At 39.2% G+C, this 144179-nt stretch overlaps 1 protein-coding gene and 1 pseudogene across 1 annotated transcript; both read left to right on the forward strand.

Annotated features, from left to right (window-relative positions):
* Positions 1-73192: 73192 nt before the first annotated feature.
* LOC130033628 (histone deacetylase complex subunit SAP18-like) lies at positions 73193-112327 on the forward strand (annotated as a pseudogene).
* A 23481-nt stretch (positions 112328-135808) lies between these two features.
* Positions 135809-137201, forward strand: HTR1E (5-hydroxytryptamine receptor 1E). The gene has a single exon (XM_056125258.1). It carries the CDS (start codon positions 135936-135938, stop codon positions 137031-137033), a length of 1098 nt encoding a protein of 365 aa, XP_055981233.1. The 5' UTR covers positions 135809-135935; the 3' UTR covers positions 137034-137201.
* The last annotated feature ends 6978 nt before the right edge of the window (positions 137202-144179 follow it).

The following is a 144179-nucleotide window of genomic DNA, read 5'->3' on the forward strand; positions in this document are numbered from 1 at the left end:
ACCTTTGAATGCAACAGTTATGTGTACCTAGGTCGAGAAGTCAACATGACGAATGACCTGGCACCTGAGTTGCGCAGGAGGAAGAGAGCGGTTTGGGACGACTTCAAGAGCATCGAAGAAATAGCTAAGAGGATGAAAAACCTCTGGCTCCAGGCACATCTCTTCGATTCCACTGTTCTTCCTGCATTAACATACACCTCAGAGACCTGGGCCCTGTGAAAACAGGATGAGAATGCTATTCAGGTTTCCCAAAGAGGAATCGAAAAAGCTATGCTTGGAGTATCATGCTTCACTCAAGTGAGAGAAAGAATCCAGAGTCCGACCTCCATCAGTGTTCAAGAATCATGGACGCTGTCTTGTTTGCCAAGGTGTCAAAAATCAGATGGGCTGGACATGTAATGCGATTTGGAGACGACCAGTGGACTAGAACCATTACCGACTGGATTCCACAGGACATCAAAAGACCACGTGGCTGCTCACCTACGAGATGGTCAGCCTTCTTCGTCAAGATTCTGAATGATCGGTTTGAGGCTCTTCGTGTTCCTGGAGCAAGCAGATGCCATTGAACTATAGTAGCACACAACAGGGATGAATGGAGATGTTACTAGCGTCCACTCGAGCAAATCGATGAGTAACGGGGTGTCAAGTGATCAAGGTTAATTTGGACTACATTAGAACTAGATATGAACCTCTCTTCTGGTCTTCAAATACATATGCTTGCATATACATATACACATACGTATGCTGTTGACCGTAGTCAATCTGACACAACTGCTTATAACTTTCCTTTAAAATATGAAAATCAGTAGGATTGGTGTTGGAACACTGTATGCCTGAAACTCAATTTTTTTATCAAGTGACTTCATAAGAAAAAATACATATTTATGTAAGAAAAACAGTCTGTCAAGCTCAGAACGAGGGGCACTGTATTAGACGGGAGACCCAGCTATTCTCTCAGGTCCTGAACTTTCCTTATTCTACACTGCTGGCTTCCAGCATTGACCACAATTTTTTTCCAACAGCATCAAAGAAAAAAATACCTGAAACATTCATCACTGTTTTACTGATGATATGGGATAGCAAGGAAGCAATCACACAAAGTGTCACCTAATACTACATAAATAACAACTCACGAGGAGTACTAAATCATTCTTGTGTACTTCTGGAGACAAGTGAGCCTCAGTTTCTACATTGAATACCTTCAGCTCTCTCTTTCACACACCTGGTCTTTTTCTTTCCATACTTCTACGAGATGTAAACAATCTTTTTACCATGAGAGAATGCTCTCCCTGTTGTGTTCTAAATGAATATAAATAAATCATTGTTCAATTAAAATACAACTTAAAGCTGTTTTTAACATATTTGTCAGTATTTGCTATTATTGCTATGATGCAGTCTTGAAAATTTTATTAAAATGATTCAAAAGGTAAGATGTAATATCATAAACAGGATTATAATTGGCATCTGTTAAGGAATTGGTATGAAATTAATCACATCCTGGATAGTGCTAATGTGAAGAATTGCCTGAAACGTTTTTCCTCTATACTGCAGGACTGCCTCTGAGGGTCAGCCTTTTTTCACCTTTTGGTAATAGAATTATAGCACTTTTACTTGAAACTCTAGACCATTTTAGTTTCTAATAAGAGAAGCTGCAATGGTAAAAAAGAGTGCATTACTCTGTTTCTCAGAAAGGCAGATTTAATTTTATGACATAAAACTGAACTTACACATGTAATTCCCAACAAATAAGAATCCGAAAACTTCAGGACTTCAAAGATAAAATTGTTATTACCTGTAAAAGTAACCTCTAACATCTAAAAAAAAAACAGTCACTTTGATTGACTGTCTTTAAAAACATGTTTTCAGGTATTAACCTAATAATATTTAAATAAATTCTTCCATGTTTGCCCAATATTTTCCTGGCTTTAGCACTGAAAACTGAACTTTCTGGGAAAGTCCTCAGTCCCAAGTAAAGTCAGGTGGTTAATCGCCCTACTTAACACCCTTTTGTTTGAAAGGTATACATGAATTCTTTTTGTACAGTGAGAATAGGATTATTACTACCTCTCTATATTTCCCAAGCAGAAATATTCTAAAATCTATGATGGTAACATTCCTCATTTAAACAAAAAGGTTGAGAATATTTGCTAAATTAATATGTTAAACTAATAATTCAAGCAGTTATAAGCTGCAAATTTCCATGATAATTATAAATAAGTCCATATGCTAAGTCCCATAAACTAAGCATAATTACATATTTTGTCTTTATCAAGTACTCACAAAAAAAGGAAAGGCAACAAATACATTTGCCACATAATAAAAATGGGTTTATGATTCATTTTAAATTGCTAATTAGTAATAAGTTTGGCACGTAACTCTTTTTAAAATTTAGAGGAATTTTGTGTAATATGAAATTCACCTTTCTTTTGTCTTTGTATCACATTTTAAGTAGACATTCAAAATTATTGAAAAATAAATATGCAAAATATTGAAATACTGATTGTGAGGTTTACTCTTAAGCCCTCACAGAAAAATAGCTTGATGAGGACAAATATAAAATAGGAATTTAAAAATGTCATCGAATTTTTAGAAAATTTAAGGGTATGCAGATAAAAGAGAGAAAAAAGCTAAATGACCACTTAGAAGCACTAGGAAATTTTTAAACAAAAATTGAAATAAATACATTTGTAAGCAGATTTTTTTTGGAAAACTTACAGTAACATATGCATATAGAGAAAATGGAAGGAGTCCGGTGGGTGTTCCTAAGGAGCTAAGACCTCACCAATCAAATTAAAAAGCCACTAGGTCATCTTTTACTTACTCAGTAATAGTCAAGCACATAGAAACTGGGGTGCAGCACACAAGTCCCATCCATCCTCGATTCTTGGGTCTCCTCAAGAAGAATTTCATACTTTGTTACTTTATATCCCCCAGATGAATGCAATCTTTCTATGTCTATCCCTCTCTTTCTGACTCATTTCGCTTAGCATGATACTTTCCATATTGTACCACTTGTATGTAAATTTCATGACTTCATCTTTTCTAAGAGCTACATAGTACTCCATTGTGTAGATGTACCAGAGTTTCTTTAACCAGTCATCTGTTCTTGGGCATTCAGGTTTCTTCCAGTTTCTGGCTATTGTAAAGAGTGCTGCAATGAACAAACAAGTGCAGATGTCACTTCGACTATACATTTTTGCCTCTCTGGGATATATTCCCAGGAGTGGTATTGCTGGGTCAAATGGGAGCTCAATTTCTAATTTTTTGAGAATCGTCCATACTGTTTTCCAGAAGGGCTGAACCAGTGGACATTCCCACCAACAGTGAAGGAGTGTCCCTTTCTCGCCACATCCACGCCAGCATCGGTTGCTTTTGTTCTTTTGAATGTGGGCCAGTCTCTGAGGTGTGAGATGGTATCTCATTGTGGTTTTGATCTGCATCTCCCTGATGATTAATGATGTAGAGCATTTTCTCATGTGCTTTTTTGCCATTCGGATTTCTTCTTTGAGAAAGTTTCTGTTCATTTCATTGCCCCATTTTTGGATGGGGTTGGATGTTTTCTTCTTGTGGAGTTTAACCAGTATTTTGAAATACCCAAGAATAGCTGAGATCAGCACCAGGAGGATTACTCCATAACTTAGAGGCCAGCCGGGTATCCTAGAGGAAAGGGCTGTTCAGATAGAGAAGGGAGCACCAAATAAAGGATGTTTGGAGGATCCTCCCAGGAGGGGAGATGCATGTCGAAAGTAGACTATGGACTGAACATGTTTGCCACTCAATGCCTCTTTTGCAGACCACAACACCCAAAAGGAGAGAGAGAACACAGGGGATTGCCCTGCCACAGAGACAGGGGGGATGGGGGGATGGGGGTGGGAGGGATATTATCCATGGTGGTGGAAAATGGGCACTGGTGGAGGGATGGGTATCTGATCATTGTATAATTGAAACCAAAGCACAAAAAAATTGTAAATCTACAACTTTAAAAAAAAAATAAAATAAAGGGAAAAAAAAAAGAAGAATTTCATAAAGAACATGAGTTAATTAAAGAAAGCATTTATTTTAAAAGGTAGAGGAGGCAAGTGAAGGGATCTAGCACCCAGCTTGGGATAAAATGAAGCATTTATTAAAGGTGTGAAGGGAAGCCTGATTCCTTTACCAGAGGGCAGGTCTGATCCCTGTGAAGGGAGGTCAGGTTCCTGTCCCCACTTTTTGCTCATTACCATTCTCGGGGGAAGCCTGACTCTGGGTTTTGCTATTACCATATTTGTGCACTAAATCACCCTGACATATTTGTGTAGTATATCACCTTGCCACATGTGACCCTGCCCCCTCCCATCCCCAGCCTCAAGTGTAGACCGTTCCCCAGACCATGAAGGGCTGAGCCCTTATGAATGGAGCCTGAACCTCGGACTGGGTGCCGTCTTTGGAGGCCATTCCTCAGAACCAATACTGGAGATAAATTCTTTTTATTTCTTGTTCCTCAGAGTGTGAGTCTTTTTCTCTTCCTTTCCTGAGCTATTCTGGATCAAAGGAAGAGGGAATGTAGGAAAGATACTTCCATAAGAGCAGAGAGTGCTGGTCCAAAGCAGAACTCAGCAGCTTCTTTGGCTTCTTTTTAGGGGTTTCAGATTTCCTGACTTTCCTATTCATTCCTACCTTCCTCACCAATGGGTGGGTAAACCTGAGTTCAGAGTTCCTCACCACATTTGGTTACTTCATAAGTTGCTATGGTAACTATCAACTGTCATGTTTTTCGGATGGGTGCTTTTGAAACATTCAAATATTGTAATTCTACATAATGAACTAGAGCTTGCTCAGTGGTCACCATCCCAGTTGTAACAAAGGGAAATACCTTGAAGGGGCATGAAACTCTGCTGAAATTCTTTACTACCATGAATTAGATCTAATGCCTGGCTGGAGCTTAGCTGTCAGGCAATCTATTTGCATCACTTATGCTTTGGGTCCTTCTATCTCATAACCTCATGACCTCACATATATCCTATATATCCTTGCTATCTTCTTCCCTAACAATAAGAATATAAAAGTGTAAGCATATCATTGTAAATAAGGACAGAACCTCTGAAACAAATGTTTAAATAATTGATGTTCAATAATTCTCATGACAAGGAAAAAGAAATGCAACTTGAAAAGAGATAGATCTTAGTTATACTTATTGTAGTAATGATTTCCCAGTTGATGCATAGAGCAGATTCATTTGTTGTGCATCAACATGAGTATAATGTTTTCTGTACATCCTTTTCCAGTTTTAATAAACAATTGCTTCTTGGGAGTGGGGGAAAGAACAGGCAGTGAGTTACTAGTTTTCATCACAAGAGTTCTATGACTAGGTAATTTTTTCAAATATTTCAAAATTTAAATGTAGCACTGAACTGTCCTCCAGTTGTTCATCAATTTGCTCAAGCGGGCACCGGTAATGTCTCACAACAAATTCTGAATGTCTCACAACAAATTGTGAGACTTGTTGTTACTGGTTTTAGCATATCAAATATGTCACGGGTAGCTTGCCAGGCTTTGCTGTGAGGGTGAGATACTCTTGGTAGCTTGCCAGACTCTCCGAGAAGGGCGGAGGAATCAAACCTGTGTCAGCTGCCTACAAGGCAAATGCCCTACCCCCTGTGCTATTGCTCAATCCATTCAAAATTTAAATGTATGAAGACTTAATATTTTAAAGCCAATGAAATAGTAAAACAAATTTTCACAGGAGCAGTTGGTTCCAAACTACAGGTGCACTCCAAGTGTCCTCTATGGGCAGCACCAGTGTGTTAGCATATATCACTGTAGGATTTTACTCTATTAAGAAGTGAGGAGAACATTCTTGGCCTTGAAGTCCTGTGCTAATTTATCTTATTTTTAATCCATTTTTATTCTTTATTTTTATTTCATTTAACTAATTTATTTTTGAGCCACTAGTGCTTATTAGGAACCATTCTGGGTGTTGGTTCTATAGAGTGATCAAAACCAAATTCTTGTCCCATAGTGCTCATTCATGGTGAAAGCAGCAGATAATTCAGCAAGTAAATATAGAAAATGTCTCAAAATGTAGAGCATATGCTTTGAACATTTCAGGCCCTCAGTTTTATCTCAGCACCAAAAAAAAGAGGTATCTTGTTATGGGGAGTTTTTAGTACGAAAACAGATGGAAGTTAAACATAATAATTTCATAGTAAATTTTGAACAAATTAACATTTTAAAGTCTCCTGTTTTCTATCAACCTGATATTTCTTAAAACAGACTTCAGCTAATCTCAAAACTGAAGATTCCAATTTCTCAAAGTTGAAAGTATGAAATGAATCATCATCACCAATATGTCCTACTAAAACTAACTGATTTTTAACAAAGTTCTGCATTTGTTTTTTTACTTTCTAAATAGACATAGAGATATCTCTAAATAGAGATGAAGATTTACTTTTTACTTAGCTATTTGAAAATTAAAAACTCAATGTCTTTACTTCAGGATGCATCTCCTAGAAATAATTATTTTTTAATGTGGGGTTGAAGAGATAAAACAGTGGGTAAAGAGAATGCCTTTCATACTGCCTACCTGGGTTTGATCCCCGGCATCCCATATGGTCTCCCCAGCACTGCCAGGAGTGATTCCTGAGTACAGAGCCAGGAGTCACCCCTGAGCATTGTCAGGTGTCATCAAAAAAACCCAAAAATTCTCTTACCTAATAACAATAACATTATTTCACCTAAGAGAAGTAATGAGGTGCGATTAATGCTTTTGGGATGTAACGCTTATAAGACATTTTAGTGAAGAGAGCAAAAACTATGTGCACACAATTCATATTTATATCTCCAATTTAAATCAGATAAGCCCACTTTCATCTCAACTCCTCTTGATGCATGTTTTTTTACCAACCTGTTATTTATTTATTGCACATCAAAATGTTATATAGACCCCAAATCCTTTTTCCATGTTTGCACCACTCTTATCCCATGATGCAAATCCTTGATCTGTCTCCTTGTCTCACATCTGTGTATATTTTATTTGCTCTCTTATTTTGAGAATGACATTATCAATATTACTAGAAGAATTAATCCTAATGAGAGAGTTTGAAAGTAATTCTATTTATCCTTAGGATATATTCTTCTAATTATATAAAATTCAAAATGCTATAATCAAAACTTATTTGAATTAATTTTATTTACTATGATATCAACTCCTCTCAAACTTTATATAACATAAAGGGGATTAGTATTAGGTTTCAATATTTTTTATTTCACCCTTTTTATTGATTATATTTCTAGTTTGTATTTTTGCTTTGGGCTGGAGCGATAGCCCAGCTGGTAGGGCGTTTGCCTTGCAAACGACCAACATGGCCAACCCCAGTTCAATTCCTCCACTCCCCTTGGAGAGCCCAGCAAGCTACTGAGAGTATCTCGCCCACACACCAAAGCCTGGCAAGCTACCCGTGATATATTCGATATGCCAAATACAGTAAACAAGTCTCACAATGTTACTGGGCCCGCTCGAGCAAATCGATGAACAATGGGGTGACAGTGACTGATTTTTTTTTTACACTGTCAGAAAATTTTATTACCAAAGTTAAGAAAGATAACTTAAAAACTTATAGGATCTAAGTATAGAAATGACTGAAGTGGTGATTAAAGACATTATTAAGTGTGAATTTAAATGCTGCCAATTAGACTTTTGAAAAATATGCATCAGATACTTTGAATGTATTTAAAACTTTTTTTATTAAAAAAATTTTAATAGTGAGACATCATGAGGTACAGTTGCAGACTTACACATTTTTGTGCTTGGGTTTCAATTATACAATGATCAAATACCATCCCTCCACCAGTGCCCACTTCCCACCACCACGGATCCCAGTATATCTACCAGTCCCCATCTACCACATCCCACCCTGGCTCTGTGGCAGGACATTCCCCTCTGTTCTCTCTCTCCTTTTGGGTGTTGTGGTTTGCAAAAGAAACATTGAGTGGCAATCATGTTTGGTCTCTAGTCTACTTTCAGCATGCTTCTCCCATCCTGGGAGGATCCTCCCAACACCTTTATTTGGTGTTCCCCTCTTTATCTGAGCTCCCTTTTCCCCTAGTATGTGTGGTTGGCCTCCAAATCATGGAGTAAAATTCCTGGTACTAATCTCGGCCATTCTTGGATGTTAGTTTCCTATTTTGTTACTTTATGTTCCCCAGATGAATGCAATCTTTCTATGTCTATCCCTTTCTTTCTGAGTCATTTAGCTTAACATGATACATTCCATGTAGTACCACTTGTATGTAAATTTCGTGACTTCGTCTTTTCTAACAGCTACATAGTACTCCATTGTGTAAATGTACCAAAGTTTCTTTAACCAGTCATCTGTTCTCGGGCACTCAGGTTTTTTCTAGGTAAAGGTAAAGGCCCTCCCGTTGATCGTCGATTTGCTCTAGCGGGCCCAGTAACGTCTCCATTGGAGACTTTGTTGTTACTGTGTCTGGCATATCGAATACTCTCGGTAGCTTGCCGGGCTCTCCGAGAGGGGCGGAGGAATCGAACTCGGGTCGGCCATGTTGGCCGCTTGTAAGGCAAACGCCCTACCCGCTGTGCTACCGCTCCCAGGTTTTTTCTAGATTCTGGCTATTCTAAAGAGTGCTGCAATAAACAGGCAATTGCAGATGTCACTTCGACTATACTTTTTTGCCTCTCTGGGATATATTCCCAGGAGTGGTATTGCGGGATCAAATGGGAGCTCAGTTTCTAATTTTTTGAGAATCATCCATACTGTTTTCCAAAAGGGCTGAACCAGGTGGCATTCACACCAACAGTGAAGGAGTGTCCCTTTCTCACCACATCTGCGCCAGCACCGGTTGCTTTTGTTATTGTGGATATGGGCCAGTCTCTGTGGCATGAAGTGATATCTCATTGTGGTTTTGATCTGCATCTCCCTGATGATTAATGATGTGGAACATTTTCTCATGTGCCTTTTAGCCATTCGGATTTCTTCTTTGTGAAAGTTTCTATTCATTTCATATCCCCATTTTTTGATGGGGTTGAATGTTTTCTTTATGTGGTGTTCAACCAGTACTTTGTATATCCTTGAAATTAACCCCTTATCAGATGTGTAGTTGGCGAATATCCATTCCCATTCATAGACTGTCTTTGTATTTTGGTCACTGTTTCTTTTGAGGTGCAGAAACTTCTTAGTTTAAGATAGTCCCATTTGTCTATCTCTGTTTTCACTTGCGTGGCCCCGGTGTGACATCTTTGAAGACACCATTAGCTTATATGTCATGCAGGGTTTTGCCAACTTTTTCCTCAATGTACCTTATAGATTCCGGTCTGATGTTGAGGTCTTTAATCCACTTAGATCTTACTTTTGTACATGGAGTTAGGCAGAGATCTGAGCCCATTTTTTGGAGGGCATGTAGCCCTCCAGTTTTGCCAGCATAATTTGTTAAAGAGGCTTTCCCTGCTCCACTTCACTTTTCTTGCCCCCTTATCGAAGATTAGATGCTTGTATGCTTGGGGGGAGATGTCAGTATATTCAACCCTGTTCCATTGTTCTATAGCTCTGCCTTTTTTCCAGTACCATGCTTTTTTAATTATTACTGCCTTGTAGTATAGTTTGAAGTGAGGTAGGTTGATTCCTCCCATTTTCTTTTCCCCAAGAACTGCTTTAGCTATTCGTGGGGGCTTATTGTTCCATATAAATTTCAGGAGTGTTTGCTCCATTTCTTTGAAGAATGTCATGGGTATCCTAATAGGGATTGCGTTGAATTTATACAGTGCTTTGGGAAGTATTGCCATTTTCACAATGTTAATTCTCCCGATCCATGAACAAGGGATATTTTTTTCATTTCCTCGTTTCCTCTTTTATTTCCTGAAGTAGTGTTTTGTAGTTTTGTCCGTATGGGTCCTTTATTTCCTTAGTTAAGGTGATTCCTAGGTACTTGATTTTCTGTGGCACAATTGTGAATGAGATTGTTTTCTTCATGTCACTTTCTTCTCTTTCACTATTTGCATATAGGAAAGCCATGGACTTTGGGTATTGATTGTATAGTAAAGCCTGCCACTTTACTATACAAGCCTGTTGTTTCTAGGAGTTTCTTGGTAGATGTTTTAGGAATCTCTAAGTATAGTATCATATCATCTGCGAATAGTGAGAGCTTGATTTCTTCCTTTCCTACCTGGATGCCCTTAATATCTTTTTCTTGCCTAATCGCTATTGCAAGTACTTCCAGTACTATATTTAACAGCAGTGGAGAGAGTGGACATCCTTGTCTCATCCCTGATCTTAGAGAGAAGGCTCTCAGTTTTTTTTCCATTGAGGACGATGCTTGCTATAGGCTTGTGGTAGATGGCTTTAACTATATTGAGGAAAGTCCCCTCTATCCCCATTTTGGCTAGGGTTTTCATCAAAATGGGTGCTGAATCTTGTCAAATGCTTTCTCTGCATCTATTGATATGATCATATGGTTTTTATCTTTTCTTTTGTTGATATGATGGATTATGTTGATTGATTTCTGAGTGTTAAATCAGCCTTGCATCCCCGGGATGAATCCTACTTGGTCATGGTGTATGATCTTTTTGATGAATAATTGAATTCTATTTGCTAGTATTTTGTTGAGAATCTTCGCATCCATATTCATCAGGGATATCGGCCTGTTCTTTTCTCGTGGTGTCTTTGTTTCCTTTTGGTATTAGAGAGATATGGGCTTCATAGAAACTGTTTGGGAGAGTTTCCGTTTTTTTAATTTCCTGGAAAAGCTTGAGAAGGACTGGCAGCAGGTCCTCTTTAAATGTTTGGAAAAATTCGCTAGTGAATCTATCTGGGCCCGGGCTTTTGTTTTTGGGAAGACTTTTGATTGCAGTTTCTATTTCGTTGATGTTAATAGGTCTATTCAAATACTCCAGATCTTCTTGATTCAGCTTTGGGAGATTATAGGAGTCCAGGAATTTGTCCATTTCTTGTAGGTTCTCTTGTTTCGTGGCATACAGACTTTCAAAGTAGTCTCTGATGATCTTTTGGATTTCTTTGGTTTCTGTTGTGACATCCCCCTTATCATTTCTGGTTCGGTTTATTAGGGTTCTCTCTCTCTGTTTCTTTGTGAGTGTTGCTAGTGGTTTATCTATCTTGTTTATTTTCTTGAAGAACCAGCTCTTGGTTTCATTGATCTTTCGGATTGTTTCTTTGGTTTCCATGTCATTGATTTCTGCTCTAAGTTTTATGATATCTTTCCTTCTGCCGATTTAGGCTCTTTCTGTTGATCCTTTTCTAAGGTCTTGAGCTGTGAGGTCAAGTTGTTTATGTGCATCGTTTCTACAGACCTAAGATATGCTTGCAGAGCTATACATTTTCCCCTTAATACGGCTTTCGCTGCATCCCATAGATTCTGGTAGCTCTTGTCTTCATTCTCATTTGATTCCAAGTATCTTTTGATTTCGTCCTTGACTTCATTCCTGACTCACTCGTTGTTCAGCATCGACTTGTTTAACTTCCAGGTGTTTGATTTGGTTCTCCGTGTCTGTGTGTGATTCACTTCTATCCTCAGTGCATCATGGTCTGAAAAGATGGCTGATACTATTTCTATCTTCCTGATTCTTTTGAGGTATGTTTTGTGTCCTAGCACATGGTCCATTTTGGAAAATGTTTCGTGCACACTGGAGAAGAATGTGTATTCTTTCTTTTTGTTGCGTAAAACCCTGTAAAGGTCTATAAGCCCTCTCTCTTCTATTTCTTCTTTCAAAGCCAATGATTCCTTGCTGGGTTTTGTTCTTGTTGATCTGTCCAGAGTTGATAGGGCAATGTTGAAGTCTCCAAGTACTATTGTGTTGCTTGCCATGTCCTCCTTAAAATCTGTTAGCATTTGTTTTAAATATTTAGCTGTTCCCTCATTAGGTAGGGCTGGAGCAATAGCACAGCAGTAGGACGTTTGCCTTACAAGTGGCCAACATGGCCGACCCGAATTAGATTCCTCCGCCCCTCTCAGAGAGCCCGGCAAGCTACCGAGAGTATCTCGCCCGCACGCCAGAGCCTGGCAATATGCCAAACACAGTAACAACAAAGTCTCCAATGGAGACGTTACTGGGCCTGCTCGAGCAAATTGACGAACAACAGGAGGGCCTTTACCTTACCTTTACCTCATTAGGTGCATATACATTTAAGAGTGTGATTTCTTCCTGTTGTACGTATCCCTTGATGAAGAGAAAATAGCCTTCACTGTCCCTTCTAGTCTTTTTAAAGGTTAAATTAATGTTGTCGGATACTAGTATGGCCAACCCAGCTTTTTTGCAGGAGCTGTTTGCTTGCAGGATTGTTTTCCATCCTTTGACGTTGAGTCTGTGTTTGTTCTGAGTGTTGAGATGAGTTTCTTGTAGGCAGCAGAATGTTGGGTTCTGTCTCTGTATCCATTTTGCCACTCTGTGTCTCTTAAATGGTGAATTTAGACCGTTGACATTGAGTGAGAGTATGGTTATGGGGTTTTGTGTCAAGTTTCTGTGCGGGTGTGTTGTGGTTGTAGGGTTTGTCTTGTCTTATAGTAGCCCCTTTAGGCCTTTTTTTAGGTTTGGTTTTGAGTCTATGAAGTTCCTGAGTTGCTGTTTATCTAGAAAGTAGTGTAGCGTTTCGTCCATTTTGAGTGAGAGTTTAGCCGGATAGAGTATTCTTGGTGAAGCATTCATTTCAGTGAGTTTTTTGACTATATCTCACCACTGCCTTCGGGCTTGTAGGGTTTCCTCTGATAGGTCTGCTGTGAATCTCAGGGGTGCTCCTTTGTATGTGATTTCCTTTTTTGCCCTTGCTGCTTGCAGTATTGTGTCTCTATCAGCAGCATTAATCATTCTAACTATGTGTCTTGGAGTGTTTCTGTTCGGGTCTCTTTTAGCTGGCACCCTTCGGGCTTCTTGAATCTGAATGGCTGTATTGTGGAGCTCTGGGAATTTCTCAGTGATGATTTGTTTAACCGTGCCTTTTTCATTGGGATTGTTTTCCTGAACTTCTGGTAGTCCAATGATTCTAATGTTGTTTCTTTTGAAATCGTCTCGTAAGACTCTAATTCTCTGTAGAGCTATTTTGAGGTCCTTTGCCACTGTTTGTTGTTGCGTGTTGGCTTGTGCAGCTGATCTTCCAGGTCACTGATTCTTTCCTCAGCTGTGGTCATTCTACTTTTGAGGGCAGAGAGTGAGTTTTTTACTTCATCTAGGGAATCTGTGATGCGTGCCATTTCTGTGAGAAGCTTTCCAATTTCGGCTCTCATTTCTTGCTGTATTTTGTCAATTGTGTGATCGATTGTTTCTTTCATGTCCTCTTTCAATTTAGCAGATATCTGTCTGACTGTTTCATCGAGTTGATTGAACATCTTAATGACTTCATACCTGAATTCCTTGTCAGAGAGGTCCCTAAGATGGCTAGCACCTACTGAGGCTTCTGGACTTATTTCCTGGTGGTCTTCCTGCGGCGGGGATTTGAGTTGTTTCTTCATGTTGTTGTGTAGGTGTAGAGGTGAAATTTCTTGATTTGAGTAAACTACCCGCGGCCACAAGAGCATTGGCCCGCCAAAAATTGGGCCACGCCCACTTTTTAAAAGCCACGCCCACTTCTAAAGTGACCACACCCCCACGGATACCTGGTGTGTGTCCAGGGAGTAAAGACTGGGTGGGGAGAAGAGACCAGCTCGGCTTCTGCGGCGGAAAGGGAGAGGCAGAGAGGCTCAGATCAGCTTTGTCGCCCGGAGTCCGGGGGATGCCTCAGGGGCTTGCACGGTGCAATCCAGTTCCTGTGAGTGACAGTGATTTTTGCTTTAATGTGTATTTTTATGTGTGTATAAATCTATGTGTGCATTCTTATCTTTCCACGTGACATAAAAGGTAGTTTACTATCTTTGCAGCTTGCCTTCTTCATTTAAAAAATTATACTTCAGGGACTGGAGCGATAGCACAGCAGGTAGGGCATTTGCCTTGCATGCGGCTGACCCGGGTTCGATTCCCAGCATCCCATGTGGTCCCCCCAGCACCAGAGTAGCTCTAGAGTGCATGAACCAAGAGTAACCACTGTGCATCGCCAGGTGTTACCCAAAAAGCAAATATATATACAGATATAGGTATAGATATAGATATAGAGATAGAGATAGAGATAGATATAGATAGATATAGATAGATATAGATATATACATACACATATATATCGGAATCATTACATATAATTTTATGAATTTTTTGTCATTTGTGGCAACAAATTATACTATTTTTGCAAGTTAAACCAGTCTAAGGATGAATGGAAATATAGGTTGTTTACAATATTTTTCTAATACAAATAATTTTTCATAAATATTTTGGAATAAAATTTCTCTTTTGCAATCCATAGCTTCAAGGATTACTAATATTTTAGCATTTGGGATTAGAAATGTCTAAATGATACAGACATGGCTAAGATGATGGGGTAGTTTTTAGCTGAATATCCAATTTCTTCTACCTACTTACAGAATTCTTATTTAATTTAGGCTTCAGTATGCCACTGGGAAGAATGAATTCCATATTCACACTTAAAGAGAGAGATTTTTGCCTTTCTATTTTCTTAATTCTTTCTGTCTAAAACATGAACAAGGTTTGATGGTGTCTCAGTAGTAGAGCATATATCTTCCATATGTGAAGCCTTGGGTTTGAGTTCAGGAATGGAAGGGTCGGAAAAAAGAAGCACTTGAAGAAAGTATCTAGAAAACCATACATAATGTAACACAATGAAGATATCTCCAAAGTTGAAATCTAAGTATAAAAGATAGCACAGCACAATTAAACCTGAGTTCTGGTCCAAAATTGCCTGCCTTCAGAATTCTTTCATGCAAAAGAGTCATATATTTCTTGCACTATTTTAAATTTTTTTTTCTTATAATCGGTCACATAAAACTTCAGTGATACAGAAACTGGTATTACCTAAAATTGGAGTGGTTCTAAGAATTCAAACCAAAAATACAGCAAGGCTTAGTAGTATCAAACCAACTGCAACTAGTTTGATTCTTTTAATGACATAATAAAAAGAAATTAGACAAATGTTCTAATTTATATTCGGAACTTAAGGTAAACAATTAAAATATTGATAAATCACCTATGCTTTGGTTGTTTCTTGTTATTTTTGTCAAACTTATGTGGGAAAAATAATTTGAGATAAAAACAATTGAGTCTGAAAATTGGAATTAAAGAAAACAGCAAACTATAAGAAAAATGAAATCATGTAATTTGCCACTATGTGGATGAAACTAAAGAGTATCATTCTGAATGAAGCCATCCAGGATAGGCACAGATATAAGATGAACTTTTTTTTATATGTAGAATATAAAAAAACATATTATGGGAGCAGCTAGCGGTCAAAGACAATAGAACCTGAGAACTGGTTAGCATTGTAGCACTGTAGCACTGTCTTCCCGTTGTTCATAGATTTGCTCGAGCGGGTATCAGTAACGTCTCCATTGTGAGACTTGTTGTTACAGGTTTTGACATATTGAATATGCCACGGGGAGTGGGCGAAATACTCTCAGTAGCTTGCCAGGCTCTCCGAGAGGGACAGAGGATTCAAACCCGGGTCGGCAGTGTGCAAGACAAATTCCCTACCTGCTGCTATTGCTCTAGCCCAAGAACTGGTTAACAGAACAGAATTTACTAAGTAGGAGGGAGTGGAAGCGAGGAGGCTGGGAAGGTGAAACTGGTGAAGGGAAGTGGATACTGGTGCAGGGTGTGTTGTTGAAACACTGGATGCATTAAACCCTATCATGACCAGTAGTGTGAATCATGGTACTTTAAATAAAGTTTTAAAAGTCAGAACAGCAATTTAAGATGAATGAGAGACCCACAGTTTGAAGCCCCCAAGCTACTAGAGCAAGCACTATTTCTGGTCTATTAACCAAAGCATAATTAGAAGTGTCTGTATAACTATATTTTAAGCATGATTAGAGATAGAAGAGGAATTTGCCGAAAATGATAAAATTGAGGATATAGCTTTTCAGTCAAACCATTATTTCTTTCTTATGTCCTCAAGACATCAACCTTGAAGTTGAGTGTTGAAGGCACTCTTTGAAGGCAAAAATACCAGGCAAAAACTAAAAGTTACAGCTCTTTTCTTTTAATCTTTTTATTTTATTTATTTATTTTTTCATTTAGTCACTGTGCATTACAAGGTCATTCATGTTTGGGTTTCAGGCATTCAATGTTCCAGCAGGAGTCCTTTCATCAGTGTCCTCTGTCTTCCACAGATGTTCCCAATTCGTTTCCCACCCCCAAGTCTGCCTCTATGACAGGCACTTTAATTAAATTTTAGGTGCTGTGGTTTATATTACTATTAATGATAATATTTCATGCTTAGCATGTTCCACCTTTCAGCATCCCCTCATCCTCCCTGATCACTTCCCTCCACCATTATAATAGTGTTCTCTTCCCTGTCCTATTCCACCATCACCCCCCCAAAATGGCAAAACTTCCTACTGAAGACCAGCTCTCTCTCATGTTTCTATTGACTTGGGGTTTTTGTTATTTTAAAAGGTAAAACTCTTACAGTTTTAGGATCCTGTGACTATGGGAGAGTCAGAATAGAATATTCCTTTGACCATGAAAACTTTTCCGGCTTTATAATGTCTATCTTCTGAAGGGAAACCAGCTGCTACTAAAGCCGAAGTGTCTCAAGTAGTTCTATCAGAAATGCTACCAGGGAGGAAACCTGTTATTGGTTTTCTTTTTCCATTAACAAGGCCACTAAATCAGAACGTTCTTCCATCTGAGTCTTGTCACCCAATGCAATGCTACTTCATAACCCTTATTCTCTGTGAGCCAACACTTTAATCTTAGTCTTTGATTCTTTTCAAGGTAATGAAACCTGCAAAATAAGGCAGCTTTTCCAACATTAGATTCCTTTATGTCCTTTTCAAGTAAATCCCCTAGGTGTTATATTATCACAGGTTAAACCGAGGAACTATCTTTTCATGAAGGAGAAAAAGCTTGAAAAATGGGTAGAACCAACTTCTACTTAGTTTCAGCACAATAAACAGCAAAGAAAAATTGTTGGGAGAGAGAATCGTTGCCCTATCCATGACACACAAATTATAATAGTTAATAATGGTTCAAAGGTTTAGACAGAAAAAGTCCATACATCTGTGTAAAACTAAGACATTTGGGCTTTATCTTCTAGTTACAAAGGTTCTTATTGGAGGGAGGGGGAAGTAATGCGGTGATATTTGCAAACACTATTTTAACACAAATCCTACAGAAAATGCACAAAACTAAGCCATGGAGACAGCTAGGACCTGCAAAAAACAGCAAAAGTTCAACCGAGCAGAAGAAAAAAACAAAATGTCTAAACCAGCAAACCCCATTAGAGCTCACCAGCACAGTGACAGGTCAGTAGAAATAAGGACTACTCTGTTCACTTGGGAAAATTCTTCCATATGGACTTGTACAAAAATCACACAAATCTGGAGACTTATGATCTAAGATTCTTGCCAATGAAAAACTTTTTAAATCTCTCTATGGTTATTGGATAGCAGGTCAGCACTGGGATATGTGAAGAAGCACCAAGATTCAGATTTGTGATTCATCTATATAAATTTAAATATTTTCAAATGCATGACTAAGTAACTATTTATAAACATGTTGGAAATAAAGAAACAAATACAAAAAGAGGTCTTTCAGGCTAATAAGCAACCTTGAAGTTTTTGAATTTTTTGCATAAATTTATATGATACACTAAAAGCCTTAATCAAAAGACGCCACAAAACATTGTTGTCATTCAGACTTTTTTATGTCCATTAGATCCACTTATCTCACTCTGTTAATGTACTAGGATTTCTCTGAATTTTAGACCGTGTTCCTGAAATGTGCTATAATCTAAGATGAACAACCATTTTATCCACAAAAGTGCAATCATTTCAGCCTCTGAACTGTCAGCTCCATATTATAAATTTGATCTACCAATTAATGAAGCTGGGTCACAGAGAAAGAACAGTAGGCCTGCGTTTAAAAAAGACATTAGGAATAAAGATGGATTCAAATGTAAAAGAGTAGTAAAATATAATGGACCAATAAAACTGTGTCATCACTACCTCTAAATAAAAGAACAAATTATTCTTACATAAAAGCACAAGTATAATTTGCTGTTTCTTTTTTCTCTTTCATACATTTCTCTCTCATTCTTTTTATCTTTCAATTTTCTTCTACATTCTAAAGAATTTTCAGCACATTTTTCTTAATTACATATCTTTCTGATTATCCACATACAAATAAAACTAAAGACTTGGATATTAGACCAAAGTTACAAAATACATGGAACAAAACATTCTATGATAATGGTTTTGTGTTATATCAGGGGCCCTACTCCAAAGATGAGGGAAACCCACTCAGTTGTCCTCAAGCTCCAGCTGCCACCATCTCTCAGGGCATGGATCACACACCTATCTCTATCCATCACTGTTTGTATCTCGGAACACATCAGAAAGAAAAATCCAAAGAGTGTTGGTGAATATGTGGTTAAAAAATAAATCCTCATCCTCTGGTGGTGGGAAGACTAACTAAATCAACCTCTTTGGAAGGCCACCTCTTTGGAAAACATCTCAAAAAACTGAGAATTGGACTTTCATAAAACCCAGATCAACCCTCCGAGGTCTAAAAACACTCAGTATTTTGAAAAAATTATTTGCCCTCCATATTTGTTGTAGCACTATTCACAATGGCCCAAGTCTGGGCATGTGTCCATTTCCTAAATTTGTGATGACTAATTATAATGCAGCCAGTCAACTCTCAGCATGGATTTTCTCCTATGGGAAAAAAATCAATCCACCACTCTCTTAATATTTTAATATTTTTATGTGTCAACTATGTTGAGGAACTACAAAAGGACTGGGGTTTCAAATAATATCCAACAGAAGGAGATTAAAATGAATTGTAAGTGTTTTTCCATGGCTTTGTCTAGAAACTGCACCACACCAAACCAGACGTATCTAAACTCCAGAGGCTGAACAAGAAGTCAACAGGAGCAGAATCCTAGCAATGCCTAATTCTCCTGTCTCATTACAGCACATACATTTCTGACATCAAGAAAATATGTGAAGCATCTTTCCACATTCTGACGGTCAAATTGGAAAAGCTGACAGGGATTGAAAATTAGAGATGGGTTTGTTCTTTAAAGTACCAATAGCCTTGGGTGAATGGTAATAAATTAAAAAGATAAAGTATAAGCAAGGTGCAAAACAAAAAGTTGAAAATATCTCAGATAAAAATTAAAGCTCTGGAAGATGAATATGAGGAGATCCTAAGGATAAGCATGCTGATATACAAATACATTTTGTGGAGCTAACCCATAACATACACTTAGAAATTAATCTCAGGGACTCTCCAAAAATGCTACCTGCTGCTTTAGTTACTGGATCACCAGCTGCTTCAGACACTGCTGGATGCCTTACAACATTCTCAAATTTAAAAGAACCAAAACATAATTCTAATACTTCTTGTCTCTAGTTGTCAGATTCAGAAATTATACTGAACTTGGGCTGGAGCAATTGTACAGTAGATACAGGGTTTGCCTTGAACAAGGCCAACCCAGGTTCAATCTCCAACATCTTATATGATCCCCAAGCACTGCCAGGAGAAATTCCTGAGTACAGAACAAGGAGTAATCCTTGAATATCACTGAGGGTGGCCCAAAAAGGAAAAAAAAAACACAAAGAGAAGAACTTATGCTTAACTCTTTTCATTATAATGCTGCTGCTGTCTTAACCCTATTCTTCATCCTTCCATAAATAATGAATGAACATAAAGATAGTTAAAAAATTATAATAAAAAATTTTGAAAATAGAATAAATAGCAGTACTCCTACATTTAAAATAATTTTGAAGAGAATGATTTTTCATTGTAATTAAAAATTTCTCATTCAGTAAATGTTTACTAAGCACCTGCAAGATACCAAACGCTATGTTGAGTAGTAGAGTGTGTGGTGAAGTGCATTAGAGTGTATGAATAGGTTAAATATTAGAAACAGGACTGAATAGGCATGTCAGAACTGGGCATGATTGGAGGGAAAGTAAGTCTGAAATGAGAATTCAGAAGAGAGAAGTGATGTGATGGCACAAAGGAACATTTCTTGCCTTGCTGTCTTAGAGAGACAAAAGAAGCCAACACAAAGGATAATGGCACCTTGAAGAAACAACATGAGGCTTATATAAAAGAGTAAGACATTGAGGTTCATTTCTGCTTGAGCAGCATTAAGACTAATTCTGAATGCCAAGGAAAAAGAGAGGATTATGAGTCTAAATACTCATAATTTTTTTTCCCCCTTTATTTTATTTTATTTTTTTTTAAAGTTGTAGATTTACAATTTTTTGTGCTTTGGTTTCAATTATACAATGATCAGATACCCATCCCTCCACCAGTGCCCATTTTCCACCACCATGGATAATATCCCTCCCACCCCCATCCCCCCATCCCCCCGTCTCTGTGGCAGGGCAATCCCCTGTGTTCTCTCTCTCCTTTTGGGTGTTGTGGTCTGCAAAAGAGGCATTGAGTGGCAAACATGTTCAGTCCATAGTCTACTTTCGACATGCATCTCCCCTCCTGGGAGGATCCTCCAAACATCCTTTATTTGGTGCTCCCTTCTCTATCTGAATAGCCCTTTCCTCTAGGATACCCCGCTGGCCTCTAAGTTATGGAGTAATCCTCCTGGTGCTGATCTCAGCTATTCTTGGGTATTAATCTCATACTTTGTTACTTTATATCCCCCAGATGAATGCAATCTTTCTATGTCTATCCCTCTCTTTCTGACTCATTTCGCTTAGCATGATACTTTCCATATTGTACCACTTGTATGTAAATTTCATGACTTCATCTTTTCTAAGAGCTACATAGTACTCCATTGTGTAGATGTACCAAAGTTTCTTTAACCAGTCATCTGTTCTTGGGCATTCAGGTTTCTTCCAGTTTCTGGCTATTGTAAAGAGTGCTGCAATGAACAAACAAGTGCAGATGTCACTTCGACTATACATTTTTGCCTCTCTGGGATATATTCCCAGGAGTGGTATTGCTGGGTCAAATGGGAGCTCAATTTCTAATTTTTTGAGAATCGTCCATACTGTTTTCCAGAAGGGCTGAACCAGTGGACATTCCCACCAACAGTGAAGGAGTGTCCCTTTCTCGCCACATCCACGCCAGCATCGGTTGCTTTTGTTCTTTTGAATGTGGGCCAGTCTCTGAGGTGTGAGATGGTATCTCATTGTGGTTTTGATCTGCATCTCCCTGATGATTAATGATGTAGAGCATTTTCTCATGTGCTTTTTTGCCATTCGGATTTCTTCTTTGAGAAAGTTTCTGTCCATTTCATTTCCCCATTTTTGGATGGGGTTGGATGTTTTCTTCTTGTGGAGTTTAACCAGTATTCTGTATATCCTGGATATCAACCCCTTGTCAGATGTGTATTCGGTGAATATCCTTTCCCATTCTGTAGACTGTCTTTGTATTTTGGTCACTGTTTCTTTGGAGGTGCAGAAGCTTCTTAGTTTAAGATAGTCCCATTTATCTATCTCTGTTTTCACTTGCTCGGCCAGTGGCGTGGCATCTTTGAAGATACCATTAGCTTCAATGTCATGGAGGGTTTTGCCAACTTTATCTTCAATGTACCTTATGGTTTCTGGTCTGATGTTGAGGTCTTTAATCCATTTTGATCTTACTTTTGTACATGGTGTTAGGCAGAGTTCTGAGCCTATTTTTTTGCATGTAGCCGTCCAGTGATGCCAACACAATTTATTAAAGAGGCTTTCCTTACTCCACTTCACATTACTTGCACCTTTATCAAAGATTAGATGAGCATATGATTGAGGAGAGATGTCAGTGTATTCAACCCTGTTCCATTGGTCTGCAGTTCTGCCTTTGTTCCAGTACCATGCTGTTTTAATTATTACTGCTTTGTAATACTCATAATTTTTACCTCCAGTGCTTAAAAGAGCTTCCATATCTTAACATCACTGAATATTTTTTGATGTCTTCAGTTATTTACATTTAATTACTTAACCTTCCTAGAACTTCTTTTGGTTTGTTATATGATGTGAAAATTCAAAAAATTTATCCCTCTAGTCAATGTTCTCAAGAACACTTATCTAGTAATTATCTTATTAATATGTTAATTGTTACATATTAAAAACCTTTGTTTGAAATATTTTGTCTATTTTTGGGAGAGGGGAGGTGAGTTGAGTTATACCCAGAAGTACTCAGGGCTTATTCCTACCACACTTAGAGGGCCATACAAAGTGCCCAGGATCAAACCCATGTCAGATGGTGCAAAGCAAGTGCCTTACTGCTGTTCTATCTTACCCTCCCCCTTTTTCTATTCTTTTCAACTGCATTTTCATGGTAGGACTTCCTTATAAAAAATAGTTTGTTACATGTAGAGTCTCAAAAAATTAAAAATAGATCTTTCGTATAACCCAGCTATTTCTTTTTCATCACTTTCCACCACTACTAACCACCGTCCTAGGCCTATGCAATGCAACCACAATGCCTATCTACACTTTATAGTTCCAAATCCTCAAGACTGGTTTAGGTTTCCCTCCTTTGTGCTTCCACAGCACAGCAGAGTCTCCTGCCTCTTCTCCAGGCTGTCCTCACCGGTACCCCTTGGACGGGGGCAGGTTGAGTTTCCCTCCCCGCCCTGAGCAGAGCCCCGGCAGCCGAAGACCTCCAGAACCAGCCACAACCATGCTGAAACCACTCTCCACACATCCGGACAAGCCTCATGCATGAAGGAACTGGCAGAGGAACCCAGGCATGCAGGTCCCGGGGCTGAGATCTCCAAGCCTGCTCGGACCGGGACTGGGTGTTCTCTACCAAGAACCTCCATCTTCCAGTAGGTAGGCATTACACCCACCAGCTGCTGCCGGCGCCAGGTGGTCCCATCAACGGCCAAGACCCAGAGACTATAAAACCCAGCTCCCGGAAGCGTGACATCTTATTATCTCATTTTTACTTTGGAGAACCCAGTAGGTTACCGAAAGTATCTTGCCCACACGGCAGAGTCTGGCAAACTTCCTGTGTCCTACTCAATATGCCAAATACCAGTAACAATGATAGGTCTCATTCTCCTAGCCCTGAAAGAGCATTGAATATGGCTCTTTTAAAATCTCAGGGCTAGGAAAAAGGAGACATTAGTGGTACCTGCTCGAGGCAATCGACGAACAACAGAATGATCGTGATCATGATCGTGATCATGATCATGCTTCCACAGCAAACTGTACTTCTCCCTTTTCTCATTAGTCCTCTGGGTTAGATTTACTATTTAGTGGAAGTCTTTCCACTAGATTCTATGATCTCTGAGAGAAGAAACTATCTTCCTTTATCGAAGTTCTAAAAGCTGGCTCATGTCTGAACCAGTTTAGGTGTTTAATCAACATTATTTTTAATGAATGGATTTGATCAGTTCATTTTCTCATAATGACTTTTGAGTTCTCACTGCAATATGATAAATTTGCCATGCCATATGCCCAGGGCTTTATTCAATCTTTACAAATATTTTTATACTGACAAGGAATTCTCCATCATGCAATTGGCATTCAATTTACATAGTTCTGCAATCTCAAAGCACTCACAGAACCCCGTGGAAACTCAAATAGGCAATCCACAAATTAAATTATCAGCTTCTAATTAAGTGGATGTTGACTTTCATTAAAACTTGTAAAATGTTCCAGAAGTTAATTAATAGCTTGCAAATAATCATGAACCTCATGAATTTGAAATCTGCCAACAAAGTAAGGATATCCCGAGAAATACCCCACTCTCTCAAGAGTTTCCAAGTATAATAAAATAAAAAGGCCCTCCCGTTGATCATCGATTTGCTCGAGCGGGCCCAGTAACGTCTCCATTGGAGACTTTGTTGTTACTGTGTCTGGCATAACGAATACATCACGGGTAGCTTGCCAGACTCTGCTGTGCGGGCAAGATACTCTCAGTAGCTTGCCGGGCTCTCCGAGAGGGGCGGAGGAATCGAACTCGGGTCGGCCATGTTGGCTGCGTGTAAGGCAAACGCCCTACCCGCTTTTTCATAGTATCTTTCACTATAATGACCAAAGAATATGTGGAAGATTTTCCAACTTGTCCTTGAGACCATGTGAGACCGTGTCCTTATGTAGTCCTAAGGTAGATATCTAAAAATTTGTTTCTATCTGGTTCGTTTTAAAGCTAGAGATTGCTTCTTCTGATTATTTTCATATACCACTTTTTGGATAAATAGATATAGCTCAAATGATAACTTGGAGGTAAAACTTTCTTTGATAGGAAAAGTTCTTTTGTTTCCATGCTCCAGGCAGAGTTTCTTCCACTTCAACCTATTTCCTTCATTTAATAGGATTAACTGTAACACTGCTCTGTAGCACTGTCCTCCCTTTGTTCATTGATTTGCTCCAATGGGGACCAATAAGGTCTCCATTGTGAGACTTGTTGTTACTGTTTTTGGCATATTGAATATGTCATGGGGAGCTTGCCAGGCTCTGCGGTGGGGGCGGAGTACTCTCTGTAGCTTTTGGGCTGTCTGAGAGGGACGGAGGAATCAAACCTGGGTTGGCCGCATGCAAGGCAACCCACTGTGAATAGGATTAATAGAGACAAATTATAATTCCAGACTGTGGATTATCAATCTTGCTTTCGCTTGTTCAATGAAATTGCTCTTCACCCCCATTGCCTTGATCCTGTGACTTGTAATAGTTATTTCAGAAGTCAAGAGAAAGGGCACAGGTCTGGAGCGACACTGCAGCTGGTAAGGCCTTTGCCTTGCAAGCGGCTGACTCAGGTTCAATGCCCTGCAACCCAAATAGTCCCCCACACCGACCCGGAATGACCCTTGAATGAAGAATGATCCCAAGAGTAATCTGGGTGTCCCCACACCCCCCCAAAAAAAGGGAAAAAATGTGGATTCAGCTCCTTGCTTACTGTATTGAAATAGATTTGGGGAGCTCATGGGATCTCAACGTCCTTTCAACAGTAATCTTGCATCAGCTTGTCTACAGCTAGATCAGCTTGTCTACATAAGAATTCCTATTTCATTTATGGCTCCCTGTGTCTGTATCCCCATCTTCCAGTGTTGCAATTCAAATAATCAGACTCCTCCTGCCCCTCCCCCCCAAACATACACGGGGGGCTAATGCTATACAAATGTCAAGGATTCAAAGCCACCCAAGTTCCGGTCCAGAAGTAATGGACTAATTAGTCTTTAGGAAACAGCCTTCAACAATGCCAGGATTCTCTCAAAGCGCTCCTAAATGAATTTTTCAAGCATTGCACTCAAAGATCTGAAAGGCCTTGGGAGAGTGTCCCCTCCTCCTCCCCCTCAAGAAACCGAATGTCTCTTAACAGTTGAGCAGTCTCTCAGCTCCAGTTCTCCCCTTCTCCGCTACCCATTTTTGTCCTTTTCTATTACCCCCACTTCTCTGTGCTTTCTCTGTCCCTTTTCAGTTTCCCTTACCGAATGTTCCTCCATTTTTCCCTCTTTCCCTTCTTCCTATCCCTCTCCTTACAGCATCTTGTGGGTGTTGACCGCAATTTCCCCACGCAGAATTCACCTCCGGGGGGTTTGCAGGAGGACTCAATGCCCCCCTCCCCGTCCCCTCTCTCCAAAACCCTGGCTAGCCTCAAGAAAAAAGAAAAGTGGGGGGAGTGGGCTCTTTGCACCCATTGGCACCGTGGTCGGGAGCCTCCCACAGAAGGTTGAAGAACACTGATGCACACTCCCCCCTGGCCCAACCCCCTAGGTCAGCTTTAAAACTTAGTCGGCGCTGCCCTCTACCGTTTACCCGGGGAGGGTGCCGCTCTCAGCCTGACCCAGCAGCACCTGCGAGCTCCGACTGTCTCTTCCAGCCGCTGCCCTGCACTCCCCCGCAGCACCTCGACTCGCCTCTCCCTCGCACCCACCCTTTGCTCTGTTCACTGAGGCGGGGGACTGCACCCCGCGGTGCATTTCAGACCGGCCCCTGCCTTCTGCTCCTCCTCCGGTTCTTGCCCGCGCTCGCGCTCGCCACTCCTTGCCAATCGGGGCGCCCAGACTTGGCGACGCTCCGCGCCAGCCGCGCGCAGCAACGCCGGGTTCCCGGTGCCGGTGAAAGACGCTCGAGGACACGGTCCCCGGAGCTCGGCGCCGCTGAGAGCGGGGTGAAGAAACGCCTTTCAGCCTGCTCGGGAGAATCAGCAGCGGGTACAGAGCAAGACTTCCCGAGCCCGCTGGACTCGCCAGCCTGCCCTGGGAGAGACGCTGCACGCTCAGTCCACCAGGTAAGGGGCGCGCGCCTGCCCGAACCGCCCCGGCTTCCCTGCTTCGCCGCTCCGGGACCTGGGCTCAAACTCTGCCCGAGGGATCTTCTGATCCTTTGAAATGCAAAAGGTGGCAAGGACTTGGGGCTGTGGCTTCGGGCTGGAGACCACCGGGGGTCGCCTGGACATACTGTGCCTGCCTCCTGCTGGGTCACTTAGAATTGGACTCGTTTCTAGTCCAACAAGACCCTTAAATGTGGGAGTCCGGTATGACACTGTGTGCAACTGTGGTTTGAGAATCATCTCTTGCTCCTTTGTAAAAGGGGGGTGCGGGGGGGGGGGCGTCTAAAGCTATTTACGCATTAAATGCATTTGAACAGGGTGCTGAGAGGAAAGCCGTGAGTGGGAATCACGCAGATAGGGACCGCAGGGGAACGAGGGGACTTCCAAGACGATGCCCTTTGATGGCAAAGCCTGCAACGAGAAAGGACCTTATAGTTGCTCCGTCCCTCAGGAAAGGATGGTGTCCTTAGTCCTGATGAAGCGAATACCCAGGTGGGGAGGTGATGGGGCCATCTTTTTTTATTTTTTATTTTTTAATAAAATAAAACTCGTGCTTTATAAAGTGAGAGTCGAGGGAAGTTTAGTTTTAAGCTATTTCCACTAGGCAAGGCCAACTGAGAGACTGGGTTCTACAAGAGAAAAGAGAGGCGAAATTCTTGTGGTTCTTGCATCTGTCACTGGTTTTGGCATTGTTTTGATAATGCAAACTTTTGTGTTTCTGTCTGTGTTATGGCAAACACCTAGTCTAAACCCAGCTGTGCTTGTCCTTGAATTAATTAGAGGAATGAAACAGTATTTCATGTCAGTATTCCTGGACGTCTGTCTCTAACCTTGCTCCATGTCCTTCCCTGCCTCCTGCGCCAAATTCCTTTGGGAATCCAGGAGGGAATAATAGATGGTCAGATGGGTTGGGGGAGGGATGTCTTCCCCCAAATAATTCAGGATCCTTTCACAATTCTTACATTTTATCTCCAATCTCAAGTTACAAACATGACTGTCCCAGAATATATTTTTATCTAAGTTACATTTGGATATATGTGAATTTAAAACCCAAAACCCTAGAGTGGCCTAGTGACTCAGGAGATTCTGTGATGTTTTTCTTGGGACAGAAAGCAGGTATGCTGCCTCATCAATGGAAGCATATTTGAAATATTTTTGAAATGCATGTCTAAAATATAAAAAGATTATGAGCCAGTTTTTTTTCTCTAGCTGATGCTCTTCTATTCTTTCTGAACTAAGTAAGGTGATCTGATCTTTAACACATAATGAGGGGAGGCAATTGAGGCCCACTTAAAAACATGAAAAAAAGATGCCTACTTTTTCCTTTTCTTCAAAATTTTGCATACACATCACAAAGACTTTGTAAATAGCTTCTCAGCAGGACTTGGATCACTGAATTTTTGGTGTCAATTCAAACTGACCACTTAGGTTCATCAGTAAATTTTGATTTTTACAAAAATCACCATCACAAATATAACAAACTCAGGTTTTTACTTTTTTTTTCCCCTCAGAGGCATTCCCAGACCACACAGTTCCGGGGTCTCCACACCATTTCCTTGGGCATGTGTTAAGACGTAACCCAGCACCTGCCTTCAGCTCACCCTGAAACTACCTGTCAGCCATTCTGGTACATGTACAAAGATTTTCTTGCCATTTTTCCTCAGTGATGACTAGTAAGCATCAATCATGTGAATGAATTTCTTTTCTTTTCTTTTAAGGAAAAAAAATCATTATGATGGTCATTCTTGGAGGTAGTATCTAGGAAGAGACAAAATCCAGGGCACATATCTAGCCAAGCTTTCACTACAACGTGCTCTCATTCCCTGCTATTTGGTGATGTTATTATTGAAGAAGGAGGTGGAATGTAATGCCAGCAGAACCTCTCTGACCCCAGGGGAATCAAATACCCCTCTTTAAATATGATATCCATATAACTCAGACTCCATCCCTTCAAATTAAAAGTAGACCAAAGAAGGAAGGAAAGAAGGAAGGAAGGAAGGAAGGAAGGAAGGAAGGAAGGAAGGAAGGAAGGAAGGAAAACCATTTGCAGAAAACCTCAGATTTTGGCCTGTTGGTTATTTTATTTCTCAAGCATCAGAACCCCATTGCTTTATCATTGCACACAGTTCTTTGGGGGGAAAAAATGAAACATTTCTATGGTCCTTTCTGGAATTTTATTTCTGTGCTACCCTTTAAAAACAAAAGATCTAAAGATTGGGGAGAGGAATCAATTGGCTGAATGCATGCTTTGCATGCATGGAGCCTAAGTTCCCTCCTCACTCTGCATGGGTTCTCAGTACCACCCACTGAGATCTCCAACACCAAGCCAGGAGCTGCCTCTGAGAACTGCTGGGTGTAACCACAAAAAATTTCAAAAAATACATAGATAAAAGGAAAATATCTATATCTAATATCTTGATACAGGAGGCTCCTATTTCTACAAGGTTAATTACATGAGAAAATCTGCTTGTGGACTGCTCAAGGGGTCAATTTTAATCAATTAGATAGTGCTATTTTCAAACCAGATATTATCAGGACCATCTTAGACCTTTCCATCTTCCAGGGCAGAAATGAATCTGGACTTCTTGTGTTTTTGCTTCTTTCTTTTGGATCTCTCTCACTTCTCTGTGTGGAATAAAATAAATGCTAACTTCAGGGAAACACTGAAGATAACTTTGTTCCCTGGGTAGGCAGATGGGACAGGAGAGAAGAAGGGGGAAATGAGGCAGCGGCCCTCCAGAGGGCCCACTTCTCCCTTGTTTTCTTTGATCTGAGTCATTGTCTAGAACCATATTTGTCATCCCTAATGCCTGGGGTCCTAATCAGTCAAATGACAAAAATCTGTCCTTCTGGGAATAAAAGGGCTTATATCAGTATTCTATCTACTATTTCAGGATTTTATGTATTTTTGTATATTTTGTGAATCAGGAAACTGAGGACCAGAATTTAGAGTGGTCATTCAGTCAGGAAGTTGATGGATTTCTGGATCACAATAAACAGGCAAAATTCTTGATAATTTCACTCTGTGATTACCTGGTTTACTATGATTCTTGTCCTAAAAGTTTTCAGTGCTTTTATTCTATAGTTGCATTTTTCTAAGACATGCTAAATTCGATATGCCAGACACAGTAACAACAAAGTCTCCAATGGAGACGTTACTGGGCCCGCTCGAGCAAATCAATGATCAACAGGAGGGCCTTTACTTTACTTTATGCTAAATCAAGACTATATAGAAAGAGGAATACTTGTAGTATGTTCCTATTAGAGTTTTCTCTGGTTGATCAGTTGTCAACATAAGCATTTGTAAGATTAGCAACACAAAATCTCTTAGAAGGTTTAAATCCCAATCCTTGTATGTCTGGAACATTTAAACTACAGTTTGTAAGAGGAATGTGTATCTTGAGATTCTGATTATCAGTATACACCATATGGAAGGACTTTGTGAATCTGGCATGAGAAAGAAGGTATTTTTATAGCAAGAAGCTGATATTTTGAGAAACAGCAGCAGCAGTTTGAATTTTCAAAACACTAAGATCCTTCTAATGCCCCCATCTACTAAAAGTTCCCAAATAAAGTAAAGAACTAGACCCCATGAAATGTCTTCCCTTAGCTGTGGCTTTTCTGCAGCTATATCAGATAATTCTCATGTGGTGATATTTTCATGGCATTTGGGAAGAATCTTACTTAAACATTAAAGTTGGGACAATATATCCAATAAAATCAATTTTGAGTCAAAATTCGTATTCTTGATGATTAAGGACAAATGTACAATGAAACTCATATAAAATACTTCTTCAAAAGTCACTTTACTTTCAATAGCCTAGTACCATTTAAAGTTATCATTATTCTGTTCAGTGTATTGGTCAGAGTGGGAAAGAGGAAACAAATTATTATGACTCATATATGCTTTGCATTAGGAACTTTGCTAATAACTGCATATATATTCTTTAATGCTCATACAAGCTCTTTGGGATATTCTCAACCCCACAGTTTATTCATTCATTTAAAAACTATTCATAAATTGGCCTAGAGATAGGGTTCAGCTGTGGTGTGTATGCCTTGTGTGTGTGAGGCTCTGGGTTTGATCCCAGCACTGCAGAAAACAATGTGTGTGTGTGTTGTGTGTGTATGTTTGATCTGACACACCAGCTGTTCTTTTCTAAAAGCTATAGAAACTTCAGAGTGAGGTCAACACACTTGAGGGGGAAAGCTAGAGAAAAGCCCGGAGAAGTGTGTTGGTCCTCAGGGACTTCCTCCATTTATCAGACTCAGAATGTTAAAAGAACCGCATGAGTTGTCTCCAATCTGTGCTTCTGCTACTTAGCACTGCCTCATAACTCCCCAGGCGCCCACCATGCTGCTTTGTCTTGCAACAGCACCTCTCAAGCCCCAAGTTGAAATGGTAGTCACTTAAAAAGGAATATAAAATGCTTCATATTTTCTGAATTGTTGGCCTATGATTCACTTGCTTTTCCCTTATATTTGGTCTCCTTTCAGCAGCACAATTACAAAAAGAAAAGATGGTGATGAATCAGCTAAAATTTCATTTTACCCTTTAGTCTACAAGATAGTATTCAGGGCAGGAGAATGGAAATTAGAATGTAGAGGGATTACAATTATTTTTATATGTTAACAGATCTAGTTAGCAATGTACAGAGGCAGATTTCAATTTTCAAGATGCAGGTGTATCTAACAAAATCTGAGAGTGTGTATACCCTCCCGGAAGTAGGTATCTAAGAAGTGCATCTTAGTGCCTATCTCAGGACAATTTTTAAAACATAGACTTCAAGACCAGAGAGCTAGTACACACAGTAGGGCATTCGCCTTGTACGCAATGGACCCCAAATTTAATCCCCAGTACCCGATAGGGCCCCCTAAGTAGTGCTGACCCTGCTCAGTATTGAATAAAAACTAATGGGTTTTATTGCAGCTAAAGAAGCATGAAATGCATATAATGCAACTTACTTTCAAAGAACTAGAGTTTTGATTAGAGACATGCATTCTTCACATAAAACTATTGCTGTCATGACACAAGTATTAGCAACTAGAGTTTTTATCTGTGGGAAAATTAAACTGCTTTTTTAAATGAGCAAGGATGGCAGGGATATATCTTAATAGAACACTTTTCTTTTTTCTGGTTCTTTTTTTTATTGAATCACCATGAGATATAGTTACAAAGCTTTCATGATGGAGTTTCAGTCATAAAATGATCGAACACCCATTCCTCCACCAGTGCACATTTTCTACCCCATATCCCTCCCGCCACATCACACCACCTCCTGTCTCTATGGCAGATAATTTCCCCCTTACTCTTTCTTTTCTTTGGGACATTATGGTTTGCAATACAGATACTGAGAGGCCATCATGTTTGATTCTTTATCCATTGTCAGTACACATCTCCCATCCCAAGTGATCCCTCCAACCATCGTTGACTTGATGATCCCTTCTCTATCCCAGCTGCCTTCTCCCCAGCTCATGACGGAAGGTTTCCAACTATGGAACAATCTTCCTGACCCTTGTCTCTACTGTTCTTGGATGTTATTCTTTTATTATGTTATTTTATACTCCACAAATAAGTGTAGTGATTCTGTGTCTGTCCCCTTCTTCCTGATTCATTTCACTTAGCATGATACTCTCCATGTCTACCCATTTATAAACAAATTTCATGACTTCATCTCTCCTGTCAGCTGCATAGTATTCCATTGTGTAGATGTACTAAAGTTTCTTTAACCAGTAGTCTACTCGTGGGCACTTGGGTTGTTTCCAGATTCTGGCGATTGTGAACAATGCTTCAATAAATAAACAGATACAGATGTCATTTCTACGGTGATTTTTTGCACCCCTGGGATATATTTCCCAGAAATGGTATTTCTGGGTCATATCGAACCTCAATTTTTAGTTTCTTGAGAAATGCTCATTTTTTTTTTTGCAAAAAAGGTGGACCAGTAAGCATTTCCACCAATGAAAGAGAGTCCCTTTATCCCCACATTTGCACCAGCACATAAAATTCAATAAGATGTCTGATTGTTCTTGTTCTTCTTGATGTGTCCCATCTCTGTGATGTAAGAAGATATTTCATTATTGTTTTGATTTGCATCTCTCTGATGATTAGTGATGTAGGCCATTTTTTCACGTGTCTTTTGGCCATTTTTATTTCCTTTTTGGGAAAGTTTCTGTCCATTTCTTCTCCCCATTTCTTGATGGGGTTGGAGGTTTTTTTCTTGCACAGTTCTACTAATATTTCCTGGATAGTAGCCCCTTATCTTATGGGTATTAGGTAAATAATTTTTCCCATTCAATGGGCTCTCTCTGTATTTTAGTCACTGTTTCTTTTGCAATGAAGAAGCTTCTTAGTTTAATGTAGTACCATTTGTTTATTTGTTTATGTTTGTTTCCATTTGCTTGGTTAGTGGTATTTCATCCTTAAAGATACCTTTAGTTTCAATGTCATGGAGGGTTCTGCCTACATTCTCCTCCATGTGTCTTATGGATTCAGGCCTGATATTGAGGTTTTTAATCTACTTTGATCTGACTTTTGTGTCTGGCATTAGAACACTTTTCTTGCATGTGAGAGGCCCTGGGTTAGATCCCCAGACAGAGGGAGTGCACAAGATATCATATTATATCAAAATCATCTCAGAGGTTACAGAGAGTTCATAAAATTCAAAATGTATTCATATTCTTTTTTGGGGGGTTCGGTGTAAGGGAGATCATATGGGATGCTGGGAATCAAACCCAGGTCAGCCACATACAAGGCAAATGCCTCTACCCACTGTGCTATCACTCCAGCCTCCATATTCTTAAGTAATAAGCAAGAAATAGAAGAAATAAATTTCTTAGAAAATGGGAATTTGGAAGGAGCTGTTTGTCACAAAAAGAGCTTCCTTCCCAAGCAAAGTAACTATCGAGCTAATTAGCAAAACACTCTAAAGATAAAAATGATTCTGTTCATTTTAAACATTATTTAGCATTTTTCTGAATGTTGAAAGAGAAAAAGGAAAGGTATGGAAGGAGGGAATAAAAGAGGGAAGGTAGAAGAGAAGAAATGATGTGTATGGAAGGATGGATAGAGAAGAAAGGAGGAAATGCAAATAGGGGAAAATAGAGTAGAAAATAGAAAAAGAAATTTTATTAATAGTGGTCATGCAATCAATGTATTGTTGTTTACAATTGTTATGATTATGTATTCGGAAAACACAAGTGAATAAATGAAAATGCCATTAGAAAGAATAGAGAATTCAATAAGATGTCTGACTACAAAATATATAAGTCAATCACTGGTCTGAATTAGAAGCAATATAATCATAGGGATTAGTGCTAAGCTTGCAAATCACAAGGTTAAAAACATGTTCAAGAAATGTAAAAGGATTCTGTTAGAGTTCAGGATGAATAGAAAATGAAAGACTGAGGATCCTATAAAAAAAGATTTCACATTATAAAACCGATTCCTATATATTCTATATTTATCCTTCCATGATATTTGACAACACAGAATATCACTATAATTCATTCTCTCCTATATTACCATAAATGAACAATAACTATAGCACTATAATTATTGTTCATTGAGTTGCTCGAGCGGGCACCAGTAATGTCTCCATTGTGAGACTTGTTGTTACTGTTTTTGGCATATTGAATACATCATGAGCAGCTTGCCAGGTTTTGTCACGTGGGCGGGATACTCTCAGTAGCTTGCCGAGCTCTCCGAGAAGGACAGAGGAATCGAACCCAGGTCGGCCGCATGCAAGGCAAATGCCCTAACCACTATGCTATCACTCCTGCCCAATAACTATATACTTACATAATTTAAATCTTTAAATTTGGTTCATCCAACAAAATTTAGGATAGAACTCTACCTTAACTCAAGAATATTTTTGTCACCTATGTTAAAAAGCTATTATTAAAAGTCATAATAGTCATCCATAAATCCTTTCCTACATAAGTTAACAACCAGTTAAATAAGCAGCTTCCTCTTTCATTACATTCATTTGAATAGTTTTAACTTTCTGAACATGTATCTCTCTGAATTTAACTCGCTTCTTTGCACACTAAAAATTCAAGTATTAATATACTTAGTAATTAATGATAATGAAATACATTTATAAGTCATTCATATTGGCAAGTATGTTTCATTTTACACATTCTAAATTAATAAGGTAATGAAATCTCCTTATCCTTTTTGTAAATGCTATGTTTGTTCCTAAGGTCAGTTCATGGCTTACTTTATGCCCAAGACATTAGGTAATCAAAATGACCTAATCCTAGGGTTTCTGTCTTTTACATATAAATGAAGCATCTTAGTAAGAAGGGATAAAAAATGACTTTAGAGGAAGCAACATCCTCAAACCACACAACTTGATTTGCTTTGCAGCTTGGTAGCAGAGACAATGCTCCTGTGATATTGATGAAGCAATTTTCTCCAGCCACCCACAGCAATTTCTAGCTTCATACCATTAAAGTGGCGATCCAAGTTCCAGTGAGCTTTGAATAATCATTCACTTTGCCTTAAGCATACTGAGTACCTCTTTCTCAAATATATATAAACATTAGTGTGAATTTAATTAATAACACATGGTTATTTTTTATTGTTTGCAAAATTGTTATACGTTACTGTTACATTAAAATTGTGGTATTTGTACCTTTTTTGCTAGTTAGTAAAAATAAATTTGATTTTAAGGATAAAGAAGCAAAAAGCAGAGGCTTACAATGAGCAGATTAGAAGACAAACTCCAGAACACTTTGATTTGAGAAACTTCCCTAGGAGAAGCAAGATAGGCTGGGCAGCTCTGATTGTCCCCTTTGCCATGATGCCACATCATGCAGCTCACACAGACTGGGACCTTCACTCCAACACTGAGCAGAACTGTGTAGCAAACAATCAGCACTTCTCCCTACCTTGTCTCCTTCAGAGAAGTTTCTCAGATTAAAATGTGCTGTGTTTTTTTTTTGAATTTTTAAAAAATTTTTATTAGTGAAACACCATGAGGTACAGTTGTAGACTTACAAATTTTTGTGCTTGGGTTTCAATTATACAATGATCAAATACCCATCCCCTGTTGGAGTTGAAGTTTTACATACTGCCTGTGTAATGTCAAGTTTCACCTAGTCTTACTCTTAAGAAGAAATTCAGGATGACACTCAATCTCTGGTGTCCAGCAGTCAGGTCCAAATGCTAATTTTACCCCTGGTGATCTGCTTGCTTTTGAGAAAAATACTTCACTTCTATAAGGCCTAATGTCCTAATTTGTTAGGCCTGGTATTACAATATGATGTTATATCAAGGAATCGAACCCAGGTCGGCCGTGTACAAGTGGAGGAATAGTATAAGGGTTATGAGTGTGTTGTCTAGTGCTGCAGAACAAATTATCCCAACACAAAACTTGATAGCTTAAATCAGCAGAATTTTATTATTTCCTCAGTTTATGTTGGTCAGGGTTCTGGACATAACTTTGCTGAGTATTCTGGCTTAGGTATATCATAAGACTGCAGTCCAAGTGTCAACCAGAACTACGAACATCTCAAGTCTCAATTAGGGGAAGAAAGCTTCCAAATACACTCATGCAGCTACTCACTCAAGCCTCAGCTATGCTTTGTTTCTAGGCACCTTCAGTTCATAGTCACATAGAAGTTTAGTTAGGGCTATTATTAAAAAAAAAAAAAGTTTGTTCCTACCAGATGAACTTTCTTCCCCCAGAGCAAGAACTGACAGTAAGAGATTCCATTATGGTAGCTAATCTATTGATGGCCAAGGCTCAGGAGTAACATCCCTTAACTTCTGCTATATTGTATTCGTTTGCATAAATAACTAGCAATAGCCCATACTTGGTGATAAGGGATTATCACCAAGAATACCAATGGTAATGGATCATTGAAGAACATCTTAATGCATACTTATGAAAGTATGTTAAAATAAAAATCTATTGAATAACAATTCAATATTAGCTATTGAAGCTGTGATGTCACTATAATAAGATGCACATATGCTGTGATGGAATTTGATCCTATGTAAAATAAACTTAGAAAATGTAAATATCTGTGTAATATTAAGATTTTATCGTAGCACTGTAGCACTGTTGTCCCGTTGTTTATCAATTTGCTGGAGCAGGCACCAGTAACGTCTCCATTGTGAGACTGTTTTTGGCATATCAAATACGCCACGGGGAGTTTGCCAGGCTCTGACATGCGGGCGGGATACTCTCAGTAGCTTGCTGGGCTCTCCGAGAGGGACGGAGGAATAGAACCCAGGTCGGCCGTGTACAAGGCAAACACCCTACCTGCTGTACTATCGCTCCAGCCCAAGAATTTATCAGTTTTTAAAATTTTTCACGGTCACGGTCACAGTCCTCCCATTGTTCATCGATTTGCTCGAGCGGGCCCAGTAATGTCTCCATCGTGAGACTTGTTGTTACTGTGTTTGGCATATCGAATACGTCACGGGTAGCTTGCCAGGCTCTGCCGTGCGGGTGAGATACTCTCGGTAGCTTGCCGGGCTCTCCGAGAGGGGCGGAGGAATCGAACTCAGGTTGGCCATGTTGGCCGCTTGTAAGGCAAACACCCTACCGCTGTGCTATCGCTCCAGAAAGAAAGGGATAGACATAGAAAGTTTGCATTCATCTGGAGAACATAAAGTAACAAAATAGGAAACTAACACCGAAGAATGGTCGATATTAGTACCAGGAATTTTACTCCATGACTTGGAGGCCAACCACACATACTAGGGCAAAAGGGAGCTCAGATAAAGATGGCAACACCAAATAAAGGTGTTGGGAGGATCCTCCCAGGATGGAAGAAGCATGCTGAAAGTAGACTATAGACCAAACATGATTGCCACTTAATGTTTCTTTTGCAAACCACAACACCCAAAAGGAGAGAGAGAACAGAGGGAAATGCCCTGCCACAGAGACAGGGTGGGATGGGGGAGATGGGGGGTGGGAGGAATACTGGGATCCGTGGTGGTGGGAAATGGGCACTGGTGGAGGGATGGGTATTTGATCATTGTATAATTGAAACCCAAGCACAACAATGTGTAAGTCTGCAACTGTACCTCATGATGTCTCACTATTAAAAAATTTTTTAATGAAAAAAAAATAAATAAAAGGTTTAAAATCAAAAAAATAAAAGAAATAAAGTTGAGACTCTAGTTTTTGAAATTGTGGTTGGTGATATAAGAATAACAAACTCTATATAAAGAGATCTGAATTCTACATCTTGCTTTCTGTGTAACATTGGCAATATCATTCCTTTTATACTTGGTATCTTATGAATAATGAAAATAAGGGTCTTACTAGGAAAAAATAAAACAATATACTCAAATTTGTGCTAAATATAAAGTAATGATAATGATTATGACAATGATAAATGGTGATTATATCAGCTATTGCTTCTTGCTCCTTTTTAACATTTGAACTAACATTTAATAATTGATATTATTTTATCTTTTCTTAATAGTTTATGTACTAAAAACAGCATCTCCCAATTTTGCATTAATTTTGATGACTTAATCTTGTCTTACTTTGCACATTATATGTAGCACTGTCCTCCTGTTGTTCACCAATTTGCTTGAGTGGGCACCAGTAATGTCTCCATTGTGAGACTTGTTACTGTGTTTGGCGTATCGAATACATTACGGGTAGCTTTCCAAGCTTTGCCATGTGGGCAGGATACTCTCAGTAGCTTGCCTGTCTCTCCAAGAGGGGTGGAGAATTGAACCCAGATCAGTCACACGCAAGGCAAACACCCTACCCGCTATGCTATCGCTCCAGGCTGGAGTACATTATATGTGATCTGAAAACATAATTTTGTAGACTGTACAAAACTACAAAGAAGATTCAAAAGCACAAAGATGATTCCCATATATCTAGATGAATTACATAATTAATATGTGACACAAATAATAATTTTGTAATGAAAATAGTTATTTTATCTAATTAGTCTGAATTTTCTAATACTTTACCAAGTGCTCTAGAATTGGGCACACATGTAGAATAATACTCCTTTAGTGACACAAACTATCAAAACATATGGAGTACTGTAAAAAAAAAACAGCATTAACAGGACAATTCAAGCAATGTCAAATTACATACATCAGGAAACAAGAGTCAAGTAAATCATCTAATCACATACCTTAAAGAGCAGCAAAATAAGAGCCAGTGAAAAGCAACAAGGAAGGAAATAGAGTATGAAGAAGCAAAATAGAAATTTAAAAGATAATGCAGGGGCTGGAGCAATAGCTCAGCGGGTAGGGCGTTTGCCTTGCATGCGGCTGACCTGGGTTCAATTCCCAGCATCCCATATGGTTCCCCAAACACTGCCAAGAGTAGTTCCTGAGTGCATAAGCCAGGAGTAACCCTTGTGCATTGCCGGGTATGACCCAAAAGGCAAATATATATATATATGTATATATATGTATATATATATGTACATATATATTATTTTGTGCTATCACTCCAGCCCCATATATATACACATATATATTATTTACATATATATATTTGAAACCAAGATCTGATTCTTTGGAAAGATAAACCAAACTGAAAATTCCTTAACTAAACTCTGTCACTGTCACTGTCCTCCCATTGTTCATTGATTTGCTCAAGCGGGCCCAGTAACGTCTCCATTTTGAAACTTGTTGTTACTGTGTTTGGCATATCGAATACCTCACGGGTAGCTTGCCAGGCTTTGCCGTGAGGGTGAGATACTCTCAGTAGCTTGCCGGGCTCTCCAAGAGAGATGAAGAAATAGAACTCGGGTTGGCCGTGTTGGCTGCGTGCAAGGCAAACGCCCTACCACTGTGCTATCTCTCCAGCCCTGATAGCCCAGATAGCAAAGCCTGGCAAGCTACCCGTGATGCATTTGATATACCAAACACAGTAGCAACAAGTCTCACAATGGGCCAGCTTACTGGGCCAGCTCCAGCAAACTAAACTCAGAAAGAGAAAAAAAAAACAGTAAACCCAAACAAATAGAATCCAAAATGAAAAAGGAAAGTTACAACACATACCACAAAGAAACAATGATTATCAGAGATTTCTACTATTGATTCTATGTTACTGAGTAAGATATCCTAAAAGAAATGAGCAAATTCTTAGAATCATACAACTATTCAAGACTGAATTCTGAGGAAATATAAAACTGGTTGTGGGTGGGGGAAGTAAATAAGAATAAAGAGGCATGGATGAGCTCACTCCTAGGTAGTTTATAAAGAAAGTAGGCAACATAAAACATCCAATGAAAACAGACCCTTTGATGCTGACTACATAATTAAAGGTGACATAAATCAAGGGAGATTGGGCTGAAGGGGTGCTCACTTGAAATGTAGAGATATAGTAGTACTTTGTGTATGTGTGATGTGGCATGGTAATCCTTTTATATGTTTGTGTCTCTAAAGCATATGAATACTCATAGTCTTGTAAATCAGTGCTACTTAATAAAAAACGAAAAATATAAATATTATTTTAGGAATATAATGATACTTATTAAAGAAAGAACTTTCAAAATAGCCTTTTTATTGAATCATGTGAGAAACACAGTTACAAAGCTGTTCATGATAGGTTTCAGCCGTGCAATGTTCCAGCACCCATCCCTCCACCACTGTACATTTGCCATCACCAATGCCCCCAGTTTCCCTCTTGCCATGCCCCCCCACGCACACACAGACTGCCTCTAAGGCAGTCACTTCTCTCTCTCTCTCTCTCTCTCTCTCTCTCTCTCTCTCTCTCTCTCTCTCTCTTCTCTCTCCCCCCTCCTTTTGGGCATAATGGTTTGAAATATAGGTTGAACTATAGGTACTGAGAGGTTATCATGTTTGTTCCTATACCTACTTTCAGTATGCAGTTCTTATTCAGAGTGAACATTTTCAACTATCATTGTCATAGTGCTCCCTTCTCTATCCCAACTGCCTTCTCTCCTGCAGCACTTGAGTCAGATTTCCAAACATAGACCAATCTTTCTGGCCCTTATTTCTACTGTCCTTGGATATTAGTCTCATACTATGTTTTTTTAATATCTCACAAATGAGAGCAATCATTCTATGTATGTTTTTCTGACTCATTTTACTCAGCATGATACTTTCCATGTCCATACATTTATAAGCAAATTTTATAACTTCATTTTTCCTGATGTCTGTGTAGTATTCCATTGTGTAAATGTACCATCATTTCTTTATCCAATTGTCTGTTCTTGAGCATTCAGGTTGTATCCAGATTTCTGGCTATTGTAAATAGCCCTGCATTGAACATAGAAGTGCAGATGTATTTTCTGCAGTGTAAAACAGCCTTTCGATGGAGACAAATGTAGCCAATTCTTTATTATCTCAAAAATGGTGTTTTATGTTTGAATTTTGTGCTGTCTACATTTCTTCTCTACCCTTTGATTGAAACAAATTTGGCTGATACAAACAAGCTTAAAAGTTTAGACTATCTATCTCAGATACTTTAACAGGGAATTTTACCTTGCTCATAAATATACTGTGAATGTACTCATATTAATGTTTATAATATTAAATTTCATTAAAATATACAGAAGACAAATAAAACTAATAAAAATTTTACCACTAAGAGACAGTTTCTACTGATACTTTAACATGTTCCTCTAATATTTTTCTTCTATAAAGTTATAAAGTAGATCTTTTTTAAAAATAAAATTAGATCAATAAAATGGAGCTTTGCCCCTTTTTTAAAAATTGATGCTTATATTATTATCTTTGCATAATTATTTTAAATAATTGCTAAAATTTATGTAATACTAACAATAATTCACATAAATATACTATAACTTATTTATCCATTCATTACTCTTGAAATTTCAGGTTATCAAAAATGCCTTTTGGAAAACAGTATGGACGATTCTCAAAAAATTAGAAATTGAGCTCCCATTTGACCCAGCAATACCACTCCTGGGAATATATCCCGGAGAGGCAAAAAAGTACAGTTTTAATGACATCTGCACTTCTATGTTCATTGCTGCACTATTCACAATTGCCAAAATCTGGAAAAAACCCGAGTGCCCGAGAACAGATGACTGGTTAAAGAAACTTTGGTACATTTACACAATGGAGTACTACGTAGCTGTTAGAAAAGATGAAGTCATGAAATTTACATACAAGTGGTACTACATGGAAAGTATCATGCTAAGCGAAATGAGTCAAAAAGAGAGGGACAGACATAGAAAGATTGCATTCTTCTGGGGAACATAAAGAAACAAAATAGGAGACTAACACCCAAGAATAGCCAAGATAAGTACCAGAAGGTTTACTCCATGGCTTGGAGGCCAGCCGCACATGCTAGGGGAAAAGGCAGCTTAGATAGAGAATGGAGCACCAAATAAAGGGTGTTGGGAGGATCCTCCCAGGATGGGAGATGCATGCTGAAAGTAGACTATATGATTGCCACTCATTGCCTCTTTTGCAAACCACAGCACCCAAAAGGAGAGAGAGAAAAAAAGGGGATGCCCTGCCACAGAGACAGGGTGGGGTGGGGGGAATGGGGGTGGGAGGGATACTGGGATCAGTGGTGGTGGAGAATGGGCACTGGTGGAGGGATGGGTACTTGATAATCGTATAACTGAAACCCAAGCACAAAAATTATGATGGGGAATTTGAAATTGAAATGTGAATAAGATCTCTATGTACTCATAGCTTTCTCTTCCCCCTTGCTTTCCCTCTCCCCTTTCCAAAAAATTATAGGCTTTTTCTGCTTGAAGCTGCTGTTTTTGCTGCTGTTTGTTTGGGGGCCACACCTTGTGGTACTCAGGGCTTACTCCTGTCTCTGTGTTCAGGTATCACTCCTGTTGGTGCTCCTGTTAGGGACCAAATGTGGTACAAGGATCAGACTGGGGTAAACACTAAGCAAGACAAGCACCTTACCTCCTGTACTATCTCTCTAGCGCCTACTAAAAACTGCTTACAACAATAGTCTAGTTGGGGTAGCCACCTGCCACTTTTTGCCAACCCAGCTTTCATTCACCTCCTTTGGTAACAGTATACCCTAATTTTTCTTTAAGAACCACACGTTCTCATTTTCAATCTGTATGGTTCAGGTCAAATTGAGTGCGTTTTTGTTCCAAGAGTTACACGTACGTAATTCAGGCAAATAAACTTATCTTTTCACCTAGCTATTCTGATTGATTCAGATATGATTCATGATCCAATACAAAACAATCTGAATCAATCAAACTCAGTACAAAGGTTTATAGGTACCATTAAGCCTTTATAGCCGAACAGACTACCCGGATAAAAGGAAATGTGTGGAACTGCTGGGAGCTGCATAGGAGAGAGCTTCTAAAGGTGAAGTTTCATAGGGCAGAAAGAAGAGATGAAAAAAGAATTCTGGTTATACTGTCTGCTATTTTTGATTCATCTGTGTCTGAATTTTAATGGACATTGAAATCTCTGAATAAAATTCATTTTCTTTTATTATTTGTTCATAAATTACTTCGAAGGGATTTTGTCATTGAAGTTTAAAAAGATTTTCACTACTCTAGAAAATTTACACACTCAAATGTTATAAATAAAATAATAAGTACCTAATTTTTAAGTTTAAAAAAATTGATTTAGGGGGCTGAAGCGATAGCACAGTAGGTAGGACGTTTGTCTTGCACACAGTCGACCCGGGTTCGATTCTCAGCATCATATATGGTCCCCCGAGCACCGCCAGAAGTAACAGAAGAGTGCAAAGCCAGGAGTGTCCTCTGGGCATCGTTGAGTGTGACTCAAAAAGCAAAAAAAAATTGATTAATTTCTATTATTTCCAGTAAGTTTAAAGTAAACATGCTTAACTTTTAAGTTTTTTTCATTAAGCTTACATCCTCTAAACAAGCTGCTCTTGCAGAGTGCTAACTCCCATTACTTACTAAAGTCTGAATGAATGTGTTTGCTGGAGAAGGCAGCTTGTCTCTCCCAATTGTAAATCAGATTTCATCATGTCTGGCTTGGGGAGAACATGACATATGGCAAATGAATACACAACGGCCTGGTAAATTTTTCCACCCAGGGAAAATGTACACTGGTGGAGGGATGGGTGTTCGATCATTGTCTGACTTAAACTCAATCATGAAAGCTTTGTAACTATATCTTATGGTGATTCAATAAAAAAAAAATCCACCAAGAATTAGTCTAACACCTAAACATACAGTTAGTTAAAAAAATTTTCCTAAATTATGCTAAAATTTATTATGTTGAATATCAGAAATTGGGTTATTACCTTGTAATTTCGATAATACAAAAATATCATTATCACACTGGGAAAAAAGGACATTACTTTGTATTTAAAATTGTATTGAAGTTCCAGCTACCTTTTAAGTTCTGTGATTAAAATTATTTCAGGCAGTTCTATTGCCTTTTACTAAAGTTCAAAGTTCTCTATGAATAGACAGCTTTTCTGTGAGGCCTTATAAAGTTCTTGTAAGGGCAGAAAACATGGAGGAATATAGTATAGTGGGAAAGTCTATGGCCAAGGACTTTGAGACAGTCAGAGCAGAACTTAGACAGATCCCTATCACTTCTAGGACTAATCAAGCAAGGTACTTACCTACTTTCTGCCTCAGTTTTCTTATGTGTGAAATAATAGCAATAATATCATGCAATGATAATATGAACCCCAGAGGATTTGCAGAATCAAAATGACAAAGCATATACAATTAGCATAGTACCTGCTGTATAATAAGGGTTCAAACATAATAAGATCTGCTTTATTTTTGGTTCTCAAGTTTTGTTGAATTATCTTCGTAACCATGGGCAACTTATAAAACCTTTCTGGGCCTCAGTTTTGTCATCTTTATGGGTTAAGTGCATCAGATTCTGTATAAATTACTTTCAAGCTTAAAATGCTGTGACAGGGGCAAGAGAGATAGCTCAAGGGGCTGAGCACATGCTGTTTAATTGAATCCTGGCACTGTGTGGTACCACCCACCCCCAAGCCTCTAGGAGCAGCCTCAAAGTACAGAGAGGGAAGTATCCCCTGAGAACAGCCAGGATGTGGCCCCTGAAAGAAATGTCAACAAAAATGAAGTGCTCTGACAATGCCCGTAGGTATGTAAAACATAAAACAAGCAAATTTAAAACCCACAAAAATATCAAAGTTAGGAGAAATCTTCCATACCTATTCTTCCACAGTAAAATCAAGCTGTGTGCATTCTCTGTCATCCTCTCATCTCCTACAGTAAAAAGCCTCATCTATTCATGGCTTCCCATCCATCCTGTGTTCAGATTCTTCAGAACTCACTTGGGGAGGAGAGCTTGCTCTGGAGCTTTCTCTTTATCATGACAGTTTTAACAGTGCTGTTAGCATTTTTGCTAATTCCATAATGAACCCTTTTCATAATCAAAGGATAATAGGAGAAAGTAACCAAATGAAGGGATAGTCTGGCTAATGAGGTGCAGTTTATTTACTCCCAGTGTCAGTGCCTGGTTATTGCGAGCACATTCTGGTGGTCTGACAAAGTAACAGGAAAGTCTCATTATCGGGCCCTCACTTTGAAGCATTTGCTTTCTTTTTCATTATGAATTTTCTGATTTTTCTACTCAGACTTCAAAATAAAAAATTAATTTAAATAGCATTACTTTTAAACTAGACTTCGAAAAGCTTTCACTACATCATCATTAAGTCAAAATTGGCCACTTTTTCTATACAAGACACAAATTTCAAAACTAGTGACATGTCCTATTTTATTGACTATAGATATATTGATTTATGAAGTCCAGGGAGAATTGCCGCTAGAAAAAGGACAGACCAGGGGAATACTGGTTGTTAAACTCATATAACATTTTAAACTGACATCGCATTTTAAACTGATGTTTAAACTCTTCTTGCAATAGTTGTTAATGTGTTAACCAATATGTACACTTATTTTCAAAGATGAATTATGGAATGGTGACAAATGTATTAAAAATCATTTCAATATATGGGGCCAGAGATAGTAGCATGGGTAGGGCACTCACCTTACACGTGGCTGATCTGGGTTCAGTCCCTGCATCCCATATGGTCCCCCACGCCTGCTAGGAGTAATCCCTGAGCACCATCGCATGTGGTCCCCCAAATCAAAATAAAACAAAATTATATGTGTCAATATGTCAAAATATTCTCTATGAAGTTATTTCCCTTTATCTCTTTCTCTCCCTCCCTCCCTTTCTCTTTCTCTCTTTCTCTCTCTCCCTCCCTCTCCTTCTCTCCCTCTCTCTCTCTCCCTCTCTCTCCTCCTCTCTCTCTGTCGTTATGAAGGGCTCCAGGGATGTTCAGGGAAGGAAGCAGTGGAAAATTGGTGTTTTTTTTTAATAAGTGGAAATATGACTAAAATAATAACTGGTAATAAGTGATCATGTGAATACTGGGCATCCAAAAATATAAATTTTTCAATGAAATTTTTTTTTGTTATTCTCCCTATTTTGATAAGGCTGTTTGGGTTTTTTTGTATGGTTTTTGTTGTTGTTGTTGTTGTTTTTTAATTTTTATTAGTGAAACACCATGAGGTACAGTTGTAGACTTGCAAATTTTTGTTCTTTGGTTTTAGTTATACAGTGATTGAGTACCGATACCCCATCAGTGCCCATTCCCCACCTCCAATGCTCCCAGGATCCCTCCCTCCCCCACACCACCATCCCACCCCACCCCTGTGGCAGGGCATTTCCTTTTGTTCTCTCTCTCTCCTTTTGGGTGCTGTGGTTTGCAAAAGAAGCATTGAGTGGCAATCATGTTCGGTCTATAGTCTACTTTCAAAATTCATCTCTCATCCTGGGAGGATCATCCCAACACTCCTTACTTGGTGCTCCCCTCTCTATCTGAGCTGCCTTCTCCCCCAGCATGTGCAGCTGGCCTCCAAGCCATGGAATGAACCTCCTGTTACTTATCTTAGCTATTCTTGGGTGTTAGTCTCCCATTTTGTTACTTTATATTCCTATTTTGTTACTTTATATTGAGATGAATGCAATTTTTTTATGTCTGTCCCTCTCTTTCTGACTCATTTCAATTAGCATGATACTTTCCATGTAGTACCACTTATTTAAATTTCATGACTTCATCTTTTCTAACAGCTGCATAGTACTCCATTGTGTAGATGTACCAAAGTTTCTTTAACCAATTATCTGTTCTCAGGCACTCAGGTTTTTTCCAGATTTTGGCTATTGTGAATAGTGCAGCAATGAACATAGAAGTGCAGATGTCATTAAAACTGTACTTTTTTGCCTCTCCGGGATATATTCCCAGGAGTGGTATTGCTGGGTCAAATGGGAGCTCAATTTCTAATTTTTTGAGAATCGTCTATACTGTTTTCCAAAAGGGCTGAACCAGTCAACATTCCCACCAGCAGTAAAGGAGGGTTCCTTTCTTGCCACATCTGCGCCAACGCCGGTTGCTTTTATTCTTTTGGATGTGGGCCAGTCTCTGTGGTGTGAGATGATATCTCATTGTTGTTTTGATCTGCATCTCCCTGATGATTAGTGATGTAGAGCATTTTCTCATGTGCCTTTTAGCCATTCGGATTTCTTCTTTGGGAAAGTTTCTGTTCACTTCATCACCCCATTTTTTGATGGGGTTAGATGTTTTCTTCTTATAGCGTTCAACCAGTGCTTTGTATATCCCTGATATCAACCCTTTATCAGACAGGTATTGGGTAAATATCCTTTCCTATTCTGTAGATTGTCTGGGTTTTTGTTGTTGAATAATTTTTTAGTAGCATGTTGTTATTTAATTTTTTTAGCTTTGTCAAAGTGATTTTTGTGATTTAAAACTAAACAGGTTAGGTAGTGTTCAGAAAAAATAAATAATACCCTCCTACGGAGCAAATGTTCTTTAAGAACAGATAAAATTATTTTCAACTGGCATGAAAATCTGAAATCCTGCATTACATATTTGCACAAGCTACATTATATGGTTTGTTTTCTTTTACTTCACCTATGCTATCTGATTGGGTTTTTTGTTTTATTCCATTGTCATCTTAACAAGTTTCAGACCACTTGTTGTAAACCTACTATGTAAAGCTACTATTAGTATTTCAAGAACCTTTCGACTAGTTGACTGGAGCAGGTTGCATTTCCAACAGCAGCACAGACGATTCCTTTTTCACATGCTTGTCAGCAGAAATTCTTTGTTTCTGGCTTTTTGCTATCTACTATTCGCATAGATATAAATTGACATCTAATTGTTATTTTTATTTGAATTTACCTGACATTAATAGAAAATGAGGGGGTTTTATTTGCCTTTGTCTTCTGTATACCTTCAGTGAAGTGCCTATTCATGTTCTCTTTCTTTTGATGAAGTTGTTTGATATTTTAGTATCTTGGATATTATTTATTCATCAAATATATTAGGTACAAATATTTTCTCCATTTAATAGGACTTTTTGTTGTAGTAACTTTTTCCTGAATAGTAGTTCTTTAAAATGTTCTATAGTGTGACATGAACCCATTGCTTTTGTTTTTCACTGGAATTGAATCCTCAAAAATATCACTGAAACAAATAGTGCATTACCTTTTTTTTTCAGTGTATTTTATGGTTTCAAGTATAGCATCAAAGTCTTTAACCCACTTTGAGTTGAATTTTGTGCATGGTGTCAGAGTGATCCAATTTTATTCTCTTGTATGTCAGCACTGCTTTCCCCAAAACAGTGTTCAGTTACTTTCCTTTCTTTAATGCTGTTTCCTTCTTTGTCATAAATTAAGTGACCATATTGTGAGGATTTATTTCTGACCTCTGAACTTCATTCCATTCATCTATATATCTATTTCTGTGCCAATATCACACAGACCTGATGTCTTCCAACTTTGCTGTTTTCTAGGAGAGTCCACATTCAGCAGTGCTCAGGGACTATACCTGTAGTACTCAACAGTCCACATATGATACAATATTTGAAACAAGAACATGGTTCCAGACTTAACTTTTGTACTACCTCTTTGGCCTCTTCACTTTGTAGTGTCGCTTGTTGTCTCCATTCTTTATTTTCAGGGATTACTTTGGTTATTTGATTTGTGTGTAATAGTGAAAGGGAGGAGAATTCTATATGAATTTCAGTAACATTTCATTTCTTTTTTTTTAATTTTTTGCTTTTTGGGTCACACCCGTCGATGCACGGGGGTTGCTCCTGGTTCACTCAGAAATTACCCCTGGTGGTGCTCAGGGGACCATATGGGATGCTGGGAATTGAACCCGGGTTGTCCACGTGTAAGGCAAATGCCCTACCCACTGTGCTATTGCTCCAGCCCCTCATTTATTTTCTTGGGAATAGAATTGTAACCATGATAGGGATTGCGTTGAATCTGTATAATGCTTTGGGTATATTGGTCATTTTAACAGTTTTAATTTTTTCTATGCATTAGCACAAAATGATTTTCAGTGCACAAGTCTTTCACTTCCTTAGTGAATTTTCTTCCTTCTAATTCTTTTTGATGTAAATGTAAATGGGATTTTTTTTTCTTGATCTCTTCCTCTGATAGTTTGTGTCTTACATATAAAGATACAATAGACTTATGTATCAAACACTTTATGGCCTGCTGTTTTGCTGTATTGATTTGATCACTTGATCACTTGATATCCCATTACCCATCTATTTGCTCAAGCGGGTGCCAGTGACATCTGCATTTGTCCTTGTCACATGCTAGTGTAGCCCAGGGGCGTCTGCTTGCTGCAGGAACATGAATAGCCTCAACTGTTTGTTCACGGTCTTGACAAAGAAGTCTCACCATCTCGTAGGTGGGTGGCCATGTGTTCTTTTGACATCACATGGAATCTAGTTGGTAACAACTCTAGTCCAGCAGTTGTCTTCAAATCACATTACGTGTCCAACCCATCTGATTTTTGACGAGTTGGCAAACAAGACAGTGTCCCTGATTCTTGATCATTGACAGAGGTCAGAACTCCAGATTCCTTCTCATTTGAGTGAAGTGTGATATTTCAAGCATAGCTCTTTCAATTCCTCTTTGGGTGACCCAAACAGTGTTCTCATCCTGTTCTTGTAGGGCCCAGATCTCTGAGGCATATGTTAGTGCAGAGAGAACAGTGGATTCGAAGAGATGCGCCCGGAGCTGGAAGTTCGTCATCCTCTTAGCTATTTTATTAATGCTCTTGAAGGCGTTCCATGCTACTCTCTTCCTCCTGCGCAGCTCAGGTGCCAGGTCATTCATCATATTGATTTCTCGACCTAGGTACACATAACTGCTGCATTCAGAGATGTTCATTCTCTTGAGAGCAAATGCAATGTCAGGAACTTGTCCATTTTTCATAAACATTGTCTTCGTGAGATTCAGCTGTAGTTCAACCTTTCCACACTCAGGGTCAAAGTCAGCAAGCATTTATGCCGCTTGGCTAATGTTTGGTGTTATTAGAATGATGTCATCAATGAAGCAGAAGTGGTATAATTGCCGACAGTCTATCTTCACTCCCATTCCTTCCCAGTTCAGTCATCACATGACATTCTTGAGGGTGGCACTAAAGAGTTTCAGTGAAATGGTATTGCCCTGCCGAACCCCTCTCTTTACGTCTATGATCCCATGTTGCCATGTTGCCATGTTGCCATGTTTCGGCAACATGGGAAGATTCCATCATTGATGACATCGACAAGGAATATGATCAACTGGTTCAGCACCTCCATGATTGTGCGAGGAATGCCAAGAGAGAGATAGCCACAAAAAGATGCCTGTCTTCAAAAACTCTCGAGCTCATTCGCCAACGTGGCTTGGTGTGAGCGTCAGGCAACCGCAAGCAAACATCCGAGCTCGCAAAGCAGTGCAGAGAAGCCATCATTGTATAATTGAAACCCAAGTACAAAATTTGTAAGTCTACAACTGTACCTCATGGTGTCTCACTAATAAAAATTTTTTTAAAAAAACATGAGAAAAAAAGAAGAGAGAGAGAGAGAGAGAGAGAGAGAGAGAGAGAGAGAGAGAGAGAGAGAGAAGAGCAGCAGTGCTGGCCGATGTGGCAGAAGCCGGAAAAGCATTTGCAATGCCCGCCTGTCCTTCACCAACTACAAGACCAAGATGACTGCCCTTCGATGTCCTGATGGATCTTGTCACATCTTCCAGAATGGCAATGGAGAAGATTATCCATGACTTCTACTCGGACCTCTTCAATAGCCATGTCCACCTGCCCACATACCAAATTCCACAGGATGGATATGTTGTTCCCAACGTTCTCTCTTCTGAAATCTGACACGCCATTTGGTTGGTAAAGAATTGAACAGCACCTTGCCCAGACAAGGTCAGACCCGAACACCTGAAGAATTTGCCATCAGTACTCATCAATATACTGGCTCGGCCCTTCTCACACTATCTATCTGAATGTAAGGTTCCGTCCCACTGGAAAACCAGCAGGACCATTCTACTGTACAAGAAAGGAGACATCCACGACATTGGTAACTATCGCCCGATCTGCCTATTTTCCTTCATCTACAAGCTGTTCACTTGAGTCATCCTGCATTAGATTGGCAGAACACTAGATGAAGGACAACCATGCGAGCAAGCTGGGTTCCGAAAAGGATTTCAGCACCATGGACCATATCCACATGGTAACGAAGTTCATTGAGGTTTCTTAGGAGTTCAAGATGCCGCTCTGTCTAATGTTCATTGATTTAAAGAAGTCTTTTGATTCTGTTGAGATTGAAGTGGTCATCGAAGCCCTAGCCAAACAGGGCGTTCAAACTCAGTAAGTACTCAGGATCCTCCACAAGCTATATTACAGATTCACCACCAGGATCTCACTGTATTGATTTTTTATTTCTAATAGATTTTCAGTAAAATCTCAGGGTTCTTTATGTGCATTATTATGTCATCTGCAAACAGTGCTAGTTGTATTTCTTTTCAAATTTGTATCTCTCTTATTTCTTTTTCCTAATTGTACTGCACTAGGTCTAATAATACTCTGTTTAATAATAGTGGTGAGAAAGAGCCACTCTTGTCTTGTATCCAGTTTTAGAGGAAACACTTTCCTAAATGTTGCCATTGAGTATCATGTGAGCAGTGGGTTTGTTTTATTATGGTCATTAATGTGCAGATGTGTGCTCTTTCTATTCCCATTTTATTGATAGTTTTTAATCATAAGCAGATATTAAAATGCTTCAAATAATTCTCTACATCTAATGACCTGATCAAATGGCATTTCGTTCCTTTTGTTGATATCATATATTACATTATACATTTTTGTATGTTGAACCCTCTATGCAACCCTGGAATAAATACTACTTAGTAATTATGTATAATCCCCTTAGTGTTGTTGAATTCATTTTTACTAAACTTTTCGAGGATCTTTCCATTTGTGCTGGTTGGGGATAGTGGTCTTTGAGTTTTCTTTTGTGGGATATTCTGTCTGCTTTTGATATCAGGGTACTGTGGACCTCATAAGTTGTTTTGTAGAATCCCCCACTTGAGTAGTCTAGATAATATATCATCTTTGTAGATTTGGTAAAACCAGGTGAAAGATCTGGGTCTGGATTTTGATTTGGGAAAAGACTTTTTATTATTATTTCAGTTTAATTCCTTGCAATTGGCCTGTTTAAGTTTTCTATTTCTCCTGGTTTAGTCTTGGACAATTGTATGATTCTAAGAATTTGTTTCTTCTAGGTCTCTAGCTCAATAGTATAAAGTTTTACATATAAATCTCTTATGATCTTTTGTCTTCCTGTAGTACATGTTATAATTTATGTCCCCACTCTTAGGATTTACTCCTGTTTTTTCTTAGTGAATTTAACCAAAGGTTTGTCGATTTTGTTTATCTTTATAAAGAATCAGCTCTTGTTTTTGTTGATCTCCTAAAGTTCTATGTTGCTTTTGATCAAATTTTTATTCTTTCTGCTGATTTTGGGTTTCGTTTTTCTTCTTTTTCATGCCCCATGGGTGTAAAATTCAGTTGTTTGTTTGAGATTTTCTGTTTTCTAATGTATGACTATATTGCTAGATGGCATTCTCATATGTTTTGTTTGATTTTGTTGTTTTGGGGTCACAACTGACAATGCCCAGGGGTTACTCCTGGCTCTGCACTCAGGAATCACTCCTGGAAGTGTTCCAGGGAACATGTGGGATGCCAGAGATCGAACCCAGTTCAACCACATGCAAAGCAAATGCCTTATCCACTGTACTATCTCTCCAGTCCATTCTCTCTCATATTGCTTTTGCTCTGTCCCATATATTCTTCAGATTCACGGTTTCATTTTCATTTGCTTACTATCATTTCTTTATTTACCCTTGTATTTCTTCATTGATCAATAGTTGTTCATTTCACGCTGCTAAGTTTCCATATATTTGAGTTTTCTCAGCCTTTTGTAGTTGATTTCCAGTTTTACACCTTTCTGATCCAAAAATATACCTGATAGTGTTTAATCTTTATATATTAACCGACTTGCTTTGTGTTCTAAATAGTGCTCTTTCTTCAAGAATTTCTTGTGTGCTTGAGAAGGATATATGTTCAGTTTTTGCAGAGGTAGAGAATCCTGTGAAAGTCTATATATTTTGTAGTGGGGTTTGGAAAGTGAGGATCTTGCTGTTCCAGAATGGTAGAAGCACAGACTTTCTTGTATGCTATGGTCTCCCCTTGATGTCAACCCAAAGTCAATTCCCCCTTCCTTTCTAAAAAGTCTCTCCCTGCGACCTTCCCTCTTCTATAACCTATCCCTGATTTGGGCAGGTATCTGAAGCAGGAAATTCCCCTGAGGACCAGGCAAGTGCAAAGAAGTTGCACTTACCTGGTCCTCAGGGGAATTTGTTTGTGTGGCAACCAGACTCCAAAGGCTACAGAGCCAGAGGAAGGTCAGCTGTCTAGAAGCCCATAGGACCAGGCACTCAGATCGATTATAAGCTTAGAACTCTAAATGATGACAATAACATCAAAACAAAAATACTTAGAAGAAATTCGAGGAGGAAAAATGGGATAAAAATACAGATGTAGAATCAGATCTTATCTCAATGCGTGAACTGGGAGCAGTAAGGCTAGCAGAACCTTTCAGCTTTTGCTTAACATATATGTCTATCTCTTATGATGAGATCACTTGGACAACAAACCTCATTCTTGATTCTCCTGTTTGTGGAGTGAGAAAGGGAGTTGGGGAAGAGAACCACAGATCCCCAGTGTTTGTGGCCTCGTTCCAGTTTCCACACAGACAGCTGAATAGTGTCTTTGAAAGCCAGCGGTGTAGCTGTTCACCAGTCTATCCAACATGTTTGAGGAGCATGAAAGCAAACACATGATTGCTATGAGCCCACCTTCTGTAAAAGGATGTTGTAGGATCCTTCTAAGAGGATGAAAACCTCAGAAAGCTCTTCCTAGCACAGCACAAAATGAGAAAGTCTACATGCCATAAAAAAGACAAGTCTTCAAATGAAATTAGTATTCCATTACCATGTCAGTAGCAGACAAGTACAATAGAAGTTGAAAACAGGCTTGTTGCTTTATTCTTTGAGTCTGAAACTCCATATAAATGCTGTGTTCTTTTTGAAGGGTTATAAACAATATTTAATAGAAATGAAACTCGGCCTGCAGCACATTTTCCTGATTTGATTTCCCCCCTTATCTTAACTTGGGATGCATTCCCCCTACTGAAAGGAAGATACAGTCCAGAACAGAACTGTATCTATTTCCCTGATGTACCTGGGAAACAAGCAGAGCACAAACCACACCAAAGAAATGGCTGTTTTCTCACAGGTGCTTACATGCTAATGAGATTATTTCAGGTAGGCCACCTTTTGCCTGGTGCCATAGTACAAAAGAAAACATCCCACCTTTAAAATATTGGGGCTGGAGCAATAGCACAGCAGGTAGGGTGTTTGATTTGCACACGGCCGACTCGGGTTCGATTCCCAGCTTCCCATATGGTCCCCTGAGCACTGTCAGGGGGAATTCCTGAGTGCAGAGCCAGGAGTAATCCCTGTGCATCGCTGAGTGTGACCCTAAAAAGCAAATAAAATTTAGGTGACCACCTGGAAAATTTTAGCTCCTTCAACCATCTCAGAGTTGCAATGTCTTGAATTTTCCTCTGAGTCTCCTTCTTTAAAAAGGTTGAAAACAAAAACTTAGCAAAGCGTGACTCACTCAGAACCTCCAGAAAGCCTACGAAGACTTGTCATCTTGTACTAGTAAAGAAGTTTTTGACCTACCGACTTTCTGATAGCCCTTCTTTAGTTTTCTGTTATTTTTATCTTTGTTGTCTTGTGTGATAGCCTTTGAAATTTTCTATAGCCTAGTGTACTGTCTTGACTTGAAATTAGTCCCAAATGTCAAAATTACAAAATGCTGTCACAACCTATCTTCCAATTATGTACGGAGAAAGAACCTTTTACTATCATTTTCAATTATTATACTTTTCCCTACTCCAACATTTTCTTTTGATAAATGTCAAATCTAGAGAAAAGCTAAAGTAATACAATAGTTCTAGGTACATGTAAAGACTGAACTATTTTGAAGTTACAAGATGTTCTGAGTTTATCTTGGACTTCATACCAATTTGGAATCATTCATTTCACCAAGAATTACTGCCTTTCTTTTATAAAGAATGACATTAGGAGTCTAAATCTGAGTTCTACCAAATTGTCATTGCTTATAATATTTTTTCAATAAATTGAACTAGAACAATAGTCTGAAAATTCTGACTTTATGTTAATATTTCCAGTCAAATATAGCACCTCAGGGCTTAGTTTCATCAATATGTTTTTCTATACTGCAGTACATACAAGTAGTTTCACAACTGTTGCAATATGACTACTAATAGGGCTTAGAAGCAAATTTCAAGATCTTTTTTGCAGTTGGGTCGAAGAGAAAGTACAGCATGTAAAATGCTTGCCTTGCCCACAGCTTACCCCATCAGTCCCAGGCACAAGAATCCCCACCCAGCACCTCTGGGAGTAATCCTTGGGCTCAGAGTCAGAAACCAACCCTGAGTACATCCAGGAGTGGCTTAAAATCAAACAAAACATTTATTTGAGCCACTTTTTTAATAATATGTCATAAGCAATACACACTTATATATAATACATTATGTCTCATATAAAGTATTAAAGATAGATAAAATTTAAGTAACTGACTCACAATATTGTTACAAGGGGTGAGAAGTCACCAACAGGATGGTAACCCAAAGAATTAACGCCTCAAATTGAACCCAGACACAATATGCTGCAGAGTTCCATCCTCAAAGAATACTTTTTCTCTTAAAATCTTTAATTGATTTGATGAAGCCATCCCTCATTATGGAGAGTCATCTTCCTACTGAAGCACTGTAGCACTGTCCTCCCATTGTTCATTGATTTGCTCAAACGGGCACCAATAACATCTCCATTGTGAGACTTGTTACTGTTATTGGCATATCGAATACATCACGGGTATCTTGCCATGCGTTGCAGTGAGGGCGGGATACTCTCAGTAGCTTGCCGGGCTTTCTGAGAGGGGCAGCGGAATCAAACCCTGGTTGACCATGTGCAAGGCAAATGCCCTACCCACTGTGCTATTGCTCCAGCTCATCTTCCTACTATGTCCTCTAATTGAGATATTGATCCCATCTAGAAAAACGCCTTCCCAGAAAATCACACAACTCTAGACTAACAGTTAAGTAACATCAGGATGCCTTGCCCATGATCTAACCAAGTGAATTCATTCAATTAACTAGCACAGGTAGGATGACAGAGCTGTAAGAGATGCAGGGTGGGTAGAGGGGTCCTCTGGTAAAAACCTAGAACAAAAGCAAAGGTAAAGAAGAAGGAGCAAGATCACTGTCATTTTCTGACAGATTTTTAATCTCTTTTCCTAACAATAAAGAGAATAAAAATTGAACCAATTTTTGTAATGAAAACTCTAGCTTTCCAATTTTATCTTAGTGAAGAGCCAAGCTACTGCTCTAGGCAAAGTGTGAGCTCCTTTGGATACCCAGTTTTGCTTGTCATAGAATTTCTTCACCCTGTTATCACTATATTCTTGAGTAATAGTAAGGAAGCCAACAATGAAACCCAGTAAATACACTGAAAAGAAAAAACTGTTCAAGTAAGCAAATATGAGGCACATTAGACATGCCTAGATACTTCAAAATAAGGTTCAGCAGGCATGTTTGAAAAGCTGATATTTGGGGGTTCACATAATTCTAACTGGCTATCTCTTCCAGTTATATTCTTTCTGACTCACTTCAGGCAGATATTCTGTAGAACAGGTGTTCCATTCACACTATTGAGGTACAGATTGTGAGAGGACTTAATCGTTTGACAGAGAACAAACCACTCCAGGAAACAAGTAATTTTTTTGCAAAAGAGACCCAATTATGTGTGAAAGAAACAGAAATCTAAGAGGTTTTAATACATTTTTGGATAATTTGAAATCACTCTTCAAACCTCCATTTTCCTCTCTGATTCTTTCCTAGCCCTCTGGTTTTCTAAAATTTCTAATCTCAGAAACTGCTGACCATAACAGCTACAAGCCCTTCTCTTTATTATTTTGTGTCAACTTTGTGTCTTACAATATCCTCTACTGGTGCTATTGATTTTATTTTGCCATTCAAGTAATAGAAAGCACGTATAAAAAACATTTTTCCCCAGAATGGTGAATCAGCATATAGGTTCAGAATTACAAGGCAAAAGATACAGTATAGTGGGTAACGTGCTTGCCTTGCATGCAGTCAACATGGGTTCAATCTCTGGCATCCCATAAGGTTCTCGAAGTCCAGTAAAAGTGGTTCCTGGGGCTGGAGAGGTAGTATAGCGGGTAGGGCTTTTGTCTTGCACACGGCCGACCCAGGTTCTATTCCCAGCATCACACTCAGTCCCCTGAGCACCGCCAGGAGTAATTCCTGAGTGCAAAGCCAGGAGTAACTACTTAGCATCGCCAGGTGTAACCCAAAAAGAAAAAAAATTTAAAATAAAAGTGGTTCCTGAGTGCAGAACCAGGAGTAACACCTCAGCACTTCTGGGTGTGGCCCAAAAATAAATCCCAAAAAAGAGGTTTAGAATAGCTTTACAGGTACACTGTTTACTTGACTATAGATAGAAAATCATAAAATTTCAGTAATAAAAATAAAGTTAGAAACTATCTGGGGAGACTGGTAATATATGCAAATACCATTATATTCTTAAATATTTTGGTTTCAAGTAGCCATCTAATATTTGACGAGTTAGTTTTTTCTTTTTTATATTCCTACTGCTCACTTGATTCAGAAAAATCTCTTGTTGCTATGGAAGTCAAATAGGTTTTTCATGTTTTAAAATCCACTCTTCATGCCTTTACAATTAAAAGTCAGACCTAATTATAATGCTAAACTCCCAAATGTGAAATCATGTGTGAAATAAAAAAGATTTTGTTATTCTAGCAGATGTTAATTCTTCCCTGTTCTTTCACATCCCACTTGAATGAGACTAAACTGTGACAAAAATCAATTATGAGTTTGATTTGCCCAAGGTTGGGGTGAAATTTTATTACCCCTTTCCTGAGCATCTGGTTATTCTAATTAATTTTCTCCTCCTTATCAGTGGATTTAATAATTCACTTTCCTGCCTTCCTTTTGCCAAGTGCGTCAGACTGGTATTGTTAGCCAGAGGTATCTCCATGGCTATTACGAAGCTCTGGCTCCGGGTGAAGAAATAGAAGTGTGCCGAGAAGGAGGCATGAATGAGGTCATGCTTTTGACAATGACTATCACCTTCATTTTTGTAATGCACACACAAATATACTCGAGCAGTATTACATGTGTCCTTAGATCACGCATGAATGGCAAGGGAAAATGAAGGTTCATTCCACATTTTTTCAGCCTTGTCTAAATTCATCTCCTTTGCAGAGCTTCATCTAAATAACCCCTTTTAAATCTGTAATTATTCCAGATTCCTTTAACACTTGGCTACTTATATGCCTCTTCTGTCATAGCAAAGTCATGAGCTGACATTCACAGCAGGGAAGAAAGGTAATGAATGGATGAACTTGAGGCACTAGATCAGGCTCCAGGCACTCATGCTCATTACTGGCATTGTGGGAAATATTAGACCTGCTAAAATTTTAACATGATACGAATGCCTAGAATTAAAAAGGAGACAAATTTGATCTAAAATGGTCTGTTTGGCACCTGTCCCTGGTATTCTGCAGTCCTAAATAGATTAATTTATTCGCTCCCTAGGGTGCACTCTTGGAAAATAGCTAGTGTCTGCCAATACTGAAAAATATGTAGGAAGACACATGTGATAACGTGAATATATCCGTATGAGAGGGTACTATTGTTAGCACGAAAGCAGATTTTCCTGCAATGGTGGGTTCTTGAGAATTTTATGAAATATTTACATGCAAAAGTTGGTAGATGAAAAGCTAGAATTTATTATACAGATAAAGGTAGGAGGTTCCAGGTCCCTCCCCAGACTCTCTTACCTTTGGAAGACAACCAGGTCCTGTCCTACGCTGCCAGGTCCATTGAACGACATTCCTGTCCTGTCCTGGGCAGTCTACTCTCCTCCTGTGTATGATGGCCAGGTCCTGTCCCTGCTCCCATGTCTCTATCCTATGTAAGCTTTTCCCAGTCATGGCCACATGAGTCTGTGTCTTCTATTCTTTTTGGGCCTATGCAGCCTGCCTCTGCTGAGCCATGTTTCCAGGTGCATAGCCCTACCTGAGAGAGAAGTGAATCCAGAGAACGCTGGTCAAGAAAGAGACAGGGCTGAGAGCCTTTTTTATCTGCTGCCAAATCCCACTTCCAGCCATCCCATTGTCTATTCTGATTGGCTACCTGTTCCACGGGTGGAAATTTAAAGTGGCCTGGAGCTTCACACCTCAGCGCCTGCTATATCACTGTTATCACCAGCAACTGTTCTGAAACTAAAGCAGATCATTCAGGGGGATGGGGTGAAGGAGTTGGGGAATGATCACTTTTGCTCTGTGTTCCTGTGAGGCTATTAATTCCCAAGACTAGTCTAAGTGAGAGCTACCTTATGTCTATGAGAACATATTTCCCTTTTACTGGTTAGTCACAGTGAATAGGAAAGGAGAACATAAAGTAAGTGTGATCTTGTTTGAACATTAAGAAGAATTTTCCTGAACCAGAGGGCTAGTACAGTGGGTAGGTCACCACTTGCATGCACCCAACCTTGGTTTAATCCCCAGTACCTCATATGATCTCCAGACTATCTCTAGAAGTGAACCCTAATCATACAGTCAAGAATAAACCTTGGACACTGCCAGATGTGGTCCAATAATTTAAAAGAAAGAAGAAGAATTTTCAGGAGGCCAGAGACAGAACAAACGTTAAGGCACTTGCCTTGCATGTAGTCAACCTTGTTTGGTTCCTGGCACCAAATATGCCCCCAGCAAGCACCCCCAGAAGAGACCCCTGTACACAGATCCATGAGTAAGCCCTAAGCACAGCCAGGTGTGTTCCAACTCCACCAAACAAAATAAGAATTTTTCTGGACTGGGAATGTGGCTCAGTGTTACAGATCATACTTTATATGTGTTAGGCCCTGAATTTGATTCAGTACCACCAAAGAGTTATAAATTTTTTTAAAAAGAAGTTCTAGTGATGAATAAAGGAACACTTTATAAACCCCTATTTTGTGGTCTCTGACCTTGCTGTATGTGAAGACAAATTTCATTAACCTGGACTTCCTTTGGTCAAAATAGTAAGGACTGAGTTCCAGTCATCTCAACCAGGTGTATGGAACTTGTCAGGCTTTGAAATAAAAAGATCAATGCTATCATTTATCCCGTAAATACTTACAAAGTAGATATTATTCTTTACAAAAACTATGTGCAGCATTGAATGCATAGTGAACAGACTCTTTTCAAAGTCCTCCCAGACATAGAGGTGGAGCAAATAAGCAAGTAAAAATTGCTCTACAATTCAAGACATAATTCCAGAAAACTGAAGCAGAAGAGTACTCTGGACACAATGGAGTACAGAGGTGCAGCTGTGCTGGGACCCTGCATTCCAGGGATGGCTTCCTAACAAGATAAACCTCATTTTAAAAATGAAATCATGTAATTATAAAGAAAGTTCAGACAGTCCTTGTGAGACTAGGATAACATGCATTAGAATCCTGTCATAGGGTGTGTGACCCATTATACTCTTTGCACACAAGATAAAAATCAGTGCATTTACAGTAATTTGTAAAAGTGATTCATGTTGAACAAGGGGGAATACCCTGCCACAGAGGCAGGATGGGACGGGCGGGGGTGGGATGAGGGTTGGGGGGGGATGCTGGGACCCGTGGGGATGGATGACGGGCACTGGTGGAGGGACGGGCACTTGATCATTGTATAACTGAAACCCAAGCACAAAATTTGTAAGCCTATAACTGTACCTCATGGTTTTTCACTAATAAAAAAAGAAAAAAAAAAGTGATTCATGTTGGCCACAAAATGCTATGCATAGTGGAACTGGAGAGATGGCACAGTGGGTAGAGCACTTGCTTTGCAGGTGGCCACCCAGTTTCAGTGATCTACACCCCATATGGTTCCCCAGCACTTCCAGGAGTAATTTCTGAGTGCAGAGCCAGGAGTAACGCCTGAATAGCAGTAGGTGTGCAAAAAATGCTAAGCATGGGAGTAAATGGATCGTTTTGTGTTTTACCTATACTAGTAACAAATACACATAAACGTGTCTGAGTAATAAGTATAAGAATAACTCTATACCAAAATGCTCTTGGTGAATGATGCAAAGCAAAGGTGATGAAAGGTTATGCAGTCATTTAGTAATATAGCAGATTTTTTGAAGTATTTAAATTATTTTTTCACTTTTTTCTGCCTTTATTTTATCCACACATACTTTGGTTAACTAAAGTAAATGAGCACTTGCTGGTTTTGTACTGTACTTCTTTGGCTCCTTTGAAAACAGATGAAGATGCTGTTTGAATGGGTTTTTAAAGGAACTTAACGGAGCTGGAGTACAGCGGGGAGCACATCAGTCTTACGATCCACCGATCTGGATTCAATCCCTGGCTTCCTATATGGTCCCTCAGCCCTGTCAGGAGTAATTCATGAGTTCAGAGACAGGAGTAACCCCTGAGTATTCTGAGGTGTAACCAAAAAAAAAATTAAAAAATAAAAGAACTTAACAGATTCTCTTAAAATACTGATTTACTGTACAGAAGAATGAATAAAATGATAAAATATAAATTTATAAATAATGTTTATTTAATTTAGTATTCTTTATACGTGAGACTACTAAAATGCCCATATAGTTCTGCATTATATTTGTTGAAATGACCTTCACATAAAATTACTCTTGAAAATTTAAAATTAATAAAACACTATAATGTTGATATCATTAAAAGAATTATGCAAGCATATTATCCAAATTTACTGTTTCATGAACACCCAGATTATGTTTTCAGACTTAATTCAAAAGAGACAAATCTGCTCAATTAATATAATCTTCTGCCTCATTTATATTGCCTTTTATAGGCCAAAGTTCTCCATCACTGCAACTGCTCCTTGACTTTCTAGACCAGTTCTGACTTGACAGGCCCAGTATCCAGCTTCCTACCCCTTTCAGTAGAACTGTCTTTGGGGCTCCTTCATCAGTTCTGGGACATGGTTATGGCTGCTTGGATCCAAAGTGTGAACGGAGCTCACCATTTAGATAGGTACTTCTCAGAGTCCCGTCACCCTTTACATCAGTGTTTTCCTATATGATAATGCATTTCCCTCAGCTGGCATGATTTTCAACTGTATTCCTTGTTCCAGTTTACTCATAAATTCTCTAAAAAACCAAAAATTAGAATTCCTTTGTATAATGGTTCTCAATGCAGTTGTACATTTCATTCTTCTGGAAAGTTTGGGGGTTTTTTGTATGGCTTTTGTTTTAGTATTGGTTTCTGGCCCTTGCCCCATAGATTGAACGTTTCTAGGGTAGGTTCCAATTATCAGTATTTTGTAGTCTCCCAGGTGGCTCAAATGCACATCGAAGACTGAGGGCCTCTTCCCCATTAAACTTCACAAATAATCCCAGATTCAATTTCTAGTTAATGCACATAGCCAAGCTAGGCCATTTTGTGGTTTCCAACCTTCTGTACACATACATACACTAAGGATTTCCTTGAGTAAACAACTTGGGGAATAATAACCAAAAAAAAAATAAAAACTAAAACATAGCTTGTCTTTTTCTGTAACTCAGTGTAACAGTCTTCCTTTTAAGATGGTTAAGAGTTGTTTCATAATTTTTCAGACAAAACAATGAATAAAATAAATATCTTCACATATGGAATCTGAGGGAGAAAATATTACATTTTACAGAAGGGAGTAAAATTAAACAGCTGGGAGCAGAGTTGAAAAGGAGAGGCACTGGGACCCTGAGGGCAGAGATAGGTGTACTGGTGAGGGGGTGTGGTATTAAAATTATGTGCATGGGAAAACATCATTAACAGTACTGTAAATCACAGGATCTCAGTAATTTTTAAAAATTGAAAAAAAAACAGCTGGAAACACAAGTCAAGTGATGGAAGAGATAGTCAGAAAAGCAAGTTTAGAGCCTGAGAGAAGCATTACAGGGTTGGAAGATGGGTTGGAAGCAATGAAAGGAGTTGAAGCTCCTCTATGTTGACAAAAGATTCAGAAAGAAGAAATTGAGAAAGCTAAGTTTTGGTGCTGAGTAGGAGTTTACCAGGCTGAGATAAAGCATCCTATGTAAGGATAACCAACAGTTGTTAAGTCTTGGAGATATTAATATACCTTTTTTATTTGGGGGCCACACCACTGTGATCAGGAGTTACTCCTGGCTCTGTGCTCAAGGATCACTCCAAGTGGTGCTCAGGGGACCATATTATGGTGCTGGGGATTGAACCCAGGTCAGCTACATGCAAGGCAAGTGCACTGCCCTATGTACTATCTGGTCCTATGAAAATACATTTTTGTTACACCAGTTTTTTAAGGCTCAATTTTATAAATATGTTATTCTCAAGGAACATAGAAATTCGTTATCCTTTTATTGGGTTGCTATGCTGTAATTAAGTAGACATGGTTTTTATAAGAAAAAATACCTCAAGTCACATGAAATACACACTTTTCTAGAGAATGAGATTATGAATTGGAGTACTCAGACATGATTTTGGGGCTGGAGCGATAGCACAGCGGTAGGGCATTTGCCTTGCACCAGCCAACATGGCCTACCCGAGTTTGATTCCTCTGCCCCTCTCGGAGAGCCCGGCAAGCTACCGAGAGTATCTCGCCCGCAAGGCAGAGCCTGGCAAGCTCCCCTTGACGTATTCGATATGCCAAACACAGTAACAACAAAGTCTCCAATGGAGGCGTTACTGGGCCCGCTCGAGCAAATCGATGAACGACGGGAGGGCTGTGACCTGTGACCAGTTTTTTAAGGCTCAGTTTTATAAATATGTTATTCTCAAGGAACATAGAAATTCGTTATCCTTTTATTGGGTTGCTATGCTGTAATTAAGTAGACATGGTTTTTATAAGAAAAAATACCTCAAGGCACATGAAATACACACTTTTCTAGAGAATGAGATTATGAATTGGAGTACTCAGACATGATTTTTCTCAGCCCTCAGGTATGCATGTGCATAGATGGGTAGTGATAGAAAATAATGAACAGGAAGTCTGTGAAACCAGAGAAAGAACAATTAAAGGTTAAAATTAGTTTATTATTCTCTTTGATGCCCTTCCCCTATGGCAGATCACAAAAGCCAAGGGAAAGGGAAAAAACAGCAAATGAGAAGACTCTACCCTTTAGCCAGCCTATCACAATTATAATATGGTATTTGAAAAAAAGAAAAGACATTCCAAAAGGGCACCATTATTAATGCCTCCAAGAAGGAATTGGGAAGTTGCCATTTAAATCATTGGTTTTGTGCCAGTTCTCTCTTTTTTTTAACATATAAATATCAATTCTCACTGTGAGCTACTGCACCTTAATTTAGTTAGGAATACATTTTTTAAATGGCTTGCTAAAGGATGTGATTCAATGGGAAAAAAGTGTTATCAAGTGGTGCAATGATCCATAAATAGCTATTATTATTATTTAACATTCATTAAACACCCACAGTGAGCTAAGCACCATACTAAACTTTGGAAAGATGTTGCTCTTTATCTGACAAGGAAAAATTAAATACACAGAAGCAAGGAAAACTTAAATCTGCTAGGATCAGGAAATTTGTACTTCTGCTTCAACTTTTCCTTATTTCACTTGTCAAATGAAAACATTTCAAGATATTAGGGCATTACTAATAATAGTTATCCTTACCTATGCTCTTTGTCCTATTTTTTGTTTGCATTACTCATTAGATAACTTAGCACGTGGTTTCTGGAATGTGTTAAGGGGCAGGAGTTTTATATCAAGAGGAAATATAAAAAAAAAGTCGGAGGATTGAGCTGGCCTACCTGAGCACCAGTTTCTTGTGCTTTGAAGGAAAGAAAGCTTTTCAGCTAGACAATGCATGTGTGTATGTCTGTGTGTGTGCATGTGTATGTGTGTGCACGTGCACACACTAAACGACTGTCCCTTGCATTAGTCTTTTAGCCATCCGTTTTCATACCACAGGCAGTCATTGACACCAGTTTCTTGTGTATCGTTCCAGAAATATCAAATGCTTTTACCAGCATATAGTTTAAACATGTGGTATCAGACTGGAGTGATAGTACAGCAGTTAGGTGCATGCCTTGCATGCAGCCAGCCCAAGATTTATCCCTGGCACCCCATATGATTCACTCAGCATGCTTAGCATAGCAGTGACTATGATGATAGCAGTGAGTCCTGAGTGCAGAGCCGGTAGTCACCCCTGAGCACTGCCAGATGTGGCCCAAAAAACAAAATTAATTTTTAAATACATTTGATATTATGCTCTAATGCCATTTAGTATTTCCATTTATTTGTCCTATTATATCTTTTACAATTATTTCATACTATATTACTACTGTTTGGGCTGACTCCCAAGAGGTGCTCAGGAGCCCAGAGATAATGCCTAGCAATACTAAGCCAGTCAGGACAGAAAATTCTAAGTGAGGGCCCAAGAATGTGGTATTAATGCCCTCATTATTTTGCATTATTTTGTTTCATGGATCATCATACTTCACACTAAATATTCCATAATGTATTTTATAAGGCTGATGTATTATCGGAGTTTTGTTTTGGAAAACTTCTACTTTAGTTTTTGAAGTAGGTTCATGTTTTTTTTTTTCAAAAAATTTTTGTATTGAATCACTATGAATTACAAAGTAAAAATGTTATTCATGGAGCTGGAGTGATAGTACAGCGGGTAGGGTGTTTGCCTTGCATGCGGCTGACCTGCGCTCGATTCCCAGCATCCCATACAGTCACCTGAGCACCACCAGGAGTAATTCCAGAATGCAAAGCCAGGAGTAACCCCTGTGCATCACCGAGTATGACCCAAAAAGAAAAAAGGAAAAATGTTATTCATTATGGGGTTTCAGGAGTACAATGCTCCAACACCAATCCCATCACCTATGTCTACTTCCCTCCACCAATGTCCTTAGTAGACCAGTCTGCCTCTATGACAGGCACTTTTTTCCTTTTCTTTTTTTCTTCTTTCCCCCTCTTTGGTTTTGTGGCTTGTAATAAATGTTAATGATCGGGTGTCATGAACATTATCACTTTACCTCCTTTCACCACCAGAATGATCACTTCCTCTATCAGAGTTTTAGTGGCCTCTTAAACTTCTACTTAATAATGATTAAATAAATAGTCTTATAGAAACAACTATGAATTGTATATTTAACATGTCATTCTGGGTTTTTTCATATTTTTTATTTCATAAAGTAGTTCACAATTTCATTCCTTTTAATATTCAAACACCAATCCAAACACCAATACACCTTTCCATTACCATATTTTGGATGTTTCTATCCCAAACCCCAATCCCTGCCCCAAAGCAGAACCAAAGTAATTATTTTGTATTGTTTGTTATGAAAAACCACTGAAAATGCTACAAAAAAGTATCCTTAGAGGAAAGAGGGTGAGGGTTGTTGTATTACACCCAGGGGCCATTAAGCCCTTCTATAAGAGATCACTAACATGTTGTTGGAAGTTGAGCCTTGTGTGCATATATATATATATATATATATATATGTTAAAAAAATAATATTTCCCTCTAAGATTGATTGCCTCTTACTTTGAACCCCACCAAATGTGGTGTGGTACTCTTGGAGTATGGATAGGATGTGTGGTATGAAGTGTCGTGAGGCCACAAATGAGGCCGGGTATCCCAGTAATAGGTTCACTCATGGGTTAGGCCCGGATGGAATGTGTGGAGAGCAACTGTGAGCATGGCGGTGGTTAAGTTCTGGAGTTTTTCCACTGCCAGGGCTGGGTCCCTTGGAGTAGGGAGGGCTCTCATTGGCCCCCTTCTGGGGCGCCCCGAGTGAAACAGCCTGTCTTGGGGTCCAGCAGCTTAACATGTCATTTTATATATGATATAGATATATGCTAATAAGTAGGTGTGCTGAGCCAATGTATATATATGAATTGGTAAATTTGATCATTCTTGCCACATTTCCCTCTAGAAAATAATTCCTTGAAGTTTCCAGCAGTAATATTCAGAAATGCCTGTTTCCCTGTGATTGCTTACACAATGTGTTAGAATTTGTGATTTGTATCCTCTGATAAATGAAAAACTAAATGCCACAATAGTTTTATATATATTCCATCTAGTTATGAAACTACTCAAGCATTTTTCATATCTTAAAAATATCAGCATTTTCATTAATGCTTCATTTTCTGTGACCTCTATTGATATCCTCTGCTGATTTTTCTTTGGGGGTATTTGTCCCTTTTCTGATTGATTTTGGGAAGCTCTTTAAATATTAATGAAATCAGTCCTGACTACATTATCTTATTTGCATGTATCCTTCCTAGTATGTTTTTTGACTTTGTTAAAGATTTTTTTGCCTTACAAAATAGTATAATTTTAATAAATGAGTAAATTAATCAATCTTAGGTTTTAATATTTATAAAACTTTTTTTTTTGCTTTTTTCATTGCACGCAGCAATGCTCAGGGGTTACTCCTGGCTCTGAACTCAGGAATTACTCCTGCAGGTACTCAGGGGACCATATGAGATGCTGGGAATTGAACCCTGGTCGGCTGAGTGCAAGACAAATGCCCTACCCAATGTACTATCACTCCACATATGAGACTTTTTTAAATTTTTTTATTGCGTCACAGAGATAAATATATTTACAAATTTGTTCATGATTGGATTTCAGTCATATCAGTCGTATAATGTTCCAACTCCTGTCCCTTCACCAGTGTACTTTTCCCACCACCAGTGGTCCCTGTTTCCCTCCCGCCTTCCACCCCCTCACCACCACTATGGCAGGCACTTCTCTCTGGCTCTCTCATTCTCTCTCTCTCATTCTCTCTCTCCCCTCTCTCTTCCTCTCCTCTCTCTCTCTTTCTCTCTCTCTCATTTTTGGTGGTGCCATGAAGTGATGTGTTAGGAGAAGCCTTGGACTGTTCACTTGATCACTTGACATCCCGTTACTTACTGATTTGCTCAAGTGGGAGCTAAAACATCTCCATTCGTCCCTGTCATGTGCTAGTGTAGCCCAATGGCATCTGCTCATTCTAGGAATACAAAGAGCCTCAAAGTTATCGTTCAGGGTCCTGACAAAGAAGTGTGACCATCTCATAGGTGGGCAGTCATGTGATCTTTTGATGTCCTGTGGAATCCAGTCAGTAATGGCTCTAGTCCAGTGGTCATCTCCAAATCTCATTATGTGTCCAGCCCATCTGATTTTCGACACCATGGCAAATGAGACAGCGTCCCTGATTCTTGATCGTTGATGGAGGTTGGAACTCCGGATTATTTCTGTCATTATTTCTGGTGTATTAAGTGTGATACGCCAAGCATAGCTCTTTCGATTCCTCTTTGGGAGACCTGAATAGCGTTCTCATCCTGCTTTCACAGGGCCCAAGTCTCTGAGGCCTATATTAATGCAGGAAGAACAGTGGAATTGAAGAGATGTGCACAGAGCTGGAGGTTCTTCGTCCTCTTAGTGATTTCTTCAATGCTCTTGAAGGCATTCCAAGCCGCTCTCTTCCTCCTGTGCAACTCAGGTGCCAGGTCATTCATCATGAAGACTTCTCGACCTAGGTACACATAACTGTTGCAGTCGGAGATGTTCGTTCCATTGATAGCAAATAGAATGTCAGGAACGAGACCATTTCTCATAAACATTGTCTTCATGAGATTCAGCTGGAGTCCGACCTTTCCACACTCATGGTCGAAGTCAGCCAGCATTTGTGCTGCTTGGCTAATATTTGGTGTTATTAGAGCAATGTCATCAGCAAAGCGGAGGTGGTGTAGTTGCCGACCATCTATGTTCACTCCCATTTCTTCCCATTCCAGTCGTCACATGACGTTGTCTAGGATGGCACTGAAGAATTTCGGTGAAATGATATCACCCTGCTGAACCCCTCTCTTGACATGGATGTGTACCTAGGTTGAGAAGTTTTGACATAAAAATAATAGCAGGATCTGTTAGTGGCCCCCTTCCATCCAGGAACCACCCCTACTGGGCAGTTCAGGCCACAAAACCCAGAGCGGGGGCTACGAGTCCTCTCTTCTGTGACAGGCAGATGCAGACTCAGCATGACCACAGCACCATCAAACACAAACACAGGAGGCCAGAGTTCACTGGTGAAGATGCAAAAGACTAAGCAAGGGGCCAGGGTCCTGGAGAAACTAGAAACTCTGGAAGCCATTATTCAGCACAGAGAGTTAACCTAGAACCAGTAGATTCATGAGTAAGAGCAGCAGCAACAATTCAAGGCAGAAGTGATGGTCTGAATTCAACTCAAAGAATGAGAAATGCTACAGCTACAGAAGGCAAAGTACTGACCTAAGAGAACTGGGGCATGAAGGGTGATGTGTTAGGAGAAGTCTTGGACTTCCTCAAGAGCTACAACTAGATCACTAGAGAAGAGTGGGAAGACAGGACACAAAAGAGAGGCTTCTAAGTGCCCTGCAAAGACACTGCTTGCCTCGGGACCAAAGGACATGTGTGGGTAAATGGGTTCATACCAGGGGTTTGCAAAATTGGTTCTGATCAGAAATGGGGAATGACGTAACAGATGATTCCTAGAAGAAAAACCCCTTGCCTCTTCCAGCGCAGCCTTGAATGCTGGTCTCTGAGATGACCTGGATCAGACGCACCTTAATTCAATGACCTCTTCCACACGCTACACAGTTCTCACCTCCGGGTCAGGCACTTGAGAAGTTTCCGTCTTGTGGAGAAGCTGAGCAGGCGACAGTCCCCAAGGGCAGCTAGGTCGACATCCCCTGACAGACCCCCGGTCAACTCAGGCCTGTTGCCTGTTCTGCAAATAAACATTTATTGGAACACATACATACACACACACACACACACACACACACACACACACACACACTTCTCAGATTATTAACTATTTATCTTACTAACTATTCAGAATCTTTTTGGCTTCTAAAAACTACATAGAATCCTCTGAACTCTGAAAGAAGCATCATGACTGAGAGTGATCATTTCTGCAAACAAAGTTATGCTTTTATTTGACTTCCTATTTTCTCTCCTAATGAAGAATACAAACTAGTGGATAATCAAAAGTCAACACATACATATATATGTATTTGGGGACCTTGTTCTATGATGGGTTGAGCAGTAAATTTTCCTTCCTAATTTCATTTTACCTCCAATGACACGAAAATGAGTTTAAATATCTGAGCGTATGTTGACTGAGTGATAGAGAAGATAATCATTGTTCTAGGCTGAAATAGAAACCAAATTTTTAAATGTTTTAAAAGTTTTACTGCATATAATCCTCAAAGCAGATGATCTACAAAGCAATTGGTCAATTAAACATAGGTAGTTTTTTTTGTTCCACTGCATATGATTTTTTAAACATAGCATTATAACTTTTTACTTTGCAATACTTAGAAACAAACTATCTACTTTAGATCTGAAACATTCATTAACTCTAAAAATTTTTACCATATGAATAATATTCTTAAAATAGTACATGTGTGGCTGAAGCATTATTCATTCTTTTCATAAGATAATGCTGCTTAAATTCTGTAAATGAAATGTATTAAAAATTCTTTATGCATTTTCCACCCTTCATGTTCTTAGCTATTCAGAATTTAAAGGCCAAACAGAGCATGTCAAAATATACTTTGGGCACTTTTTAGGGAAAAGTAAGTTAGCTAAACTTGGGAAAGTAATCAGCCCTGGTGCCCTTCTCATTACAGCTGGCAACTGTAATTTGCATATTGATATATTATTCCTGGAAGGCATTTTTTCCAATTTGTAGTAAAGTCCCTGGAATATTAAGCATTTCACTCATTGTGATGTAATGAGTTTTCTTAAGAAAACAATTTAAAACACCAAAAAAAATTGTCACCACAGCACTGTTTACTCTGGGGTAAATGCGAATTTCTGATAATAATGACATGTCTGTAGTATTAAATTTATGTCTCATAGATTATTTTGTAGACAGGCAAGATAATTATAATTATTATTAAGTAAACACATAGAGAATTATCACAGATAGACATTTCTATCTGTAAGTTTCTATGAGGAGAGAAAAAAAGAGATAATGGAAGAAATTCACCAATAATTATTAGAGTCATAAGATAATAAACTTTGCTTATCTTTCGCACCTGTACTATCACAGGCTTTTGTACATGTATAGTGAATGAGTTTTATTTCAATAACAACGTCCTTATTCCCCATCAGTAAAGTTAAGTAGAGAGGATTTATTTTCCTAGAGAAAAAATTCTCTCTCCAGGGGGCTGGAGCCATAGCACAGCGGGTAAGGCGTTTGCCTTGCACACGGCCAACCCGGGTTCTATTCCCAGCATCCCATATGGTTCCCCTGAGCACCGCCAGGAGTAATTCCTGAGTGCAGAACCAGGAGTAACCCCTGTGCATTGCAGGGTGTGACCCGAAAAGAAAAAAAAAATTCTCTCCAGTATCTTTGATTCTTTTATCTTTTCACCTAAAGCTGTTCACTTAAAACTTCCAATCTGCAGGTGGAGAGACCATTTAGGAAGCTGTTAACAATAGTCTGAGTAAGAAATTATAGCACTGAATCAAGGCAGTGTGTGCCAGAGTGATGTGTGGGAGAGAGAGGAGGAGGGGAGGGGAGTAAGAGGAGTATCTAAGTTTGAACAGGATTTTCAAGAAGTCTACGTAGCTCCCACGTATTCTCATCTAATGGGGTCTTCCATTGTTCTTTACTTGACCAGATCATCCCATAGTTCAACTTCCATTCAGATACCTCGTCCTTTCTAAAATCCATCTTATTCCATAATTGGGGATAGTTTCACCAGTTTTAATTCTAATTTTTTTATTTTAAGTTTAAATTTTTAATTTTAAATTTTCCTCTAGAAGTTTATAGAATATATTTTTCTCTTTATGCTGATTTATAGTTGTTTTTAAATACATAGAATTCAAGAGGGTTAAAAGCATAGTCCTAAATGCATTTAATATTCACCATACCCACCAAAGTTCCATTGACATCCCACAACCCAAAAACCCTCCTCTCGCACCTTCAACCTCACCTCCCCATCTTCTCTGATAAACACCATTGTTTTCACCAGGCCAAGGAGTTCATTTTGTTACTTTTGAAAATTAATTTGCTTGCATGTTTTATGTTCCTTAAAGAAACAAAAACATTTGATAACTTGTAGTTCCTTATTTTGCATAGCATAATCACCTCAAGAGCCACCGTTTTGTACCAAAGGGCACTATTTTATCTTTTTAATGACAGAGTAGTGTTCCACTGAGTTTATATACCACAGCTTTTTCATCCAGTCATGTGTTGATGGATACTTATGTGGATTCCATGTTTAAGATATTGTGGATAATTCTGCTATGAACATTAGGTGTTTTTATATCCTCTGAATTTCATTATGAATTTCTGGGTCATAATAAATTTTCATTTTTAATTTTAAGGCATCACCATACAATTTTCTTGTTTGAATTTTTTATATTTTTTATTAATTCATTAGCACAGTGGGTAGGGCATTTGCTTTGCACGCGGCCGACCTGGCCGACCTGGCCGACCTGGATTTGATTCCTCTGCCCCTCTCAGAGAGCCCTGCAAGCTACCAAGAGTTATCTTGCCCACACGGCAAAGCCTGGCAAGAAGCTACCCGTGATGTATTTGATATGACAAAAACAGTAACAAGTCTCACAATGGAGATATTACTGGACTTGCTCGAGCAAATCGATGAACAATGGGAGGACAGTGCTACAGTGCTTATTTAATTGCGAGTCTGGGGTTTACAATACTATTAATACCATTTTTGTGGGCTGGAGCGATAGCACAGCGGTAGGGCATTCGCCTTACAAGCGGCCAACATGGCCGACCCGAGTTCGATTCCTCCGCCCCTCTCGGAGAGCCCGGCAAGCTACCGAGAGTATTCGATATGCCAGACACAGTAACAACAAGGTCTCCAATGGAGACGTTACTGGGTCCGCTCGAGCAAATCGATGATCAACGGGAGGGCCTTTACTTTACTTTTAATACCATTTTTGTAGAGGCTGAATCAATTTACATTCCACCAACAGTGCAGCAGAGTTGTTTCTTTTCTACATCCAAACCAACACTTCTTATTTCCCATCTATTTTATTTGGCTAGCCTCGCAGGTGTGAAATATCAGGTCACTGTAATTTGATTTGTACTTCTCTAATGATAATTTATGTTTAAGTGTTTTGTTTATTTGTTTGAGTTAACAGGAAAATTTTTCAAATTCCTTCACTTCCATTAGGAAAACAACCCAACAGCACAGAGAAAAGCCGCAGGGCCATGCGCACTGCGGGCCAGGATTCTCACAGGGCTGCTGTCCTCCTGTGTGCAAGTGCTTCTGAGTGCCCGTGATGCGTGGCCGTGGACGCATGGCGTACACAAGCAGGGAAGTCACTCTAAACACGCCGGCGCCCACGTGTACTCACGAGTGGACATACACAAGGACGCACGCCTACTTGAACACACGTGCACACAGGCATGAACATACACACAACTACGAGTGCACATGCGTGTGCACAAGCACGAATCCATGATCGTAGACGCAGGCATTGGCCACACAAGAAGCATACACTGCAGAACACAGGCACGAATATGTCCTGCACAGCAAATGGTGGCCACAAGCCATAGCCCCAGACAGGGCTGCCAGCACGTGGAGAAGGCCAGGCAGGAGCCTCTTGTGCCAACATCAGCTCCTCCGGCCAGGAGGATCCGGGTGAAATCTCAAGTGCCTGAGTAAGACCGGCAGGAGGCACCAACCTGGCACCACTAAGACTCGACCAACATTGAGGCTCAAAACACCCCACTGAGGCCTGCTTTCAAGCTGTGGAGCCATCCTCCTGGCCCTTATCTCTACTATCCTTGGGTGTTATGCTATTTGGTGAGGTGTTCATTTCATTGAGTTTTTACTTTGTGAGATATTGATAAATAAGCCTTCCAAGAGATAAGATGTTAAAATATTACAGTATTTGACTGGAGTACTATTCCTCTTTTTGTCCGTGGTGCCCACACTGAATTACACCTACCTCCTTTTCTCTCAATTACCCACAATGGCTACTTTCTTCTTCCTTTCCTCTATACGATATGGTCCTACAATTTTTTTCAATCATTTTCAATATGTTCCTGCTAATCTTTGGAGTGAAGAATGACTCTTTGGAGTTCAGCTTTACTTAGTACACTTTGGCAAAGCAGCCTAACTTTAATATTAGTCTCCACATGAGCACACAAGACAAGGAAAGATTAAACAAGCCTGGTCCAGAGATAAAGTGCAGCAGGTAGTCGCTTGTCTTTCAAGCAGCCTGCGTGAGTCCCATATCTAGCACTAGATATGTTTTTCCAAACTCGGTCATTAGTGATCCCTCAGTATGGAGTCAGATGTCAAGGCAGAAACATCCAAGTGTGGTCTCAGTCATCCCAACCACCGAAACAGATTAAACAATCAAGTTTGTTTAGGAATGCTACAATAGGTCAAAGAAAGAGTTTTCACCTGAGGATAGATTAGGCTTAAACTTTTATTTTGTACTCTAACTCTTTATTAATCAGATAGATTTGTATTGTGAAAGTATAGATACATAAGTTAATGCAAAGTGTTGAAACAATGGAATGTTGTATATGTTTTCAATAGGAAATGCATTAATTTATGTGTGTTGGGTTATTTTATCACCTCATAATATTTTGCATATGAGATTCTTAATGAAATTTGTCATTTGTTAAAGATCTTGAAATACAAAAACAAAACAAACAAAATAATGACCCACTGGAGCTGCAGAGAAGGGCCAGACACACGTCAGTCCACCGGAGCAGACCCAGACAGAGGATACACAACTGTTAAACATTTTTTTCATATATCTGTGGTCCATCCATATGACTTTTTTGAGCAGTGTCTGATCAGGTTTTGCCCATTTTTTTAAATGAGTTGCTTTTGTTACTGTTGTTGTTATTGACCTGTGCAAATTATTTTATGTATTTTGGAAAATAACCCTTGTCAGATATGTACTAGTAAACGTCTTGTCTCGGTTGCTATGCTGTCTTTTTCCATGGTAGTTTCTCTTGCTTTAATTTAATCAAACCTGGACCTCCTCCATAAAAAACATGTACTCAAGCCTATTGAATCACCTCCTCAGTATTTAAAATGGTATTTATTTTTGCTGATATCAGCTTGTCATCACTTTAATATACCAGTTCTGTCCTTTTGACCCTACATTTTTGTGTTTTATTATTGTTTCTATAAATAGAATGACAGAGGGCTGTGGTTTGACACCAGCCATGAAAGATTAAAAACCACACTGCTGCTTGGTGTTTGGAAGGAGAGAAGGAAGAAAAGTGCCCTGGTGGAGAATTGGAGAGGTCCATGCTTCCTCTCTCTCTCTCCATTGCTACATATAAATTCACACATTCATCAGTAAGCTGTCCTATAGATGTCATATACTGGAAACCACTTTATTTTTTCAACTCCTCTGAGTTTATGCCCTGTTTTTCATTCATATTTTTCTATTTTCTGCTCCAAAAGTGAGAATATTGATAACCATTAACTTTAACACATTTAATCACTTATTTAATCACTTTCTAAATGTATTCAGGTATTTAAAATTACCTCCTCCCCCACATAACTGATCTCTTGGACATCAGCACACAGGGAAGTCCCATCTTCCTTCAGTCTCTGAAACTCCATGCAAGTCATTCTCTTTACTTCCCCATATATACCCTTCTCAACTTGTTCATTCTGTAACACCCCTCTTCAAGAAATCTCCATAAGGATGCTTTTTTACTCTGCTTAAACTCTGAAACCCCTTGATAACCCTTTCTAGCACATTCTCTTCACTGCACCAGGCTGTCCGTACATGCACATCCTCTTCACTCAGTTTACAAAGAATAAATTTTTAGACTTGAAAAGAAATATTGGTAGAATTTTTAGCATAGGTGCATTCTGATACCTTAAAGTTTTTGGTCATATCCTTAATTTGTTAAAAATTCTTGAATCTTTCTTAAGAAAGAAAGACATATTCCTTTTCTAATCACCAAACAATAATCCATGTAATCATTGTCTTTTAGAGAAATTATGTCAGTTCTCAGGACTTAGTCCTGAATCTGTGTTCAGGGATCACTCATGGTTGTGCTCAAGGAACATATGCAAACATATGAAATGCCAGGGACTGAAGCAGGGTCAGCCTTGTGCAAGGCAAGCACTTAATCCCTGAACTGCCTCTCCAGATTTAAAATACACATCATATATATAAATATTTTTATATTCACAGTCCTTCCCCATGAGAGTCTTCTTCACTCCTACTCATTTCTCTGTGGCATAGGAGAATCAAATTAATGTTCTTAATTTAAAAATTTCCCTATTTTGTTGCTGGAAAAAGTCTCCTAGTGCAATAATTACAATATTATATATTGTATGTATATGTATATGTTGTGGCTGGTTCTGGAGGTCTTCAGCTGCTGGGGCTCTGCTCAGGGCAGGGAGGGAAACTCAACCCGCCCCCCTCCAAGGGGCCCCAGAGAGGACAGCCAGGCGCGGGGGCAGGAGATTTTATATATTATGTAAGTAAAGTAAAGTAAAGTAAAGGCCCTCTCGTTGTTCATCGATTTGCTCGAGCGGGCCCAGGAACGTCTCCATTGGAGACTTTGTTGTTACTGTGTCTGGCATATCGAACACGTCACAGGGAGCTTGCCAGGCTCTGCCGTGCGGGCGAGATACTTTCGGTAGCTTGCCAGGCTCTCCGAGAGGGGCGGAGGAATAGAACTCGGGTCGGCCATGTTGGCTGCGTGCAAGGCAAATGCCCTACTGCTGTGCTATCGCTCCAGCCCACATATATTTTTTTCTGCTCTAAAATCATTAATATTTCTAAGAAATTAAGAAATTGTTGGTTATGTACTTCTTAATATACAATTAAATGAAACTGATAATTAACATCTAGGAGATTGATACAGTCAACTTTTGGGTTTTGTCGACCTATTTGCTTAGTGTAACTTTCTAAAATTCATATTTTGAGAGCCATTTTGAAGCCACACCTGCAGAAAGATGAGAATTCCTATTTTGAGAGCCATTTTGAAGCATTACCACCTTCAGAAAGATGAGAATGTTTTAGCTTGGACAAAACTTTAACTTAATATTGGCATTGTACATGTAAGTGAAACACTTATAATGTTTAATATCCCATGATTTTGCTGCATTAACGAAAAAATGAATTACCTAAAATGCATAGTCCTAACTCATGATGTCAATACCTTGAACTTCATCCCCATCCAACTATCCAGAAACATGACTTGTCTAGAACTGTGGTCTTGTCAAAACCAAAAACCACTGTCTTTATTAGTTGATAGACAAGAAAAGTAAATCAATGCAAAGTTCTTTTCTACTGTGCCTAAGATTGTTAGACTTCTGAAGAGTATTATTTATACAAAAGAATTTAAGGCAAAATTTTAGAGAGATTTAGGGAAAATTCTTTAAATTCAAAGTTTTAGAGAAAAATAATGTCCTTTTTCAGAGTAATTCTACAAAAACTTCTTTTGTGACTTGGTTTAATTATATTTTTTTAGCTTAAGTAAAACTGCCTATAAACTTCCTATGGGTGCCGTTGCAAATGTAATTTATATTGATGGTAGAGAGCATTGGTTACATTCCCTACATGCATTTGCCTTCCTAAAAAAATTCTGATTTTGTTTGACCATTCACTCCATGGTGAAGTTGTTTCCTCTTTGCTGATGTTAGTCTGTGCATTGTTCTGTCTTCTATCATGGAAAAGAAATTATGGGGCCTCCATTGGTCAAATTCTACATGAAGAAAATGGATATTTTACTTTGGATGTGAACAAGATTGAATGTTACATCAGATAGTTCCAGAGAGTGTTTTGAAGCAGTAAAAGAATACAATCTAAATTTTGTGTTACAATGAGTCCAGCAAAGCAAATCTATGGGAAGAACTTGGATCCCTGGTGACATCACTGAATCAATGGATCACTAACCTGACCAAAACAAACTCTATTTTTGAATTCTGAAATGTGTCATCATTAATTTCTTTAGTATATAATTCTTTATTTAATCATCATGCTTTTGTGTTTGCAGCAGAAAACACCCCTAATTGAAAAAAGAAAAAGTGTCTCAGCTATGATCTGAAAATAAAAACTGCAGTCAGACTTCTATCCTGGGGAAATCACTTTCAAGGCTAGAATCAAGAATTACAAATTACTCTCAGCTTTCACAAAATGAAATATTAAAATAATAGAAACATTGGAGAACTTTGACAGGTTCTTTCTGTTTAGACAACTTTCAAAGTTAAATGTGGGTTCTGTTCTTCCTTTTCTGGTATAGACTCAGTAATATTAAGTTGCAAAGGTAAATTCATTAATTCCAGGATATACAAAATGATAGTACATAAATTCAGCCCATAAGAGTTTCAGAGGATTCTAGTGTTCATTGACAGAAACCTGCCTTCCAGTTACAATTTTCAGCAACAACTATGAAAATAAAAATGCCAAAAATAATGGCGTGCCCAAGATTATTTTCATATTTCTATATCAACCTCTTTTTTTAAGTTTATTTCAGAAGTCTTCATTTGGGTGAAAGTTACTATTTACTTTGTTGGAGATTCTTTTGCAAAATTTATATTTATTTCTACTATTTCCAGAAAGTCACCAATCAATTTTGTATTGTTTTTCCCAAAAATAAAATATTCCTTGATCAAAATCAACTTCCAATTTAGTAAAATAAATCATTTGCAAATTAATTGTGTATAAGTTTTATGTACTGCTCTGGAAGAAAAAAATTTCTGGTTCAGAGAGAGAGCTCAACAGGTTGAGTGTATGCTTTGAATGTAGGAAGTCCAAATTTGATCCCAGGTACCTCATGGTCCCTGAGGAACCATCAGGAGCAACCCCTAACACAAAGCTAAAAGTAGCCTCTGTGCTATCCCATGAGTTTTACGCGTGCCCTCCCTGCTCAGAATAATCTTCTCTTAAAGAACTGACTCTTAAAGAACTGACTCTTAATGAACTCATGATTAAAAAAAAGTTAAAACTATCTTTTGATGTCAGGGTGACTTGAGGCTTGCCCTGGGTCCGTCCAATCCCTGCTTAAGGACCCTTTTTTGGGGGGTGTTAGGAAGTAAAAGCAACTGAGGCTTAAGTGAAGTAAATATGGATGCCTAGGAGCAAATATTTTAGAGCCACTTAACTCCCATGTTACAAAGCATAGCATGAACTATTTCTTCCTGTGATTATACAAAAAGGACATTGCTAAACCATGCAAATGACACGAAGAAAAGGAAAGAGAAAAGCAATTAAGGACTATTAGTGCTTGATGGAGTTGGGTGTGCCTCAGGGGCACTCTTATGGAAGTAGTTCAATAAACCTAAGCTCCCTAGGGAGGAGCATGGACAACTCAACGTTATCCAACAGTAGTTGAATAAACAAACAGACTGCCAGGAAACTTTAGTCAAAGTCTGAAAGAGTAAGTTAGAAGATTTTAGTGAACTCTCTTTACAAAATAATGGATCAGATGACAGGAAACCATGGGACTGGTCTAAGATAGACAACAATAAAATCCATTACTGCCCTCTCCTAAATCCAGATACACAAGAGAAGGGAATTTTTTCCAAGTCTAAGCTAGTAAGAGTCAGGACATAAGGACATAAGAGTCTAATGCTAGTAAGAGTCAGGACATAAACCGGACGGGAACTCTGACCCTAGAGAGCAGGATAATTGTCAAATTGCAGTCCTATAAGAAAGGAGTCAGGAACATAAATGCCCCAAGCTTCACTATCATCCCTCCTTTGACTTCATGCCAGAGCCTCTCATTGACTCAAAACCACACAAAAGATGAAGAAGGGAAGCCAGATAATCCTGTCATAAGAGGTCAGACTCAGAAGCCTTAATAGGGTCAAACATGGAGATGGATCTGACAGGGCAAACTGACACTGCCTAACAAACACAGTCTGAAGAACAAAATAGTAGGGCCCCTTGTTATGAAATGGACTTATTTCTTTTCACCACCATTTGGGCACATATTTTGCATTCAGATGTATATTTTAGAATTTTTTTCAAAATTTTCCAAAATTTTTTAAATTTTTGGGTTTTATTTTCATACATATTTCTTAATCATTTACTTTCTGATAATCAGGCCCATTCTTTCTCTCTCAGGCAACATATTCCTCTAGTTCCATAATCCTGGCAGTATTATTACCTTCAAGAAGTGAATTAATTATGTAGAAGAGATTATTTCTTTTGATTTTGTCTTTAAATAACAACATATTTACAGGATATTCACATTTATCTCTTGAATTGTTATGGACTTCCATTGTGCCTAGCAATGTGATTTGGTGTTTCTGTCTAATTTACCAGTCAGCAGAAGGTCTGTGTAGGTAGCCTCCAAAACACCACTAGCTCATGGCTGACAGAAACCAACCACATAGGTTTTATCATACAGTTCAGAGTTTTGGACTTTGGTCTGGAGATGCTGTGAGGGCTAGCCTTTTCAACAACAACCTACAGAACTCTGCTCAGGACCCTTCACCACCATGTCCTGCTTCTCTTTCACTTTCATTTTTAAAAAAGGGTTGGAGTGTGGGGATGGACCTTAAGTCAAGAGAGACTCTAAAGTTACTTCCAGTTTTCAAACTCTGCTGCTCTCAAGGCCAGAAAGATTATACAGTGGGTAATCTTTAGTGCACAGGGACTATCTGAGTTCAATCCCAGGCACTCTGGATGTACCTCTGAGTACATCAAGAGTCGTCACTGAACAAAGAGCCAGGAGTAAGTCCTGAGCACTGTTGGATGTGGCTCCCAAACAAATAATAACAAAAGTCAACTCTATAGCTCTCTTGTAGATCCCTTGTTATGCCTGAGACGACCCATGAGTTTTGCTATTTGCTGCTTTAGTTTGAAAGGACCTTTTAAAAGCTTATAGAGAAAATGATAAATACACTTTTAAATTAAACTTTAGATTAAAAAAAATAAATGACACAAACGTTTACTGGCTTTTTTGGTAGTCTAACAGCTACTACCTCCCATAAACTTTGACATTTCCCTGAATTACATCACTTAATCACTTAACTTCCCGTTAGTCGTCGATTTGCTCGAGCGGGCGCCAGGAACGTCTCCATTTGTCCCTGTCGCGTGCTAGTGTAGTCCAATGGCATCTGTTCGCTCCGGGAACATGAAGGGCCTCAAACCAATCATTCATGATCTTGACGAAGAAGTCTGACCATCTGGTAGGTGGGCGGCCACGCAGTCTTTTGACATCCCGTGGAATCCAGTCGGTAACAGCTCTAGTCCAGCGGTCGTCTTTAAATCTCATTACGTGACCAGCCCATCTGATTTTTGACACCTTGGCATATGAGACAGCGTCCCTGATTCTTGATCGTCAACGGATGTCAGAACTCCGGATTCTCTCTCTCATTTGAGTGAAACGTGATACTCTAAGCATAGCTCTTTCAATTCCTCTTTGGGAGACCCAAATAGCGTTCTCATCCTGTTTGCGTAGGGCCCAGGTCTCTGAGGCATATGTTAATGCAGGAAGAACAGTGGAATTGAAGAGATGTGCCTGAAGCCGGAGGTTCTTCGTCCTCTTAGCTATTTCTTCAATGTTCTTGAAGGCGTTCCAAGCCGCTCTCTTCCTCCTGCGCAGCTCGGGTGTCAGGTCATTTGTCATGTTGACCTCTAGACCTAGGTACACATAGCTGTTGCATTCGGAGATGGTCGTTCCGTTGAGAGCGAATGGGGCGTCAGGAACGAGGCTGTTTCTTATAAACAATGTCTTCGTAAGATTCAGCTGTAGTCCTACCTTTCCACACTCACGGTCAAAGTCGGCCAGCATTTGTGCCGCTTGGCTGATGTTTGGTGTTATTAAAACAATGTCATCAGCAAAGCGGAGGTGGTGTAGTTGCCGACCATCTATCTTCACTCCCATTCCTTCCCATTCCAGTTGTCGCATGATGTTCTCGAGGGTGGCACTGAAGAGTTTCGGTGAAATGGTATCACCCTGCCGCACCCCTCTCTTGACATCAACCATCACTTCTTTGTAGAATGGTGAGATCCTGGTAGTGAATCCACAATACAGCTCACGGAGGATCCTGATGTATTGGGCTTGAATGCCCTGATTGGCTAGGGCTTCAATGACCGCTTCCATTTCAACAGAATCAAAGGCCTTCTTTAAATCAATGAACGTTAAACAGAGAGGCATCTTGAACTCCCGAGAAACCTAAATGAGCTTGGTTATCGTGTGGATATGGTCGATGGTGCTGAATCCTTTGCGGAACCCGGCTTGCTCGCATGGTTGTCCTTCATCTAGTGTTCTGCCAATCCTATATAGGATGACTCAAGTGAACAACTTGTAGATGACAGACAATAGGCAGATCGGGCGATAGTTGCCAATGTCATGGATGTCTCCCTTCTTGAACAGTAGTATGGTCCTGCTGGTTTTCCATTGGGACGGAACCTTGCATTCAGACAGGTAGCGAGTGAAGAGCCAAGGCAGTGTATTGATGAGTACTGATGGCAGGTTCTTTAGGTGTTCAGGTCTGACCTTGTCTGGGCCGGGTGCTGTTAGTTTCTTTACTGATGAAATGGTGTGTCGGATTTCGGAAGGGAGAACGTTGGGAACGACATATCCATCCTGTGGAATTTGGTATGTTGGCAAGTGGACATGGCTATCGAAGAGATTTGAGTAGAAGTCATGGATAATCTTCTCCATTGCCGTTCTGGAGGATGTGATGGATCCATCAGGACGTCAGAGGGCAGTCATCTTGGTCTTGTAGTTGGCGAAGGACAGGCAGGCGTTACGAATACTTTTCCCGGCTTCTGCCGCATCTACCAGTACTTCTGCTCTTCTCTCTTTGAGGTCTTCCTTGATCGCATCTCTGCACTGTTTTGCGAGCTCGGACGTTAGCTTGCGGTTGCCTGAGGCATGCGCCAAACCACGCTGGTGAATTAGCTCAAGAGTTTTCGAAGATAGGCGATTTTTTGTGGCTATCTCTCTTTTGGCGTTCCTCGCACATTCATGAAGGTGCTGAACCAGTCGATCGTATTCCTCGTCAATGTTGTCAACAATGGCATCTTCCCATGTTGCCGCAGTAGTACCAAAGAGTTCCCAGTTGGTGGTCATTCTGGGAGTTCTCTTTTTGAACTTTGCAGTCCTTTCTCCCTGCTCTGTGAAGTAGAATTTTGCACGAAGGAGATGGTGGTCCGATCCCGTTCGAAATTTTAGGACAACAGCAACATCGGTCAGGCAAAACCGTCGATTGAATATGATGTGGTCTATTTCGTTGTGGAATCGTCCACCAGGAGACTCCCATGTCCATCGTTTAGATTCTGCCTTCTGGAACTGTGAGTTACCATGAATGGTCTTGGTCGACATGATGAACTCAGACAGTCTCTCACCCTGTTCGTTCCATTCTAGGCCATGGGTCCCGATGTGAAGTTCTTCAGCTGATCTTCTCGGTCCTATCTTGGCATTAAAATCACCCACAATGATCTTGTAGAAGGTGTGGTCTTCTTTATAGAACTTCTCTAGCTCCATGTAGAACCTCTTGATTTCTCTTTCATCATAATGAGATGTTGGTGCATAGACAACGAAGATAGAAACTACAGGCAGTGAGCCACATCTATTCAAATGTAAATGTCCGATTCGGGTTGTTAGGCATTCGAATGAATCAATGCTCTTGGCCAAGTTTGTGTTGACAAGGACACCGACGCCTCCAACACCTCTTTTATCGCATGTTCCGAGGAACAAGTCTTCTCCAGTGTCGAAAACAGCATGGTGAGATTCGTGCCTTCTTGTCTCGGTCAGACCAATGATGTCGTACTTGATCATTCGCGCTTGTACCATCAGGTCCTCGATGGATGCATCTGATGCTAGCGTACGTGCATTGAAAGTACAGACGATCATTTTTGTCTTCCTTTGTTGTGGCAGCCTAGGTCGGCCTTGAGATTTTGTCAGCCTCTCCTTTCTCATCCTTCTCAATGCTGCCATGTCGGTGAAGCCTTCAGGGTCAGGTGAATGAGACCAGTTGTAGTTACTGGTTTTGGCATATCGAATACACAACGGATAGCTTGCCAGGCTCTTCCGTGCGGGTGGAATACTCTCGGTAGCTTGCCAGTCTTTCCGAGAGGGATAGAGGCTTTTGGGGCGACCTCTAATCACCCTTGTAGGTGTTACCATATTTGAACCCTATCAAATATGGTACGACAATTCCAGAAGATGGGTATTTAGTGTCTTATGATGTGTCTGGGTCCGGAAAGCGTCCTGGAGTGTGGCGGTGGCTGGGTAGTGGAAGTAGTAAATTACATAAATTACGTAAATTATGTAATAATTACATAAATTATGCGTAACATTTTACTGGTAAATATTTATATGCCAAAATGAAGACATCTCAAAGCTATAAAAAAAAATGGAGTGAATAGCCTAAATTCCAGCATAGCTCTATACTTGTAATTCAACTGCATTGAAGAAACTTTAAAGGGGCTAGGAAGGGCCCATTTGTGCACTGCCAAGGTTAAATTAGTTTATGCAAGCTGTCACATGATTGTATAATATTCCTGAATAGTATAAAAAGGTTGCCTGGATATTTAAACTTCTGTTAAATGTATTACATATCTTCTTTAATCATGCAATAATTCACACGACTTTTTTTTATTTTTATTAGTGAAACACCATGAGGTACAGTTGTAGACTTACAAATTTTTGTGCTTGGGTTTCAGTTATACAATGATCGAGTACCCATCCCTCCAACAGTGCCCATTCTTCCCCACCTCTGATCCCAGTATCCCTCCCACCCCTATCATCACCCCCTGCATCTGTGGCAGGGCATTTCCTTTGATTCTCTCTCTCCTTTTGGGTGCTTCGGTTTGCAAAAGAGGCATTGAGTGGCAATCATTTTTTATCTATAGTCTACTTTCAGCATGCATCTCTCATTCTGGGAGGATCCTCCCAATACCCTTTACTTGGTGCTGCCTTCTCTATCTGAGCTGCCTTTTCCCCTAGCATGTGCGGCTGGCCTCCAAGCCATAGACTAAACCTCTTGGTACCTATCTCGGCTATTTTTGGGTGTTAGTCTCCTATTTTGTTACTTTATGTTCCCCAGATGAATGCAATCTTTCTATGTCTGTCCCTCTCTTTCTGGCTCATTTCACTTAGCATGATACTTTCCATGTAGTACCACTTGTATGTAAATTTCATAACTTCATCTTTTCTAACAACTGCATAGTACTACACTGTGTAGATGTACCAAAGTTTCTTTAACCAGTCATCTGTTCTCGAGCACTCAGGTTTTTTCCAGATTCTGGCTATGTAAACAGTGCTGCAATGAACAAACAACTGCAGATGTCACTTCGTCTATATTTTTTTTGCCTCTCTGGGATATATTCCCAGGAGTGGTATTGCTGGGTCAAATGGGAGCTCAATTTCTAATTTTTTGAGAATCGTCCATACTGCTTTCTAAAAGGGCTGAACTAGTTAGCATACCCACCAACAATAAAGGAGGGTCCTTTCTCGCCATATCCATGCCAACACCAGTTGCTTTTATTCTTTTGGATATGGGCCAGTCTCTGTGGTGTGAGATTATATATCATTGAAGTTTTGATCTGCATCTCCCTGATGATTAGTGATGTAGAGCATTTTCTCATGTGCCTTTTAGCCATTCGGATTTCTTCTTTGAGAAAGTTTCTGTTCATTTCTTCACCCCATTTTTGTTGGGGTTGGATATTTTCCTCTTGTGTAGTTCAACCAGTACTTCGTATATCCTTGGTATCAACCCCTTGTTGGATGGGTATGGGCAAATATGCTTTCCCATTCTGTGTATTGTCTTTGTATTTTGGTCACTGCTTCTTTTGAGGTGCAGAAGCTTCTTAGTTTAAGATAATCCCATTTGTCTATCTCTGTTTTCACTTGCTTAGCCAGTGGCGTGACATCTTTGAAGATACCATTAGCTTCAATGTCATGGAGGGTTTTGCCAACTTTGACTTCAATGTACCTCATGGATTTCAGCCTGATGTTGAGGCCTTTAATCCACTTTGATTTTACTTTTGTACATGGTGTTAGGTAGAGATTTGAGCCCATTTTTTTTCGGTAGCTGTCCAGTTTTGTCAGCACAATTTGTTAAAGAGGCTTTGCTTACTCCACTTCACATTTCTTGCTCCCTTGTCAAAGATTAGATAATCATATGTTTGGGGGAAGATATCAGTATATTCAAACCTGTTCCATTGGTCTGCAGCTCTGCATTTGTTCCAGTACCATGCTGTTTTAATTATTACTGCTCTGTAGTAGAGTTTGAAGTTAGGGAGGTTGATTCCTCCCATTTTCATTTGCGTAAGAATTGCTTTAGCTATTTCGGAGGCTTATTTTTTCACATAAATTTCAGGAGTGTTTACTACATTTCTTTGAAGAATATCATGGGTACCCTCATAGGGATCACATTGAATTTGTACAATGCTTTGGGAAGCATTGCCATTTTGACAATGTTAATTCTCCCGATCCATGAACAGGGGATATCTTTCCATTTTCTCATGTCTTCTTTTATTTCCTGAAGTAGCCTTTTGTAGTTTTCTTTGTACAGGTCGTTTACTTCCTTAGTTAAGCTAGGTACGTGATTTTCTGGGACACAGTTGTGAACGGGATTGTTTTTCATGTCACTTTCTTCTCTCTATTTGTGTATGGGAAAGTCATGGACGTATAGGTATTGATTTTATAGCCTGCAACTTTATTATACAAGTCTATTGTTTCTAGGAGTTTCTGGTAGAGGTTTTAGGGTTCTCTAAGTATAGTATCATATCATCTGCAAATAGTGAGAGTTTGATTTCTTCCTTTCCTACCTGAATGCCCTTAATATCTTTTTCTTGCCTAACTGCTATTGCAAATACAAAAACTATATTGAACGGCAGTGGAGAGAGTGGGCATCCTTGTCTCATCCCGGATCTTAGAGGGAAGGCTCGCATTTTTCCCCATTGAGCAAGATGCTTGCTGTAGGCTTGTGGTCGATGGCTTTAACTACATTGAGGAAAGTCCCCTCTATACCCATTTTGGCGAGGGTTTTCATCATAAACAGGTGCTGGATCTCGTCAAATGCGTTCTCTGCATCTATTGAGATGATCATATGGTTTTTATCTTTTCTTTTGTTGATATGATGGATTGTGTTGATTGATTTCCTGTTAAACCATCCATGATTCCCCGGGATGAATCCCACTTGGTCATGCTGTATGATCTTTTTGATGAGTTGTTGAATTCTATTTGCTAGTATTTTGTTGAGAATCTTCGCATCCGTGTTCATCAGGGATATCGGACCATAGTTTTCTTTTCTTTTCTTGTGGTGTCTTTGTTTCCTTTTGGTATTTCAGAGATATGGGCTTCATAGAAATTTTTGGGAGAGTTTCTGTTTCTTCAATTTCCTGGAAAAGCTTGAGAAGAACTGGTAATAGGTCCTCTTTAAATGTTTGGGAAAATTCACTAGTGAATCCATATGGACCAGGGCTTTTGTTTTGGGGAATACTTTGGATTACAGTTTCAACTTCCTTGATGTTAATAGCTCTATTCAGGTACTCTAGATCTTCTTGATTCAGCCTTGGGAGATTATAGGAATCCAAGAATTTATCCATCTCTTCTAGGTTCTCTTGTTTCATGGCATACAGACTTTCAAAGTAGTCACTGATGATCTTTTAAATTTCTTTGTTTTCTGTTGTGATATCTCCCTTCTCATTTCTGATTCTGTTTATTAGGGTTCTCTTTCTCTCTTTCTTTGTGAGTCTTGCTAGTGGTTTATCTATCTTGTTTATTTTCTTGAAGAACCAGCTCTTGGTTTCACTGATCTTTTGGATTGTTTTTTTGGTTTCCATGTCGGTGATTTCTTCTCTAAGTTTTATGATCTCTTTTCTTCTCCCTGATTTGGGCTCCTTTTGTTGATCCTTTTCTAAGAACTTGAGCTGTGAAATAAAGTTGTTTATGTGGGCCCTTTCTTCCTTCCTAAGAAATACTTGCAGAGCTATAAATTTTCCCCTTAACATGGCTTTCTCTCATTTGAGTGAAACGTGATAGAATCAGGGACATTGTGAAGAATCAGGATGCTGTCTTGTTTTCCAAGGTGTCGAAAATCAGACGGGCTGGACACGTAATAAGATTTGGAGACAACCGCTGGAATAGAGCCATTACCGACTGAATTCCACAGGACGTCAGAAGACCGCGTGGCCACCCACCTACAAGATGGTCAGACTTCTTTGTCAAGACCCTGAACTATCGGTTTGAGGGTCTTCTTGTTCCTAGAACGAACAGACGCCATTGGGCTACACTAGCACGTGACAGGGACAAATGGAGATGTTACTGGCGCCCACTTGAGCAAATCGATGAGTAACGGGAAGTCAAGTGATCAAGTGATCAACATGGCTTTAGCTGCATCCTATAGGTTCTGGTAGCTCGTGTCTTCATTCTCATTTGTTTCCAGGTATCCTTTGATTTCATCCTTGACTTCCTTCCCGACCTACTCATTGTTCAACATTGAGTTGTTTAAATTTCTAGATGTTTGATTTGGTTCTCTGTGTCTGTGTGTGATTCACATGTAATCTCAGTGCATCATGGTCTGAAAAGATTCTTGATACTATTTCTATATTCCTGATTCTGTTGAGGTATGTTTTGTGTCCTAGCACATGGTCTATTTTGGAAAATGTTTCATGTGCACTGGAGAAGAATGTGTATTCTTTCTTTTTGGGGTGTAAAGCCCTGTATAGGTCTATAAGCCCTCTCTCCTCTACTTCTTCCTTCAAAGCCAATGTTTCCTTGCTGAATTTTGTTCTTGTTTATCTATCCAGAGGTGATAAGACTATGTTGAAGTCTCCGGCTACTGTTGTGTTGCTAGCAATGTCCTCCTTAAAATCTGTTAGCAGTTGTTTTAAATATTTAGCTGTTCCCTCATTAGGTGCATATACATTTAAGAGTGTGATTTCTTCCTGTTGCACGTTTCCTTTGATGAATAGAAAATGGCCTTTGCTCTTCCTTCTAACCTTTTTCAACCTGAAATTTATGTTGTCAAATATTAGTATGGCCACCTCAGGTTTTTTTGAGAGAGCTGTTTGCTTGCAGGATTGTTTTCTGTCCTTTAACTTTGAGTCTGTGTTTGCTCTGATTGTTCAGATGGATTTCTTGTAGGCAGCAGAAAGTTGGGTTCTGTCTCTGAATCCATTTTGCCACTCTGTGTCTCTTAATTGGTGAATTTAGACCATTGACATTGAGAGAGATTATTGTTATGGAGTTTTGTGTCATCTTTCTGTAAGGGTCTGTTGTGCTTGTAGGATTTGTCTTGTCTTATAGTAGCCCCTTTAGCCCTTCTTTTAGGTTTGGTTTTGAGTCTATGAAGTTCCTGAGCTGCTGTTTATCCAGAAAATAGTGTACCATTCCTTTAAGTTTGAGTGAGAGTTTAGCCAGATAGAGTGTTCTTGGTGAAGCATTCATTTCAGTGAGTTTGTTCACTATATCCCACCATTGCCTTCAGGCTTGGAGGGTTTCCTCTGATAGGTCTGCTGTGAATCTGAGGGGAGCTCCTTTGTATGTGATTTCCTTCTTTGACCTTGCTGCTTGCAATATTGTGTCTCTATCCTCGGCATCCATCATTCTAACTATGATATGTCTTGGAGTGTTTTTGTTAGGGTCTCTTTTAGCTGGCACCCTTCGGGTTCCTTGAATCTGAATGGCTGCATTGTCCAGCTCTGGGAATTTTTCAACAATGGTTTGTTTAACTGTGACTTTTTCACTGGGACTGTTTCCCTGAGCTTCTGGTACTCCAATGATTCTAATGTTTTTCCTCTTGGAATCATCTCCTAGGACTCTGATTCACTCTAGAGCTATTTGAGGTCTCTTGCCATTATTTGTTGTTGCCTTTTGGCTTTGTACAGCTGATCTTCCAGCTCACTGATTCTGTCTTCAGCTGTGGTCATTCTACTGATGAGGACACAGACTGAGTTTTTTATTTCTTCTACAGAATCTTTTAATCGTGACATTTCTGTGTGTAGCTTTCCAATTACTGTTCTCATTTCTTCCCGTAATTTCTCGATTGTTTCTCTCATGTTACTGGATGTCTGTCTGACTGTTTCATTGAGTTCATTGAACATCTTCATGTCTTCATTTCTGAATTCTTTCTCAGAGTGGTCCTTCAGGTGAGTAGCACTACTGAGGCTTCTGGACTCTTTTCATTGTCCTCCCCACGTGGTGGGGATTTGCGTTGCTTCTTCATGTTGGTTTGGAGGTATGGGGACTGAGATGTTACACTAGATTTCCTGGTATGACTAAACTACCTGCAGCCGCGGAGGCCCAAAATTAGGCCATGTCCACTTCTACAGAATCCACACCCATTTCTGAAGAGGCCACGCCCACACTGGTACCTGCTGTGTTGGGGGAGGGAAGATACCAGCTGGGAGGGAAAGCACAGCATTGGGGATGAACAGGAAGAGGCTCAGGGATGCCGGGCATCCCAGGGTCCTAGAGAATACCTGGAGCGCATCCGTGGAGAAAGCCAAATCCCAGGTTCAAATACTGCTGCACAACTGTCTTTTGAAATTAAATCTAATTTACAGGTTTAGAGAAATCATGCAGCTTTACCAGTAACAATAACTGGTGATTGATGGAATCAAACTGAACCCAAGATCCAAAAGCTTATGCCTTTGTTCTGTTAACCCCAGTATATGCAGCAACACTGATCACTCTTTGTATCTTACATAGAAAATGAAACTTTTCGCTCAATATTTCTCTTTCCCTTGAGTGACACCACTGCACTTTGAACCCCTCCATCTTTGCCTCTAGATATATCACCAACCCTCAGGAGATATACTCAGATGGGATCAACCTCATGTCAGTGTTTTCAAGCTCCGTAACGGGGATAATTGATAATAATGTGGGTTGATTTTAAAAGCCCAAACTCATTTTTTTCTTCTTAATTACAGACAGCATTTGCCCCTGAATATTATCTTCCCTCTCCTTTCTCCGTTCAAATAGCCTACTCCAATTCAAATAGCCTACTTTCTCTTTCAATTGTATTAGCATCAACCTTTTAAGTGTGCTTTTAAACATTTACACATTTACTGATCTTTGGGAAATAAACAGAAATTGGTGGCACTGTGCCACCTCCCTCCCTTTCTGTCTTATATTGAGTGCCCTGGAAACAGACTCTGAGATGAAGAATTGTGGTCAGAAAGTAGCTTGGGAAATATTCTCAGGAGATACACCTGCAGGAGAATGAGAAAGAAAGGATTCAGGGAGGGATAACCCTAAAGAAATGCCTGGAACCAGAAGTACAAAGTGTATTACATCCCATCAAACTGGTGGCTTAATTTGTGTCCTCAGCTTAATTATCTATTCCCCTGCTGGAAAATGATTCTTAAGGTTTTAAAATGAAGTCTGAAATATGACTGTGCAGAATTTAAAAGATCTTGAGCTCCTTCTCCTGGGAACTAAGTGGAACAAAGAGAGATTATAAAATATGAAATGTCTAAAAATAGTAAAATGAAGCTGAGAAATTTGAGTGAAAGCTAGTCAAATCTATGTAGAATATATTTCTGATTCTTTATCAGATCACATAATTTAATGATATTCACTTACTCTTTAATTTCATATCCTAAACAGCCTACCTATATAAAGCCTATTTTATATGATTAGAAGAAGGGATAGGGAGAGAGCCAGAAGAAAGAGAGAGATGGCAGACTGCATTGCAAATTCAGAAACAGATTTAATATATAAATTAAATTATGCAGATCCATCCCTTATTTTCTAAAACAAGTGTAATTTATTATTAAACTATTAATAAAATATTCTTTATTCTTTACTTTTACCTTCATTGGTAAAGATAAATCTTAGACCTTTTGAAATTTGTTACATAGAAAACCAACTTTTATATATGACAACATATTAAGCCTTTATTTTTTTAATTGAATTTTTCAAAATTCAGAAAGTAATTTTCTTATTTTACTATTTTCACTGAGATACTGGGATTCACTATACTGTTAATTACACTTTTCATTCATACATCATGCAAACACCAGATCCAACACCAGAGAGCCCACTGAGTCCTCCATCAGTGTTTCAATGTCCACTCCCAGTCACCCTCCCCTCTAATGTAATCTTCAGTTCTGATGACATGGACCATTTATTGACCTTAACTACGTTTCTTTCTTACTCCACATATGAGAGCAATCTTTTATTTTTATTGTAGACATGAGGACATCTACACACATATAACTGAATAGAGTTAAACTCCTGAAGTTCCACAAAATTGTAAATCAATACTAAGTTGATAAAATAAATTTTTTAAACTGTATATCTTTTTTATTACAGATACATACATTTCTTTCTTTTTATGGGAGGGTCCCACACCCAGTTGTGCTCAGGACTTACTCCTGGCTCTGTTCTCGAGGATCACTTCTGGCATGCTTGGGGGACCATTTGTGGTACTAGGGATCAAACCCAGGTCAGGTATGTGCAAGGCAAGTGCCTTATAAGTACACTATACTATCACTCCAACCCAAGGTATATTAATTTTAAAAATTTGTATTATAAGTAAAGGTAAAGGTAAAGTAATTGTGTAATAATACATTTTAAAATTTACGTGAAAGAGATAAATGCTACAAAAGTAAAATTTAACAAAAGAATTAAAATTTTAAGTAAAAGCAAAATTTTGTGGAGTTCATGCCCACTTCAATCAGCTTAATCGACGGCTGAGTAAATAGCATTACTCCTACATTTAAATAAAAAGAAAAAGAAAAGGTAAAATTTAACAAAACAAAAAAATTTTGAAGGGGAAAATCTGAATTGGCCTATAAAACTATGAATGTGTGTTTTATTCTAAGAAAAGGAATACTGGTTTAATAGTGAAAAATATATTATAGATACTACTTAAATATCTGCATTAATAAGTAAAAGATTTAAATCCCTATGGATGTTATCCCAAAAAACCCACGTGATCAGTCATAGATTATTCCTTATAAGTGAAACATTGATATTATAAAAACATACAAAATCTCTTAGCAAACTAACAGTAAACAAACCTTTCTTAATCTAGTGGAGGGCAATCATAAGTACTATGAGTGAAAGTTATGCTCAGTGCCCAAAAGTTTCTCTAGTCTTGTAAAGAAGAAACTCCTTTAATGCTTGCAAAACTGGTGTCAAGGCTATGAATACACTAAACTGTTACCTTCCCCTGAAGCTCTGTATTGTTTCTTCAGACCTGAATGATTAGCTGGATAGAATGTTCCTGGGTACCTGTTCATTTCATTGAGATTCAGTACTATAGACACTCATTTTCTTCTGGTTTATAGACTCTCGTTTAATATATATGCTGTGCTTTTAATATTGTCTCTGTTTTTTTTTACTTTTGTCATTTTTAATATGTGTCTGGGAGTCTCTCTCTCTCTCTCTCTCTCTCTCTCTCTCTCTCTCTCTCTCTCTCTCGGCTTGGGACCACACCCAGCAGTGCTCAGGTATTACTCCTGGCTCTGCACCCATAATTAAACTTGGAAGTGCTCAGGGGACCATATGGGATGCCAGGTATTGAGTCTGGTTCCACCACATGCAAAGTAAATGCCCTCCCGCTGCAGTATCTCTCTGACTCTGAAGTTTTTCTTCTTAAGTTCATTTTCACTGGAGCCCTTTGTGCCTCTTATATCTGGGTGCCTGTATTCTTCAACTCTAAAATTGTTATCTGATTCTTTAACTATTTGTTCTTATTAAATTCTTCTTCCTGTTCCTCAAGGGCTTCAGTAATTCTTATATATTCCTCTTGAATTATCCCACAATTCTCTGGTGTGCTGTTTGTTTCTTTCCATACTTTTTATCATCCCTATTGTTTTCTAGAGTTTTCCTTTATCTTGTCTTGGAGCTCCTCAATCTTTTCATCAGCAGCTGTTAGTCTGCTGCTCAGAGCTTCTATTGAGTTTTGTATATCACCTACTATACTCTTCTTTCTGTCATTTCTAATTGTAGTTTTCTCATTTTTGCCTCATAATTCTTATGTTTTTCTATGTGTGCCATAGCTTCTTTAAGCTCATTAAACCTCCTCATCATGGTATATATAAAGACATTTTCTGTGGACTTTCAGAGCTGTTTGGTGCTGGTTGATCCTTCCACATTGTTGTTTTTGCTCATTGGATTTGGTGACCTTCTGTGTATCTTCACTCCTTGGTTTGCTGTGCTCCTACTGTGCTGAAATGAATCTTTATAGTTGGACCCCTGGAAGTCTCTGAGGGATTAAACTGGGAGTTGCTTTTTTCATTCTCTGCCCATGTTCACCCAGTGACAAATATAACTGTGAGCAGCATGAAATTTCATGAGAAGAGCTGGCCCCTTTGACATAGCAGAGGTCAGGTGTGAAGGCTGCTGGAACCTAGCCAGAAGGAGAGGAATGTGCATCCAGTTTCAAAAAAGTTCTCCATATGTCATCCAGTAAATTTATCTCACATGGAACATTAGGTGAGCAAGCATGCTTTGCTGACTGACTGAAAAATGACAGATAAGTTATTAAGATCACTAGTCAGAAGGTTTTGGTAGCTAAAAGATGTTGGCAATGTGAATTTCTTAATTAAAAGCATCAGCTCAGACACATCTGTGATAACCATTATGCTAAATTCCCAGGTCTGGTTCCTGGCACCTCATGATCTCTTCATACCCCAGCCCACAGGGAGTGGTCACAAAAAATGGAGCTGGAAGTGGCACTTACACTGCTTGTGTGGGCAAAAACCAAAACAAACACTAAATAATGAAGAGTGTATATATAACTGTAATAATCTAGGAATTATTAAAATTATTTTAAAATCTGTCTCCAGGGAGCAACAATCAGTATTTTATTCTAAATAAATTATGCTAAAAATAAGATATAAGCTTGAGGAAGACAATATTGTTTTTTTCTTAGTCTGTTTAATTTATACCAAATACCCCAATAAGCGGAACATGAACTGGCACAGAATTATGCTCAATGGATATCTATTGAGTCTTTATATTAAGACAAGTATATCCAGTATTATAAAACTGTAGCACCGTAGCACTGTCCTCCCATTGTTCATCGATTTGCTCGAGCGGGCCCAGTAACGTCTCCATTGTGAGACTTGTTGTTATTGTGTTTGGCATATCGAATACGTCATGGGTAGCTTTCCAGGCTTTGCCGTGTGGGCAAGATACTCTCGGTAGCTTGCTGGGCTACGCCGAGAGGGGCAGAGAAATCGAACTTAGGCTGGCCAAGTTGGCCACGTGCAAGGCAAACGCCCTACCACTGTGCTATCGCTCCAGCCCTGATAGCCCAGATAAAACAATACCAAGAATAAAAAAATAGTCCTGTCCAGTCAGTGGATTAATTTTGTCTCCGAAAAAGAAATAACAGGTATTTAAGGCATAAGGGTTTGATTCATATTTGGATTAATAGTCAAACACTCGGTTGGCATCTGTCCAAATTCTATTCACAATTTTGGATACTCTTATAAATGTTCTAAAACATTTTCAAATGGTATAACAGACATAAACTCAGTGCTACATCAGCTTTGTTTCAACATATTTGGGAGACGGTTTGTTTTTGAAATATCTTCATCATGAATTATTCATAATGGAAAATCAGCAAAATACTTAGTAATTCAGCTGTAGTGCTTTACTTTGTTATTTGGACAAGACATTGGAATCACTCTGGAAAACCCTGGAGAGGTAGAAAATTTGGCAAGAAAGAGCAGACCCTAAAAATGATAACTTCATAATCAATATATAATGTACTTTTAGGTTACAAGGTATATTGATGTATATGATCTAAATTCATGTCCATGATAATATTATGAATCAGATCTTAATTCTAAGTCATTGTGAATAAAGTTTGAGAGTAATGATACTGATCACAACATTTTGCCAACCAACCAATTGAAAACAAAAATAATGATAATTATAATAATCATGGATAGTTCCTAAGTAGGACTTATTTATGTGCCAAGTACTATCAATGGGTTTATATTATATTATATTAATTCACTTACTCACCACAACAATCACATTCCAATAGAAATTAAGGCATCCCTTTATTAAAATTGGTTGGCAAATTTAGTTTTTATCCAATGCCAAAATTGCTTTCTTTGTCATTCTCCTGAATCGAAGAATGACTTCCCTGACTTTTCTACCCAGTGTTATGCTATAAATTTAAAACAGAGAGAATTGAGGTCTGGTTGGAAAGGCTCATGCTTTCCGGGGTTCTCTATACCAAGAGAGCCATGATGTGTAAGCTCGGCTTGCTTGGGCCCAAGAATGTCTCTTACCAGAGAGGAAGAGGACAGCTGTGGACCACAGACCAGTCACTCACAAGCTTTTTAGCAGCTATAAACTTGCTACTGAAAATTATACTTATTGCTCCTGGGAAGTAAATCTTACCCCCCCCCCAAATCAGGAGCTCCAGGAAGAGTTAGTATCTTTTCACAGTCAAAGAACTGGCAAGCAGGTCCTGACCCTGAACCAGGCTGTCTTCACTGAGTCAACTCAGGGAAGGGTGGAGGGGGGAGTAGGTTGAGTTTCTCTCTGTACCCCAGCAGAACCCTGGCAGCCAAAAACCTCCAGAATTCAACCACAACCATGTTCAAGGCCACTCTCCACAGTTTCAGATGAGCCTCACCCATGAGAGTACCTGCAGAAAAACCCAAGTATGTGGGACTCATTACTGAAATCTCCGAGCTCATTGGATGGGAACTGAGCCTCCTCCTCCCAGCTCCCAAGTTTTCCAGTAGCATGGAAGTCACACTGACAAACTGCCCCCTCCCCCCCATGCCATATAATCTCATCAACAGCCAAGAAGAGAGAAACATGGGCCTTACCCATGAGTGAATCTGCTCTATAATCATATTCTAAATTTCAGAATTCCAGTGCAACCTCTCAACTCTAGCCCACTGATGTACCAAAAGAAGCACACATTTGTTTGGGTTTAACATACATGCTTGTAATCTTTTATACACAGCCTTAAATGGTTCCAAGATGAACTACAACAATCTTCACACACTTGACTCTTATGGTGGTTGGAAGGTGCATGGTGGTGTGATTGGTGTTTGAATATTAAATGTAATGAATTATTGTGAAAAACTTTATAAAAATAAAATTAAATTAAAAAAAGAAAAAGAAAAAGAACTGGCAAGTTGCAAAGTCAGAACTTGAGTCCTGAAATCTGAAGGCAGAGATGAAAGTATATTTGCTCTACACCATATTGAAAGCCTTCCACTCAGACAAGTTCAACAAAAGAAGAAAGGTGAACATTATAAAAGTGAAAGTCTGAATATTCTTCTTGAAATACTCTCATGACCTAATAAGATTTCCTTTTCCCCACAATTTCATGTCTCATGTTCTGAAAACATAGCATTCAAGCCATTTCTTTCTAAACTAGTTAAAGCTATGGAGTGAACTGAACAGACAGAAAGACAGAAAAGAAGGAAAGGAGAAAAGGAGGGTGGAAGAAGAAAAGGAGAGGGAGGAAAGAAGAGAAGAAGGAAGAAAAACATTTTAATACTATTTTTCCTCATGTCAGTATTCTTAAAATTGGCTCAGTTTGGAATATTTCCACTACTTAATCTCTTATTTGCAATTTTTACTAATCTTTATTCAACTAGTTTCCAAATATAAAAAGCTTGTTAGTTTACTCTCTATTAAGTATGTACAGATAATTATTATATTCTGATTCATATAAGCTTATTGCTTATTAACAGGCTAAAATTGTGAAGTATGAATGAATTTGATTATACATTTCCATCCACAGAGATTTATTTGTCTAATGCAATTAAAGATGTTTTCTATAATTTATTTTGAGGACATTTGAAGACATTTAAACATTATCAGTATGAATATTCCCTGTATTTCTTACATTATTTCAGGAAATTCTATCATAAGTTTAGAGTTTTGTTTCTAACCTTTCATGTGGTCTCTGAAATCTTGAACAAGTCTCCCTTCAATAAACTCCCTAATTGTTATTATAATAAGAGATTCTGGAACTTATTTCTTGCTCAGGTAATGAACTAAATCACCTAATGGAGAACTTTTTTGCCTCTCTTTGGTGCTTTAAGAGAGACTCATCAGTGTTTCTAATCTTCTGTATTCAGCCAATGGAAGAAGACATAAACACCGCTGTTTTTTCAAAAATCCTCCAGTATACCCAGAAGTAATGCAAATCATCTTTGCTCACATTCCATTGATGAGAAGAAATCACCAAAACCAAACCACTGTGCAGGGTAAACAAGAGGCCTAGAAAATATCGTCCTGGGGCTGGAAGGATAATCCAGTGGGTAGTCACTTGCCTCGCATATAGCCAATCCGGGTGTGATCATCAGCACCACATATGGTCTCTGAGCTCTGCTAGGAGTATTCCCTAAGTACAGAGCCTATGTGAATATATATATACATTTTATATATATATATATATATATATATATATATATATATGGGCTGGAGCGATAGCACAGCAGGTAGGGTCTTTGTCTTGCACGCAGCTAACATGGCCGACCTGAGTTCGATTGCTTCGCCCCTCTCGGAGAGCTCGGCAAGCTACCGAGAGTATCTTGCCTGCACAGCAAAGCCTGGCAAACTACCCGTGACGTATTCAATATGCCAAACACAGTAACAACAAAGTCTCACGATGGAGACATAACTGGGCCCGCTCAAGAAAAGAGATGAACAACAGGACAGTGACAGTGACAGTGATAGATATAGATATAGATATAGATATAGATATAGATATAGATATAGATATAGATATAGATATATGCATGGCAGAGTCTGGCAAGCTCCCCGTGGCATATTTGATATGCCAAAAACAGTAACAATAACAGGTCTCATTTCCCTGACCCTGAAAGAGCCTCTAATTATTGGAAAGATGAGTAAGGAGAGGCTGCTAAAATCTCAGGGCTGGGATGAATAGAGACATTACTGGCACCCACTCAAGTAAATCGATGAACAACCGGATGACAGTGATACAGTGAGATATATATATTTATGTGTGTGTGTATGTATGTATATATATAATTCTCATTTACTCAGTGACTCAACAAATACTTTTTGAACATCTACTGTACCCTATCCTGAAGAACAGTGTTCTTAATCCAGAGTAGAAGAGAGGTCTGAACATTGCTCAATTAATCACTCTCAAGAAGCACTGGGGTCCTTGGCAGAGGGAGGTGGGTACACTGGCGAGGAGTGTGGTGTTGGTATTATGTGCATGAGAAACTAGCATTAGCAGATTAACAGTATTGGGACCCTGTACTAATGAGAGTTAGTACAGCAGGTAGGGCATTTGTGACCTTGGTTTGATCCCCAGCATCCCATATGGTCTCTCAAACCCTGCTGGGTTTGACTCCAAAACAGAACAGACAAAAAAAGATTAACAATATTATAAATCACAGAATCTCAATCAATATAAATAAAATGTTCCTTCTATTAAATGAAGTACATTGGGGGGATTCTAATGCCAAAGCACTAAAAATTAATATAGAGGAAATAAAATTTTAAAAAAGAAACCTTTTTGGGGCCTTTTTGGAGATATAGTACAGCGGGTCCATCCCAAGCACCGCCAGGCATAATTCATGAGTGAAAAGCCAGGAGAGACCCCTGAGCATTATTGGGTGTGACCCAAAAACTGAAAATAAATTAAAAGTCCTTCTGAAACCTTTAAGGTCTCAACTTGGTCAAGGGTATTTAAATATATAACTGTATGGACTGTCAGAAAAGACCTTACAAAGATGATGGGATTTAGGTGCATAACAAAAAGAGCAGAGTTCTATTGAGCAAGAAAGTGAGACAAGACTTTCTAGGTCAAAGGAATTTAAATAGTGTTTCAGGAATAAGCAGTGGCAGGGCTACATTTTGGCTGACAATAATTAACTAGGAATGGGTGTAGGGCCTAATTATCAGTTTCTAGATTTACTCAAGCTATAACTTAAATAAACCAGTTATATCCTTCTTAATATCACTCGACTTCCCGTTAATCATTGATTTGCTCGAGCGGGCACCAGTAACGTCTCCATTTGTCCCTGTCGCATGCTGGTGTAGCTCAATGGCATCTGTTCGTTCTAGGAACATGAAGAGCCTCAAACCAATCATTCAGGGTCTTGATGAAGAAGTCTGACCATCTGGCAGGTGGGCACCACGCGGTCTTTTGACATCCCAAGGAATTCAGTCGGTAATGGCTGTAGTCCAGCAGTCGTGTCTAAATCTCATTACATTTCCAGCCCATCTGATTTTCAACACCTTGGCAAATGAGACAGCATCCCTGATTCTTGACCATCGACGGAGGTTGGAACTTCAGATTCTTTCTCTCATTTGAGTGAAACGTGATACTCTAAGCATAGCTCTTTCAATTCTTCTTTGGGAGACCCAAATAGCATTCTCATTCTGTTTGCGTAGGGCCCAGAACTCTGAGGCGTATGTTAATACAGGAAAAACAGTAGAATTGAAGAGATGTGCCTGGAGCCAGAGGTTCTTCATGCTCTTAGCTATTTCTTCGACACTTGTGAAGACGTTCCAAGCTGCTCTCTTCCACCTGCACAACTCAGGTGCCAGATCATTCGTCATGTTGACTTCTTGACCGAGGTACACATAACTGTTGTATTCGGAGATGGTCATTCCATTGAGAGGAATGGAACATCAGGAACAAGACTGTTTCTCATGAACACTGTCTTCATGAGATTCAGCTGTAGTCCGACCTTTCCACACTCACGGTCAAAGTCGGCCAGCATTTGTGCCGCTTGGCTAATGTTTGGTGTTATTAGAACAATCTCATCAGCAAAGCAGAGGTGGTGTAGTTGCTGACCATCTATCTTCATTCCCATTCCTTCCCATTCCAGTCATTGCATGACGTTCTCAAGGGTGGCACTGAAGAGTTTCGGTGAAATGGTATCAACATGCCAAACCCCTCTCTTGACATGGGTGATCACTTGTTTGTAGAATGGTGAGATCCTGGTAGTGAATCCATAATACAGCTCATGGAGGATCCTGATCTATTGAGTATGAATGCCCTGAATTGCTAGGGCTTCAATGACCGCTTCCATCTCAACAGAAATCAAGGCCTTCTTTAAATCAATGAACGTTAGACAGAGCGGCATCTTGAACTCTGAGGAACCTCAATGAGTTTGGTTATCGTGTGGATATCGTCAATGGTGCTGAATTCTTTGTGGAACCCGGCTTGCTCGCATGGTTATCCTTCATCTAGTGTTCTGCTAATCCTATTCAGGATGACTAGAGTGAACAGCTTGTAGATGACAGACAATAGGCAGATCGGGTGATAGTTGCCAATGTCATGGATGTCTCTCTTCTCATACAATAGTAAAGTCCTGCTGGTTTTCCATTGGGACAGAACCTTGCATTCAGACAGATAGCGTGTGAAGAGCTGAGCCAGTGTATTGATGAATGCTGACGGCAGGTTCTTCAGGTGTTCGGTTCTGACCTTGGGCCAGGTGCTGTTCGTTTCTTTACCTATGAAATGGCGTGTCGGATTTCGGAAGGGAGAACGTTGGGAACGACATAACCATCCTGCTGAATTTGGTATGTGGGCAGGTGAACATGGCTATCGAAGAGATCTGAGTAGAAGTCATGAATAATCTTCTTTATTGCCCTTCTGGAAGATGTGATAGATCCATCAGGATGTTGGAGGGCAGTCATCTTGGTCTTATAGTTGGTGAGGGACAGGCAGGTGTTACGAATGCTTTTCCCGGCTTCTGCCACATCTACCAGCACTACTCCTCTTCTCTCTCTGAGGTCTGCCTTTATCGCATCTCTGTACTGATTTGCGAGCTTGGACTTTCGCTTGCGGTTGCCTGAGGCATGTGCCAAGCCACATTGGCTAATAAGCTCAAGAGTTTTCGAAGACAGGCATTTTTTTGTGGCTATCTGTCTCTTGGTATTCCTCACACAATCATGAAGGTGCTGAACCAGTCAATCGTATTCCTCGTCAATGTTGTCAACAACGGCATCTTCCCATGTCACAGCGGTAGTGCCAAAGAGCTCCCAGTTGGTGGTCGTTCTGGGAGTTCTCTTCTTAAACTATGCAGCCCTTTCCCCGCTCTGTGAAATAGAATTTTGCATGAAGGAGATGGTGTTCCAATTCCATTTTGAATTTTGGGACAACAGCGATATTGATCAGGCAAAACCGTCAGTTAAATATGATGTGGTCAATTTCATTGTGGAACCGTCCACTGGGAGACTCCCATGTCCAATGTTTAGATTCAGAATTTTGGAAGTGTGAGTTACAATGGATGGTCTTGGTCGAGATGATGAACTCAGACAGTCTCTCACCCTGTTTGTTCCATTCTAGGCCATGGGTCCCGATGTGGAGTTCTTCAGCTGATCTTCTCAGTCCTATCTTGGCCTTAAAATCACCAACAATGATCTTGTAGAAGGTGTGGTCTTCTTTATAGAACTTCTCCAGCTCCATGTAGAACTTCTCAATTTCTCCATCATCATAATTGGATGTTTGCGCGTAGACAACAAAGATAGAAACTGCCGGCAGTGAGCCACCTCCATAATATATCTTCCTTAATATCCTGTTATATCCATGAGCTCTTCAGACTCATTTGCATCTATTACACCTAAATTATTGCATAATTTAAGTTCAAGAATATCTGCCAAAATATGATTCTATCAAGGTTTAGAAAATTGATTAACTTACAAATACATTCAATTTTATGTATCTATAATTATATAATACAAAGTGGTTTCACAGCTAGAGAACTATTACAGTGATTAAAATATTTGTCTTGCATGTGGTCAACCCAGATTTGAACCCTGGTACCCCATATGGTTCCCTAAGTGTGCCAGGAGTGATTCTTGAGTTCGAACCAGGAGTAGGCCTTTAGCATGGCCCCAAAACAAAACAACAACAAAGACTAGTTTTTAATAAACTTTGCAGTATATGCTATAAGAAAACTTTTCCATCATATTTTGTCTTGTCAAGTTAGAATGAATGTGAATGAATGCCCTTCTCTGTATATGATTAGAACACTTCTTTATTTTTTTTTACTTATTTTTTTTTATTATTAGTGAAACACCATGAGGTACATTTATAGACTTACAAATTTTTGTGCTTGGGTTTCAGTTATACAATGATCAAGTACCCATCCCTCCACCAGTGCCCATCCTCCACCCCCACGGGTCCCATCATCCCTCCCACCCCCCATGCCCCCCATCCCACCCTGCCTCTGTGGCAGGGCATTCCCTTTTGTTCTCTTTCTCTCCTTTTGGGTCCTGTGGTTTGCAAGAGAGGCATTGAGTGGCAATCATGTTTGGTCTATAGTCTACTTTCAGCATGCTTCTCCCACCCAGGGAGGATCCTCCCAACACCCTGTATTTGGTGGTCTCTTCTCTATCTGAGCTTCCTTTTCCCCTACCACGTGTGGCTGGCCTCCAAGTCATGGAGCAAAATTCCTGGTACTAATCTCAGCCACTCCTGGGTTTTAGTCTCCCATTTTGTTGCTTTATGTAGAACACTTCTTTAATTCAAAATAAATTTATTGGAAATTAGTTCATTTGTACATAACACCTTTTTTAATCCCTTTTATTTTGTGAGGTACATATGTGATTTTCTTTCTCCATATAATCTTCATCCTAGGAGGGAAATATTGCCATTTTCTATTATATTGACCCTAACTAACTGAAAAGTTGGAAAAACTGAACTTACATTGATTCAAGTAACAGTCCTCAAGAACTTTGCTGTCATTTGGAAAGATTGTGGGGAGTGTGTGTGTGTGTGTGTGTGTGTGTGTGTGTGTGTGTGTATTTGTATTCTAGGAACATAACTTAGCTTTTCAGATACCAGTCTTAGGATCATTGTTCAGTCTTAACACTTCTGCTAAATCTAGACAATACCCCTGACTACTAAATCTAGACAATATCCTTGACGTTTCAACACAGCACCCAGCACCCATGGCTTGCAGTTTAGAAGAAACTACTTGCCTTTCCTATTGTATCTGAGGGCTGGAGCGATAGCACAGTGGTAGGGCATTTGCCTTGCACGCAGACAACATGGCCAACCCAAGTTCGATTCCTCCGCCCCTCTCGGAGAGCCCGGCAAGCTACCAAGAGTATCTCGCCTGCATGGCAAAGCCTGGCAAGATCCCCGTGACGTATTTGATATGCCAAACAGAGTAACAAGAAGTCTCACGATGGAGACGTTACTGGGCCCACTCGAGCAAATCAATGAACAACGGGAGGACCGTGGACCGTGAATTGTATCTGAAGTATTCACCTATAGAAGTTTAAGAAGAAAAAATATATATATATATGTAATCCTACAATATTTACAGAGATATTAGTGCCCTTTCAAATTCTGATTAATGTTACTAATCCCTATACACTCTTTCAAAACTGTGTTAAAAAAAAAAAAAACACAGTGAAATCTAATTAACTACATGCTAGAAGGGACTGCGGCAGACCATAGCTTAGCAATGTAGAGGGTTCCTTGAGGTGAAGGCAGGGGGAAATAAGTGTAACAACATCCTCTTAACCCCCTAATCACCATAGTATAGAAGAAGAGAGGAAAGAAACAGAGGCAAACATTGACAAAAGTAAATATTCTAAAATTCTGAGTCAGATAAGATAGCCATAGGAAAGTTAGAGCAGAGCGATGTTTTTGAGAAAAAGCAGCCAAAGACAAAATAACATATAGCACAAAAAACAAATGCGTGTCGTGCATACTTGTTTCTGGCAGGAAACTATATGGTATGCCGGGAATCAAACCAGGGTTCCGGTCAGCCGTGTGCAAGGCAAATGCCCTACCCGCTGTGCTATCGCTCCCGCCCCCATTCCTGGCTTCCTACAATGAGCCTAGGTATAGTGTTAGGAACTTAAGCAAAATAATCTATTCTGCAACTACCTTGAAAAAGAGGCTTAATTATCATTTATTATCATAGAATTTATTACCAAATTTCCCTAAATTCATACTGTGTATAAAAAGCCAGCACTGTCCATAGTATACATGAGTCTTAAAACATTTCACAAGTTAGCAAAAAATCAGATTAACAAATTTTATCCAACCTCTGTAGAATAGTGAGTAACTATCTTACTAACAACATAGAAACAAGAAAACTATCTTACATTTTACCTAACACTCCACAATAAAGAGCTTTGTCAGAACTATTCAATAGAGTCTGGGGCAATAATAAAAATATTTTATGTCTCTTTATTAAGTATTGTAGCCACTAATCACATATACCTATTGAGCTTTGAAAAGTGATACTAGTATAACTGAGGAATTGATTTTTTAAGTTTAATTTAATAAGTTGCCTCTTATTAAATGGTGGTCTTTGAATAGCACATATTATCTTCTCTGATTTTCACATTAACTTTTTAAGTAGCTAATTTCCATTAAAAAGACATATAAAATAAGTGCAGAAGTTTTAAGTGACTTGCCGACATTGCAAAATTAGAAATTTATATTTTAATCCAGTTCTTATTGGAATGCAAATTCTCAACTCCTTGTATGGTACTAGTGTCAACTCAAGGCAAATCTGAATCATGGGAAATGTTCTCCCAAACCCCAGTAATCCTATACAGTCAACAAAAAATTCATAGTGGACAGTAAACAGCAAAGAACTAACTGGAAATCTAAGATTTTACCTAATTTGTAAAGTTATCAATTAGCATGGAACATGTAAGGGAAGCCATAGAAAGACAGATTTCTGCATCAGAGAGTAAGGATTCTTCTATAGCCATTGCAATGAAGAACCAGAGTATCACTTATTTATTGCACCAGTTTCCTAAACCGAAGTTCTCAAAGAGTGATATGAAAAAGGCCAGAAGAGAGGGACAGATATAGAAAGATTGCATTCATCTGGGGAATATAAAGTAACAAAATAGGAGACTAACACCCAAGAATAGCCGAGATAAGTACCAGGAGGTTCCCTCCATGACTTGGAGGCCAGCTGCACACGCTAGGGGAAAAGGCAGCTCAGATAAAGAAGGGAGCACCATATAAAAGGTGTTGGGAGGATTCCAGGATGAGAGATGCATGCCTAAAGTAGACTATAGACCGAACATGATTGCCACTCAATGCCTCTTTTGCAAACCACAGCAACCAAAAGGAGAGAGAAAACAAAAGGGAATGCCCTGCCACAGGAGTGGTGTGAGATGGGGGGATGAGGGGTGGGAGGAATACTGGGAGCACTGGAGGTGAAGAATGGGCACTGGTGGAGGGATGGGTACTCAATCATTGTATAACTGAAACCCAAGCACAAAAAATTGTAAGTCTATAAATGTACCACATGGTGTTTCACTAATAAAAAAATAAAGAAAAAAAAGAAAAAAGAAAGAAAAAGGCCAGATGACTTCTTACACATGCATAACTGGTTTTATCTCAAGCTTAAGGGAGCCAGATATTTTGGGGAGCCTCCCAAGTGCTGCTCAGGCAGAATCCCCTGTTTGTGATTCTTGGCAAATTGAATTGGTGACTCAATGCAAGGACCTTAAAATATGGTGAAGATCAGGACTTGCGTGCCAGAAACTTGCGTGCCAGAAAGAAGTTTGCAGTGGTGGTGCCCTAAGGGGGCTCCAGGGAAGCACCTAGTAATGCTCAGGGGACAATACGGTGCCATGTGTCAAAGCAGGGCCAGCCACTTGGTAGGCGTGCACATTAAGCCCTGTACACTCTCTCTGGCACAGTCAAATATCATATAAAAAGCAGTAAGCATCCTGGTCCTTAGACATAGAAGCCAAAATTTCCATGGTAAAGATTACTTTGTCATACTAAATCACTTTATCATAAGAGATAATTTATCATACTAGATAATATGCTTCCCTTTCCCAATTTTCATCTTCAAGACTATTCTCTATGCAAATGTTCTTGAAATGATAGTCCAAAACAAAGTCAACCAACCCCAAGATTTGCAAAAATGAGAAACAAGATATAACCTATGACACACTAAGAGAAAAGTCAATACTGAAAAGGGTCTAACATGAGAACCAAAGTGCATGTGATCAAAGTTAAAAAGAGAAAATTAATATTAAACCCATACATTTAAATTTAAATGTAAAATTAAACTTGAAAAAATGATAGTGGTTTATAAATGTCATTAATCTTTTATTTGACACCAATAGCACATTTAAGGATATAACTTTTCCCAAACTACATTTTCCTTCTATCTGAACCATAAATATATGTACATACTCTCCGTTTAGCTACCATGAAATTGTAGCATGAAAAAAAATCAGAGAATGTTAGATCTAAAAGATGGTCAGAAGTAATTCATTCCTAATTTTACAGGTAAGAAAGCTAGAATCCCCATGCATATAACAAGGATTCATTCCTAGAAAATTGCATATGGTCCACTAAGCACCACCAGAAGTAAACCGTGAGGACAGAGCCAGGGATCAGCTCTGAAAATTTCCGTGCAGTGTGGAAGGAGGGGAATCCTTGCCCCATTGCAATATTATATAAATGTACAGTAACTTAATAAAATAGTACGGGGGGTTTCTGAAACAATTTTTTTAAATAAAGCTACTTTTTATGTAAAAAAAAAAAGAAAGCTAGAATTCTAAGGTAAGATATCATTTTCAGGGCCATAAAATCAACCATCAGTGGATGTGAGAGACATTGGCACATGCCTTTCCTCCTGACACTTTCATTTCCATACAATACACTATACCTTGCTTCTCAACATGAACTAGATTAAACTAAAACAACAAAAAATTAAGGAAAGGGGGTTGGGGTATGTATAGGGTGTGTGGGGAGTGGGTTGGGGGGAGTGTTACTCAGTGGTAGAGTACTTGCTTTCCATGCATGAGCCTTATGTTCAATCCTTGGCACAACAAACAACCAAGTAGAAACCTGCAAACCTCACTCTTGTAAAAGTTTGCATGCAGTTGCTCTTGAAGGCAGTTGGAACTCTACCAGGAGGAAATTCAGAAGGGAAGCTAGCCACTCAGATGACTAACATGATTTTCCCTAAGGTCTACCAAAGCAGTGTGCTGCTCCACAGCAGATTTCAAAGTAAAAGATGCTCATAGCTCAACCAGGGGTCCACATCTTCTCTAAGGAGTTGTGTGTTTCAGTTGCATTATCAAGTTGAGTCAAAAAAATTATTTTAGGGGCTGGAGCAATAGCACAGTGGGCAGGGCGGTTGCCTTGCACGAGGCCAACACAGGTTTGATTCCCATCATCCTATATCCCATATCTCTGAGCACTGCCAGGAGTAATTTCTCAGTGCAAAGCCAGAAATAATCCCTGTGCATTGCTGGATGTAACCCAAAAAAAAACCAAAAAAAACTAATTTTAATTTTTAATATGCTAGTACAGTTTCGAGCAACAGTTAGCTTAAATAGCAGACACTTCATAAAGTTCATTTTTATTATTCGCAGATGAAAAGTAAATTACCCTTGTACAGGTGTCCTTTGTATTAGGAGACTTTATTGTCTGCAATAGATTCTAGTTGACTAAAACCTTACCTCTACTTCAAAAGACAGATTGTTTTTCCCAATCACCTTTCAAAGAGGTGTCACCACTTCATAAAGGACAAAGGAAAATAGTCTAACAAAAGAGAAAAGGCAACAACATCTAACTGAAAAGGTGCCCAATGAGCATAACAGAAAATTTTGAGCAGTAAAACAAATATGGCACTAAATTAAAATCCACAGGAAAAAAATGATATCCATTAATTTATACCAACATAAATTATCTATATAGTTATCAATGTTAAACAGTTTAACAATAACTCACACACATTGATAACTATATAGATAATTTATGTTGGTATAAATTAATGGATATCAATAGGGCTGGAGTGATAGCACAGCAGTAGGGCGTTTGCCTTGCACGCAGCCAACATGGCCAACCCGAGTTCGATTCCTCCACCCCTCTTGGAGAGCCCGGCAAGCTACCGAGACTATCTCGCCCACACGGCAGAGCCTGGCAAGCTCCCCGTGACATATTCGATATGCCAAACACAGTAACAACAAAGTCTCCAATGGAGACATTACTAGACCCGCTCGAGCAAATTGACGAACAACGGGAGGGCCTTTACCTTTACCTTTACCTTATAGTTATCAATACCACTTGTGTAATTTCCCCCAAAGTGGAAGTTACGTTACCCTTGAGTCTAAATCAGAAATATATACAAAGATACACGTAAAATACTGAATATATAAATAGTGTGAAAATAAACCAATACTACATAGAAAGGAATTCCAAATATATGTATATATTCCACCTACCTGATGGCGTGCCTTTATTTCCCTTGAGAGAGCTAGAAGTAATGACCTGTCTTTGTGTTATGGTGGAGGGGGGCGGATAATGGGACCTTTTTAATGGATAATTCTGACAAGCAACTACCTTAACCAACAAATGAAAATTAATATGCCCAGTGATGTCATGTGGGTATTATGAAGTCTGATATTATATAATTAGAAGAATATTTCACCTTCATAATCACTTGATCACTTTATCACTTGACTTCCCGTTAATCATCTATTTGCTGATGGTGGAAAATGGGCACTGGTGGAGGAATGGGTACTTGATCATTATATAACTGAAACCCAAGCACAAAAATTTATGTCTATAACTGTACCTCATGGTGTTTCACTAATTAAAAAAAAAAGGATGAAAAAAAATCGTCGATTTGCTCGAGCATGTGCCACTAAAGTCTCCATTTGTCCCTGTCGCGTTCTAGTATAGCTCAATGGCATCTGTTCGTTCTAGGAACACGAAGAGCCTCAAATCAATCATTCAGGATCTTGATGAAGAAGTCTGACCATCTGGTAGGTGGGCGCCACACCGTCTTTTGATGTCCCATGGAATCCAGTCAGTAAGGCTCTAGTCGAGCAGTCATCTCCAAATCTCATTACATATCCAGCCCATCTGATTTTTGACACCTTGACAAATGAGACAGCATCCCTGATTCTTGATCGTCGGCGGAGGTTGGAACTCCAAATTCTTTCTCTCATTTGAGTGAAACGTGATACTCTAAGCATAGCTCTTTCAATTCCTCTTTGGGAGACCCAAATAGCGTTCTCATCCTGTTTGCGTAGGGCCCAGGTCTCTGAGGCGTATGTTAATGCAGGAGGAACAGTGGAATCGAAGAGATGTGCCTGAAGCCGGAGGTTCTTCGTCCTCTTAGCGATTTCTTCAATGCTCTTGAAGGCGTTCCAAGCTGCTCTCTTCCTCCTGTGCAACTCAGGTGCCTGGTCATTCATCATGTTGACTTCTCGACCTAAGTAGACATAACTGTTGCATTCAGAGATGGTCATTCCATTGAGAGCGAATGGAGCGTCAGGAACGAGGCTGTTTCTCATAAACTTTGTCTTCATGAGATTCAGCTGTAGTCCGACCTCTCCACACTCACGGTCGAAGTCAGCCAGCATTTGTGCTGCTTGGCTAATATTTGGTGTTATTAGAACAATGTCATCAGCAAAGCAGAGGTGGTGTAGTTGCTGACCATCTATCTTCACTCCCATTCCTTCCCATTCCAGTCATTGCATGATGTTCTCTAGGGTGGCACTGAAGAGTTTCGGTGAAATGGTATCACCCTGCAGAACGCCTCTCTTGAAATCAATGATTACTTCTTTGTAGAATGGTAAGATCCTGGGAGTGAATCCATAATACAGCTCATGGAGGATCCTGTTGTATTGAGTTTGAATGCCCTGATTCGCTAGGGCTTCAATGACTGCTTCCATCTCAACAGAATCAAGGCCTTCTTTAAATCAATGAACGTTAGACAGAGCAGCATCTTGAACTCTGAGGAACTTCAATGAGCTTGGTTATCATGTGTATATCGTCGATGGTGCTGAATTCTTTGCGGAACCCGGCTTGCTCGCATGGTTGTCCTTCATCTAGTGTTCTGCCAATCCTATTCAGGATGACTCAAGTGAACAGTTTGTAGATGACAGACAATAGGCAGATTGGGCGACAGTTGCCAATGTCGTGGATGTCTCCCTTCTTGTACAGTAGTACAGTCCTGCTGGTTTTCCATTGGGATGGAACCTTGCATTCAGACAGGTAGCGTGTGAAGAGCTGAGCCAGCGTATTGATGAGTGCTGATGGCAGGTTCTTCAGGTGTTCAGGTCTGACCTTGTCTGTGTCGGGTGCTGTTTGTTTCTTAACCGACGAAATGGCGTGTCAGATTTCAGAAGGGAGAACATTGAGAACGACATATCCATCCTGTGGAATTTGGTATGTGGGCAGGTAGACATGGCTATCGAAGAGATCTGAGTAGAAGTCAAGGATAGTCTTCTCCATTGCCCTTCTGAAAGATGTGATAATCCATCAGGACGTTGGAGGGCAGTCATCTTGGTCTTGTAGTTGGCGAAGGACAGGCAGGCGTTACAAATGTTTTTCCTGGCTTCTGCCACATCTACCAGCACTTCTGCTCTTCTCTCTCTGAGGTCTTCCTTTATCGCATCTCTGCGCTGCTTTGTGAGCTCGGACGTTCGCTTGCGGTTGCCTGAGGCATGTGCCAAGCCACGTTGGCTAATAAGCTCAGGAGTTTTCGAAGACAGGCGTTTTTTTGTGGCTATCTCTCTCTTAGCATTCCTCGCACAATCATGGAGGTGCTGAACCAGTTGATCGTATTCCTCATCAATGTTGTCAAAAACGGCATCTTCCCATGTTGCCGCAGTAGTGCCAAAGAGCTCGCAGTTGGTGGTCATTCTGGGAGTTCTCTTCTTAAACCATGCAACCCTTTCTCCCTGCTCTGTGAAGTAGAATTTTGCACAAAGGAGACGGTGGTCTGATCCCATTTGGAATTGTGGGACAACAGCGACTTCGGTCTGTCCTTCATAATATTCTTTCCAAAATATTGTAATAGTCAAAGCAAGAGAAAAAAACCAAAATAAGGGCATCTGCAAGTACAGTCAGTTTGATCCCTGTCACTTCATGGTCCCCAAGCATATGTAGCTGTAGTCCTATAAATCCCCAAGTACCTCCAGGTATGGCACTGAGGGTCCTCAAGAACCACTGAAGTGGCCCTTGTAGGTCTACTACACCTCAAAGCCTGAGTAGCACTACATTCTTGGGTCCAAGCATCAAACTATCAGTCTGGTTGGCTGAGTACTGTCACAAGTAGCTGAGCACTGTCCAGATTCCCTGAGCCCAGCGTGGGAGGTCACCCCTTAACCGCACTCCTGCCCTAGAAAACAAAACCCACTGGTGATCATCTCCTGGGCCTGAGGAAGAAGATGGAGGTGGAGTCGCATTACCCAGGAGGAGATTAAAAGGGAACCCGAGAAGTCGATCCACCGGAGAAGACATGCCTGCCGCTGCTCCATATCTTCACCACCAATAACAGCCACCACCACCGTGTGCACGAGTTCTCCCGTGGGAACATGCATGTAGCGAGCTGCAGATCTACACCTGGATGGATGCAACCTTGAAAGAGTTGACTACTTTAGTAAAGGAAGTTTATCCAGACGCTAGAAAGAAGGGCACACACTTCAATTTTGCCATTGTTTTCACGGACCTTAAAAGACCCAGCTATCAAGTTAAGGAGATTGGCAGCACCATGTCTGGGAGTAAGGGGACAGATGATTCTATGACCCTGTAGTCGCAGAAGTTCCAGATAGGAGATTATTTGGACGTAGCAATCACCCCTCCAAATAGGGCACCACCACCGTCTGGGCGCATGAGACCCTATTAAATATTATTTGCTATTTCTTGGAGTATTTTTCATTCACGTATGTAAAATAAACTTTACTCTTCCCCTCCTTATAGCCATTATGCCTTTAAACTTTAAGTAGATTGTAATCATCTATTTAGGAGTTTGCTTTGACTTTGTTCTGGTATGGCTCTTAATAGAAAGTCCATATTTTAAGTCTTTCTGTACAGTATGAAAAGTGCTCTTAGAATTTTATGTAAAACTTTTGTTAAATATATGTGTGTGATCAATCTGAGTATGTTAATGGAGCCTTGGGATAGGTTTATCTTGGGATGGGGATGTAGTTGGGGCCACACCTGGCTTTGTGCTCAAAGTTCTTGGGGTACATACCATATGCAGTGCTGGGGATTGAACCAGGGTCAGCCACATATAAGACAAATGCATAAGCCCCTTTACTATATCTCTATGACCCCTGGAATGGGGCCAAACCCTAAACCATGGGATTATATCGCGTACAGTAGGAGTTTATAGGTGAGACCAGGGCTGCTTAAACTTTCTCCACTTGGAACCCCTTTTTACCAGATGAGTTTTTATACAATTCTGGATAGATACACAAATAAACCATAAAGAGACTTTATTTTAAAACATAATGTCCAGCAATACCACTCCTGGGAATATATCCCAGAGAGGTAAAAAAGTACAGTCGAAATGACATCTGCACTTCTGTTCATTGCTGCACTGTTCACAATAGCCAAAATCTGGAAAAACCTGAGTGTCCGAGAACAAATGACTGATTAAAGAAATTTTGGTGCATCTACACAATGGAGTACTATGCAGCTGTTAGAAAAGATGAAGTCATGAAATTTACATACAAGTGGTACTGCATGGAAAGTATCGTGTTAAGTGAAATGAGTCAGAAAGAGAGGGACAGACATAGAAAGATTGAATTCATCTGGGGAACATAAAGTAACAAAATAGGAGACTAACACCCAAGAATAGCTGAGATAAGTACTAAGAGGTTTACTCCATGGCTTGGAGGCCAGCCGCACAGGCTAGGGGAAAAGGCAGCTCAGATAGAGAAGGGAGCACCAAATAAAGGGTGTTGGGAGGATCCTCCCAGGATGAGAGGTACATATTAAAAGTAGACTATAGATTGAACATGATTGCCACTCAATGCCTCTTTTGCAAACCACAGCACCCAAAAGGAGAGAGAGAACAAAAGGGAATGCCCAGCCACAGAGGCAGGGTGGGATGGGGGTATGGGGGGCTGGGAAGGAAACTGGGATCATTGGTGGTGGAGAAGGGGTACTGGTGGAGGGATTGGTACTCGATCATTGTCTAACTGAAACCCAAGCACAAAAATTTGCAAGTCTACAACTGTACCTCGAGTGTTTCACTAATAAAAAATTTTAAGCCTGTAGCACTGTCCTCCCATTTTTCATCGATTTGCTCGAGCAGGCCCAGTAACGTCTTCATCGTGAGACTTGTTGTTACTGTGTTTGGCATATTGAATACATCCTGGGTAGCTTGCCAGGCTTTCCCGTGCGGGCGAGATACTCTCATTAGCTTGCCGGGCTCTCCGAGAGGGGTGGAGGAATCGAACCTGGATTGGCTGGGCTGGCTGCGTACAAGATAAACACCCTACCACTGTGCTAAACCCACCAAGATCTGGGACATTCTACTAGTCAGTAATATCATGTCCATCAAATTAATAAAAAACAAAAATTGAGAAAATGTCAAAATGCAATTAGTGGGAAAGTAGTTAAACAGAATACTCTGGAGTTTAATTTATAGAGCCAACGTTATAATGTATTGTAATGATGTAAAATGTTAATAATGGTAGAAAAATAGGTGGAGTATATAAGTAATCTGTTCTTTATGTTTACACCTTTTCTCTAAGTATAAAATTATAACAAAATTTAAAACTTATTTTTTAGATGGTAGAAGTTTATTTCTCAGTGCACTCTTCCTTGAAGCATGATAGGGTTTCATAGCTAGTAAGTTGTCAAATCCAAGAAACACAATTAAAGAAGGTTTATAAAAGCAAATCATCATAACAGCCAGGGGTGATGTGGCAATGACTAAAGGCAAAAGAAGAAAATAATTTTTGTTCTTCACTGAACAAACCATTTTTTAATTGAATCACTGTGAGATACAGTAGCAAAGCTTTCATGTTTGAATTTCAGTCATACAATGACCGAACACCCATCCCTCAACCAGTGCATATTCTCCACCATCAATGTCCCCAGTATACCCCTCCCCCTTTCCAGCCCTCTCCTTGCCTCTATGGCAGACAATTTCCCCCATACTCTCTCTTTCCTTTCAGGCATTATGGTTTGCAATACAGGTACTGAAAAGTTATCATGTTTTGGGGCTGGAGAGATAGCACAGCGGGTAGGGCGTTTGCCTTGCACGCGGCCGACCTGGGTTCGATTCCCAGCATTCCATATAGTCCCCTGAGCACCGCCGGGAGTAACTCCTGAGTGCAGAGCCAGGAGTAACCCCTGTGCATTGCCGGGTGTGACCCAAAAAGCAAAAAAAAAAAAAAAGAAAAGTAATCATGTTTATTCCCTTACCTACTTCCAGCTGGAGCGATAGCACGGCAGGTAAGATGTTTGCCTTGCACCGGCTGATCCGGGTTTGATTCCTCTGCCCCTCTCAGAAAGCCTGGCAAGCTACCTAGAGTATCTCACCCGCACTGCAAAGCCTGGCAATCTACCTGTGACGTATTTGATATGCCAAACACAGTAACAAGTGTCACAATGGAGACGTCACTTAGACCACTCAAGCATATTGATGAACAACAGGACAGTGCTACAGTGCTACTTCCAGCATTCAGTTCTTGTCCAGAATAACTATTTACAGCTATCACTATCCACTGTAAAAATGGACTTCTCTATCTTAACTGCCTTCCCCTTCCACAACTTGTAGCAAGTTTCCAACTGTGGACCAGTCCTCTGGTCCTTGTTTCTACAGTCTTGGGTATTAGTTTCCTACTGTTATTTTTTTTTTTAGATCCCACAAATGAGTGCAATCATTTTATGGGTTTGTTTTTTTTTTTTTTTTTTTGCTTTTTGAGTCACACTCAACGATGCTCAGGGGTTACTCCTGGTTCTGCGCTCAGGACTGCACTCTTCACTCCTCGCAGTGCTTGTGGGACCATATGGGATGCTGGAAATAGAACCCAGGTCAGCCTCGTGCAAGGCAAGAGCCCGTACCCACTCTGCTATCACTCCAGCCCCTGTCCCTCTCCTTCTGACTCATTTCATTTAGCACGATACTCTTCATGTTTATCTATTTATAAGCAAATTTTATGACTTCATTTTTCCTGGGGGTTGCATAGCATTCCATCTGTATATATACCATAGTTTCTTTATCCAGCCATCTATTTTCAGGCACGCAAGTTGTTTCCAGATTCTGGTTATTGTGAATAGTGCTGCAATGAACACAGAAGTGTAGTATGTCTTTTCTGCGGTATGTTTTTGGGTTCCCAGGGTACATTCTCAGAAGTGGTATTGCTGGGTCATATGAAAGTTCAATACTTTTAAGACATTTTCCCAATTTTTATTTTAATTTCAAATATATCAAAATTATTGTGAATGGGGTCAGGAAGATAGTACTGAGGTTAGAATGCATGGGGCTAATATAGGTTTGATTCCCCCACATCATATTGCCCCTCCCCACAAGCACCACTGAGTGAAGTTTTGGAGATTCCTAAGTATTGCCAACATGGTCTAGGTGGTCCCTGCACTCCTTTGTCTAAGCAATACTGCCTCATGGGTCTTCCCACAAAACCACCAGGTAATTGCCCAAGTATTGCAAGGTGGTCCCTGGCCCCCTAAGCACTGCTTGCACACTGCCCCCCAACAAATAGCCTGTGAATGAATGGAATTTTTGTAATGTATTAGAAGATGTATATCTAATTTCCACATTATTTTATGTGTATGGGGAAAATAGTATGTTCTTTCTTCTCATTTTTACATAGAAACATACAATCATGTGTCCCAGAGAACCAAGAAAGTTGTGGGCTTAGTTTAGGATACATACGTGTGAATTTTCTTCAGAACAGTCCTTAAAGTCAAGTTCACAAGTCAACTATGAATGTTTGCTAAGGAATTATGTTAAATTGCCTGACAAATACATGATATTTGATCTGTATATTAGGTTTCATTAGGTTTATCTTACTGATAAAGAGTGAATTTTAAAGGTGCTGATAAAACATTCAAAGATATAGACACAATGCTCTTTGTCCACTATGGAGATAACAAATCCATTATCATAGCAATAGTACATGAGCATACTCAGCAAGCAATAGATTGAACAAATGCTTATTGAAGTATTAGGAAATGTGCAGGCACTATGGCAAATGCTGTCCTATTTCATTCTCTCTATAAATATGTAAACTAGGTACTATTACCCTCACTTTTCAGGCTGTCAAAACCAAGCTTCCAAAGACCAAATCCATCAAGAACAGAGGGTGTATGACTTAAAGAAATAAATATTAGCTCTCTAGAACTGATTTAAAATAAAAACAAAATAAGCACTGGTGGTTTAAAATACTATTGCAAACACATATCAGCGTGAATACTGAATGCTTTCTCCCTAAGATGGAAAACAAAAGAAAGATGTCCTCTCTCAATTCTGATAACCAAGATAGTTCTGGAAGGTCTACCTACTTCAAATAAGGCAAGGAAAAGCATTCAGATTGCACTGCCCTCCCGTTGTTCATCGATTTGCTCGAGCGGGCTCAGTAACATCTCCATTGTGAGACTTTTTGTTACTGTGCTTGGTTGGAGTGATAGCACAACGGTAGGGCGTTTGCTTTGCATGCAGCCAGCCCAGCTGAGTCAGGTTCGATTCCTCTGCCCCTCTTGGAGAGCCTGACAAGCTACCGAGAGTATTCAAGATGCCATTCAGATTAGAAAAATAAATTTAAAAGTTCCTATTTGTAAATGCATGATAGTCTATGTAGAAAATTCCAAAGAATCTATTAAAAATAAATCCTATAATAAGTGAGTTTTACAGGCTATATAACACAAAATCAACAAATTAAATAAATAACATTTCCATATCCTAAAATTAAACTGTGTAAATCTGAAATTTAAAATATAATGACATTTGCAGTATCTTCAGAGAAGATAAAATACTTAGAATAAATCTAACATGACATGTGGAAGACTTGTATGTTGGAAATTACAAAACACAACAAAATAAATCAAAGGAAGCTTGACAGAATAGAACAAATTAAAAGGCAGCATAATCAAAACCAAAAACAATAATAATTGTATCCGAGTTCGATTCCTCCAAGTTTGATTTCTCGGAGATCCCAACAAGCTACCGAGAGTAGCTAGCCCACATGGTAAAGCCTGGCAAGCTACCCATGACGTATTCGATATGCCAAAAACAGTAACAAGAAGTCTCACAGTTTGTTGCAAGATGCTACTGGTGCCCCCTCGAGCAAATTGATGAACAACAGGAGGACAGTGCTATAGTGCTACATTAATTATAAATAATCCAAATACACTACTTAAAATACTAAGAATTCAAAATTCAACTAGTGACTATCTACTTCAATAAAGCTATAGATACATTTTTAAAAGTATAGGAAGATCAGAGTGATAGTACAATGGGTAAGGTGCTTGCCTTGCATATGACTGACCTGGGTTTGATCCCTGGCATCCCATATGGTACCTCGAGCACCACCAGAGTGATTCCTGAATGCACAGTCAGATTCCTCAGTATTGCCAGTTGTGACCCCCCCCCCCACCAACAAAAAAAAGTATAGGAAAATATGCTATGCAAAATTAATTAGAAGAAACCTGAATAGCTATATTACACAAAATTTCATGTAGCACTGTAGCACTGTCCTCCCATTGTTCATAGATTTGCTCAAGCAGGCACCAGAAATATCTCCATTGTGAGACTTGTTGTTACTGTGTTTGGCATATCAAATACGTCGCGGGGAGCTTGCCAGCCTTTGCCATGCGGGCAAGATACTCTTGGTAATTTCATACATAATAAATATCAGAATATCAGCAAATATCAGGGATAGTGGAGCCATTTATGGCATAATGGTGAATGCATCAAAACATAGCAATTCTAGAAAATCTCCCAGTAGATTCATCCCAAGAAGCTAAATTTTATGGAATCACCATTCTTCCAACTGAAAGCCCTGGAGAAGCATCCACGGGTGATAGGCAGCCGAGTACCCACCCAGCCACTGCCATAGCAACTCATTGGCCCAGATCATAGATCCTGCAGTCTCTGGACCAAGCAGCCATACTCCAAAAGCAACAAACAGTGTAACGAATTCTTAGACAGGACTTAATAACCCTGAAATCAAATATAACAATATTTACATAAATTGATTTTCTATATCCATTGATTTTACTATTGCAGCTTTGTTATCTAATCATGTTAATTCTAGAATATTATCAACAATAGAATAGTATCAACTTTTTTCTACATTAAAATAATTTTTTAAAAAGATATAGAAAAGACACTTTCAATAACAGAATTTAAAATATATGATTGAAGAAGGAGGTTAGCATTCCCAGGTATTGTTACAAATTTCAACACTTTACTCTTGCTAGTTGATAGAACAAGTTGGCAAAGCTTCAGCAAAAGTACAGAAGATTTGAAAAATACTGTCTAGTAAACTACAAAAACAATCACAGAATACACATATTTTTGTTTGCTGCCTATACATACTTTTTAAAACACATATAACATTACCAAAATAGATTAAAAATCTGAGTCATAATAGAAGTTTCAATAAACTTCAAATGATTGAAATCCTATAAAGTTCTGTAAGCCTGAGTGAATGGAAATAAAAGTAAATTCATAATAAATAATTTTAGAGATACAACAGGAACAAAAGCAACCTGAAAAGAGTCTCTAAAATCTTTAGACATTTATGAAGTTGGAAAATAAATACCATGGGGCCAGAGAGATAATACAGCAGGATGTGTGCCTTGCATCCATCCCTGACATCCCATAAGGTCCCCCAAGCACCACCAGGAGTCATCCCTAAACACAGAGCTAAGAGTAACCCCTGAAGATCATCAGGTGTAGCCCAAAAACCAAAAAAAAAAAAAGAAAAAGAAAGCAATTCCAAATAGTGCAATAAGTTAAATAAGAAATTACAAATTACAAAATAAATTTTAATATGTTAGTGAATGATAAATAAAATATAGCACATTAAAATTGGTAAAATGAAACTAAAATAGTCCGAATTTTTATTTTTAATACTTTATACGGGTGGGGGGAATTAAATCATTTGTCTTAATTTCTGCTTTAAAAAAAATCAGAAAACAGTGAAATAAACCAGTGTAAGAATAAATAAAAAGACAGAAATAATTCAATTAAAACTACCTTATAGGACTGGAGAGATAGTACAGCGGGCAGGGCATTTTCCTTGCACGCGGCCAACCCAGGTTCGATTCCCAGCATTCCATATGGTCCCTTGAGCACCGCCAGGAGTAATTCCTGAGTGCAGAGGCAGGAGTAACCCCTGTGCATCGCCAGGTGTGACCCAAAAAGCAAAACAAACAAACAAACAAAAAACTATATTATAGATGAAATCCAGTGTTTAAAAATCGATTCCTTATGAATAGCAATAAATTAAACATTTTTGCCTAAACTGATCAAGAGGAAAAAAATCTGCTACCCTCAATATTGTGAATTAAAAAAGATGGGGGGAGGGGAGGGAATGAGCTGGTGCACAGGGTTGACATGCTAGAGGCCGACGTTTGATCTCTGGCACCTTGGGGTTCCTTGAATACTACTGAAGGAACAGTTTTTGAGCAAACTTGATGAGACCCAAAAACCAAAATGGTAAATAAAGAAAAAAAAAGAGTGAAAAAGGAAATGTCAGTGGATGTTGCAAGGATTAAAGGATATGAATGGAATATTGTGAATAACTTTATGATTATGAATTTGACAACTTAGATCCTAAGTGAACAAATCCCATAAAGTATAAAAGTAAAAATAGCATAAAAATAAATATAAATTCTTAAAAGTTCTATGTATATCAAAGAAATTTAATGTGTAATTTAAAATATTACCACAAAAGGAACTCTTATGCACTATTGTGGTAACTTTCTGATTTATTCCTATGTAAAACAATATACAGATTTATCAAAACACTAAGAATAGAGCTCCAACATGATTCAGTCATCCCAATGCTCAGTATACTTACAAGAGACAAAAACATTTATTTGAAAAGATATATTCACACCTATGTTCATTGCTCTGCTTGGCATAATAGCCAAGCTATTGAAATAACCGAAGTATTCAACTACAGAAAAGTGGATAATGAAGCCGTGTTATATATACACAAAGGAAGGCCATGCAGCCCACCACAAATGATGAAATCATGCAATTCACTGCAATTTGAATGGAATTGGAAGATTATCTTGTTAAGTGAAGCAATTTAGGAGAAGAACAAATACTGGATATTCTCATATGCAGAATAATATGTCAAGGAAATGGAAGGACAAAACATTGGCTCTAAATTACAGAGACAATAATACCAAGAAAGGAAATAAATGAAGGTGAGAAACAATAAGAGAAGACATAGAAATAACATAGGGTCAAGAAACTGCAACCTTGGGCTCATCTGTGATTAGAGATAATATTTCTATAGATAGATGATAGATAGATGATAGATAGATAGATAGATAGATAGATAGATAGATAGATAGATAGATATTTAAACCACTAAACTGACACTACTGAAAACATGAAGCTCAAACTACAATAATAAATTTTTAAATTGTAACTGCTGAGTATTCAGGCCCAGGGTCATTGGTGAAGGGAATGGGTCACAGAATGGTGGAACTAAGAGATGGGAACCTTATGTGCCCGAAACTTTATTATTAACAACTTTGTAAACCAGAGTTTCTAAATTAAAATCAAATTTGAAAAACCTTCCCACAAAGAACATTCAAGATCCAAAAGTGTGCAGACACATTCCATTATAATTATTCAAGATCAAAATGATATCAATATTTCACAACTCTTTTAGAAAAAAATTTAAACTCTTTTTTTTTAATTTTTATTAGTGAAACACCATGAGGTACAGTTGTAGACTTACAAATTTTTGTGCTTGAGTTTCAGTTATACAATGATTGAGTACCCATCCCTCCACCAGTGCCCATTCCCCAACTCCAATGCTCCCAGCAACCCTCCCCCCCCCCCGCCCGCCACCTCCCCATCCTACCCCACCCCTGTGGCAGGGCATTCCCTTTTGTTCTCTCTCACCTTTTGTGTGCTGTGGTTTGCAAAAGAGGCACTGAGTGGCAGTCGTGTTCAGTCTATAGTCTATTTTCAGCATGCATCTTTCATCCTGGGAGGATCCTCTCAACAACCTTTACTTGGTGCTCCCTTTTCTATCTGAGCTGCCTTCTCCCCCAGCATGTGCAGCTGGCCTCCAAGCCATGGAGTGAACCCCCTGGTACTTATCTTGGCTATTCTTGGGTGTTAGTCTCCTATTTTGTTGCTTTATGTTCTTCAGATGAATGCAATCTTTCTATGTCTGTCCCTCTCTTTCTGACTCATTTCACTTAGCATGATACTTTCCATGTAGTACCACTTGTATGTAATTTTTATGACTTCATCTTTTCTAATAGCTGCATAGTACTCCATTGTGCATATGTGCCAAAGTTTCTTTAACCAGTCATCTGTTCTCGGGCACTAAGGTTTTTTCCAGATTCTGGCTATTGTAAAGAGTGCTGCAATGAACATAGAAGTGCAGATGTCATTTCGACTGTACTTTTTTGCCTCTCCAGGATATATTCCCAGGAGTGGTATTGCTGGGTCAAATGGGAGCTCAATTTCTAATTTTCTGAGAATTGTCCATACTGTTTTCCAAAGGGGCTGAACCAGTCGGCATTCCCACCAGCAGTGAAGAGAGTCCCTTTCTCGCCACATCCACGCCAACACAGGTTGCTTTTGTTCTTTTGGATGTGGGCCAATCTCTGTGGTGTGAGATGATATCTCATTGTGGTTTTGATCTGCATCTCCCTAATGATTAGTGATGTAGAGCATTTTCTCATGTGCCTTTTAGCCATTCAGATTTCTTCCTTGGGAACATTTCTGTTCATTTCATCACCCCATTTTTTGATGGGCTTGGGTGTTTTCTTCTTGAGGAGTTCAACCAGTGCTTTGTGTATCGTTCATATCAACTCCTTATCAGATGGGTATTGGGTGAATATCCTTTCCCATTCTGTAGACTGTATTTGTATTTTGGTCACTGTTTCTTTTGAAGTGCAGAAGTTTCTCAATTTAAGATAGTTCTATTTGTTTATCTCTGTTTCCACTTGGTTGGTCAGTGGAGTGTCGTCTTTGAAGATATCATTAACTTCAACATTGTGGAGGGTTTTGCCGACCTTATCTTCGATGTACCTTATGGATTTGGGCCTGATGTTGAGATCTTTAATCCATTTTGATCTGACTTTGTGCATGGTGTTGTCGTAAACTCTTATTTTTAAGTCCAAGATAGGTTTGATGCTAACTAGGCAAGTGTAAAACAGGAAAACAAATTTTCAGACAAATATCTCTCATGAACCTAGATGCAGAAATTCATAACAGAACATTAGCAAGACAAATTAAGCAATATAAAAAGCACAAATGACCATAATTTACTAGGGTTTTTCCAAGACTGCAATATCAGGGTTCTAACTAAAAGTTGATTGCTGTAATTCATCACATTAACGTGGGAAAAAAGATGCAATATGACTATTTCAATAATTGAAAAAGATAAACTTAAAAAACATTACCCTTATTTGTTATTAAAATTATCTGGATCTGGTAAATAACTCAAAGGGCAGAAGCACATGCTTTTGCACAGAAGGTCCAGGTTCATTCCCAGCACCTCACATTCCTCTTGAGCCCCTCAACATTGTCAGATGTGACCCAAGAACAAAAGTGAAAAAACTGTCCATAATTTAAGAAGAAAGTGCCTTCAAACTAATGAAAAGATCTAAATTAAAAGTACTAAAAGTATTGTAACTAACATATTAATTGAGAATGGTGAATATTTCCCCTTAATAGCTACAAAAAGAGAGAGTGCATGTTTCACTACTTTATTCAGCTTTCAACTGAGGTTATCATCAACATAAGGCAGGGCAAAAATATAAAAGCAATAACACTGGAAAAAATTCATGTTTACAAATTCTGAAGTTGTTTTCCTAGAAAATTCACACAAAATCTAAAAAAATCTAAAATATAGTGCATCACTGTGTAAACACTTAAAAGAAATTAAAATGAAAATTCTATTTACAAAATAGCAAAAATACCTGGAGATAAATACAGAACAATTCACATATTGAAAACTACAGGAGCCAGAAAGATACGCAGGGGCTAGAGTGACAGCACAGCACATAGAGCATTTGCCTTGTATGTGGCCAACCCAGGTTCAATTCCCAGTACCCCATATCGTCCCCCAAGCACCCCAAGAGTGATTCCTGAGTACAGGGCCAGGAGTAACCACTGTGCATCGTTGGGTGTGACCGAAAAAGAAAGAAAGAAGAAAGAAAGAAGAAAGAAAGAAAGAAAGAAAGAAAGAAAGAAAGAAAGAAAGAAAGGTAGGTAGATATGCAGCAAGTTTAGACAGTTGCTTGCGTGTGACCACCCCAGTTCAAATCCCCGGTACTAAATATGGTCCTGTTCCCACCTTCAAGCACTACTAGAAATAGCCCTTGTGCACAGAGCCAGCAATAGTCGCTGAGCACTGCTACATAAACAACCTTCCTCCTCGCTCTGTCAAAGAAAAAAATCTGCAAACGTTGGGAGCAAGATGGTCCATGTTTAGAGAAGTGGGTCTGAAGGCGGCAAGAAGAAATGTAAGACTTTAGGAACCTGCTGTACCAACTAAAGGGGGACAAGGAAAAAGAAAACAAAGGAACCAGATACTGCCAGCAAACTCCCACTGGTGACACCTCACCCTCAGTGTCCTTTAAAATGGTTGAAGTGAGAGAGAATTAAAGTCATAAAGAACTAAAACTTTCTCCTTAGAGAGAAAGAACTTGTTAGACATCAGTAACAAATGAAATGTTTAGAAGAAAAACAAGAGAAAGAAAACCCTAAGGTTGATAATCTGGTGGGCACCCCAGTGTCTGCAGGAACCTTGGAGAAGCTCATAAGTGACAATCATGCTATCATATGTACATCTGTGTGAGCAGAACACTACATTCATTTATTTATAGGCAAGAACTTTCTGGAATCCAGATGTTCATTCCTGCTTAATCACACACTCATGCTGTGATGAATGACACCGGTCCTCTGATCACTTGATATTGGATTGTTGTACAACCAAATTCAAGAATTGAAGGGATCTGTGGAGCTCTTTCTCCTCATCCTGAATACTATAAAGTGATAGTTATCAGACCCCTTAAGAGGAGATTTTCCTTTAATCCACCAGGCACAGATAAAAATGCAATAGGCAAAGCAGCTTAAAACTGAACCTCAGCCACTTTGTTCAGAGAGGTTGGTTCTTCTGAAGTATTCTAGGTAACGAACCCAGATTTATATAAGAATTGTTTGTAGTCACTGAAGAAAGTGCACCATCCATCATGGTTATTGATGAAATTAATGACACTGGAACAATCAAACACGACAAATTCAATTATGAGAGAGAAATTCAGAGATCCATGTTGAAACTGTTGAAGCATTTGGATGGATTTGAGTCAAAAGAGGTTGAAAGTTATCATGACCAGACATGGAATAGAAGCTTTAGATTTCGCGCTGTAGACCAGGCTACAGTGACAGGAAGCTATAATTCCCCCTGCCTAATGACGAGACAAATGATCACAGATTTCTGTTTACACAAGAAGGATGACACTGGCTGATGATGTCACCTTGGATGATTTGAACATGGCTAAGGATGATTCTCTCTAGAATTGACATCAAGGGACACTACACAGTACCTGGTATGATATCTTTGAAAGAACCAAAAATGAAAGTGACAAAGATTCCCTAAAAATACAAAGAAAATGTTCTTTACAATAAATAAAAAGGGAATGGTAGAAATGATACAGAAGTTATGATACATGTCTTGCATGCAGCAGACCTGATTCCATCCCTGATATCACATGGTCCCCCAAGCATCACCTGGTATAGACCAGGAAGCACCCATGTCCTGGAAGACCCTCACCTGTAGGGAGGCCTAGGTAATCCCTAGCACCAAAGAGCCCAAAACACTCCAATTCTCTGGCCCTCACATCCAACCTCCAGTCAGACCTTCTGAGGACAGCTGGAACAAAGCAACCTGGTTTCCTGACCACCACTTGGGAAAGCTCAAAAACACAAACAATAGAATGAGACGGTACCCCTGAAGGACTTAATCTCCAGTGAACCAAAGTGGCCTTTGAAGAAACTGTTCAGAATGCCCTGACCTCTGAGGGATGAAGTTGCTAAATTTGTCCAGAGGGATCCATGTTCCAGTTTATTATTATTAGCAAAACATTCTGTGAAGCTTCTGAGCAAGATGTATAGCATGTCCATTGGGTTACCTTTCTCCATTGGACATATACAGTGTTCAGGTGCTCTCTCCAAAAGAAAAGTATAAGGAGAAGGAAAGAGAACTAGTGGAGCGGGTGGGGAGAAGAGATGCATCAGTTTTTGTTTTTGCTTGACCTAAAAATAAAACAAGCAAAAAAAAATAGTCTGTATTTTTTGCTGAATGTCAACTAAAATCCCAGGAACAATTTTTCTAGAAATTGTTTTAGTCTAAAACATACAGTAGTATAACTGAAACCTGAGCACAAAAACTTATAATGTCCACAACTGTATATCATGGTGTTTCACTAATAAAAATTTAAAAAATAAAACATACAATAATTCATAGAACCTAGAAGAGCAAAAATAATCTTGACAAAACTGTCATTGAACTAATGCCACCATCTCTCAAGACTTGATATCAAAGCTAGAGAAAATTGGTAATGCTACATTATCACTAAGGTCCATAAATAAAACAGAAGTGTGGTTTTTGAGACAAATACAGCTGATTTAACTGAACACGGGCATATTTCAATGAGAAAAGAATGCCTTTCCAGAAAAGGGTCTGAAATGATTAGACATCCATATGGCGGGGGTTGGGGGGGGGGGGGGAAGTTGTAACACCAGTCTCACATTCAAATCCAAACATTTATCCAAGATGAATCCTGAACATAAAGGCTAAACATATACATCTAGAATAAAATAATAAGGGAATTTCTCTGTCCTTAAGCTTAAAAAAGACTTCTTAGGACTCAGAAAACTCTAATCATAAAGAAAAACGTTAGATGACTTAGACTTCATCAACATTGAAATCTACTTGTTAAAAGACATCGTTAAAAAATACAAAGGAAGGGGCTGGAGAAAAGTGATAGTAGGGGCTGGAGCAGTAGCACAGCAGGTAAGGCGTTTGCCTTGCATACAGCCGATCCCGGTTTGACTCCCAACATTCCATATGGTTCCCTGAGCACCACCAGGAGTAATTCCTGGGTGCATGAGCCAGGAGTAACTCCTGTGCATTGCCAGATAAAGGTAAAGGTAAAGGCCCTCCCGTTGATCGTCGATTTGCTCGAGCGGGCCCAGTAACGTCTCCATTGGAGACTTTGTTGTTACTGTGTTTGGCATATCAAATACTCTCAGTAGCTTGCCGGGCTCTGTGGCGCAATGGATAGCGCATTGGACTTCTAGCATTGCCAGGTGTGACCCAAAAAGCAAAAAGAAAAAAAATACAAAGGAAAACCACAGAGTAGAAGAAAATGGTCACAAAGCATTTCTCTGACAAAAGACTTGTATCCAGAATATATAAATATCTCCTAAAACTTTGTGTACTAGCCTTTGTTTCATTTCTCACAATGAAAATTTTTTTCTGCTATTAAAAATGTAATAATCTCATAATAACAACTTCGTGTTCCAATCACAATTCAAATAAGTCAATAAGAGACAATGAAGTACCCCTACATTCTAGTGTCTACTACCTCCACATCTTATTTTTGTTCCCACTGAGATAAAAATGAGAAATATGCTCCCCCCCCCATTTTTTCCTTTGACAGAGTATGTATGACAGCTGAAGAAGTAACTTTAATAAACAAAGATAAAATCAGGGTTATTTTGTTTGTTTGTTTGGTTGGTTGGTTGGTTGGTTGGTGTTTTGAGCTACACTAGGTGCTGCTCAGAACTTACTCCTCTCTTTGCACTTAGGGATCACTCATGGACAGTCAGGGATTGAAACCCAGTTGGCCACACACAAGGCAAGCATTCTACTCACTATACTATCACTCTGGCCCCCTAAATAAATTTTTAAAAATGAATTGCCACATATTTGGGAAGGCTTTTAATGATTTGAAGAAAGGTGAGCAAAAGAGAATGAACAAAATGATGAAATGATATTTATGGAGAAATATAGTTATTTAAAAACCAATAAAAGACTATATATGCTGGTAAAATAAAGTATTAGAGGCATATAAAATGAAAGAATGTTAGAGGCTGGTAAAATAAAAGAGAGCCAGGCTGCTGGAAGGGCAGAAGGGAGACTAGGGACATTGGTGATAGGAAATGTACACTGGTGAAGACTGAACATTGTTTGAACATTGTAAGACTGAAACCAAATCATGGAAAAAAAGTTTAAGCTAAAAAGATAAAAATGAGAGTGCCATATCTATTATTTTTCCAATCAACCAGTGTCTAAGGGGAAATATGAGTGTAAACTTTTCCTAAAGAATGATCATAATTAAGCACAAATATGATGATCCTGAGTAAAAAAAAAGCTGTATGCTAATTGAGTAATAAAATAGGATTATAACATTGATCATTATAATATACATATTAGTGTATCTATTTTAATTAATATTTTATTTATTTCTTTTTATTCAGAATGTTTATTTTATTTTGTTATTATGTTTTCCCCTTTTTTATTGATTTATTGTGAGATAAAGTTACAAAGCTTTTATGTTTAAGCTTTGGTCATACAATCATCAAACATCCAGCCCTTCACCAGTGCACATTTTCCACCACCAAAATCCCTAGTATTCCCCTCCCTTCCCATTCCAACCCTTCCCCTGCCTCTGTGGCAGATAATTTCCACCATACTCTTTATCTACTTTGGTTACACTTAACATTTTGACACCAATCCCATCACCACTCAAACCTGCCAAAAGGCAACGCTAGACGATTTGTTTTGTATTGCTTGTTATGGATAGAATATAATGCCCAGGAAATTCTGTGTCGTTCTCTTCTGGGAGTTTTAGTTTATAGTCTCCAGGTCTTGGCCACTGATGAGATTACATGGTGCAGGGGGCAGTTTGTGGGTGTGACTGCCAAGCTACTGGAAAACTGGGGACCTGTGGGGAGGAGGCTCAGTCCTGATCCGAGTGGGCTTGGAGATCTCAGTCACAGGTTCCACTTACCTCCATGCTACAGGCCCAAACTGCATCTTTTTTTTTTAATTTATATTAGTGAAACACCATGAGGTACAGTTGTAGATTTACAAATTTTTGCGCTTGGGTTTTAATTATACAATAATCAAGTACCCATCCCTCCACCAGTGCCCATTTTCCACCACCACGGGTCCCAGTATTCCTCCCATTCCCCATCCCCCCCCATCCCACCCTGCCTCTGTTGCAGGGCATTCCCTTTTGTTCCCCTTCTCCTATTGGGTGTTGTGGTTTGCAAAAGAGGCATTGAGTGGCAATCATGTTTGGTCTATAGTCTACTTTCAGCATGCCTCTCCCATTCTGGGAGGATCCTCCCAAAACTCTTTATTTGGTGCTCCATTCTCTATCTGAGCTGCCTTTTCCCCTAGAGCATGTGGCTGGCCTCCAAGCCATGGAGCAAAACTCCTGGTACTAATCTCGTCCACTCTTGGGTGTTAGTCTCTGATTTTGTTACTTTATGTTCCCCGGATGAATGCAATCTTTCTATGTCTATCCCTCTCTTTCTAACTCATTTCGCTTAATATGATACTTTCCATGTAGTACCACTTGTATGTAAATTTCATGACTTCGTCTTTTCTAACAGCTACATAGTACCCCATTGTGTAAATGTACCAAAGTTTCTTTAACCAGTCATTTGTTCTTGGGCACTCAGGTTTTTTCCAGATTCTGGGTATTATAAAGAGTGCTGCAATGAAGAAACAAGTGCAGATGTCACTTCGACTATACGTTTTTTTTGCCTCTCTGGGATATATTCCCAGGAGTGGTATTGCTGGGTCAAATGGGAGTTCAATTTCTAATTTTTTGAGAATCGTCCATACTGTTTTCCAGAAGGGCTGAACCAGTCGACATTCCCACCAGCAGTGAAGGAGGGTCTCTTTCTCTCCATATTTGTGCCAGCACCGGTTGCTTTTGTTCTTGTGGATGTGGGCCAGTCTCTGTGGGTATGAGATGATATCTTATTGTTGTTTTGATCTGCATCTCCCTGATGATTAATGATGTAGAGCATTTTCTCATGTGCCTTTTAGCCAGTCGAATTTCTTCTTTGAGAAAATTTCTGTTCATTTCGTTGCCCCATTTTTTGATGGGGTTGGATGTTTTCTTCTTGTGGAGTTCAACCAGTACCTTGTATATCCTTGATATCAATCCCTTGTCAGATGTGTATTCGGCGAATATCCTTTCCCATTCTGTAGACTGTCTTTGTATTTTGGTCACTGTTTCTTTTGAGGTGCGGAAGCTTCTTAGTTTAATATAGTCCCATTTGTCTATCTCTGTCTTCACTTGCTTGGCCAGTGGCGTGACATCTTTGAAGATACCATTAGCTTTAGTGTCATGGAGGGTTTTGCCAACTTTTTCTTCAATGTACCTTATGGATTCCGGTTTGATGTTAAGGTCTTTAATCCATTTTTATCTTACTTTTTGTACATGGCGTTAGGCAGGAGATCTGAGCCCACTTTTTTGCATGTAGTCGTCCAGTTTTGCCAGCACAATTTGTTAAAGAGGCTTTCCCCGCTCCACTTATGGGTCTCTTAAATAAGGCCAATAAATGAGCTTATCACTACTTAGGTCAAGAAATAGAATTTGGCCAGAAACCAGAAATTATGTCCCAATAAAAACTCTATTGACCCTTTGTATACCCACTTTTAAGCTTTGTTGTAAGTTACCTCACTAAAATGTGCACTCCTAATAATTTAGTCTTACATGGTCTTATTTTTCATGAGGATTTCTCTGTACATCTCAAAGCATAGAATTCTCAACCTTAGAAAAATCCTTACCCATGTAAAGGAGGGCATGAGGACCTGGAAGAACTAAAGGAATGCAGCCACATTAGGAGGACTTCTCTGCACAGATTATTCACTTGATGCCTGCCACCTTCCAACTTGAAGATCATCCTTCAGAAAGTTGAAATAAGAAGCCAATGAAAATCTTTATCAATGAGAAGTTAGAAGTGTAAAGACATAAATTATGTTTGGTATTAGAAAATAAAGACCTCTGTTACCAGAGGGATAGTATGGAGATTAAGGAATTTGCCTGCATGATGCCTACTCAGGTTCAATTCCCCAGCACAGAGCATTATTGGCCATTGGGAGTAAGCCCTGAGCACACAGTCCCTGAGCACTGCAAAGTGTGACCCAAGCCCCCCATCCTACCCTGACTCCACAAAAACTTATTACCTCTATTGCACTTTAGGATTTGTAAAACAGAATTCATCTTTATCACTCCCACCCTTTTCTCTGACCACTGCATCAAACTGTCTTGTCAAGGTCATAAATGTCATTCCTAGTTCCTGGTCCAATAGTCAAGTTCCTATCACCCTCTGCCTGTACCAGTATTTGTAAAGGATTCATTCACACATTTGATCACTCTCTTACTTAATATACTTTCTTCACACATCATCTTTCTTCTCTGCCTGAAGATACCTCCTTTTGTATTGATCTTAATATTGAAACACTTCGAGACCAGTTCTCAGATTAATCAGTCTATCAGTGCTCTCCTGGTGATCCGAGCAACCATTTAAAAATGAGTATAGGGGGTATGGTGCCGCCAACAGGTCAATCTGTACCTGTGAGGTGAATGCATCAGCAGCCTGATGGCACCGTCAGGCCTTCAGATACCCCCAAATTGCTGCTGTGCCTTGGCCAGACCCCAAAAACTTGGGGCAAAGTTTACCAAGAAAGTAAATGGCCAAAAGTTAGACATGTGGGAGACACACCCACAAACCACCTCCGGCTCAGCTATATAATTGGAGGCATGGCCTCTCTGGTTCCTGATCGAACTGCTTAACGGCTATGATCCCAGAGGCTCAGAAACAAATCTCAGAACCTAAAAGCTTTTGGCAGAAATGAATCTTGTTCCTGCAGTAGGTTACTGGGGCTGGGCCACTCCAGGTGGGAATAGGTTTCGTGCCTTATCCTGTTCCCCTTGGCGGCCTGGTGACCGTCATCCTCCAGAGGCCACAGGACAGTCAGGTTTGGGCCTGCAGTGACGAGACACGTGGGGCCTCACCAGATGGGAGTGGAACAGGCCCTTTCCTCCCCATCCCAGCGAGATCTCGAGTCGCCGCCTACAAACGGCCAGTCTGGCTCCTGATCAAGCTGATTAATGGCCATGACCCCAAAGACTCAGAAACAAATCTAGAAACTGAGTGGCTTTGGGCAGAAATGCATCTGGACCACATACACAACCATGGCTCCAGAGGCAAAAGGGTTTAATCCAGAGCCCGGCAGCTTGCGGCAGAAAAGTGAATGGACCATGCTTTAAACTACGGCGCCATGCCTCCCTGAGAGGGAAAGGGTGTTGCTCCCTTCTGCCTTTCTCACTCCCCTCCCCCCAGCAGCAAGGTGGCCGCCTCCTCAGAGCTTATTGGAAAGCCAGGTATGAGCTGGCGGTGATGGAGCAACTGCAGTCTCATGGGAAGAGGGGTGGTACCGGCTCGTCCTTCACGCCCTACTGAGGTCCAGAGTTACCCGCCACGAGCGGCTCTCCAGCACAACCATAACACCAGACGCACAGAAACCAATCTTTAAATTATCTGGCTCTTTGCAGAAATCCAAAATTGCGTGGCCGCAATAGCAGCCGCACAACATTATATGATTCTCATAACCAGCTATAGAAAACAAAGTATTTCACAATGCCTTTTCAGCAATTCTGATTGTTGGGGGGAAATTCTAAAGAATAATGGTGCATCTTTTGTTGAAATGAATGTAATCAATGTAGAGAAGAGTTAAGTAGAAATCATCAGCCTCACAGACATTGGGTAGGATGGGAGGGGGGTATATTGGGGTTCTTGGTGGTGAAATGTGAGTACTGGTGAAGGGAAAGGTGTTTGATCATTGTATGACTGAGACTTAAACCTGAAAGCTTAGTAACTTTTCCCACAGTGATTCAATAAATAAATATAAGACAATAAATAAATGAATAAATAAAACTATGAAAAAAATAAGGTGGAGTTCATGCCCAATTCAATCAGCTAATCAGTGGCTGAATAAATAGCAGTACTTCTACATAAAAAGAGTATATGTGCCAATATAAAACAATTTCAAGAAATATTGTTAAATAAAAATCGAATGAGATTAATATCCAAGAATAGCTGAGATCAGGGCCAGGAGGATTAGTCCATAGCTTAGAGGCCAGCCGGGCATTCTAGGGGAAAGGACAGCTCAGATAGAGAAGGCAGCACCAAATAAAGGGCGTTTGGAGGATCCTCCCAGGAGGGGAGATGCATGTTGAAAGTAGACTATGGACTGAACATGTTTGCCACTCAAAGCCTCTTTTGCAGACCACAACACCCAAAAGGAGAGAGAGAACAAAAGAGAATGCCCTGCCACAGAGGCAGGGTGGTATGGGGGGGATGGGGGTGGGAGGGATATTATCCATGGTGGTGGAAAATGGGCACTGGTGGAGGGATGGGTATTTTATCATTGTATAATCGAAACCCAAGCACAAAAAATTGTAAATCTACAACTGTACCTCATGGTGTTTCACTAATAAAAATTTTTTTAAATAAATAAAAAAAATAAAAATCGAAATATGGTAAGCTGCATGTGAATTCAAACAGAGTTGGGAATCCTGAAAACACAAGAACACAAAACTAATCTACTACTCTATAGTGTAAGGTGCAAAAGAAACCAGGAAATCAACATTAAAGATTTGAGAATATAATCACTCCACCTTCATTGTCAACCATAATTAACAATGTTTTTGTTAAATAGCTAAAGCCATTAAAAAGGCAAATCAGGCATAAGACATACCCTCCAGGATGTATAGATAGTTAATGAGGAAAGGGTAGATGAAAATAGTTATAAAATAAAAGGAAAAGATGTTACCAGAAAAAAGGGACAATTAGTAGTTTGTGATGCTTCCAAAAATAGATAAGATTTAAAAACTACTATGGAGTTGAGTTATATCTAATTTTACATTTACTCCGTGCTTTAAAATAACTTTCAGAATTTTCTCCATTACTTAACTGAAATTTCTGAGGTTTCTGTTCCTTAGCTATACTACTCCTTATGATCTCTATATTACAGTCAAAGGGGAAAAGCCTTTTTATTGAGATTCACTCTACCCAACAAATCTTAAGAACTTAATATAACATAACCAAAGATTATATTTACAGGAGAAAAATATTTTTATTTTAAAATTTGTGTGGAGGGACAGGGAAGTCTCTGTCTCTCTGGTAGGATTAGCAGAAAGCGGGTTTTTATTCTGAGTCATATGTGAATCTATCAATTGGTTCATAAACTGGAGAAAACAAAGTCTTATTAATAAAAGAGAGCAAAAAAGGGGAAAAAATTTTGCTTTATTCTATTTAAGAGGAAGAAATCAACAGTCATAACAGTCTCCAGGGAGAAATGTAGAGAAGTTACCCTTAAGTCAGTGGCTTAGTTGAAATCTAAATTCAGATCTGTTCGATTACAAAGCCCATACTCTAAGTATTACAGCCTGTTTCAAATAAAAATGCAAGTTCAAACTATTTATAAAGAAAGAAAAAGGGTAAATTAGAAGTAATTAATGTACTACTAATGAAGAAAGTATTTTTCTTATAAGAAAGAGGAGATAGTTGGTGAAGGAAGTACCCTGGAAGAACTAAACAAGCAAAAGACATCCAAAAATTGTATATAAAAAAAAAACACTAAAATAATGAAAACAAAAGGACAGAGAGACTGAATGATTCTCTTTTCACCTCAGAAAATACAGAACATTTACATAAAGTAAATTATCATTTCACTAATTTTTGTCTTCGGTGAAATGATAATTTAATTTTCTGTAGAAAAAAGATTTGTTACGCCCATTCCTACCACCCCCTCCCCCAACCACGCCCAATCTTGGTTTTGAACATCTTACTTAGTTTTGGAGAGGAGAAATTAAACCCAGGGCTAGATCACAGTTAGGTTACACATTCTGCTTTCTTGGCGTCTGACCTCCAATACCCCATGGCACCTAAAGACTCCCACACGCTTTCACTCCCATTTTAGAGATGCTCACCTGCTCCTACTCTCACCCTTTGCTGGAATCATTATGTCTCTTGGGACTAATCAGCATTAATATGTGTCCTAGAACCATTCAAACACCAGCTTTTCTGAAAATATTCCCATAGAATCAGATCAGAGAATGTTATTGGAGTTTTATCGGCAACCATTTGACATGAATATTCTATTGTAGATTTTGCCTTGTTCTTATAAATATATATTTATATTTTACTTTGCTTTTTAAAACTTTATTACAGCTAGATATTCATTAAATGTCATTGACTGCCTCATTGACTATCCAGCTTAATCAGAACTATCCAGAAAACAGATAAATGATGATGATAGATAGGCAGACAGATGAGAAATCACAGCTGTTAACCAAAATTAACACTTAGTTTAATGTGATCTTTTTTAATGTGGTGACAATATTGTTTCACAGTTGATTCACTATTACTTTGAGAACAATTCTGCTGCTAACAAAATGGACATTCTATACTTTTTCTCTCTTTTGTCCAAAAGGGTAGAGTGAACTAAATAAATATTTATAAATAACTAGACAAAATTGTGCAATCCTGCAATTTTATATTAACATTGTTACACGAAATATTTATGAGGTTGAATATTTACGTGAACATTAAAAATCTGGTTTGAAGTCTGCTTATTATAAGCAATACAATGTTTTAAATGTAATGGTTCCAATAGGTTTTTAAAGTACAGAATTTCTAAATGCATAAGAAGCTTTTTGTATATACTTATAGCTCTGGATAAATATAAATAAGAAAATTATTTGTGATAAGATATACTAAATATTTGATAACTTTAGAAATATTTATTGAGGAACATTCTAAAGAGAAATTCACATCCAGAGATGTAAAAAATATACAAATATATATAATACTGGATCAGATAGTTACCTCAATAAGCTAAGCACATGATTTGCATGCTGACGACCTGGATTCTTAGCATCGGATGGTCCCAAGCACCACCAAGAACACACCAAACACAAAATTTGGAATAGCCCCTGAGCATCCCTGGGTGTGCCCCCCCTAAAAAATGTTGCAACTACCAGGATATTCTCACTCTTTTCTGGGAAAAAAAAAACATATGTAGCTTTTTTTATTCTCTAACTAATAGTATGCTATTTTTCAGGCACCTTCCCTTCGGAAGAAATGCTGCATAACTTCCCATCATCTACAAAAATGGAACACAAGAGACTAAGTAACTGAATAAATGGCAGACTCCTTGTAAATGAGAAATATACAAGTCTAAGTAATTTTCAGCCAAAAGAAGGTAACCAACAATATCTTTATAGTGTAGATTGGAAAGGGGTAAGCATGAACATCACTAACTGTACCACAGAAGCCAGTGTGGCTGTGAGACCCAAGACTGTCACTGAGAAGATGCTGGTTTCCATGACTTTGGTCATCATCACCACGCTGACCATGTTGTTGAACTTGGCTGTGATCATGGCCATCTGCACCACCAAGAAGCTCCACCAGCCTGCCAACTACCTGATCTGTTCTCTGGCTGTGACAGACCTCCTGGTGGCTGTGCTTGTCATGCCCTTGAGCATCATGTACATTGTGATGGACAGCTGGAATTTAGGATACTTCATCTGTGAAGTGTGGCTTAGTGTGGACATGACCTGTTGCACCTGTTCCATCCTCCATCTTTGCGTGATTGCCCTGGACAGATACTGGGCCATCACCAATGCTATTGAGTATGCCAGAAAAAGAACTGCCAAACGGGCTGGTCTGATGGTCCTTACTGTCTGGACCATCTCCATCTTCATATCCATGCCCCCTCTTTTCTGGAGGAGCCACCGTCAACTCAGCCCACCCCCGAGTCAGTGCACTATCCAGCATGACCACGTCATCTACACCATTTATTCCACTCTTGGGGCATTTTATATCCCCTTGACATTGATACTGATTCTCTATTACCGGATTTATCACGCAGCCAAGAGTCTTTACCAAAAAAGGGGATCGAGCCGGCACTTAAGCAACAGAAGCACAGATAGCCAAAATTCCTTCGCAAGTTGTAAACTTACACAGACTTTTTGTGTGTCTGACTTCTCCACCTCAGATCCTACTACAGAATTTGAGAAGATGCACACCTCCATCAGGATCCCTCCCTTTGACAATGATCTAGATCATCCAGGAGAGCGCCAGCAAATTTCTAGTACCAGGGAGCGCAAAGCAGCACGCATCCTAGGACTGATTTTGGGTGCATTCATTTTGTCATGGCTGCCATTTTTCATCAAAGAGTTGATTGTTGGCCTGAGTATCTATACCGTGTCCTCCGAAGTGGCTGATTTTTTGACATGGCTTGGCTATGTAAATTCTCTGATCAACCCTCTACTGTACACAAGTTTTAATGAAGACTTTAAGCTGGCTTTTAAAAAGCTCATCAGGTGCCGAGAACATACGTAGGTTGTCAAATTTTAAAAAGCATTACTTTGAAGAGTCTTGTGAATGGACACGGGTAAGGGGTGCCACTTATTAATTCCTGAACATGTTTCAGGAGAGTTTTTAAGTACTTGTGGTCTGTTTTTGCTTGTTTGTGTTCTTCTGTTTTATTGAAGCTTGTTATTAGGTGTGCTGTTTTCTATCTCTGGTCTTACTTGTAGCATATCGTTTCAAATAAACATCAGTACAAAACAGAAATTTCACAGAAGTAATAATAGGTGAAAAAGTAGAATTTTTTAGCCATTTCAGGCAATCCTGAAGTGTGCCAGAATAAATCTTCATTTGCATAGTATCATCACTTATAAATCAAATAGCTGATAACTTGAGTGGCATTAAATCCGAGGTTAAAGTCCATATGCATATAAATTCCAACGGGAACTGCATGGTCACATAAAGCATTAAAAATAATGTCATTTACTGCTTGCCGACCAAAGCTAGAGTCATTTACTGTGACTAGATAGCTCATTCCTTTCAAGCATAAATAGTACAGCTGGCATGTTATTTTTAGTTCATGATCAAATAACTTTCCTCATTCTCTAAAAAGAATCTGGAATGAATGCACCAGTACTTTCATGGGTTTTTACTATTAATATTAAACATAAACAAATAAGAAATCATTGAAATTCACTTTGGTCAATTTGTTGTTCTATGACCTTACGGATTTTAAGCAATGTTCCAGCTAAATCTCACATACATTCTCACTCTCCTGGGATCAAAGTGAGAATCCTGGGACCAGAGAGATAGTACAGTGGGTAGAGCACTTGCCTTGCATGTGGTAGATCCAGGTTCATTCCCCAGCTTCCCATATGGTCCCCCAAGCCCTGCCAGGAGTCATCCCTGAGTGCAGAGCCAGAAGTTAGCTCTGAGAGCAGCCAGTTGTGCCCCATCAACAAAAAAAAAAAAGGTAAGAAAACAGTAAGAGTACATCTCAGATTTGGGAAATTTTAAATAAAATGAATGGGTTTCAGAGATCAAAGGTGGGACTTTATTATCTGAAGAACTTTGTTGGAGAAAGCTGCTCTTCAAATAACAAGTTGGGTGATTTGAAAGAAATTGGAACTTGAAAAATTTATCACAATAAATGCTAACAGGAAAAAAAACAAGTGTTTCCTAAAATTCCTGTGACTTTCATGCCACTCCACTCCTGGGGCTGGGAGGTGCTAAGGCTGACCTGTAGCCACACATTACATGGTCTGACCTAGATTAAGTGCCCTCACTCACCGTTAGATCAAGAACAGTCATCAAAATGACCACCTAAATTCTTACATAATCCTAAATAATCTTTTCTAAACCTTATTCCACAATTTACCCCCAATTCTTCACTCCACATGTCTCTCTCCCTTCTCTCACTCCCTCTCGCTCCCGCTCTCTCTCTCTCACTCCCTCCTTCACACTCCTCCCTTTCAGTTCTCCTTTAATCTCACTTATTAATTATTTAAGTCCCTTGGATGCTAGAACAAATTACCTCTCACCTTACTTTCCCATAAAACTGCTGCTTTATCTCTCCACTCTCCGCTGAGTTTCTCCAGTCATAAATTCACTCTGCATCAACTTCTTGCTGCCCACCCTTTGATATCTAAATATGTCCCTCTCAATTCTCCTAATACTGATCTTCTAAAGATGACTGGTGATTTGCAAATAGACAAATCTAGTGTCTTTTTCTCTTTTGTGTTCTGCTTTCTCATTCTCTCAATTAAAACAGCTATCTATCCATTTCTTATATCCGTGCTGTCTTTGGTACTTGATACTTCTGGTTCTCCAATTATCTCTTTATTCTTCATCTCCTCTTCTTTATCTTGGAGATTTGTTTTCATCTCCTGTCATTTCAAATTCCGTTCCAAATTCAGTCATTTTAACAATTAGCACCATGCTGTGGCTCTTAAATATGTGTTTCTAGTTTTGATAGCTCTCAAATTCCAGCTCTATTCATTATGCCAAAAGACACATCCCATTCTTTTGAATACTCTATCGATACCTCAGCCATTCTAAATCATTCTCCTGCATTTAAACTTTCATTCTCTCAGTCTAAAATAACAAAATTACTATGCTCTTTATTCTTCTTAGTTATCTATCTATGTGATTATCTCTTTGTGGGCTGGAGCGATAGCACAGCGGGTAGGGCGTTCGCCTTACAAGCGGCCAACATGGCCGACCCGAGTTCGATTCCTCCGCCCCTCTCGGAGAGCCCGGCAAGCTACCGAGAGTATTTGATATGCCAGACACAGTAACAACAAAGTCTCCAATGGAGACGTTACTGGGCCCGCTCGAGCAAATCGACGATCAACGGGAGGGCCTTTACCTTTTACCTTATCTCTTTGTAGTCTATGTCTCACCTCAAAATAGTCTTAATGTCTTACATTTAGTTTTTAAAAAGGTTTGCATATATCCTCCTCTTCTCCAATGATTTGGTCTTCCCACCTGGACAGTTTTTTTTTATCTGATTCACCTACCTCTGGACTCGTCCACCTGCACCACACACACACAGAGAGAGAGAGAGAGAGAGAGAGAGAGAGAGAGAGAGAGAGTCTTGTCAGCTATATCTTCCTAAAGTATTGGTTTACAAAGTGTCATCTCCAGAGCAACAGTATTAGCATCTTTTTGAAACTTGTTAAAATTGCTAAGCCTGGGACCCCCCTTAAGATCTATTGAATCCAAAATTCGAGTGGGGGAACCCATAGGTGTCTATATTAACCAACCCTTCAGTACACTGTGTGCATACTAGAGCTTTTAAATTGCTATCCTGAAGTATATCATCAAATTTTAATTGCAGCTCTCAAACTCTATTTCCTCATCCATGTTAAATAAACATTCACTAATATGTAATTCATGACACCTTCACTCTGAGACTTCAATTTTTCTTTACAGAATTACCTCACCACTTCTTACACACCACATGCTCCAGAAAAGTATGGATTTTTCTGTGTTATTTGAGTTCCCCCCAAAACTTGTTCCCACTGAAACCTGAAACCCTTGGCTTCATATACGTCTTCTACCAACCATTCATTGTGAAATCAAGTGTAATCTTTTAATAAAAGTCTTCTCGTGATTTTTTCCCTTGCCCGCCACTACAGAAGTCCTGTCTCCCAATTTTGTGCTCCCCTGAATATATATGTATATGTGTACATATATATATATATTCTATCTTGTAACACATTTGTTTATGTACTTTCATAACCTGCCCTAGTAGATTGTGAGCTCATTGAGAGCAGGGATTGTATCTGTTCATCTCTGTATCCCAGAGTCTCAACAATCCTTGTTAACATACAGCAGACATTCAATAAATGTTTGTTTATGTAAATGGATGTATTATGTCCTCTAAAAAATTAATGTGCCATCTCCTCTAATTGATAAAATTAAATTTTAAAAATACCATGATTTACAAACTTCTAAAATTCCATTCAATACTGACATCCATTTTTCCCAAAAACTTACTCTACCACTCCCAACTTTGGTCCAAAAAATGGCAAAAGTGATTTTATGTGGAAAAAATGCATTTCTCACTAAATATTAAGGAATTTTTTACTAACTACAACTTGGACTAAAACACCCTCAAGTGAAAGATATCCTCACCCCACTCCAAAATAATCTTTTAGACAAGGTAATTTCTTTTTTCTCACACATGACAGGAGTTGGGAGGGCAGCCCCAAGTGCTCCACAGTTATCTAGGGACTCTGATTCCTTCTAACTAATGACTGTGCCTGTACTTCAGAGCTTGACTTGTTTGTATAGTCAAAGTCAACTCACCATCATACACATTCAGATCAAAGAAAGGATGAGAGAAAAGAGTACCACACATAATTTTTATTCAGGAAATTCTACTTCTACGTGTGCTGTGTGAACAATAATTTGGTGACATGGCAATACCAAGTTTCAAGAAAGAATTAGAAAACAAATATTGAGCAAGGCATCCATGCACCTTGCTCAAAGAAAAAAGTAAAGGATGGACATAGGAGTACTGCACTGTCTGCCATAAGGGAAGAGCATTTTCCTGTGAGCGGCTCCATTATCACTGGGCTGCCCAGTTAGTGATTATCTAGGTAAAAACCGGTTGAAGTTTAAATAACAGGCATCTCAACTGAGATTGTACATATGCTAAAATGCCAATATTTGACAAGACTAGTAGTAATATTACATATATATAATGTAGTGTACATATAGATAATATGTAACAATGTACATATAGGTAATACCTATATGTAATAATGTACATACAGATAATATCTAGAAGTTATATGAACTATTCATTTACATTCCCATTTTCCTGCATATATCATCACTGAAACTTTCTAGCAATTATATCAGTTTTTAATTTTTTAAGTCTAAGTAAATTAAACACAAAAAGTAGATACATAATTTATTTTTACTTATATCTTTTCACTAATCCATTTCTAATTTATTAGACATATCAATTCCTCCACCCCTCTCGGAGAGCCCGGCAAGATACTGAGAGTATCTCGCCTGCATGGCAAAGCCTGGCAAGCTCCCCGTGATGTATTCAATATGCCAAACACAGTAACAACAAGTCTCACAATGGAGACGTTATTGGGCCCGCTCGAGCAAATCAATGAACAACAGGAGGACAGTGCAATGCTATCCTAATTAAGTTCAATCTTTCACAATCTCTACTCTAGCAAAGAAGAATTTCTATTTTGGGAGTATAAATAAAACTTGGTGAAAAGTTTATCTATTGTTTAATTTATTAATTTAATTACTAGTGAGAGCTGTTACTGACCATTATTTCAATTTAAATTAAAGTGAAATAGCAGTGTCTTCTGATAGTTTTTCCAGTACTAGCAACATCAGATTAAAAGTAACCCCTAGGGTTGATATTTTAATTATCTCCATTAATTAATGTATTTAGACTTCCTACTTCACATATTTTGTGAAAGAATTCTTGAGTATAAGACACTTATTTCTACATCTAGATGATACTTTGGTACAACTGGTGGATGAATCAGTTTTTAATGATTTTATTTGACCTCCTACACTTATAAGCATCAGTTTGCAAATTCTGAGAATTATGTACAAGCTAAGTTCAGAATAAGGTCCAACAACTCTTTACCTCACAAGTAATTTTAATTTTAAGTAACACATTGGTTTTGGTTTATTAATGTATGCTTTTTGTGTTCTCTTAGTTCTTAAGATCTTGCATACATTTTTAGTCCCTTATGTACACTATTGCAAAAACAGTGAGACAATCATAAAAATAATGGAGGGGACAGAGTCATAGTAGAGCAGGTAATGCACCTACCTAGGGTTTGATCTCCTGCACCCCATTTTTACTCCCAATCCCTGAGTGCAGAGCTAAGAGTAATCCCTGAGGAGCACTCCTAAGTGTGGCTCAAAAACAAAACAAAACAAAACAAACTTAAAAATAATACTAAAAAATAAATTAATAATAAATTAAAAGAAAGATATGACAATAGAAATAGAATTTCATTTCATCATCCTGTTATTCGTCGATTGTCTCGAGCAGGCCCCAGTAACGTCTCTTTCATCCTAGCCCTGAGATTATATTCAAGGCTATTTAGGAGAATGAGACCCATCATTGTTACTGGTATCTGGCATATTTGGTACGCCACGGGGAGTTTGCCAGACTCTGCCCTGTGGGCAGGCTACATTCGATAGCCTGCAAGTTTGTCCAAAGTAGAAATAAGACAATAAGATGTCTTTAAAAAAGTTCTGTTAAGATGTCGCGTGGCTGCAAATACGGCCGCGCGGTTCCGGGATCTGGATTTTATAGTCTCTGAGTCTTGGCCGCTGATGGGATTACACGGCGCCAGGGGGCCAGGTGGTGGGTGTGACCCCCGCCTACTGGAATTTGGAGGATCTGGGTGGAAGATGCTCGACTCCAATTCGAGTAGGCTTGGAGGTCTCGGCCCCGGAACCCGCGTGGCTTTGTCCCTCTGCCAGTACCTTCATGTGTGCGGAGAGTGGTCTCAGCATGGTGGTGGCTGGTCCTGGAGGTCTTCGGCTGCCGGAGCTCTGGTCGGGGCGGGGAGGAAAGCTCAACCCGCTCCCCTCCAAGGGACTCCGGGAAGGAACACCCAGGCGCGGGGGCAGAGACTGCACTGTTCTCGTCTTATCGTATGACCATATGGAACATGTAAAAAATCATTATGCCTAAATTATCAGCTATAATAGAAAGTAAAGTAATTAATGGGATAGAAAGAAACTGATATCACAAAATCATATTGAAAGATGCTTGGGAACGTATGTGGACACATTTAGACATCTCATAAAACAACATAAATAGCATTTCATGGTAGAAGCTACAGAGGACACATCTTACAGTTTAAAAAAATCAATCCAAATGGCTATCCCTATTCTTCATGACCTTTTTTAAGTCTATGTTATCACTTATAATATGGCCACCTCAGCCATTTTGAAGGCTTTTTTTGCCTATGAATGGCTTTGTAAATTGCAGTGCCTAAATTTTTTAAAAAATACTAATTTTTTAAAAGTCAGATAATGAACAAAGTAAATATATCTATCCCTACAATCCTACAAACCCACTCTGAAAATACCCCGTAGAAAAACTCACACATGTAAAAACTGAAAACCAAACTTTAAAGAAGAAAATAGAAAACAAATTGTGAAATATTCACATAATGTTATACAGAATCAGTATGGATAAAAACACCAAAACACAGAGCAAAACAAAGGAGGAAAGTTGCAGAGTAAAATGTATGATTAGCACAGCGGTAGGGCGTTTGCCTTGCACGCAGCCAACAGGGCTGACCCGAGTTTGATTCCTCCACCCCTCTCGGAGAGCCCGGCAAGCTACCGAGTATCTCGCCCCCACGGCAGAGCCTGGCGAGTTCCCCATGACGTATTCGATATGCCAAACACAGTAACAACAAATCTCAAAAAATGGAGGATGTTACTGGGCCTGCTCGAGCAATTAAAAAAAATGTAAATAAAACTTTTGCTTTTAAATGCCAGTCCACTCAATAAAGTCCACCCATTTTCTACCCAAAATATTCCTCAATGATCACGTACTACTAAGAAATTCAGGACTACCAGAATCATGTGGAATGCTCACAAGATCTATGTTCATTTCTGATTTGATTAGAAAGTATTGGAGAACTTACAAATTAAGCATGATGA

The sequence above is a fragment of the Sorex fumeus genome, unplaced genomic scaffold (genome assembly GCF_029834395.1).
Source record: "Sorex fumeus unplaced genomic scaffold, SorFum_2.1 ptg000054l, whole genome shotgun sequence".
NCBI lineage: Eukaryota > Metazoa > Chordata > Mammalia > Eulipotyphla > Soricidae > Sorex > Sorex fumeus.

Coding starts and splice junctions, on each gene's coding strand:
- HTR1E (XM_056125258.1), top strand. CDS start 135,936: ATGAACATCACTAACTGTACCACAGAAGCCAGTGTGGCTGTGAGACCC.